This window comes from Oreochromis aureus, linkage group 4 (assembly GCF_013358895.1).
Source record: "Oreochromis aureus strain Israel breed Guangdong linkage group 4, ZZ_aureus, whole genome shotgun sequence".
Lineage (NCBI taxonomy): Eukaryota > Metazoa > Chordata > Actinopteri > Cichliformes > Cichlidae > Oreochromis > Oreochromis aureus.
In genome coordinates this window covers 23382112-23517476 of record NC_052945.1, presented here as the reverse complement: position 1 = coordinate 23517476, position 135365 = coordinate 23382112, and the positions used below count along the sequence as shown (strand labels likewise).

General features: G+C 39.8%; 3 protein-coding genes and 1 long non-coding RNA gene across 5 annotated transcripts in view; 2 read left to right on the top strand and 2 right to left on the bottom strand.

The window, feature by feature from the left end:
* Positions 1–19348: 19348 nt before the first annotated feature.
* Positions 19349–23002, bottom strand: LOC116314603. The gene is made up of 4 exons (XM_031732684.2): positions 22879–23002; positions 22701–22782; positions 20363–20680; positions 19349–20286 (listed from the first exon to the last, which is right to left on the bottom strand). The coding sequence occupies exons 1-4, from the start codon at positions 22951–22953 to the stop codon at positions 20132–20134; spliced, it is 630 nt and encodes a 209-aa protein (XP_031588544.1). The 5' UTR covers positions 22954–23002; the 3' UTR covers positions 19349–20131.
* An 11471-nt stretch (positions 23003–34473) lies between these two features.
* LOC116314550 (alpha-1,6-mannosylglycoprotein 6-beta-N-acetylglucosaminyltransferase B-like) lies at positions 34474–103223 on the top strand. The gene is made up of 18 exons (XM_031732604.2): positions 34474–34952; positions 36084–36196; positions 50077–50221; positions 56498–56607; positions 58669–58742; positions 60840–61007; positions 62363–62527; positions 68452–68621; positions 80888–81019; positions 83636–83769; positions 85220–85350; positions 86123–86128; positions 88648–88803; positions 88992–89138; positions 89257–89373; positions 93289–93363; positions 101033–101304; positions 102684–103223. Exons 1-18 carry the CDS (start codon positions 34885–34887, stop codon positions 102880–102882), a joined length of 2382 nt encoding a protein of 793 aa, XP_031588464.1. The 5' UTR covers positions 34474–34884; the 3' UTR covers positions 102883–103223.
* A 1744-nt stretch (positions 103224–104967) lies between these two features.
* Positions 104968–121361, bottom strand: LOC120440091. The gene is made up of 4 exons (XR_005612957.1): positions 121233–121361; positions 120426–120468; positions 107129–107293; positions 104968–105612 (listed from the first exon to the last, which is right to left on the bottom strand). It is a non-coding gene; the product is annotated as an uncharacterized LOC120440091 (long non-coding RNA).
* Positions 121362–126430: 5069 nt separating this feature from the next.
* LOC116314549 (SEC14-like protein 1) overlaps positions 126431–135365 on the top strand; it is a 13912-nt gene continuing 4977 nt past the window's right edge. The window contains exons 1-8 of one of the 2 annotated variants that reach the window (XM_031732602.2): positions 126431–126625; positions 126964–127060; positions 131398–131547; positions 131830–131961; positions 133038–133166; positions 133265–133484; positions 133792–133901; positions 134816–135005. In XM_031732602.2, coding sequence (XP_031588462.1) covers positions 126998–127060; positions 131398–131547; positions 131830–131961; positions 133038–133166; positions 133265–133484; positions 133792–133901; positions 134816–135005 — 994 coding nt within the window. In that variant the 5' untranslated portion in view covers positions 126431–126625; positions 126964–126997. Of the gene's footprint in view, positions 126626–126963; positions 127061–131397; positions 131548–131829; positions 131962–132024; positions 132303–133037; positions 133167–133264; positions 133485–133791; positions 133902–134815; positions 135006–135365 lie in introns of those variants that run through there. The other variant, XM_031732603.2, reaches the window with a different exon arrangement.

The following is a 135365-nucleotide window of genomic DNA, read 5'->3' as shown; positions in this document are numbered from 1 at the left end:
TGTAAGATAACATCAGGGTGAGCTAAGGACAAAATGACATATACATTGCACCATTTAACACAAGCTCAGCCAACCTGTGCAAATGTAGCAAACCAAAATTCAACAGCTTACCTCCTTAGACTAACAAAAACATAAGGAACACCTAGAACAAGAAATAGTAGCTCACCCCTACTTCCTTCCTTCTAAACACAGCTCAAACTTCCAATTACATAACCACCGTTATGGCTGGCTGAGTGAAAGGGAGGCAAATTATCCTCAGCAGGTGGCGGTCATCTTGTCTCCATATATAGGGTGCGATCCTCAGGTTGAAGCCAATGATCTGAATGCTTTAGACTTGCCACATCAATCCCAGTCAGGTACCGGCATAATCTGATTGGCATGCTCTTATCCTATACACACCAAATACACAAAATAAAAGATATATGACGATGGGCAGACAGGGTTGCAAAAACTAAACACAGCCTATCAGCACAAACACCTCATACCAAATCATCCAGTCTCTGAGGAAGATGTGCCTTAACAATACATTCATTCGTGGTACTAAACCAAAGTCATATAACTCCAGTGTTGTATACCCAAAGGTAAAAGGTAGCTGTAGGTCACAAGGCTGATTGTTAGCACGTTTCTTTTGTGTCTGTGCTGCTTATTCCCTTTGGTACTTAACAGTTGGTATGAGGTCCAGAGTTAAGCATGGTGGTGGAGGGGTGATGATTTGGGCTTGTTCTGAACCCACGGGAACAGGGCACCTTGCAGTCATTCAGCTGACTATTCAGATTTCTGCATACCAAAGTCTCCTAAAATCAAATGTGAGGCCATCGGTCTGATGCAACATGCAACAGGACAATGATTCCAAGCACAGGAACAAATCTGCAACAGAATATCTGAAAAAGAAAACAATCAAGGTGCTGCAATGGTCCAATCAAGACCTCCAGACCTCCTTGAAATACTGTGTGAACTTAAGAGAGTTTCCACTGTAAGTATGAAGTATGGGCAGGTAAATCAGTTCTTTATTTCCTGCAGACTGGCATCATTTGATCTGTTGGCACCAAATGATGCAGAGGGATAAGATCCTCTCTGCAGAAGAAGTTGATCGATATCCAGGATGATTGTAATAGCAGTCCAGCTTTTTTAAAAGATTTTTTGGTTTGTGCACAGAAACTGTACAATTGTTCAGACCAGTTTCTTTCAGGGCTTTGACGTTGATGTCGTTATTTTTTAAACAAACACATCCCCTGACATACAGGTAACACAAAGGGTTGGTCGCACATACTGCTCCATCATCCATCTGAAACGAAAGAGAGCATCACACACGCATAACGACCAGGGCAATGGAGCGATCTGACAGAGCATTTTTTGATGGATACTTACCTAATATGACCATATCTGAATTATTTTAAAATCAAAAGATTTTCAGAGCATAGATGCAAATTCATTTTTTTATTGTTTCAGGACAGCATGATCAGTCTCCTTTGTCTTAATTGGTTCCTAAATTTTTCTGGATCACCTTATTTACAGCAGAGACGGTGGAAACACCTCTTTACTGTTCACATATGCCAGCAAGAAGAACAGAAAACATACACCAACCTCCACCTCATCATTCTCTTAATCCATCTTTTTCATTCAGTGGCTTTGCGATTTTAGAAAGACCGAGATCACACATGGGAAGTGTGTGTTCAGACCACCCCCCTTTTAACTTTGGCCACAGGTCCTCTGGCTGTCCTTTGACTCTGGAACATCATGTCCTGGATAATGAAAGGTGGTGGAGGGGGAAGAAACAACATACCCAATGGTGAGCGGTCTCATTACATCTCGCTGTAGCAGCAGGTCTGCTCAGCAATTGAGCAATTATTGCTTACCACGAGGTAAAAACTCTCATCTATGTCTTTATGATTTTTCTACTGTACATGGATATATCTAAAACATCATCCATTTAATGCTTTTTTCTCTGAATCACACTATTTTTCATGTTTCATGACTTTCTAGGAATTAAATAGTCAGTAAGTGCCGCTTTGATTGTTCTTTTTCAACATCAGCCAAGGCACCAATGGCAGTTATGCCTCTCCCGCCAAGGTTAGCAGTAATTGAAGGTGAGCCTTTGTGTGCATCAGATGTCTGCAAGGCTGAGTGAGCATTACAAAAACCCACTGGGTGGCAGGCATCCACACAAGCGTGCATGTGGGTGTGTGTGTGTGTAATATGTGTTTGCATGCACTCAACAACAAATCTTTGAACATCCTGAGAAACGGCTAATAACATTTGGACTGGGTGTACCGGGATTTCGTTACGCAACCTTCAGCACTGAAAGGTGAAGGCAGCTGGACAACAGGGAGTGAGCTGACGAGTACATTTAATGCCCGCTGTGCTTTTTATATTGAGTAAGCTTACACAAACTGTTCATGTTACAGTCATAAGACACATAATAAAGAGGAGGAATATAAGAAAACATATTATATGTGGGAAAAAATCATAATTTTGCAGTTTAGTCCCTCTGATTGAAGATGACAACAGTGGACAGCTGTCTTCAGTTATCCTCTGAATTTGTTTGTATGCATTGAAAATGGCTTTTTTTTAGATTAATTAATAAAAATAATGATAACAATAAAATCCATATAGGGATACTGCCCAGAAATACCTGCCACTCTCCTGAGAAAACAGCCAAGTTTCTTTGTAAGAATAATGTTACAGGTAGTATACGAAAAATGTTAATATGCAAATTAAACTTAGAAATAGAGAATTATAGAATCATTTAAGGATTATATTGTGTGCTAAGGATTGTACTATATGTACTATACCATGTAACTAATAAGAGACAGTAACAGTTACATTCTAATGACATTAGCACTCAAAGCACCTTACATATTATTTTAAGTCTTTATATTGATCGCTGGATATGATTGTTGTTTTGTAATAAAGCTCTCATTACTGATCACTGGCCCTGTTTTCATTCCCAGTGCATCAAACCCTGGAGCTTTGCTGAAGCCGCTGATATCTCAGAGACACACAGAAGGTATCCTTTAGCAACGGAGCCATGGAGCACCTGTCCCCACCATACAATGCCACTTTCACTGCAGATGCTTCATATAAGGGCAATTTATTGCAGTGCGTATCATTTGCATGTCATGTTACAACGTGTGAACGGTTGTATTTTAAGCCAAATCATATTCTTTTGTTAAAACTGAAGTTTTGGTGGCTAAACCCAAAAAGCCATTAAAACTGCAAATCCACATTGGAAATCAGTTTCAACTTACAAAATTATAAACACATCAAGTTCTTTTCAGTAAATATCCAAACAGTGGGTGAAATAGCCAATAATAACTGTTTAGCAAAGATTATTCATTGTTATTTACAGAATAACTAATACAAATTTAAATAACTCTTAGTTTACAGTAATGGAGGTTACTGAGGAATTACAGAATTTTTTATCTGATTAAACAGGTGCGAGTCGGTGGCCCACATTTCACTTTAACGAGTTAACTAAAAGGTTGGTAACACGATCTCAGAATGAGATTTAGAGAGATTTCATAAGCCAAGACCTTTTCAGACATGCTCCTCTGTGCTCAGTACTGTGAGGTTATGAGCTCCTAAGCCCTTTTTTGTCCCTTGTGTCCAAAGCATCAGAAGACCATCTGCAGCAAACATCTTTTTAATTTGAAGGATTGTGTGCAGGTTTCTCGCTGGAGGTTTCGGGATTCAGCACTTGATGAAAAGTGTTGAGTTTGGAGTAGCTGCTATATTAAACAACACTTCCCTGAAACCTCTGGAAACATTATATATATATTTCAAAATAAGTGTTACTTTTTTAGCCAGAAACTACTATCTGCTCTGCCAGTAGGCACTGGAGACCCAGAGGGCAGAAAATAACTAGATTTATTGAAACTTCAGAATATCGCATTAGAGTGACCTCCGAGTGAAAGTGTGCAATTATTTTCAGAGTCTGCATCGATTTCTTTTTTTTTTTCCTCTGAGCACCCTGGTGTGTGAAGGCAGTTTTGTTGCTGCTTGATATTTGCTGCTGTAAATATGTATTCTTGACCCAGTTTCTCATTTCAAACTTTATGCAGCTTTCTTCAAAATGCTGCTCATAGAGTTTATGTGGGGTTGTTTTAGGTGAAGCTTCTTAGTGGTGGTTGCAGCAACAGTTGCAGAGCTTCTCCATTCTAGCTGTGATTCCCCCCCGATGTCAAATAAAGAGGTCACTTAAACTAATGCTATTTCTAAACCTTGACTCACTTCAGTGTTTTCAGGAGATCAGTTTAAAACCAAAACAGCAGGTCAGGTCTTCTAATGGTTTCTCTCTCAAACCCGCTCGACCTGAGCGACAAAGCATGTGAGTCTTTTAAGTGTGCGCCTAATGAAAGGGTCGTAAAAGCTCAGTATTCAATGAGGCCTGAAAACTACTGACCTCTGTCACGTTCAGCGTGTAGAGACCTGTAAAGGAATCTGCTTTATCAATGATCTTTTGAAAGTTTCACCTTCACGTCTCACAATGATTGATGCATGTTCAGAATTTGTTCTTCTGCTGTTACGGCTAATTTTAGTGTTTCATTCTGGGGCGGCGTGCAAAGACAGTATAACATATGGAAATATATGGGTTTGGAAAATGAAGCCAATGTAGACGTGCTCTACACCTGAATTATATTTGAAGCCCATCAATGGTAAAATCTGGGGTTGCAAAAATACTTCTGGTCCTGTACAGGACTATAGGCTTGACTTGACTTGAGTTTATGGTCATTTTGCTATAACGATCGTATCATAGATGAAAAACAAACAAACAAAAAAGGATCCAACAAGGCCACCACCACAAACACAGTGCAGGAGGTGAGTCCCTGACAGCTGCCTGTGTTGGAAAGCCTGATGATCAAGGTGGCCACGCCTCCGGCACCATCGATCAGATCACATGCTTTTTAGTGCTGCAAACTTGTTTATTTGAGATTTGACTCCTTTTGGAGCCTCAAGTAGCCATTAGAGGTTAAAACCCATTAATCTAGTGTAACCATTAAATCTAGTTTACAGTATGATAAAACTTGAAGCTTACGTTGCCCATAAACTGAAAACAGAGATTTGTTGCTGAAACAACTTTGGAAATATTAACATATTTATAAATTTGGAAAGATTGATGTGCCATTTTAAGGATTTCTGAATAGTAATATGTAACACAAAACATATGGAAATAACTGATATTCGAAATATATTTATACTTCAAAAAATGCATAAGATTTTATAAACTAAGAGTAGATAATTACAACACCAGGGAGAAGATTAGAAAACTGACCTATGTGAAAAGCATTATTTAGCTCCTGCATTACTAATAGAAATTGCTAGAAACCGCTCTCTGACAACCACAAATTTAATTCATTTTTTAATGTTTTTTAAGCAACGCTGTGTGATAAGTAAGCACTAAGCTACATGACCTTTTGATTAGTGCTGCAAGTCCAAAAACTAATTTCAGTTTCAGTTATTAATAAAATGATAAATTTAATTAAACACGGGATTGAAAGTGAAATATGTCCTGAGGTCTCAAAGCCAGAAAATAATTAATTTAAAAAAAGATAATTAGGTTCCCAATATAAATATGAGACTTTCACATTCAAGGGAGTCCTCCACCTTTCTTTTGAGTTTTGTCTTAGTTCATGGAAACACATGAAATCTAAATTTAGTGAAATTTGCAAAATGCAAAATTAAGTTGCTCAGAGGGAAGATGGAGTTAGACCAGCTTCACATGCTGTATGATATATATATATATATATATATATATATATATATATATATGTCCCACTGAAGATATATGTATAAAAATAGCATATGCTGCTGCTTTACATTTTACAAGTTTTTCATATAATCAAATGTTGTCTGGATTGTTATTAAAATTTTTCGACATCATATTTTCTGATTAATTCTGCTGCTTATTAGAGACTCAGAGGTAAACAGAACCAAGCTATGTTTATGAAACATTAGCTGTTTTTTCAAAGGACATGCCCCACACACAGTTGGATTATGTTAAGTTGGCATTATGACTTGAGCTCCGTTTATTTGGCCTTTTTTAAGGGACCATTATTATTATTCAGTTAAATTTTGAGTGACTTATTTTTGAATTTTCTGCTTAAATAAAGCCCCCATTTGTTTGTTTTTTATTCAAGTGCTGTATAAAAATACAAAATAACTGGTACCAAAATTGTAATCAAAACTATAACTGAGTCTTTCTTCTTAACTAGCCCAGCCCTCACATTGCTGTTACCCTTTTCTTTAAATGTGAAAATTCGAGTTGTGAGTGTGATTTTGAAGTTGTCATGGCGATAAATTAAAGAAATGTTGGATTTCCCTTCTGTGATTACAGTCAGGTTTCTCAGCCTAGTTTCTGCATTTACTAAACTCAAAATCTTCTCTTATTCTCAATCTAACAAAAACCTTTCACATTGTTCATTTAATGCAGTCAGTAACTCTTTGCAACTCTGATGTATTTTAAATGCTGCATGAATTACAGTTGATTGACAGCTACTTGTGTCCTAAAAGGCACTTTTTTATATTATGAGATCTCAGTTATTAAATGTAGTCCAGTAGTCCGGCCCACTTAGGATGAGCGTGAGCTATACGTGGCCATCGGTGTAAAACGATTCTGAGATCCCCGTTCTAATGTATTTACCATCTTTTTCATGTCAATCAGGAGCATCATGCGCACACACAGAGAAGAGCTTACCTTTTTTTTCTCTCTTGCTGCTCATGAAACCTTTATCTAAATGTACAATCCTTGAAAGCACAGGCAGTGCTTACAGTTTACCGGCAGAAGCCATATAGAAGAAGCAATAAAAATGAGTCAGCTATGAGCAGAATAGATATGGGAAGCTCTGGAAATGTTGTACAAAGAAGCACTTGACCTTTAGATCTATCAGGATGTTACACTGCAAGGGGAGTTAATTTCTTGTATTGGTACTGCACATAGGCCACCACTGAAGGCTGTGTGAGTGAATGCTGGAGAATCTTTATGTCATCTTTATGTTTTATCGTATAAAACCAAGGGCAGGTTTCTCAACTGTCTACTTGTGATTCTGATGGAGTTGTGTGCATATATTCATGTTTCATCTAAAGTTTATTTCCTGTGAAAGGTGAACAAGCAACCTTTCTTTTATTCTTTGCACAGACAGAATACAGAACTGCATGCTCCGGAGGTTTTTATTCTGCTGACTTCTGCTTGTCGTGGTTTAAACCAGCAGGAGTGCTGGGACAGCCGAAAGCACGGCTCTCCTGTCTTGTTCGATAACATCACCTAGAAGACCAAATGAGTTTATTGAGCTACTCCAAACATTTTGTCTGAAGAGTTTACTGCGGACACATGAGCGTAGTGATGCTGACAGCTTGACAGTTCAAACAGCAGGTTAAGAGTTTATAGAGATTTTATGGGACTGAAAAGCGCAAAAAAAAAATGTGTTTCTGTTATACAATCAAGGTTAAAATTCTCCAGCTGATTATTAGCATCTGTGGACATAGGCGCTATTGTGAGCCAAGCTTTTGTTTTGCAATCAGATATTTTTCTGTTTCCCTCTGGTGATATACATCCTTCAGTCAGGGTTATGTGCTATCTAACTAAACACTATGCAAATTTGAAGTGACGTCAATGACCCGCTCACCAGTCATCCATTAGCGTCTTATGCAACGAGCTATGTCAGGGGAAATGTTGAATAATAAATCTCATTGGGAACTACTGTGAATCACTACATCGATGTAAGACTCTTCCAGTATCTAAGCACATTCTACAGCGTGAAAGATGAACATGTTGTCTCATCTGTTGTTTTTAGAAAACCCTGCATTTGCATTGTGCCTCCCAAGGCCTTCTTCAAGGTGACTTCATTCTTGGAGTACTGATAACTTCAAGCATTTAGTGACCTTGGTGGTATTTGCATCAGCATGACTCAAATACATGAAGGTTCTACCAGTACTGCCATTGTTTGTTTCTATTTTTAAGTCACGATTTTATGATAATGAAGTAAAATTTAAAAATGCATTTTTTTTTTTTTCATGAAATTTCTCTATAATTAGGGAAACTGAACTGGTGGTATATGCTCACTGGACACTTTATTAGGTAAACATGTTTAACTTCTTGTTAATGCAAATATCAAATCAGCCAATCACATGGTAGCAACTCATTGCATTTAGACATGGTCAAGACAACCTGTGCTGAACCTGAAGTTCAATTTGAGCATTACAATTTGAAATAAAGATAATTTAATTGACTTTGAAAAACCATACCTGTGTTGTAACCACTTCTTACAACCGAGGAATGTAGAAGAGCATCCACGAGTGCCCAACATGTTTAACCTTGAGGAAACTGGGTGCTATTTCTGGCAGCTAAGAGCAGAAGTTGAGGTTACATTTGGTTCTGGCTCACCACAATTAGACAGTAAAAGACTTAAAAATGTTTCCTGGTCTGATTTGTTTTGATTTCTGCTTTATATTTGGATGGTTTGGATGGATGGTCAGCATCTGATGTAAAGATGGAAGCATGTATCCATTGTGCCTGGTGGTGTAACGGTGTGGGTGATCTTTCCTTGGCCCTTTAGCACCAACTGAGTATCATATAAACACCATTTTGTTGCTGGCCATCCCTTAATGACCACAATGTTCCCATTTTCTTGTGTACTTCCAGCAGGAACCATGTCGCAAAGCTCAAATCATCTCAAAGGGTTAGTTGAACATGACAGTGAGTTCACTGTACTAAAATGGTCTCAATTAATTACAGCACCCATGAGATGTGGTAGAACAGGAGGGTCAAATCATGGATGTGCACCTGACAAATATGTACCAACTGTGTGATGCTATCATGTCAATGTGGACCCAAATCTCTGAGGAATGTGTCAGCACCTTATTGGCTCTATACCAGGGGTCGGCAACCTGCCGCATGCGGCTCTTTAGTCCTTATACTGCGGCTCCGCGTGGTTTGGGCAAATAAATTAGAAGTATTTAGCTGAAGTGTATTTTATTTATGTTAGTTCTTTTTAACTCGTAGTTCTAAATTGGAAGATTATTGTGACATTGAAATATAAAAATAAAATTATATTCTATTATTTATTCATCGCTCAAAATAAGAGTCACACTCGCGGAAGCCGGTATACCCGCCTAAACGCCGTGCATTTATCGAGACTTTCAACCCCAGGTAGGCCAATTATGGATCTTCGGATCCACATTATGTCAGCAGCTGTTCTCCACCGTGAACTATGTTAAAGACAAACACCGCTCACGCCTGACAGATGACAGCTTACAGTCCTGCGTAAACTGACTTCGTATAGCCCCGATTTGCGGACTCTGTGCGCAGAGGTTCAGGAGCAGAAGTCCCATTGTAAACAAATCACGGCAGACCCGACGATGTTTCCATGAGCATGCGTTTGAGCATCTCTTTATTGAGCACTTTTCACACACGGTTGCTGTACGCATACAGCCGGCTGTAGCTTTTCAGCTCACAGCCCGACATCACCACCAACAGCACAACAGCACAGATAGCGCAGACGTAAAGGCAGCGAGGCGTGATTGCGGGTGTCGCAGGTGCGTCCGCCTCCCCTGCAGCGGCGCTGCAAACCACGCCCCGCCGTGCGCATTAACCAGGTAAAATACATATTTAGGCAGAATTTTGCAAATATCTATTTTTCATTTTTCAGCAGCATAGAGCTTTTTTCCAGTTATTTTTTAAGAGTCAGGTCAAGGCTCCAACAGCCCAAAGGCGATATAAGGGTGGCGGCTGACAACAGTTTTTGTTTGCTACATGGATCATTTTAGTTCAGCTGGGTGTCTTTCCTTTTGTTATATTTCTTTAAGAGTTCAAAATGTGTTGATTACATAAATATAATTTAATTTTCTCTGTAGCACTTCATGGATTTCATAAGCAGCACACCTTAGTTGTTCACACAAAGCATAAAGATAAAAAACAATATATACAATGTTATCTTCATTTTAGATGTCAAAAAGTATTTGCGGCTCCCAGTGTTTTCTTTCGCGTGGAAACCGGGTCCAAATGGCTCTTTGGGTGTAAAAGGTTGCAGACCCCTGCTCTATACTGTGGAAGATACAGGCAGCTTTGAGAGCTATAGGGCCAACCCAGGTGTACCTAATGAAGTGGCCATTGAATGTAAACATCACCATTGAATAGTTTATTCTGTTTACGATGGTGAAATGACCTGCAAAACATGGTGTCCATTATCTGAGTTGGTCAAATTCTGTAAATGCTTCAGTGCTTCCTATCTTATCTCGTTGTGTTGTTTTAAAGTGTCAAAAGTTTTCATGAAATCAAAGTGCCACTGGAAAAATAAAAAGGAAAAAAATATTAGATCAAACTGCTGAGTGTATGAAAAGAAAATATAATCACATACTGAGTGAACACTATCTATAAAATCGTTTCTTTTTTAAAGCTGTGTAGCTCTTGGGGATTGATGCTATGGCGTACACAGACATTGACATGTGTCTCTTCACTGCTCAGTTCAGCTGTTCTCAACTTCTGGCTGATTTTTCCAGTTTAGGTCCTAATGTCACTGGGCTGCCGGCTGCACTCTGCAAACACACAGGAAAGCACCCACCCACCCATACATACACACACTGACCCCCTGTTTTCAAGGCACAAGTGTGAAAACTCTCGAGTGTCGTGAACCTCGTTGAGAAGGTGTAGTGGTTGGAGTCTGTGTTTGGGTTCCAGGACACGTGACCCGAGGCTTTGTTTGACTGTGTAATGCAGCGAGATAATGGATAGTAATGTGACCAGTGACCAGTCGACCGACTGACTCAGAATCACACAATGAATTCTGTGTTTTCATTTAAGGTCATCAGCTTACTTTAGCATTGCTGCTGTTTTTGTTTTTCCTCAAACCTCTGCAGGTACAAATTCCTTGAATGGTAAATAATTTATCTACAGCAATTGCCTGAATTATATTTTACATTCTTTCAAGGTCCATTGTAGGCAGTGTACTGTGTTTACAAAGACAGGAGGATGAATAATTGCAATTCTAAATGAAGTTTTACAGTAAAGTTAGCATACTTAGCATACGCACGCACGCGCGCACACACAGAGTTGTGTTTTCATATCTTAGTGGGGACATCTAATTGACATAATGCTTTCCTAGCCGCTTACCCAAACCATCAAAAATGAATGCATAACCCTAACCCTTAGCCCAACCCTAACCATAAGCTAATCATAACCCTGACACTAAAACCACATTTGAGTCTCAAAAATGCCTTCAAACTCAAGAGGACAGGCATTTTGTCCCCATAAGGCCTGGTGGTCACCACAAGTATAGCAACGTTCCAATTTTTGGTCCCCACAAAGATTTAACTAAATTTTTAAAGTCAGTTGTAATGTTGTTGTTTTTTTTCTCATCTTCGAAATTAAGGTCATTGCCTTACACATTTTGAAGACACAGTGAAGACACAGTTTAAGCAATAGGGAGACGAAGTACTCTGAGTGGAAGAGAAACTTTATGCGTGCACTTGTACAGACCCGCAATATATTCCTGTCCCCCGAGCAAGCCAGTTAAAGTCACTGGATGAGTCCCGCGTAGCTATTAGAGTTTGTGTTATGTTGCTGGTGTTGCCATTTCCCCCACATTGCTCTCTGTAGGCCTGTAATTTGTGCAGCAAGTGTAAGTTATGGATTCTTCCACAGACGGAAGAAAGGGGAGGAGCCTGAACAAGCCTGAGCAACCACCGTTTACATAAAATAAGTGCTCCACAGCTGTACTCCACTTATCTTTTTAATTGCAGGCAAAAGCATTTTACTGATGATGCATTATGTTCACCTCTATGTCAAAATTTCCACTGTGACTCATAAAAAAATATCACCTGCAATCATTGTCAAATGGATTTTTTTTTAGCCACCAAAGTTCAAATGTTCTGTTCTGTAGTTGAATTGATGCACATTAAACACGGCGTACATCTAGACCTGTTTGCTTATGCGACTATGACGACCCAGTAAAAATGTTTTCAAGTGTATGCATGAGTCATGAAAGTGGTACATGATCACTATCCTAAAACTGGAGGAGTTAAATGGAGTTCAACCTCTCATCATATTTTTTTTGGACCTTCAACCTTCAGATGTTCTGTGTTCCTGCGTGGGTTTTCCCTGGGTGCTCCCATTTCCTCCTACAGTCTAAACACACAATGAATGAACAATTGGATTAATTGTTGATTCAAAATTGGCCGTGGGAGGGGATGAGGAAAAGGATGTCTTACTCTCTGTTAGCCCTATGATAGACTGGCAACTCATAATGGTGTACCTCGCCTTCAGCTGCTATCCTGGATCGTTAAGCTGTTAAGAAAATAGAGTCAGTGAAAATAACTGAGATACTGTGCATTTGAAAGGTAAAGGTAATTTTATGGACAGAGCTGTTTTAAATAAAGTCTAAAAGGGGAATGAGTAGAAAGAGAGTGGACATGGAAAGTATTGAAAGTACGGTAGACTTGGTTGTCTTACTGTTGCTGTTTTGCAGTGATGAAATTTGTTCAAATTTCAGCCTGAAAATTCACTTTAATTCTCTTCTCTCTGAACATACCTTTAATATTTCACGACTGATGATGTAGAGAGACAGGTGCTGATGCAGTCAGAACTAAAATAAATATGTTTTTAGGAGGTACATGACTTCCTTGTTCCTTCTACTTTAGGCCTTGCAAATGGTTTCCTCAAGCGTAATGTTTAGATGTTAAGAAATACCGCGACGTTTGAGTGATTGTGAACAGTCTGTGATCTCTTGGGAGAGAGAGAGAGAGTAAATAACATGCACCACTGACGCTCCTGGAGAAGCGTGCTATTCTAAGAATCAGGATAAAGGAGGGGCTGTGGGCTCAGATCTGGGTTCAACCAGTCCAGTGACCATCGTCATGTCATCAAATGTTGTCACTTCAGCACCTCTAAGCAGCATGGACTGTGCCTATGACTTAGGGTGAAGCAACATCAGGTTAATATATGATAACACAAGCAGATTGTGAATGATTTGGATCAAGTCTTGAACGTTAACTACCACATCAACAGTTAATGTTTACAATGATGTCTATGGGGCTGTAGCTTTAGCAACTTAGTAACTTTGTAACAACTTATCAGATAGATCGATAGATAGATAGATACAAACAAGTACATGTAAATAAACTACAACTCTGTATCAGTATCCATCCATCCATCCATTCACTTCCGCTTATCCTTTTCAGGGTCGAGGGGGGTGCTGGAGCCTATCCCAGCTGTCATAGGGCGAGAGGCGGGGTACACCCTGGACAGGTCGCCAGTCACACAGAGACAGACAACCATTCGCACTCACATTTACTCCTATAGGCAATTTAGATTGATCAATTAACCGGAGTACCTGGGGAGAACCCATGCAAACACGGGGAGAGCATGCAAACTCCACACAGAAAGACTCTGGCCTGATGGTGGAATTGAGCCCAGAACCTTCTTGCTGTGAGGCAACAATGCTAACAACCGTGCCACTGTGCTGCCCAGGTATCAGTAATTCAGTAAAAAACTTTAATATGTAATAAATAAAATAATGCATAAAAATGTAACTAACTATGAAAATGTAGCTAACTTCTTCAACCCTGTCTTACACCTGTAAGTACACTTCTATATAAACTGGTATTTTTCTGCCACACCTTTAATCTCTTCTTAACTGTAATCCTCTTTTGTAAAGCCACTTGCAAAGAAGCCCAGCCTACATCTGTCGCTAGTGTTACATATTGGTTTTTAATCTCCTGTTTCTTTACTGAAAAAAAGAGAAAGAGGCGGTCCGGGAGAAAGTTACCCGGCCACTTTGCTTACAACAGCACACATGATCAAAATCAGTCGGGTTTTTGCCTTGACAAGAAAAAACAAACAGCTTTAATTAAGGTTATTAATGACTTTAGAATCAAAGTGACAGATGTAGTTCTTTTGGATTTGCTACATCAGATACTATCCACTACAATATCTGAATTAGAAGATTTGGGAGTTGGGTTGCCCATTTGGATCAGGACTTGATGGGTTTGGGAATTTTACCTGTAAAACATATTTGATCTCACCTGGCGTTCTTATTTTCTCCTTCTGACAGGTAATATTTATAATAATAATAATAATAATAATAAATTTTATTTATGAGCGCCTTTCAAGTCACCCAAGGACACTTTACAATAGGAAGACACATAGTAAAACAATGGCAAAATAAGAACAATAAAACAAAAGCACAAGATAAAATTAACAAACAGTGGATTCACAGTGAATATGCAGATTTGAACAGATGAGTTTTGAGTTGGGATTTAAACTGGGGGAGAGAACCAATGTTTCTTATTTCTGGGGGTAGGCAGTTCCACAGCCTGGGAGCAGAGCAGCTGAAAGCTCTGCTTCCCATGGTGGTGAGGCGGAAGGAAGGTACAGCAAGCTGGATAGAAGAGGAAGATCGAAGTGAACGGGCAGAACAGGTAGTGGTTAACAGGTCAGAAAGGTAAGGAGGAGCGAGGTTATGAATGGCCTTGAAGGTGAGCAGAAGAAGTTAGAATATTATCCGGAATTTCACAGGGAGCCATTGAAGTTCCTGAAGAACAGGGGTGATGTCCTGGTAGGAGGGGGTTCTGGTGATAATGCGAGCAGCAGAGTTCTGAACCAGTTGAAGCTTATGGAGGGATTTTTGGGGGAGACCATGCAGAAGAGAGTTGCAATAGTCAATACGGGGTGTAACAAGACTGTGGACAAGAATGGACGTAGACTGGGTGGAAAGAGAAGGAAGTAATCTGTTAATATTGCGTAGATGGAAGTAGGCAGAACGGGTGAGATTATTGATGTGAGATTTGTAGGAAAGTGAACTGTCTAGGATGACACCAAGGCTCTTAACCTGAGGAGAAGGGAAAACTGTGGAGTTATCGATCGTGAGTGAGAAATGGTTCGCCTTTAAAAGGTTGGATTTGGTGCCAATGAGGAGGATCTCAGTTTTATCCTCATTGAGCTTTAAAAAATTAGAGGTAAACCAGGATTTTAGCTCGGATAGACATTCTGAAAGGGAGGAAGGTGGGAGGGAGGAGTCAGGTCTGCAAGAGAGGTATAACTGGGTGTCATCAGCAAAACAGTGAAACTGGAGATCAAATTTGCGGAAAATGGTACCTAGAGGGAGGATGTATATTATGAAGAGAAGAGGGCCTAAGACTGAGCCTTGGGGTACACCAGAGGTGACGGGGAATAGACGAGAGCGGAATGATCTTAGTTGAATAAACTGGGAATGGTCGAGGATATATGATTGAAACCAGGCGAGGGGTGTGTCAGAGATGCCGAGAGAGGAAAGTCTGCTTAGAAGTACAGCGTGAGAAATGGTGTCGAAGGCTGAGCTCAGATCTAAAAGGACGAGAATGGTGAGAAGACCAGAGTCAGCTCCGATTAGAAGATCGTTAGTGACTTTAAGTAAAGCAGTTTCTGTACTGTGACATGAGCGACAGCTGCCCGCGAAGGCGGAGGAGCTCAGCGGCTGAATAGCGGAGCAGTCCAGCCGTAGGATGGTAGACGAGCGTCAGGAGAATCCAAAATACTGCCGACCAGTTCAGGAACATCTTGGCCCACATCTTCGATTATGTGGAGAAAAGGGGCCGAGCAGGCCGGAGCGACGAACAGGTAGGCTAGAATAGCTCAAACAGTTAAGCTAGTGCAGCTCACTGAGAAGAAGACGTCAGAGCACATTCAGCTGAAATAGCAGATGTTGAGGACAAGCGTTGCAAATCAATCCCTGGCAGAGACCGATCTGGTCCTGAGTGTGAATGTCCCTGTTCATTCAAATCACATTCAAATCTGAATCCAAATAATCTGAATAAACGAAAATGTACTGGTGAGTAGCGGCAGCCAGGCGCGGCAGCGTTCACTCAAGCCGGAAGCCAAGAGAAACATCTAACCAGGTAGTTAGCATCAAGTGTATCGTCCTTATTTGTCAAATAAGGACCATACACTAGTTTTTATTTCAGGCAAGAATGCTTCAGAAACAGTTATTTTGGGAATTGGTTATTGCAATCTGTTTTTGTTTTAAAAATAGCATTCAAATATTTATTGCTGTTAGAATAACTGAATATGACTAACAGTCAAGTGAGACATCAGTCAAAGTCAAAAATGAACAAACCTTTTATCGAGGATGTTGATAGTCAAGTCAATGCAAACGTAGGTGGCTCACTCGATTAGTAAAGTGCATCCATAATTCAAGGTAAAAAGAGGTGTTATTGAAAGATGTTAATTTTAGCTAACATAAAACAGGCTTATAACAAAAAGTAATTACAGGGAAAACTGAATAATGGACTCCTTAGAGGTTCTTTTAGTACAGCCGAATAAGATGAAACAGCACACACTTGTCACTCAGAGTCGTCAGGCCCTTAATTGTTGATGTAATTACTCCATATTGACTCACTTTAGGAGACAGGCTCAAGTGGATATTTAAGGAACTAGAACTTTTGGTAGTTAATGTTGGCCAAATTTTCTTTGCCCCAGTAGAAGGAGATGGATCAATCCAAATATCAGTGGTATTGATATCAACACTGGTATTGGTTTTAGATCGATACAAGCAACAGGATCAATACTGTCTTTCGATCTTCTAAGTTCAGTCTGTAACCCACTAAATTGTCCATCCATCCATCCATTCGCTTCCACTTATCCTTTTCAGGGTCGTGGGGGGCGCTGGAGCTTATCCCAGCTGTCATAGGGCGAGAGGCGGGGTACACCCTGGACAGGTCGCTGCCAGTCACACAGAGACAGACAACCATTCGCGCTCACATTCACACCTATGGGCAATTAATCAATTAACCTATCCCCACAAACTGCATGTCTTTGGACTGTGGGAGGAAGCCGGAGTACCCGGAGGGAACCCACGCGAACATGCAAACTCCACACAGAAAGACCCCGGCCTGACGGTGGAATTGAACTCAGGACCTTCTTGCTGTGTGGCAACGGTGCTAACCACCGTGCCACCGTGCTGCCCTCCCACTAAATTGTGTTAAATAAATTATTTTTTAGAAATGAAAAAAGCCCCAAACATACACTTTGAACATTGTCTGAAGTCTTGTGTGAAGACTCTGATGTTTATTTTATTTATAGCCTTTAGCACATTTAAACAACACAAGATGACCCAAAGTACTTTAGAGACGTGAAACCTTCAGCCAGTGAAAAGCTAAGGAATGGCAATGTTTATCAATAGGGGGTGGTTCACCTCCACTGCACTGAAAGGAAACTAATTTCAAAAAGAGGTCAACCTCCCATCAAACAGCTCCACTGTTATTGTTATTTTATGTGATAAAGTTTAAATTGCGCTGCTGTCGATTGTTTTCAGCAAAGTGCAAGAAAGTGAAAATAAAGGATCAAGCATTGACAAGTTAGAAAAAATACAGTTTAGAGTGCCCCATAGGAAGCCATAATCCTTTTATTTTTCCTAGCACTGTGTGCAGCCGGACTCTTAAACTACACCTGACTTTGTGTAAGTAAATGTAACTGATCCTCTTACAAATAATGCCCAGACTTGCAAGAGCTTCACCTTTATTTGCTCCTGTACTGCTCCTTGAATTTAAGAGCTTTTCAAGCATATGTAATTGCTTATCTTTCAGAAGGCTTCACTCATCTGCAGCAAAAGATGAAATGGAGCAAATTAGAGAAATAGCAATATACTCCTCTCGTGGCTTGAGCGCCTTTGCATCACCATGGAAACTGAGTTCTACCTGATAGTGAGACAATCAAATTAATCTTGTTGTGTTTTGCAAACCCAAAGAGTAATCTCACAGTTTCTAAAGGTCTGCTTGAGCTGACCCTAAGTACTGCTGGTAAAAGCAAATTTGGTTTACTGTTTTTTTCCCCCTTTCATTCTGCAAGCAGCTGTGATCCGATATAATGCTGCCCACCGCATGAGTTTGCAGACAACAGGTTGCAGGGAACGTGCACATGAATGGTGTTTACTTCATTGAGTAGTTGGAGAGGTCCAGCATGTCGCCTGCAGTTTTTTAATCTAACAATTTACTGTGACTGCTGCTCTCAGAAAGAGAAAAGATAGCCACTGAAAAACACTGTGGATGCCTGACAGTGACTTGAATCTGCAGCTGTAGGAACTGTTTGGTTTATAGCAGCAGCAACTTATATACTGCTACTAAAAATAGTATAGTAAGTTACTGCTGTTACTATGTTAAATTACTGTGACTAAAAAGTACTTTAAATGCTTGATCTATCTATCTATCTATCTATAGCTTGATCATCATCATTCATGACTTTGTGGATGACGGTGTGTTGCAAACACACACCTACACATGATATTTATAATTTTCTGTGTATCTGGACGTTCAGCCTAAATGCCTGTAAGCTCCCCCCGATTGAGAACATTCATTTGCATATAAATGTTCCTGATAATAACAGCGGGTAAATATAAAACATTACCTTTAAATAAAAAATTAAAACTTTTTTAAGTGAACAACACTCTATTCTAAAAACAAACACACAAACGCACACAAAAACATCATCATATGTGTGTTTTTTCGTGAGGTGAAGCCTGAACACCCCTCTTTAATGAAAGAGCAGTTTTTTGTTTTTTCCACACACCAGCACCAAAACTGATTCACGAGGATCCTGTAAGGCAGTTTACATGCTTAAAGTTTGTTTGACACTAATCTGCGTTCATCAGAATTGTTGTTTTTTTTTTTCCATGAAACCATTCCCTTTGACTGCGGCTCTTCCCTAAGCCACTCTCCCTCTGCCTCTGTGAGCCTTCCACAAATTCAGTCTGTAGATTAAACAACACACGGCGCTGCTGCATGCTGATCCACATCTGTGTTTGCATTTCCCAAAGTGTGCCATTGAAAAATTAGACGCAAATGAAAGCTATAGATTGTATTCACTGGGTACCTGATCAGACACACGCACGTGTTCACACACTCGCACTTATAAAAGGCAGTAGAACTTTTCAATATCTTGCCTGTGTTCTACCCTGTGAAACTAATCTGTGCTGTGTATCTGCTCAGCTTCAGGTCTTATTATTTTGATATATCTGCCCTGGGATGGAGAGTTTTTGTGAAGCACATTTATTTTTTTTATTATTTATGTAACTTGTCAGAATGTAACATTCATCACTGACTGCTGATATTACGTTAATGACTTTTTGTTATTTGTGGAGACTCGTCCGATTCCAGTGGAAACTCCAGCTCTTGTGCTAAAAGTCAAAGAAAGAAAAGAAATTGAGATAAAAAGCTTGAAAACAGAATGCTCTTTCTGTCTTTTCCCACTGAGCAGAGAAACCCTTAAGACAAAAACAAACCTCTCGCATGCAGTCACACGATAGCAGAGCAAACACGTGCGTCGCAGCAGCAGATGTACACCAACAGTCGGAGTATAAGTCAAATATGCTGATGAAATGCACCAGGGGGGTGTTTACTTGCTTTATTCTCAAAAGGTTTACACATTGTACATCACATTTACAGCATTTCACAACTTTTTAAGCGTAGTATATAAAAAATATTTTTAAAAAAGTTCCAACCCTATATACAAGTCCCCCTAAATCCAGTGTCCAAGCAAGATTCAACATCAGCCACTGCTCATTAGGTTAGAGTACATGTCACTACACATTTACTGTGAGCTGAATGTAATATGGAAATAAAAAAATGATAACATAACATTATGACTTTTAACAGACAAGCAAATAATTCTACGCAGTATTTGAATAAATGTGATTGTGGCGATGTGACATGCAAACCTCCTTTTCACAGTCAGCATAAAACTGCCAATAAAACAAGAGTGAAAATGAAGCTGGATTTTCTGCAATGTGGAGATTTTTCTGCCTGTGAATTCATCTGTTCACGTTTTCTGGAATAATTAGATACTCGTGATAAAAGTTATTCAGTCTGCTCCTGCCGAATGTTCAAGTGTACTGTGCCTCCGCTTCACATGACAAGGGAAAGAAAATGCTGTGCTGCCATCAAGTGGGGAGTTTTCAGCAATCAGTGCTGTGATTTTTTAAATGAAGCCATTCAGCGCTTCATTAGTCCACATTTAAGTTAAACGGTGATTTTACAATCCTTCTCTCCAGATAAAGATTTGCTAAGAATTTCAGAAATTCTCTTTTTGAGCTTCTGGGGCACGACCACCTGCAACTTATAGCTGTTCACATTAAAAATTAGTCAAAATGCTGAAATGGACACGTTTGTTCCATTAACAATACATAATAAGATTCACTATGATGATTCCCACCATTATATACATCAACTGCACCAAATTTCCTGACCCTGAAGTTGTTTCCTGAGTTTTAGCAGATGCCAGTTGAGCAAGAGTCGTGGAGTTGTCCTCTGGAGAACTTGTGGAAGACTCTGTAAAGACAAAAGGCTCTTAGAATGAATAAAAAGAAATCACAAGTTTGTTACCACCGATTAAAAGTGAGCTCACCTTGGACTGTAACAGTAGAGGTATTCTCGCTTGGTCCCTTCATGGAGCGTAGCTTGCACATGTATACTCCCTGATCAGCTGGGCTTACATTGATGAGTTTCAGGATTAGTGAAGTCCCATTTATTACTTCACAGTTGCTCTCAAGCAATGCAGTGTTTTCCTTTGCATATTTACAAATATGTTGTTTTTTAGTAAGAAATAGCCAGGACAAGTCCCCAATTTTTGATGAGTCTAAGTTGGCTTCACATGGCAGTGTCACATTTTGTCCAAGCTGTGCTGTGATATTGGGCGAAGTCTTCAACTCTATTTTTGGGTTGTCTGAAATACCAAAGAGAGAGGACATAGTATTATCAGTTGCTCAAGTTACATCCTTGAACATTTTTAGTCATGTTTTAGCTCAATATGCTAACAGGAGCAATGTTTTAATTAGTTAACAATTGTCATCCTTAAAAGAGCGCTTATTTATAATGAAAATATTTACTAGAAATACTCTTCAGTGGGAATTCACTGTCTGGATTAGAGTTTAATTGGATTTCAGGAAAATGTATCCAAGTATTGCCAGGAAACAAGATTTAGGATTATGACTTTGTAAATGCTAAATTTAAGCCACTTTCTTGTTTTAAGTTTGTACCAGGATAGCTGACACTAGCAGACTGTTAGCTTAGCTTAGCACAGATAAGGAACAGATACCTCTTTATTACATGTCCCTGTTAAAAGTAATAAAAACTATAAACTATCAAATAAGTAGATGAAGGAATAGAGTTATTGAATGGCTACTAAACACAACTGGATTTTCCTCGTTTTGATGCTAAGTTAATAAATCAGCTGCTGACTGAGTGCACACGATGACAGAATGTGGGAGGTTTTCTGATAATTTTAGTTTTAGTTACTTTATTCTTTTGATTTTAATTGTCTTGTCGCTGTTCCCAATACTGATTTTTGGTGATTTATCATTCAGCAATTCTTTTTCTTTTCAGACACAGACTCTCCAAACATTTCCTTTGTGTACTAACTTATTTACTTGCGCTCATGTATTGCTAACAAGGATGTTGCTGAGTGCCCTCTGATGGACAAACATCAACACTCATAACATGGCTGAAGGGTGTTTCTCTCGTCTCATTCTCATTTTTTTAAATTTGAATTTATCAATTGTTAGTCGAAGTTGAGTTTTCATATTATTAATATTTTAAGTTATTTTGAATTGCTAATCTTGGAGTTATTTATATCTGGTTTCTTGTGTTTTCCTTGCCTTTCAGTTTATAAGTGTAGTCTGCCCCAGTGTTCACCTGGGTCTTCTCTGCTTGAGGTTTCTTGTCTTTGTGTGTAATTCAGCTCCCCTGGTATTTTCTGTTTTACTTTGTGCATTTGTGTATCTTACTTTTAATTTCACTTATGTTTTGTCTTTAGGACTTTATTGTGTCTAGTTTTCTTCCAGCTGTGTCCGTTTCCCTGATTAGCCCTCACTGTGTTTAAATAGTGGTCTCTCTTTAGCCCTTGTCAGAGCATCAGCGTATCCATCCTTGTTTGATGTTTGTTTTGGCTCATTCTGGATTTCTGTTCCTGACATGGAGTAGTTTTGGACTCCTGACAACCTGAATAGAGTTTTTCTTTGAATCCTGCATTCGGATCCTTCTTCCTCTGAAACCTAACATATTCATTATTTTCACTAAAAGACAACATAGAGACTTTATGTTGAGTATTAGATGACAAAAATGTACTCGGCTGATGTCCCAGAGACACATTCTTACACTTAGTTTATTTATTTTTTCTTGTTTGCTGTAATTGCAGAACGTCACCATGTGTCAGACTAGCTCTGTTTAACTGTGTTTTATCGACATCATGCTAAGCTTAGCTAACTACTGTCAGTTCTTGAGGCTCTGCAGAAAAGTTGCATTCACTTATACTTCCAAGGATACTACACATAATGTTAAGATCCAGATTTTATAGGACATCGTAAAAGCTGTCAGCCGTCAAGTTAGTTGCTAATCTGCAGATCATGCTCTTCTTCTCCCAGACATGGTTATCAAAATGCTCCCACATGTCAGGAAAGTATTTTCAGCAATATCACCAGCATGAATGGGATTAGGTCGATCACACATTTGATAAATACCAGTCTCAGTTATTGGGTCACTTTTATTGTATTCACTGGCAAGAACACCAGTTTGGTATAGTTTATCAGAAATACAGGAAACTGACTTAGAGACAAATATTATGGAGTAAAGTTTACTGCCTCAGTTGGAGGTGGAAGGCTTTTATACTGTCTTTTTAAAAAAAAAAAAAAAACTTTCCCGTGAGGACTTCTTTTTAAGCACTGTTCATGCTCAAAACAAAGACTTACCTTCTGCTGCAGCTAGCCAGAAAATAGAAACCAAGGCAGCAACGTGTCTCCATTCAGTAAGTAAGAAAGCCATCATTTTAACCTGCATGAAAATCAATGTTTTCAACATTAGATGTGTCAGATAAAAGCCAAGCACAGAGAGCTACTACATGGGATAAAACAGGTTGTCTATACGTACCACCCTGCTGTCTTTGATCCACTGTAGATGTCTGTGGTGTTTAGTTTGACTCTGTTTTATGGTGTCAGAGCACATGGGCAGAGACCGTAGGAAAGAACACACACTGCCTCATTCTCTGCTGTTAAGACACTTCAGCCTAGGGTATCATATTTACTCAGCATGAACAGACATGCCCTGCTCCAACAAACTGAGTTTTCTCTTCTTAAGAAAACAACCTAGGGGAACAAACTTAATACTAGCTCTTACAATTATTTATTTAGTTTTCAGTCATCTATCTTGAACTAGTTGGCTTGTGATTCATTGATTGATTGATTGATATTATATCAACTCCCCCACTAATTGAGCAAATGCAGGAGTGTTTATGTGTTTAAGTGTCCAACCATCCATCCATCCATTTGCTTTCACTTATGCTCATCAGCTTCCCAGCTACCATGGGGCAAAAGGCAGGGGACAGGTCACTCTGGACAGCTCACCAGCCGGACGCAGAGCTATATCATGCTTAGCCCTAAACGTATCATTGGCTAATGGTATTTTCTTAAACTCACGTGTTTACTGGCCATATAACTTTAATTATTAATGTTTGGAGGATAAGTCAGAGGCAAAAGAAAATAAGCACAGGTATTACAATAAAAACAGTGAACCTTTTAAAAGCAGTCGAATTGCAGACTTGTAAACATCTGGTCTCACAACATCGTGTCTATCAGTGCCTCATCGAGGAATTTGTGATACTTGAAGGAAATATTTCCTACTTTTTTAAAATTTGTAGTTATTTTTTTACTATTTTACTATTTACTATTTTATTTTTCCACTTTATTTTAATTTACTTAACTAAATGCTGTTTCACCTCTGGTTTTAGTTTTAGTTAAATTTAATAATCTTGGTGATTACAAATAATTACATTTATGATGTACGCATCAGACAAAAGAAACTCGTATTTTCACAAGGTCTGATCTATCCAGAGACTTGATCTTGAATGATTGTTAATAATTTCCTCTTTAGAACTGGAAATGACGGAGAAGACTATATGTGGCGTAACTTTTTACACCACATATAGCGACTGGTGAACTGAACAGAGCAAAAGAGAGTACAGTCAACACACCTTACTTTGTTCCCTCAGAGCAGGAGACACTTTTTTGTTACAATCATGTGGTTTGATTTTAAGTTCAAAGGATTTTGTAATGTCTGTATCGCTCTGACTCATTTAAATGTAAACCATTATTCTCTGGAAGAAGAGTGAAGAAATGTGCCGGAAAACAAATGTCTTTCAGGCGATTTTCACCACAGCGCTGACAAAGACTCATGTCTTTTTTCCTCAATATGTGGCAAGTGTCTTTGTTTTATTTGAGATCAGGGTTTGTCTTTGTCTACATCCTTTTGAGCTTTCATAACTTGAGCTGGAATCTTGGCCACGAGATTCTAGTGTCAGCTATCATGGCTGAGATGAGCAAAGTGCTATATTAATACATTCCATCTATTTAAATTAAGGACAAGCATACATTGGTGCCCATATATTTATTTTTTTGAAGTGAAAGTGAATGTTTTAAAAGTTCAGTAAACTTTAACAACAAGAACAGAACACGTTGAGACAGGAAAGCAAAGATGAGGGGAAGTTTCAGCCTTGAGCATATTCATAAATAACACTTATAAACTATTTTTTATAGTTTCTGTGGATAAAGGTGCATTTTAACCCCAACCAAAGTCTTTTATTAACCCCAACCAACTGGTGTATTACTTAAATCTAATCAAACTGAGTTTAAATTAGAGTTTCTATAAAGAAAGAATATATTCTGTCAGAAAGCCCATCTAGCAGAAAGAGGTTGATGTAAATACAAAGACTGTTCATACGACATAGACCCAACTTTTGAGGAAGTAGAAGAAGAAAAAAAATCTGATATATTTATATGGCATCTATTAAGAAACCCAGGATGGAATACTATTGTGTTTTCACTCCCAACAGAACTGCATTATAAGCACTCACATGCTTTTTATAGGACAGTGAGAACTAATGGCCTTCATATTGCGAACTGAGAGCAGGATGAATATAGGAGTTTGAGATTTCTTGAGATTTTAGAGGGACCACAGAGACAACACAGAACCGTAGTGTGCCACTCCCCCTTCCACATTGTGCTCTGGAGGGTCAGAGGTCAAGCCAAGTACAGTGACTTGCGAGAGACTTTATGTTCCTATATGCGATGATACACTTGACACTGGGCAGGAGAACAGTAACAGAGAAAAGGATGGCATGATGATCAGAGACAGTGAGGTCAATATAGTGCAGGTCAGAAGGGGCTATATCCTTCCAGTGTGTGATCTTTGGGGTTTTAAACATGGTGACCAATGCTAAAGCAGTCTAAGAGTGACATTTCTGCAGCAAAGGGTAGTTGTGAGAGTCAGTATAGATGTGAAATATAAAATTCACAAGGAGGAGTGTGGAGGGCGTCAGACATACAAAGGTAAGCATCTCAGACAGCTTAGCTGAGGCTTTTGGGGGTGTTGCAGCAGAACGTCTTGCAGCTGCACAGACCCAGACAATGTAAAAACAGAGATTTAATGACTTTAAGGGATTCAGGAGTGAGCTGACAGCAGAGACTCTGGAGTTAAAATATAGAAAGGTTTTATTTTATAGTTGTCATGTCAGTAAAGGAAGAACACTGGAAGCTAGTTAGCAAGCTAACCTGCTTACTAGAGCCTAACAAAGACAGGCTGTAGAAGTTAATGCAGAGTATCCAAAGGACTTTTTCATTTCGTTTCATGTTATCCTAAAAAGGGTGAAGTTAAATATCATTTATCAGGCATTTTTATTCAATACCAACCAAGTCGCAGCCTGTCTGACATCGTAATACCTTTACTCACTGATTCACAGTTACTTAATGAGCACTGGCATGTTTCAGCTCGCACTCACACCAAGGAAAAGTGTATCCTCACCTGAAAGATTTTACTGATGTACTTAGAACTTAAAAATCCCTCTAATCATGGCAGCATACACCAAACATCCATACATCAAAAGAGGAGAACACTCTATAACATGCATTGTGCAATGGAGTTAACAGCAAATGCCAAAGAAGCAGCTTTTGTTGCAGATGCAGTGAACATGTTTGAGCAGAGGGAAGGAATTTTGGCTTTAGTGTTGTTTTTTGCCGAATCATGCCTTCATACAGTAAAGCACCATGCACCCAGTGTTTATGTCTCAATGTTTTTGACAGCAAACTCAAGTGATGGCAAAAAAACACTGTTCAGAATGTTCAGACCTGCCCAGAGTGCAACGATTGTTTCAAAGTTTGACTTAGGATTTTCCTCATGTTACAGTGTGAGACATGCTGTGTATCCTGAGGGCTAACTCCCCAACCTAACTGCATTTATAAGTCAAGCCCTCTCTGGAGTTGACAATTTGCTTCAGGTGATAGTGATCTGTAAATATCACTTTACTGCATGAATGCAGATGACCTATTGGCTCAGCACCTTTATGTATAAAGCACACCTATTCCCAGAATCAGTTCATGAAATATGAATGAAATAAATATGTTTCAAGTGAGTAAAATCTGACCAGTAATCACATCAAAATCCCCGGAAACTGAAACTAAGGTTTTCCAAAGTGCTCATATATATGTTGTATGTAAGGAAAACTATGAAAGCTGAGTGCAGCTCTCGAAGTGGCTGTAGCAAAAACTCTGATGTGGGAGGAGTTCATGGAACAAGACTTTCAGCCAACCTTGGAGGGATTCTGGCTAACCGCCCGGTGACTCACGAGGGGAAATTGGCGCTTGACTCCCATTGTGTAATGTGGGAATGTGGCACTGCTCACTTTAAGATACAGTAAGGCGTTCAGTCCCACTGACACACTGGACGGGAGGGGGTGTATTTGTTTGCATTTGTGTGTCTATAGCATGCCTGTGTTTTGTCATTGTGCTTCCTATTTTCACACACATGGTTCCAGCATTGTTCCATTTCAAGCACCAACACCTGTCTGATCCCACACATTCCCAAATATTTTGCCTTCTGCCTGTCTGGGAACTGCTTTATTGTTTATCACACTGTCGATCTGCAGGGCCCACAAATACCCCTATACAGGAAGTCTGCCTCAGTTCTCTGATAAAAAAATGTCCTAATCCCTAATCCTGTGGGTTTTACCCAATAGGTATGCAGTGGTCAGCTGGAGCCAATGTAGGTAAGGGGACTCGCCCAGTACTAACTACCTGGATGTTGTCCAGGTGTCTTCCCTGCTAATCCTGATAAGAAGAAACCGGAATGGTCTTCCAAGTCAAATTTGATTAGTCCCGCCTCTTGACTTGTTAACATGGCTTTAGTTGCCTGGACAGCAGGCTCCAAGGAACCAGTCATTTTGAAAACTTTTCATCCTGGATGACACCTAGAAAATCATCCTGATCAGGAGGTGCTGGGCCCGAACAGAGATAAAATATCAAACATATATATCGTCTGTACCTCTTGGAACTGCGACAAAGTTAAACATTTTAAGAAACCAAATATGCAGTGGGTCTACCAGACCTGAGAACAAAAACATGAACGCCACACAAGAGTTAGGCTAACATTAAAAAAGCTCAGCTGTTTTAAATGAATAACATAGCTAAGTTATTGAATCTCACTGTAGCAGCACAGATTCAGTGATAACCTGCTGTTTGTAAATGGGTTGATCAGAGCTGTACTTTAACTGTAGTTGAATAATAGATACAGCACCAAATAAGAAACAAAGTAAAACCTTCAATGTACAATAAAGAATTACATGAAAATAAGTAGTGGAAAGTAGCAGTAAGGTCACAATATGACAAGAGTTGCAGTGCTGTGGCAGCTGAGTGCATGTCTGTATCTTTAAAACAGCAGTTTAAGCAGAAAAGGTCAGACCAGCCTTTTCCCTCTCCTCTAGATTTTAGCATACTACTTCCACTACTACTAATACTGCTACTATTAATAATATTTTAATTGTAAAATCAGTTGTGAAAATGATAATAATTAAGGTTAAATAGTGAAATTTAAAATCCCCCAAAACAGTGGAGAGAGCATTACACTTTAAAGATACAGTGTCATCGAAGGAAGAATCAAATAAAGGTAGAAAAACATACTCAGATCGATCTGTCATCTTCTGATTATTCAGCTCATGGTTGCAGCCACGCTGGAGCCTCTACAAGCTGTATAAATAAGCATTCACACCTACGGTCAGTTTACAGTCACCAATTAACCAAATGTGTTTGGCGGTCATGTGGAGTACCTGGAGTGAATCCATGCAGACACAGGAAGATTATGCAAACTCCAAAAAATGTCTGAGACTGGACGTGAACCCAGGGCTTCTTGATGCAAAGCAGTAGTATTAACCACTAGCTTGTAAAGATAACACAAAGCGAGTTGTGATCAGAAGTATCTAAATTGAGTAATCAATTGAATGATATTGATTGGAATCTGTGAGCTGTATCGGTGCACAGCCAATGCTGGGAGCCAGAATTCTGTCTGTGTTGTAGCAGATCAATTACTTATTTCGGTCAATCACATGCAAATCAATTCAAAAACTTTATCTAATTTCTTTTGTTCCAGATTTTTGGTTGATATTCTGTCTCTCTGCATTAAAATAAAACTCCCATAAAAATGTTCATTTCTTTGCAAGTGAGCGAACTTACAAATTCAGCAGGGGATCAAATAATTATTTCCTCCACTGAGTTTGGTGCATGCATATTTTATTTGCTATGACATACACAGTCATTCAGATCTTAATGGATCTGACTCTTGGTGGAACTGTATATGACCATTAAGACTGGTGCTTTGTTTGTGCTCAACACCAGTATCAGTGCATCAAGCACTATGCATTACTTACAGTTTTTTATGGGAGTTATGATATTTATGTCTCTGTAGAGCAGGGGATCTATTTGTGAGTAGTAATCTGACCAAACCCCCGCTGATGGAAATAAATCACTGGGTGCTAGAAGTGAGGATGATAGTTTGGAAAGTAATAAAGAATTTAAATGAAATAATGACTGAAGAAAGTGTCAAAAGACCGTGGCTCTGACATGAACTCAGAATCACTGGCAGTGAAACATGCTGAATGATGTGGTTGTCACAGGCCACTTTCATTCAGATTAGCAATGTGTAGCTATGTATGTGAGCTTTTGAAAATGTGATATATGTGCAGTGTAACTGCTTTTAAAAAACAATTTCAACCTATAACTTTATTTGGACATATATCTGGAAGAGAAAACATTTAAACCTTCTTTCAAAAAGTGCAGATAAAGGTGACATACGAAAAGAAATAACGCGTGACATTTCATGACATTTAGATTTTTTTAGGTCTTTTTAGGTTTAAATTGATCTCCTTCACTAATGACACCCTGTAACATTCAGGGTCTCTTTTCCAATAACAGTTCAACATGCCGAGCCTTAATGAAAAAAAGGGGGGGTGGAATGATTGGAATAAATCATTCTACCGTAAGAAGAATAATATATAAGTGATGTAGATATTAGAATGTAGCAATGTAGCAAATGTATCCTAGAGTGGAGTGTTTGATACAAGAATCAGGTCTGATTGTTTTTAACTTAGAACTTATCCTTTCACTTGCAAACTGCAGAGAGTAATACAAGTCCTTAGTAGAAGATCCAGGAAATTAAGTTCTATTCACCTACACCCTGGCGAATAGAAGTCACTGACACAAAGCTCCTAAACATGCCAAAAGAACCATCATGACAAGTCAGGCCCCTGGTATGTACTACGGGCAGACAGAAGAGTTGGCTGATATCGAGAAATGATATCAAAACTGAGAGACAGCACTGAGGCACTAATCCTGTTAGCACAGGTACGACATCTAAGCAGAAGATCCATAGATAATACTATATATGATTACCATTTGGATGTATTCATAACTTGCTTCCAACACCTTTACAAATGGAAATATTTATAAGTTCAGCAAGTCAGAAAGTAGCCAACAACGGTGACTATATGGAGACCTATAGGACAACGAAATTGTTTTAAAATTGCTCGCTGCAAGCAGGTAAAACAAAGCATGATATAAAGCTCCCACTGCAGAAAATGTCTGCCTCTCATTGATCCTTGTCAGGGAGAGCCAAAGTGTTAAAGTGGCCTCAAAAATCTAAAGGCCCTCTTATCCGTGCACTGAGGTTCATGGGGTCTTCTAGGAATGAAGCAATTTTCCAGCAGGGTTTATATGTAGTGATCTCTTATCTCACACTTAACCCGCACCAAAGCAGGTTAGGTCTGCAGCATGAGTTACCATGGTGACACACTCTTTTATGAAGTATACTGCCTCTGTGACCCTGAAAGCCCTGGGTTTAACCTGGTGGCACAACGCTAAGCCCACACACCTTTGTTAAGTATGCGTTGAAACCCATGAATCACGGTAATAATTACTGGATATTTCCACAAGGGCACTGGATATACGGGGATGTTTTAGTGCTTCGGGTATGTGTGCTGCCTTGAATGAAACTCAGCAAGCAAAGAAAGTTACGTGGGCTGAAGAACTGTGCACTCAGTCCCTGATTTTCTCCCACACATCTTCTCCTGCTCGACACCAGGAAAAAAAGATGTAATATATTCACTATGACTGAATTTCATGATCACAAATATGAAGCTTAATACATCTGATTTTCTGCCAATATCCTAAAACATTCTGCATTTTCCCCAGGTGCATATTTCCCTATCGAATACTAACTCGGTGTTTGGTATAACACTTTTAAGACTTTGTGTGTGTGTGTGTGTGTGTGTGTGTGTGTGTGTGTGTGTGTGTGTGTGTGTGTGTGTGTGTGTGTGTGTGTGCCCTTGGGCATTTTCTTCTGTGAATTTTCAGCAAAGCAGAGCAAGTCCAAACCAAACAGTGGGAGGGTGGAAGTACATACTCAAGGGACAAGTAAACAGACAGAGAGAAAAGATGGTGAGATTAAGATAAGGTTAGATAGATCGAGAGAGGCTGTAACAGCATGTCACTAAAACAGCAAATATTGTGGAGAGTGCGGAGACGGAGGGGTCAGTGAGAAGATGATGGCTTATGACAAGAAAAAAATCAAAAGAACATATTTATTGTAGCTGATAAAAATCCCAGAAGTAGAAGAAAGCAAATAAAAGAGAGGAAATGAAAAAAGAAGATATGAGATATTTAAGAGGGTCTCTGTGGTTAAAAGAAAGTAGAGCCAAAGAAAGTTTAGCACTAATTTATAAGTGATGTCTTTACATCTAACTAGAAACTTTTTTGTGATTAGGAAAACACAGATCAATAAATCTTTCTCCAAATGTGCCCCAAAGTCAATATTTAATCCAAAAACCATTTGCTTTGTATGAACTACAGTATTTATTAACCAGTAGTTTCCCTCAGTCTGATTTTCACCATATCGTTCCCATCCAAAAGCATAAGCATAAAAGAGTCCAGATTCTGGGATTGTGATGTCCCCTTGAGGATTTTTCATGAAAGAACACCTGAATTGAGCCTGAATTAAGCTGGAAAATCCGATGATTAATACTCAGAGGGCGTCTTCTAAAAAAGGATTAGCATTTTAGAAATTCTGTAATGCTTAATAATACGGTGTGGAACCCTGTAATTAAATGGAATTTCAATGTATTTCGTTTGAAAATAGAATGTAATTATACTTACAGGTAGGTACACTCGAATAAGTGAGTAACAAGTCAGACTTTTACTTGGAAACAAAGAAATAATTCAACTGCAAGTCAGTTTAATTAAGGTGTAAGTAATCTCAAGTAATACATGACTAATCTGTAGTAGTGAATAACTGATGTTATTTTGCAGGGAAGAAGAAATAATTACATTGTAAATAAATGTAAGTTGTGCATATGTAATTTTAAGTACTGTTTAATTTTTTAGTAATTTTGCAGAAAAACAAGCAATATGTTTGTGTATAAGAAGGCTGTACTTTTTAGGACACAGGCTTTATTATGGATTGGAAAAGTCTCACCTTTTCACATCTTCAGCTTTATTTCATTTATGCTGATGTGAATGGTGGATTTATTATTCAGCTTTCCTTTTATTTTAACAATATAAATGCGATCAGGACTGTTCTCCCTTACCATGGTACAAGACAAAAACAGTACTGTCACAATTTGCAGGCCTATGTCACCACATAGCTATGTCTATGGAGCCAATTTTGTTTCTTTCACAATCATTGTTCAAACATAACTTTCAAACGGAGTGACTCCTTTCCTGTAAAATCCCTGGAAGTCAGGCAAGGTTAAACTACTCTGAAAGCGCCAAAACAGCACGATGACAGGACGGAGCTGCTCGTCCTCAGTTGTGAGGACAGTCTTTATCATGTACATAGAGGGTCCCCCCCTTCTAATTTACTTAAATACCTCCACAAAACAGACTCCCAGAGCTCTGCAGGCCTATCCAAATGTCTTCTTGCACATTCAAGTTCTCTGTTATGTGTCAGAAATGCAAAACAGACCGAGGTTTTAAGCACGGCCTCTCTGTCTGTTGTTCTTCTAATATTCTTCTCTGATGCTTTTGTTCCTTTTTCTCCTTGCGCTCATTTTCTCAGCTGGTGTTTTCAGTTGCCTGCTGCACCATGCGGTTCAAACTCAGACACAATGCTGCTGTTTCTCTTAGAAACCCACACCTCTTAAATAAAGAAATGATTTCTTCTGTTAGCCTCGCCGTGTTTGCCGTTCAACCCCAACATGACACTGCAAAGGCGGGATTATTTATACCTGAATCACAGCTGATGCACAAAATCCGTGCTCGCTTTGCTCATTTGTGCAGCTGCATCTACATATTGCTTCCAAATAAAAAGATATGAATGACATATGCATAAAACAAACATCATTTTAGCTCTTATAAGCACACAGACACATAATATGCTATCTGTCATGGGTAACCCTTGCTGGGATTTTGCGTTCTGGAGCCAGTCAGAAGAAGGCCTTGTCATGCTGTCATTTTACAGTAAGTGAATGTGATCTCACCGGTGATGAATTTTAAATCTCAGCTTGGGCTCGTAATGTCAGCAGAGCCAGCTGAACTGCTCTGCGGGCCAAGAGCCAGCATAGCAGCAACAGATATAGCCAAGACAAAGCAAAGCAAACGCAGTTTCTATGGCAACAGAGGAAGCTGTTGTCTGCCATCCATTAGGATGGAGCCCCCCCCCCCAAATAAATAAATAAATGATAAAAACAATATTAATAAAATAAAGTAATAAACCAAATGGTATGGTAATAATAACGTAAATGGCTCAAGTGTCTAAAGGATGGTGCCAGATTTTATTTGTTTGTTTCCAGAAGCTCACTAGAATTCTTCATGGTGCCAGATCATAAAGCATCAGAAGAAGAACCTTATCTGCTTATATCTGTTTTCCTTGCTTTCACTTGTTTACTTGGTTATTTCCATCTTTAAAAAAAATCTTATTGTTATTCATCTGAAAGGGGTACCAATCCAGCCACTACCTGATGTAAACTCAGAGTTACTCACTATGGACTGCCCGGTGATGTGTGTTTTGAGTTAGTTTAGAATGAACTCAACCTGTTAGTCTGCAGCATCTTATTTTAAAATGATCTGTGGCCTATAAGTCAAAACGAGGCTCACAAGAGGAAGATTACGCTCCTGTTGTTGTATTCTATATCCCGCCCTCTGGGTGTCGCTGCTGATCTGCTGTTTGCCTCGCAAGTGGAGCTGTCCTGGGTGCTGAAACGTCCCCACAAACGGAAACCTGCTGCTGGGGTAGTATGAGTATTTCTGAACACTGACTCCGAGTTGAAATGATTTGTGTTGCAGATTTTCCAGCTTTCATGGACGTTCTCAGCATTCTCAGGCTGAAGTTTTCCCTCTGCTCTGCTGCTGCAGCTTTGGATTCAGTCTATGAGTAAAGAACACTTCTCTATCTGCTCTAAACCAACAACAACAACAACAACTCCAAAGGTCTTTCCAAGTTGCCAGCCTGCACGAAGGACACATTATTCTTCTCCATAATGGCCATCGTAAAGGTATTTTATAGAACACAGCAGCTCGTATTCTTTTCTGAAAGGACACTTCCACCGTGTTTTATTCCCTTACAGCACACCGCGTCTTGTTTTCCCGAAAGGCCACTCGTCATGGCATTATGCTTTGAAAGAGCACCTAAATCTACACTTCAGTGTGTTAGAGTATTTTTTCTCCTAACAGAAGAGCGCCTATACAGAACCTCCAGCTCACCCCTATTACGCCAACAACTCAGAGAACCGCATTACATTTTCTGTACACCAGAGCGTTTCATCATGTTTTCTAGCTTTCCTTCACTTAGAGGACCCTTCTGAGGGCAATCGATTTCAAAGTGTCGCATGTGGAGGCGCTCCATCCGGATTTATCCACAACTGAGAACAAACATTACAGGACTGTGACGTGTTTTCTCCTTTTTGTTGGGTAATCTAAGCATCAGTCAGGCTTACTTTAATTATTGCAGATTGTGGGTGGGAGAGGCGTGGTGATTGTTTCGTTGGCATAAAGAAATACAGTTTGAAAAAAAAAATATTACCATTATATTCACATTTTTAGAAATTATGTTTTTACCTTTATCTTCCCATTCATTTCTAAGAACGGTGTCAACTTTTGTATATCAGTCTGGATCATTAGATGGCGCTATCAGTAACACACCCCCAGCTAAAGAGCCACTCGTGTAATAGGAACAGAGTCAGAGCTCCATCCACTCAGAGTAATCCAATGAACTCAGCAGTCCTGGGTTATTGCGCTTAATACCGCGTGGATTTTCCAGGACAATTAACCAGCACCGGAGCTACGATCATAAGTTATTAAAAGAGACAATCACAGCTTACACCGGTCCCCGTTCGCTCCTCTACCGTATCCTCAGAAGGACCATCCACCCCGCTGTCTGCAGGACTCACCGGCAGGATTTCCGCTGAACTTGTTCTCAGCGAACCGGGAAGGCTGGGAAGTTGCGTTGTCTTGGACGCACTTCCCGTCGTTGTCCAGGACCCCGGCTGAAAGTTATGCATTTGACGCCGCTCGGCACACACACTCGCACGATGTTAAGTAGAGCCGACGCTTTCTGTGAGTGTGGAAAATGATCGCAGCCAGCAGCGAGCTTTCCATTATGCTGAGGAGATGTCTTCTCACTTTCAAACCGTTCAGGTAAGAACGCGTTGGCTTCGCTTTTCCACGGCTTAAAGCATTTCCTCCCTCCATTATTTAGCCTTTTGACTGTAGAAACGGTAACGCGAGAGCGCATTTCCTCTCCTTTTTGATTTTTAATGACTTTTTTTATTTTTCGTGCCGCAACGTCGTAAAAAATAGATGGGATTCAAGGGAAATATAGCAAAACCACTGCAAATTGATCGTTTAGTGTTTCCCAGACTGTGACTGATTAGTGTTTCTTGCTTCCCCCCCCACAGTAGAGCAAGTTTTAAAAGTTCAGAGCTTTGCGATTAATTGGAGTAAAGAAGCGGCCGCTGTGCCACAATTAAGATTTGCTTACTCAGCTAAAGCTTCTCCACAAAAGCAGCTTGGAGAAGCAGTGGAAGCAAAGCGAGCAGACAGAAACTCATTAAAACTTCAGAGTTTGACAACACGGGCTGAACGCAAGCTCGTGAACTAAACAGCCCCGCGTAATTAGCAACCTTGACCACGCGCAATTATCTCACATGTGGCTCTATCACACACTGAGGCTGTAGCTGAGCGGCTACAGTCAGCTTTCAGCCTTACCTTAAAAAAAACCAAACAAAAAAAACAAAAGGTGTGTAAGCGCAGGACGATCTGACTGCTCCACGAACAGGATTGTTTCCAAAACACTTTCTCTGCACGGCTCCTGGAGCGTTCAGAGGAGCCTGTCTTAAGTCAATCGCTCCAAAACGTTTGTTTTTTAAAGCTTAAGAAATGTCGTGCTTCTCTCCCACATGCAGCCATTTGCCTGTAACAGAATGCTTGTGTTTTGGATTTCTGCTCGCTGAGCGCAGTGAGATGCAGCAAACCCATACATATCATGGTTCATTTGAAGTGACACAGTCAAGAGTACACAGTGCCCCCCCCCCTTCCTTAAAAAAATTTTTTTTGGGCTTGACTGAGACAGAATGAATTTTGAAAAATAGGTCCAAAATGTCATGAAGTATTCAGTGTCCTAAGTTTGAACTGAACTCTGCTGCACTTCCTCTGTGACATTACTCTACCTGTCCTTTGTCTTCTGCTTCTTTCTGTCTCCTGAGCTCTATCCTTGGCTTTTGGTCTTATGTCACAAATTGCCCTTTTGTCTGTCTCCCTCTCCTGCAGGATCTTTGTGGTGGGGATCGGCTTCTTCAGCCTGTGCTTTCTAATGACTTCTCTTGGGGGCCAGTTCTCGGCCAAGCGACCCGGAGATTCCCCCTTCACCATGCGAGCTGAAGGTAAGCCTGCGGTTATACATCAGTGCCGCTCGGTAGCCTGTGACTTCAGTGGCTGTGCCCTGCACTTGTAATGAACAGGCTGGAAACATGCTGAGAGCTTCATGGGGCTTCCTTGATTACTGCCAGTGAACTGACAGACCTGCTCACTTTGCTCATCAGGAGTGCGTCAGGGGGTACCGTCGCCTGGAGAGGCTCCTCTCATCTACACCGCCGTCTTTTTTTTTTTCCTCGTCTGCTTTCACGTCATGACCCTCTTGTGACCCAAAGGGACTCGATTTTAGTTGTAGTCGCAGTTGAAAATTGACTCATGGTTTTGTCCATCTTTATGCTGGTTATTTTACCCCGCATGTGGGCAAATAGTGCGGAGCCACACGGTGTGTCGTGCAGAGGAAGTAATCTACAAGTCAGCCAGATCCTGCAAGCTCAGCCAAGCAAGAATAAGAACAAGCATTTAAAAGTGAAGTAGAAAATGACTGAGGCTATAATCATATTTACTGGTGATTTCAAAGATAGTTTGATCATTGGATGGCTGGAAGCTGTGTGTTTCAGGGTGACAGCTACAGTTATCACAAGGTAATTTTAAAATACCAACAAAGGCTTTACCGTCACAGAGATCTCTCAAATGAAATCCGTTCCAGAAAGAAATCCGAACTATGCGCAGCCATCCCTCAGAGAAACCGGTTATCTTTCAGGGCACGTCCTCTGTGTTTGCGCTATGTGCCTCTGCATACAAACCACTACAGCACAAGCCATTTGGGAGAGTCATTGTTAGCTTTTTGGACTTTGTGTCTCTCACCTTTTTATCACCGCTTGGCACAATGTTGACACTGTGTGTCATCCTCTGTGACAGAGACCAGCTGGCATTAGAAGAAGCAATGCTCCCTATCCACTGCCACCCATCCAAGGACACCAGTTGTTACCAATTTGTGTTAGCAACACACTACGCTGATGCCAATTCATTCCTATGTAAAGTAGACAATGGCATGAATTTAATCTCTGGTGAAGAATGCAGTTTGGCTCTGGGTCAGTGAGTAAAGGGCACACCGTTGTGTGGTTTTTGTGTGTGCAAGCTGTAAAGATGTTGCTGACTGAATTACTACTAGACACGTCTTGGTTGTTAAAACTCTTAATAATTCTCAGACCAGGAAAAAAAAATCTGTAGTGTAGAAGGGAATGTTGAATCAGGTGTGATCATGGGTGATAATTTCAGGGATAGCATCCGTTTATGTAAGGGTATACAGAGAAATGGTTCAAGGTGAGGAAGCCAGAAAGGAGGGAGTATAAGACAGGAGAGCTGTCTGATTAATTAATCGCTCACAGGCTGCAGTCAAGGGAAGCCATGAGGCCTCTGGCTCATTAAACGCTGCTAACCAGGGAGAGCCCAACCATGTAAAGGCTCATTCTCCATGTGCATTTGTGTGTTTATGCACACGTGCCTGCTTGGGAGTGAGGATTAGTGGACCAGGATTTAGAATAATTAAGTTGGGATGAGTTGCTCAGTGGAACGGCACCTCGAAGGCGCTTACTATAGCTATCGCACCCATCGAGCCTTTGCACTGGATGCTCTGGAGAGCTGCAAGAGCAAAGGCTGGATGCATCTGACCCCACATTGTAGCTCTTTTCAATTTCTTTGTGATCATTTCGTAAAAAGCGTAGAAGCGCCTTAACGCCCACAGCACTTTTGTATCGATGAAAATGGCCAGGCTGTGCTGACAGGAACCGCAGCTCTGTTTACTGCTCATCTTGTGAATGACAATAACTGCCTGAAGAGCAAAAGGTGTGGGAAAAAAAATATGTAATTACTGGGTTGCTACCTTCTGTTTCTCTCCCCTGCCTCTACATTTCTATCATTCTCCTGGCTCTCTTTTTTTTGTGTTTTTGGCTCTGCCAGAGACGGAGAATTGCACTGGGATGCAAAGCTCTATCCAGATTTAAAGTGCATGCACTTCCTTCATTACTTCCCTTTGAAAATACGGGAAACTAATGATGTGGAAAAAGTAAGGGGGGGGAGGGTCAGAGGGAGACCATTTCTTCCAGAGTGGGGTGCATGAAAGGCGGAGGCGTTTGATCCTAGATATCTTAAAGGCTCCAGAGGTGTACCGTAGCTTTCTAATAAGCTCTTTGAAGACCACCTTCACAGTATGTCCTTTTGCCACGGGGGTCTTGATGCAGTTTATCCATAAAGAGAGAAATGGGCCTAGCGCGGTTTCAGGTTTTTACCCAGCTCAGAGCAAGACTAAATGGTTCGGATGTTAATGTGCTCTTCATTGTTACATGCAAGCTTCATTACCTGAGTTTTTTTTTTTTAACTGCTTTTCCTGCACCCTGTGAATTTGAATTCCTTAATTTGCCTCTTCATATTAATTAATGAGTGAATATTAAACAGTTTTGCAGAAATTGCTCCTAAAACAATAATAAAGTCATACAAAAGGAAATAAGATTATAATGAATAACAATGAGCTGCTTACAAGCTGCTTTAGCCTCATAAAGTGCTGAGTTACAGCAGGGCAGCAGGTGTGCGGGGCGCGTTGTTCAGCACCGTGTTTACTGCCATCCTTTCACAGACACTGATGGAACTTTTTTATTTCACGGATCGGCGATCTTCACTACGTGATGGATGAAAATGAGCCTTTTCTGACATCGATCATAGCAAAGCAAGGGTGTGGCATCTGCACGTCTAGCAAAGCTGCAAATGCGAGTTTGGTTTTTTGAATAAAAAGTTTGATAATGTGCTTGAAATCGAAGCACTGTCCCTCCAGCGTGTGTGTGTGTGTGTGTGTGTGTGTGTGTGTGTGTGTGTGTGTGTGTGTATTGGTACTATGAATAAAATAAACCCAAGTTTTCTACTGCTGGAACTTCACCAGCAGTTGAGAATAAATGGGAAATGATTGTGCAGGTGACTGCCTGGATCTGTGCCTGACAAAGAAGAGGTGTGGATAAAAGATGACTGCTCATCGTTCACACTTTCGCCTGGTGGAGAGAAAAAAAAAGCAGGTTTTTTTTTTTGGCTTGGATTGTGAGGCGAATATGACAATGCAGACACTGATTGCTGTTTGTGACAGTTTGTGGCTAGATTCAACCGCTAACATGCTTTTTCAGATTGTTATTTACAGCTTTCTGGTGCTGAGCATCTTTTATTTAAAGAATTGTCATCAGGGTGTATTGTGGCTGATTTATTGCATGCTATTTTTCCCCCCTTCCTTGTTTTTTTGGTATTACAATAGACAGATTTAGGCAGAGATAATACTCATGCTATAGTTGAACTATAAAGAAAACTGTTATTTATTAGTTTTAAGTGGTTAAGTTGACTGGACTGTTGAATTTTGTGTGTACATATTAGTTAATTATTGTGACCTAGGGAAAAATAAGTACAACACTTTTGATTACAACTTTCTGCAAATTAGTAGCAGTAAAATAATTGCTTCCATTGGAGTGTGGCCACAGAATATATCTGCGCTTGTAAAGTCAAAATAGAGAAAAAGGAAGCAATGGATTTCACACAAGCAATATACTCTTACACCATACAGAGTCCTATGCTAGATGAAATTATTATGGTAGGCTGGTTGATTTCAATGGCTTTTTTTGGGTGGAGAGGATACTGATCAAGTATTGTTACTTACGTGAGCTGCAAACTGGGTCAGGAAGTTCACTTTCTATTCTTGTTGTTTCTCTTTGCTTCCATGTATTTTTTTCTGTGTGCGTAAACAGGAAATATGTTTATGCAGAATAGTAGGCAGTGAAAGCATGAAAGAGGATAAAAGTACTACACTCCCATCTTGGAAAATAAGTGGAGACGCTGTGCAGGCATACAGTATGTTTCTTAGTAAACTGAGCTTTAGAAATGTACGTTTCAGAAAGTGAATTTGGGAATTTCAAGTGTAATTGATTTTGTTTTTAATAGTAGGTCCATCTAGTCCAGGGGTGGGTGATTAATTTTCTCAAGGGCACTGGGACTGTTGTGGAGTGCTGCACCATCCTGATACAAAAATCCCAGTTTTTCATGTGGCCCCTTTGGAAAATTAATCATCTACTCCTGAAGTAGCAAAGTCCCAGTTCTTAAGGTCCCAGCTCACTAGCATCATATGAGAAACCAAAACTGTTACCTTCCGCAGCAGTCCCAATTGTGGCCTGGTGCAGACCTCCACAACAGTCCCAGTTGTGAGCTGGTGCAGACCGGCTGGTGCAGACCTCCACAACAGTCCCAGTTGTGAGCTGGTGCAGACCTCCACAACAGTCCCAGTTGTGAGCTGGTGCAGACCTCCACAACGGTCCCAGTTGTGGGCTGGTGCAGACCTCCACAACGGTCCCAGTTGTGGGCTGGTGCAGACCTCCACAACGGTCCCAGTTGTGGGCTGGTGCAGACCTCCACAACGGTCCCAGTTGTGGGCTGGTGCAGACCTCCACAACGGTCCCAGTTGTGAGCTGGTGCAGACCTCCACAACAGTCCCAGTTTCTCATGTGACCCCTTGACATAAGCAGTTGCACACACCAGCTCCAGTTGGTATATTTTTAACCATTTTGAGAAGCTAATCACATTATGCTATCACAATACATTTTCCAAAATTAAAGGTAGTATCAGAACAACCTGATGCATTGCAGTGACTGCAGAATGATCCGGAACACATAACTGTAGAAAAACTGCAAGTGAAGAAAAAAAATTGCCCTAAGATACAGAATTTATTTGCTGTAATGCGATCTTTTGTACTATTATTATTGGTCATGTTTTTGTTGTTGTAATTATTCACTTAGAATAATTTGGCAGTTAGACTAATTATCTTAATTACCCTAATTTATTTGATAAGGACCAATCTCGGAGTCATGATGTAGTGATGTGTCCTCCAGTGTATTGATATTTGTATCACGAGTAGATATCCCTACTCAACTGAACCATTTTAGAATGATATGACCTTACCACGGGTCTTCTAATTTCCCTGCAGCAACTGAACACAGCCTGGCTGCTTATTATCCAATTTGGGAGCTATTAGAGAAGCTCAGTGTGTTCCCTTGTCTGGAAACAGGGTTTAAAAAAACAGGGTGGAGTGAAAGAGAAGAGGTGGTGTACACCCTATACAGGTTACCAGTTAATTTAATGTTCAAGAATTTGGACTGTGAGGACACTAGAAGACTCTCACAGACTCCAACATGAATCCAGAAAGGTTTTAACTGGGATCCTTCAGGCCCCGAGGCAAGAGTGCAAAACAATTCACCACCATGCAGCTTTCTTATAATAATCCGTAATTTTTCTCCCAAAAGACATAAACACATTTTTTCCAAGGTCTTTGCCTAAGCACATTCAATTTAAAATAAAATACTGTAGACTGCATTAGAGTTTTTAAGGATCAGCTTTAATTGGAGTAGAATTAGAAAATTATTCAAAGAGCCGCTTGTGGGATGAACCTCTTTCCTCGGAAGTCCAAACATAGCTGGAGACATGCTTACCAAATGGTTCATAGGCAGCAGGTTGTCACTGGAATGGCGGTTCATGCACAAAAGAGTGAGTTTGAGTGAAAGATGAGAGTTGCTATTTAGATTCAGGTTCAGATGCCTTTCAGTAAAATGCATAAACATGTGGTCATGTGTAAGGGAAAATAATATAGAAGAGATGGGAAAAGGTGGTTACCACAATACAAGCTCAAACCCCATGACTTCACTCATAGAAAATCAAAGTCTGAAGAAAAAAAACAAAAACAAAAAGAAGAAAGCACTGGGGGGGTGACCATGACCCAAAAGAGCCAACACATCCCATCCCATCTGCCAAACATGGATAGGATCTAGCATGGATCTTAAATGGCTGCCAATGGCACTGGCACACTGCTGACACAAGCTTCAGGATCGATGCAGATCTATGTATAGGAGGATTCTTTAAGCTTATCTTCAGAAAACTGACAGACTTGAAGGAGCACAGCAGGACAACAGCAATCCTAAACCAACAGCCTATGCATCCAAAGAGCTTTTCAGGATTTCTGACCGAGCCAGTCACCTTATCTGCTGGAGATTTGGGCAGTGAGACTTCACAGCAAGCAAAGCTGGAGCTTGCTCTGCTGAAGGCCTCAGAGATTATAGGGGAAGATACAAAGAGCTCCCAGACTTCATTGAATATACATGATTTTCCACAAAATAATAAAATTATTTACTGCCACCAATAACCTTTAGATATATTGTGTTAAAAGGGCTATATCTCACACATAGTTCTTTCAATATTAATATAAACCGACTCAGATGAAAGTTGAGAAGTCTCCATTTCTTTTTCAAAATGTGCTGAAGCGCAAGGAACAAAAAACTGTAAATATCTACAAGCTGTAAATTAGCAACCTCTGTGCTGCTGCTCTGAATAAAAATCACACATCCAATTAAAATATATTTTCACATTTGCAAATTGATAAAGGTGGAAATTCTGCGTTTCGCTCTGTGCTGTGTAATCCAAAAATCATCATGCGTCTGACTAAATGTGTTGGTTTATCTGCACACCTTGGATAGAAGATAAAGGTTTTAATTGAAGTTAGAGGGAGTCGTGTTTTTAAAAAATAGTGCAGGTTGTTTCCATTTTTCCAGGCTGTCGAGCATAATAAGAGGTTGGAGCTACACGCAGGATAAGTGACAAAGGTTTTCTGCTCTAATAGCTTCTGGATCTGGCAGCTCCCTCACATGTGCCAAAAAACAGAGAGCAACTCAATCTCAATCAGCCTTTTCTGTAATGAATATTTGAATCTGCAGCGAGAGGATGGGGGGAGGGTTAGCTGAGCATGTCTGAGTTCAGAGCAGGAGGGAATGTATGATTTTTATCCTGGTGACAGGTGAGGTGGAGATGTTCAGCTCTAAGCTCCCTCACGGAGAAACCTTGCCAGCCAGAGTGCATAGCAGGGAAGATTGGATTTATTTATTTAGCTTTCTGTGGTGCTAATGGGGAAAAATAATAAATTATTGGGTAAAAGTCAGACGTTAAACACTGCTGCAATCGATAGTTTGGATTTGTTTGGTTTTTAGCATATACTGTATATAAATAACAAAATCTTTAAATCCCTTATTTTAACCTGACGAAAATCCAACATCAGTTGGGCTTTATTCTTAAATCTGACTTATAGAAATGATACATTTATATATTTTGAAAGGTTCAAAAAAGCAATTGAATAGTGGTGCTCCTGCTCTCGCATTATTCCATTGGAATCAAACACATAAAAGATCTGCAAGTGATTCCAAGTGTTGAACTTGCACTTGGTAGCCGTTCACTGGCACTCAATGTGTCAGTGGAAGCGAGGGAGGTCATTAGGCTGAAACCCAAACTAATCCAATCAGGGAGATGGGGGAAATAGGAGTTGCCAAATCAGCAATCTGGTTAATTATTAAAAAAGAATGAATGCACTGACGAGCTTAGCAACACCAAAAGGCGTTGAAGACAACAGAAGACAGCTAAAGTGCATGATGACAGAATTATTTCCATTAATTAAGAAAAACAACTTCACAACATCTGAACAAGTCATTAACACTCTCAGGCAGGAAGGTGTATCACTGTCAAAGTCTAGAACTGAGAGACACCTTCTGTAAATACAGCGGGGATATAACAAGGTGCAAACCACTGGTTACACTCAAGAAGAGGAAGGGCAGATCAGACTTGGCCACAAAACATTTAAAAGAGACCGCACAGTTAAAGCAAGAGGCAAAAAACCCGTCTTTGAACCAGAGTGACGGGGAGGGAAAAGTATGGAGAAGGAACAAGTCATGATCCAAAGCATGCGAAATCATCTGTTAGTCATGGTGGAGGTAATGTTACAGCACGGGCAAGTATGGCTGCCAGCGGAAATGAGTCACTAGTGTTTATTGATGATGTGACTGTTGATGGAAGTAGCAGGATGAACTGTGAAGTCTGCAGAGCTACACTCTCTGCTCAGATTCAGCCAAATGCTGCAAAACTGACTGAACAGCACTTCACAGTGCAATTAGATAATGAGCCAAAGCATACTGCGAAAGCGACCCAGGAGTTTCTCAAGGTAAATAATGAGATATTCTTCAATGGTCAAGTCAGTCAGCTGATCCCAGCGCTATAGAGCATGCTTCTTAGTCATTAAATACAAAACTGAAGGAAGAGAGACTCACAAACAAGCAGCAGCTGAAGGCGGTTGCAGTACAGGTCTAGTAGAGCATCTCAAGGGAGGAAACGCAGCACTTTATTCTGTCCAGGGGTTCTTTGTTCGATTTTAGGCTGTCAAGTATTTTAAATAGTCCTATTATGTAAAATGATCTAGGTTTGTCCAATAAATCCTCTGAAAATGGGGGACTGTGTATAAATGACTGTAATTCTAAACCCGTTAATACAGTACTTAAATTAAAGCTGAAACTTTGCACTTTAAATCAATGTGACTAATCTGTAAAGAAGCAAAACTACAACAAATATCATTGTACAAATACTTACTGGTCTAACTGTATGTCAGTACACAAAGCAGATAAAATCACTCCAACTAAAGCAACCTCAGAGTGCTGCCAATGTCCCTTTAATGCTTCTATATTAATCATCCAACAATGCAGTAGTATAATTCTGGTCTATTACTGTTTTGACACAATTTAAACCTTTTTTTTAATGACAAATCTTCAAACTCTATCTTTGTGTGCATGTTTTGCAGCTTCAGCTTTAGCTCTGGTACTCTTTGAGCATTTCTGCTGTGCTGCTCTTCCTCTGTACCCGCACAGATTTATTCTCTTTTTAATATTTCAAGCTGTATCAATGATTCTCATTGATCTACAGTGTACAGGTGGGTGGTATGACCTAAAACATGATTCTTAAACCCACTATATTTTTTTTCAGAGAAAAGGACCTTTTTCTGATTTATTTTGTCATGTTGCATATGTTAATAGTAAACTACCTATCATTTCATTACCTAGTTTTACCAACCCAGCCTTGACCATCAATGACAAGATTACAGCAGCTTGACCTCTAGTACTGTTGACTAGCTGGAGATGGATTTCTTTGAGGGAGTTTCTGGCAGGAAGGACTTTTTCCCCCCCAACTTTTCAGTTTGGTTGGGCTAAGGTTGAAAAAAAGTTAAAATCCATCCTTTAACAGGGTTAACCATATCTGCAGAACCTTGTGTGGTAGAACATCCTGAATCTGTTTCAAACACAAGAGTGATCAAGTTCATCTAGAAATGCAGTACTCTGCAAAAGTCTAGGGACACTCCTCATTAATTTACATTTTGCTAGGAAAATGAGAAATGCAATGATTTACTGAAACATGTAAAATGCATAGAAATACAATATATGAGGCAAGTGAGCGAAAAAGCAGTAATTTGCAAAGAAAAACCTTGAAAGACCTTCAGAGAAGATCTATTACTCGAGAACATTTTTAAAAAAGGACAAAGTCTGGAGGCAAAATATAAAGAAATGGGGGTGGCTTAAGACTTTTGCACAATATTGTTTTTGATGAGCTAAAATCAAAGTGAATGTATTTATCAATCTAACGATGGTATCATGATATCCATGTCTTCACACTAAAGATGGGATCCGAGCTGCTGTTTCTGCTCACAGTCATGCAGTCTAACCTGCTGCTGGCCTTTCCTGGTCTGCCTTTGCACTCTTTTGTTCCCACTTACAAATTTGTTGCTGATTTAAGCAGACTTGCTCTTGCAAACAAACAAGGCTTGACCTTTTCCCTGAGGTGTTTTCCATCATTGCAGTTTGTTTCTTTATATTGAATGCATATTTTTGGAAATAAGCAATAAAATACAAAGTCTTTTCAGCTTTTTCTTGGATGTAGCGCCTAATTACAACAATAGTCAATTTCACAGCTACTTTTATTGTGTGGTATAGACTCCAGAACATTTATATAATTCAGAGGAAGCAGGTGCATTGCAGAGTCCTTCTAGCTTTATCTATCAGTAGGCTAAAGTTAAAATACCATCTTTCCCTTTAAGTAGCATCTGCACACTGCTCTTTCTTTCAAAACGGTGTACACGGCTGAAGTAGTATATGTATATAATATGACAACATGCATAAATAATAAATAAATAACCATCAATAAATGATTTTTAAAGCAATTTTCTCTACACTGCAATTACTCCTAGCAGGGTAACCACATATATGGGCCATTATATTAACCTTTCAATAAGTCTGTGTGGGAGTTTTGCATGTTCTTTCTGTGCCTGCATGGATTCTCTCTGGGTATTCCGGCTTCTTCCCACATTTCAAAGACATGAATGTTAGGTTAACTGGTGATTTTAAACTGGCTCTAGGTGTGAATGTGAGCATAAATTGTGGTATTTCTCACTGTGATGGATTGGTAACGCGTCGCCCAGTGACAGCTGGGATAGGCTCTGTCTCCAATATTAATTTACATAGAATTATATGAAGTGCCCGTGTCATCCTCACGGAAACCTGCTGATAGTTTTTCTCCAGGCACACGTGGGGGCCACTTGCTACGTGTCTCTCTGTGCTTTATTGTCCTTACTTATCGAGCTCATTAAAGCAGTGTTTTTTAATTAATTTATTATGTAAGTATTTCTCTTAAAAGAGCAATTTTTGCAGCCATGTCAAATATGGGGAAAAAATGTGAAGACTGGCACTCTGTTAAAGTTGCCCAGAGGGCTGCAGAAGGCAACAGCAATCGGACAGAAAGCATGGTGTGGGCTGTACATGAGCGTGACATGTCCTACTTATTTTTTTGTTATGCTATTATGCCAAACAGTGCAGGGCTTTTTGTTTTTTTTAATGTCTGCAACTAAAATGAACACACATAATTTGTATGAGTTTTGTGAATTCAGCATTGAGGTGGTATTAAAATCAATAAAGGCAGTGGCAACGCTCTGTAAATGACTCAGGCTTCACACACTCAAAGCCACTTTCCAAACATACCAACATTTTCTTGGCCCAGCAGAAATGCTTCTGAAAAAGCCCAGAGGACGAGCTTTAAATGCCACTGACTTGAAGGCTGAACATGTAGGGTAAAAGCAAAGTTTGCTATTGTAGACTCAAACACTGAGGCTTGGATGGCACATAAACAATTTGCTGAGGAACTATGGCCAGAGGGCACAGACGCGGCCTAACACATTTCGCGGTGCTGATGAGAAAACTGTGTACGATTGTGGATCAAGTGATGGGGAAAGAATGGGGAAAACACCGAGGGCCACAGCTACAAAGATAAAAAGATGCTGTATATCGGGCGGACAGGCTGGGTAAAAACTGTGGTATTGAACTTCTACACGGAGCCTGTGGGTGTATTGGAAGGCAGTTGTTTATAGCCGGTCAGCAAGTGCTTTGGACACAGCAGCCTACAGTAAAGATGGTGATCTAACTGGAATTTGTTCATAATATTGATTGTGCTGTGGCACTTCTGAAATTGAGCCTTTAAAGGAGATTAGCTGTTGTTAAATATGCCTTTTATTAACCAGCTGATGAGGAATGACACAGAGGAGGCTCTACATTAGCACGTAGATACACTATCAACTCCTGCAGCACTGCTGTCGGTGCACTCAGATCTGCATGGGAAATAACACATTAGCTAATGTTTCCCAAGAGACGACAGAAAACGGGAGTAAAAGGCTGTCTGATGAGCAGTTGATTGCAAACATATATAAGGTTTAGTGCTAAAAATGCACTGTGCAGGAAAGGTGGGGGTGGTGGGTGGGGTACAGTCTCAGTAATAGTGATTTACTTGCACAATGTGTGAGAGCTGGATCATTACTGTGGAAAAATGTGAATTCTTCCCACACTTTGGCCCAGGGGCTTTGTTTAGATTTACTGCAGCGAGTAGACGGCAACTGATAGGGGATCATCTGAACCTAGCAAAGAGTCTGAATCCTCCTTATTAAGAAACAGACTTTCCTTTTTGTTTCGTTTTTTTTAATAGATGGTTTTAAGTAGTGGTTGTTATTGTTTTTCTGCAATTTTCAAATAGACTTTGGCGTTTATTTATGTGGCCTTACATGCTACAGTTTAGACAGCATGGTAATACACTAGCTTTCTTCTTTCTAAGCTTCTTTTAAGAAAAAAAACCCACTAAAATCCTGGTTCAGTGTTTTATAAAAGTGTTGTATTAAACTGCTGCTATAATGCTCCAAATCTTAAAGGGAATTCGTTTATTCTCTTTCTTTCTGCCTGTAGAATAAAAAATTTGTTGTCTAACTACTGAATTATTCAAAAGGAGACGTCTTTAGGCCAGTTTGACTGAGGATAATAGAAAAGCCTCAGCCAAAGAACAAAATATGCACAGGCAATAAAGGAAAGTATATCAGTGCAACATTTCTGTGAACCTTTTGAGAGGCACTCCTTTTTTTTTGGAAGCACACATACTCCCACAAACAGCAGGAGAAGTTGAGTTTTTCTCCCCTCTCCTTATTTTATTTACTGGAGATGTAATGCAGTTTATTTATTTATTTATTTATTTATTTATTTTATGTGAAAGGTGACTTTTCCCTGCCCCGTGATAAATGAACCCTGACAAGGGAAGTGCAGCCTGCACACATTGCAGTTTCCAAAGCCTAATGCAATTGATGAGGGAACGCTCAAAGGTGAGGTTTTATTTTCACTCTCGGAGAACAATATGAGGCTGTTGTTGGTTTCTGATATTTTCTTTTTTTCAGGAATTCAGGCTACAAATTCACTCCAAAGTCCCAAGAGTGCAACTCTTTATCTCAGTTCTTCAAATTTTTCTCATCAAAAGCGATTTAAGACCTACCGCCTGAGGCACGCCGAGCTAATTGTGTTTTCTTGGTACTTCGTGCATTTACATTTTAAAATGAATACTTGGCGTTGAGCTTAGTGTGACTGAAGCAAACAGCAGAGGGTCAGGACCTTGGCTCAGCCGTGGTGCATTCTGGGACCTGCTTTGACCTGGTTGTCTGTTTCTGCAAGCCTGTTAATTGACTGGGTATTTGCAAACAGCACCCTTCTGGGTTTCCACCAGTCAGGTCATTAATAATCTGAACTAAGCGCCAAAACAAGTCCAACACTGAGAGTCTAATTTGACCATTCCTTTGTTTTGCTGGGTGTGCTGGTTCCCAGTGAGCAGCTGGGTTTAGTTATGAGGGATGAAAGTAAAGAGAAAATTGACTGAGATGATGTTAAAGGTAAACCAGAGTAAACTGGGTAATATAATAATTAATATAGTAAGACAGGCTCTTTGAGAATCCATGCGTAGGGAGCAAAAGAGGCTGAAGAGGTGGAGGTATGCTCTGGAGAGAAAAAGAGAGAAAAGTCAGTAGAAGCAAGACAGAATACATTTGTGTAAATGAGAGGGAGACGGGTGTAACAGTGAAGATGCCACGAGCAGATGTAGTGAAGGTGGATGAGTTTATCTACATGTGGTCAAACATCCAAAGCAAAGGATGGTGCACAAGAGAGGTGAAGAAGGGTGCAGGCAGGTTGGAGTTTCAGGGGTAATGTGTGGACCCAGGAGAGTTCAAGATGTTAACATTTTCACTGAGAGTGACCGGACACGATTAGCAATGAGTACATCTGAGGGACAGCTCAGGTTGAGATAAAGGAGACAAAGTTAGAGAGACAAGACTGACATGTTTGGGTATGTGTACAGGAGGGATAGTGGGTAAACTGGACAAAGGATGCTGAACATGGAGCTGCAAGGCAGGAGGAAAAAAACAAGACCACAAACAAGGTTCATAGATGTATTGAAGGAGGACATGTAGAGGGTTGGCTTGACCAGAGGAGGATGCTAGAGATGTGTTGAGATGGAGGCAGAGGGTCTGCTGTAGTGACCTCTAAAAGAGGCAGCAGTTTACACTTGAATGACTTCTGTGTTATTTCAATAAATTCTTGTGCCTTATCCTGTTGCTTTTGATATCCTCATCTTCTCTGTGCCATCTTTCTGATTTTTTGGGGGGTGTTATTAGTCACATAGTATTTATCTGTCTCTATTTTTTGTTTTGTTTTTGTTTTAGTACTTGGTGGCCAAGAGTCTCGTGGGGTGCTGAGAAAAATCTGTGACATGCTGGAGGTAATAATGAAGAGGATGGATGTTCTGTCAAAACTGGGCAACACAACTGACACCCACAGGCTGGATGAGCTGAGCTCGGCACTGGACAGGTACAGTATAGCAATGGCTTGCATTTTGATATGTGTATGTGTATATATGTATACATGTATATACACTTATATATGATGCCAAGCTAGAGTTGTGTGTTCTGTGGTTTCCTTGGCAACTGACCTTTTCTTATGCCTGCACTTGCTCCAGGTTTAAGGATAGGAAGCTTCCTCCTTTTGGTGCATTTGTTATTCGTTTCCCTCTTGGATATCGTGTCCATCATCTCCGTGTCTTCATCATAGACAGGAAATTTCTCCTCTCAGAATTCATTTCTGGTAATCTCTAGAGAGATCTGCAGTGACATTTTCTGTTTACAGTATGGCTTGGTCACTGTGTAACCGATTCGATCTGCATTTAATGGACGAAGGCAGACGTATAGCGCCTCACCTAACCTGAACCCTGATTTCACAAGTGTGATGGGAAAATATTTACTGTACTCTGGCTAAAGCTCCACATATTTATATTTCTATGTTACAGTTTAGTTTGCTCTGCAGAATGCTCCCTGAATATACCCTCAGTCGCACAGTTCTAACAATCATTTAATTGGCCTCTCAGGGACTAAACTGGAAATGTTACGGTGACAAAGGGCAAACAGTTTCAAAACCAACCACAAATGCTGATACGTATTGAGTAAAAGTTCACACTTGAGGTTAGCGTGAAATCTTCCAGCAAGAAAAATTTCGCTCACCTAGTATAATGCTGTGAAAGTAATTAAGCTATCCACTTGGTTTTCACCAGCTGATAGCTTTTTACGCTCTCCGATTCATGGAAATATGAGATACTTCTGTGTGAAACAACCAATGTATGTTTGCACAATGAGAGGCTGTGCGTGGGATTCCTGTGCTCTACTGTATATCTGTGTGACCGTTAATTAATCTGTACTGCCCTGTTGCAACTTAAGGGATAGAAAAAGATCTTTGGCTGCCGCTTGCTTCTTGGGTGCTGGCTCTGTATGGACTGAAGTGGAATGAGATTGGGTTTTAGAATTATGTTAAGTTATGCATATAAGCACAGTACGATTGCTTTCCCCTGACACACACGCGTGCACACACACAAAATAATAAATGCAGCCTAAATGAAATCAGACTTTTTCTGCTCAATCTGCATCTGGCCCTGGACCACTGTTTCATTTGTTTTTGCGAGTTTCTGCGGGTTTACATATTCAGAGCTGTTTAATGAGCAATATAAATTCCAGAAATACTACTATATAACACGAGTGCTCATTTGAATAATTCATTTAAGTGTCATGTAAAACAGCAATGATACACTGCATTAAAGTGGTTCCACTAATGAATGTTGGTTGGTTACAACTCAAGCAGCAACCATCGTTAAAGTTGTGTGCGGATGTGCAAAAGTTTAAGGTCAGGATTTACTTTTCTCTTAGTCTTTGCATGTCAGATGTTTATGAAGCAACATGTTGAGCCGTGCAGAGACGAGGATCAGGCCGCAAAGGATCGTCTTTAACCGTTTTAATAGTATTCACCAGCAGCTGCAAACATAAAATATTTACTCCTATGAAAACTCTCCCTGCAAGGCAAATCTAGTAATAGCAACCTATAATCTTATTATATAACTACTTTTCTTTGGACATGCAGTGCATATCTGAAGTAGAAAGTGTAAATAAGTAGGGAAAAAACTGTTCTCCACAGCATCAGCACTATTACACAGACTCTAATGCTACAAAGTGCTAATGCTGAAGTTGTTATTTGCTAATTTGGTTAATCAACCAAGAGGATACAGATCTAACTTCTTTCCTCTTCTGTAGTTACAGTTTAATCCACATGTTTTTGGACAGTGAGATATTTTTGTAATTTAGCCTCTGTACACCACAGTGGATTCAATTAGACAATCAAGATCTTCAGTATAAAATTAAAAACTAAATGTGACACTTCTGCTAAACAGCTTGAATTCAAGTTGAAACTCTGCACTTTAGACACATCATGAATATTTCATTTAAAATCCACTGTGGTGGTGTACAGAGGCAAAGTTGTACACACACACGTCATTGTCTAAATACTTATGGGAAACAACTGGTTTGGCAGGATTATTGCGTTACCTTGCATAACACTTATTTCAGCCACAAATGGGTATTACTTACTCACTTGCATGTATAACCAGAGAAAATAGCCAGGTTACTCTGTTTTCAGGTGAAGTGATGTCTGAAATTGAGTATTTACTTTCTAGTTGTGTATGATTATACTTGCAAGATTCCAAGAGAATAATTTTTTTGTTTTGTGTATTGTTTAAGAAAACTGATTTGGTTAATTACTACAGCAGAACTACTTCCTTAAGTTTAATGGAAGACCGTGGTTTGTTTTACAAATACACAATGCATTTAAATGTACCTGACATACATTACAAGTGAGTGAAAACATCTTCTAGAGCAGTGTTTCCAGTTTCTAGAGGGCAGTTTAACTACCTGCTCTAATTAATTGGAGATAAATTATCTAAATTTCAGGAGCGGTACCACACCTCCAAACATGCCCCTTCTGGGTATTATCTACTGTTGTTGAGAATAGATTGCTTAATATATATCAGAGTTAAAAGAGAATATAGTTTGGGATTGCTTGCAATATTACAATATGGCGGTTAATGGGTGTAAGAATACAAAACAGAAAATAGGCCTGGAATGGTAACAAAGAACTGGGGTGCAGGGCAGGAGGACAACTAACCCCACCCCCAGGACAGTAGCAAGAGTTACTGAGGGTGAGGGGCAGACAATTGCCAATGGGTACTACATTAAAAGGAGATGGGGGTCAGGGTGTCAGCACACCTGGCCACTGTACCAGTGTTTTTCCATTGTGGGGGTGTTTACTGTAGGGAGGAGGAGACCAGAGGTTATAACTGTAACTGTTGTGTGAAATTCTTTAGATCAGCCTTTAGAATAGGACTGCATAGGATGCAGTGTGCTGATCTCCAGATGCATCTGTAAGGAAAATTGGTAATAAAAGGATTGTGTGAAACTTGGAAACATCTCTGCGTTATCTCTACCAAGACAAAAAGAATCGGAGAGAGACCGGCGTTGTCTCCTCACACTGTTCATTCTCGTTTTTGTGCCCCGCCCTCCCTCCCTCCCCTTTTTTCAATTCTTTCACTTCTTCACTTCTCATTAGTACATGGGGATCTGGCAAGCCCAGGAGCCGCCGCTAGTCCCCATCAAGGCCTTCCCCAAACCGTAGCTCATTTCTTGATTAAGCCGTTCGCCTTTATCTACTAACACCGCTAACAAACGTAAAATGAGGACGTGGGCCCAGCTAGTGAAATGGGTTGCCAACTGCCAGTAAAACAGAAGAAGACGAAGAAGAAATTACATAATAGTCATGCTGTGAGACGACGCAGCATGTAACAGCAATAGATAAATATTTGAAAAGAAAAAGTAGTCAATCTGACCTCGGTCCTGGAGAGAATTCTGACTCAGATGAACGCCTTAGCATGAGTAGTGGTCATAAAAAAAGCAAAAAAGGTGTACTGGGGACAAACCGAACTAATCCCGCTGTACCTGGTGCACGGAGAAAACTTATCAATATGCTTTTTGTGACATTTTTGTTTGGTGGGGTGCCGTGTGATTTTTCTAATGTGAAATATGTGCCATGGCTCAAAAGGTTGGGAAACACTGGTCCAGAGCATATATGATAAGAGCAATCACATTGACCACGAGAACTACAGTCTTCCCACAGTAACCGCTCCTAACAATATCAGGTCCTTCTTTAGATTATTAAAGGCCCTTTTTCCAAACTGTGTTCTGACTTTGTGTTGGCTGTACCGGTTATGTATTTATACGCACATGTACACAGATAAGAAAAAGCCAGCCCAAGCAGAAATGTATAATTTAAAAAGCAATTGGTAAAAAGTCTGTGGGCATACCGAGAGACTGTCATGTAATTTCCACATTCAGTAATAAAACATACAGCACAATGGTAGACACTGATCAGATGCATTCAGAAAGAATAGGTCAGTGTAATCCAAGAAATACTGGGAAAATAAAGTTGCAGAAATCAAGTATTTCCTCGCCTGGAGAGACGAACTAAATTTATTCCAAAGAAAGAAACTTAATTTAAGTTTCAGCTTGAACACAAGCTTTTCAGTGTGAATTTTAAATAAGAAATTCTGATCTATAATGATGCCTAAATATTTATACGTTGTAACCAATTCAATTTTAGTCCCCTGAGCTGTTTTCATGGTTTTGATGTAAGGGAGTTTGTGTGCAAACTTTTTGCCATTTAAAAATAAGATGAACTAGACTTTTATTTCTTCCTGCATTAAACATAAACTTTGAGTTAAATGCCACTAAACGACATCAAAGAGAGGCTGCAGACGTTTCAGGGTTTGTACTACTGAAGGGCATGAACAATAAATAACTGTGTGTTCTGCAGGTTGGTGAAAAAGTTTTAAAACAAACTTGTTTACGGTGTTAACCATGTGTATAAAAAGTCTTTCTGGCCTTAAGGTTTTCAGCAGCAAGACCAGGAGATAATCTGGGTGCACTTCAGCTTCTTGCAAACAAAATTACTCGTATGCTGAGGGGATGAAAGTGGTTGCTTAGACAAAAAAAACCCTCAAACTTTAAACTTAAGAAAAGGTCTTATTAGAATATTTTACATTTTTTCTTAACATGTAAAGATTTTACACTTATCCTTGTAAACACAGACCTGAGGATTTCCTTTGTGTATTAAATTCTGTATACCTTTGAGTTTTCATATAGTTGGTTGGATAAGAGATTATAAGACATAATTCAGGGGACATTGCAGATTACGACATCTGACATTTCTTTTTAATAAAATGTTTTATACATCAGCTGAAAATCAAAATAGTTAATGTCGGAGCTGCAAAAGTGAGTAACACGTATCACGATTTACAGAAATGTATACAAGGTTCATAACAACTTACCGAATGCTCAAACGCACAGTACATAACTGACTACCTATGAATTTTAGACCTCTTTAAAAAAGCGTTTTTTCAAATATCAGCAGAAACTCATTGATTTTTATGCTGAGGCATACCGGGGTTTCTCACAAGAGTATTTTATAATTCATCACATAAATTCTTTAACAATTAATGGGGGCATTCCCAAGGTGTTAGAGCAAATGTTAAAACCTTTGCTTTTTTCCTTTAAAGACTTCTACTAAGATGTACATCAGCAAAACTTAAAATATATTTATGTATACTTACTTTGGTACTTAGTTTTTTTACTCATTTTGGCATACTTTGAAAAAAAAAAAGGGTTTTAACCTTATAATTCAGTAGCATGTAGCAGCACCTTATGCAGTAATAACTTTAACTGATTGTTTTCTGCATGACTGAAAGTTGCTTTACTTTGTTGAGGTTTGCAGGGATTTATTAATGCACAGCTCTCTTGTCTCTCTTCCCAGAGCATTTTAATCAGGTTCAGGTCTGGATTTTAACCGGGCCATTGCAACAACCTCATTCTTTTCTTTTTTAGCCTTTCTCTGCTTGACAGCTGGTATGAGGTTATGTCTGTCCAAAGGACGTTATTGGAAAAGGCTTGTAGCTGGCTGAAATGCAAATTTGCAAACCTAAAGTGTGCTGCCATGTTCTTCTTAGAGATGACAGCCTTTCTCCTTCCAACCAACCTAGTTTTTCATAGAGCAATGAATTCTGTGAAAAAAATTTCTTTTTCACATTTCTGTAGCCTCTGGGTTGAAATGAAAGGTCCTGGATGTTGCAAAGTTCCTGAAACTCCCCTGTTGGACTGCTCTGTTTTTTTTATGCATTTAGTTTGGTTTGTTTTCTCGTGCCACAAAATTATGGCAACTTAAAACTGTGATATTGCATAATGTTGCCGATTTCGGACTCTTCTTTTGTCTTCATCCTATTTGTTCTTTAGTTCATCCACTGCATCGTCTTCTCCATTGTAAATATTGGTCCCTGATCCTTTCGCCAGCAGCTTTTAGGCCACAGAGGTCAATTGGAGTGAAACACATTTGCTAACAACCTAATTGTCTTCTGTTTTTATTTCCCCAACGGACCTGCTTTAATATGCAGAGTTACTATATTATCCCAGCAAATAAATTATCTGTCAGTGTTTTAAAAGCTTTTTCGATTTCACGCCTCAAGATCTAGATAATTAACATTTCTTCTTCTGGTTCACGCTTACTGCGAAGAGTGGGAAAACAACAAACACTTCTGAATGGAAGGAAGCTGTTACAGAAATATAGCGCTGTCTTTCACTGACAGGCCTGTTTGTGGTTCACATTTAAGATATTTCGGGTCTTTACAAAGTGTTTGTGTGTGTTTTTGTGTTTCATATGCTTGATTAGGATCCAGCCCATTGGTCTAGTGGAGCGAATTCAGGCCATAGCCCAGAACATGTCTGACATGGCAGTTAGAGTGGAGCAGATCCTGCAGCGCAGCATGGCCAATAACAGAGGTATGATTTAAAATGCACACACAAACACACACACACACACACGAAGAAAACAAATACAGCCCTTCTGATGAATCTTCCCGTCAATCTCCAATCCATCTAATCCCAGAGACACCTTTCCTGCTGCCCACATACTATAAGCCAAACTGTCAAGTTTGGATCCAGTTTAGCACTTGGCTGCACAATTTATGTCTAACATCCACTCGCTCGTTGGTCATATTGAACATGATAGACATTATTCACAGAACATTACCCTGGAGAATAGCAATCCAAACATGCAATATCAAAACGACACAACTGCAGGACATCTAAATCACAAAGATGAATTGCTGCCTCGTTAATGGGATCCGGGTCTTGTCAAGCTTTCTTTATTGCCCTTCATTCTCAGTTACTTTATTGGGAAAAGAATAGAAATCAGCGTGATTTAATTCACAGCTCAGTTCCTCCTCTGTACCCCCACCTTGCACTTGACTGAAAACAATTCAACACGACGTCCGATTAAAATACGCCAGATCATTTTTCTGTTGACATAATGGGCGATATCACTCAAGTGGGGCTGATCTAGTTACCTTTGGTTACAGCTGAATGGCAGTGGCACTTTTCTTTGTGAGAGGTCTGTTGTTATCATGCTAATCAGTAAGAGTAGCTGGCAATTATTTGTCATCCATTCTGCTCTTTGATGCTCGGCAGGTGCTGGTGGAGGAACTGCAACTTCTATTTTTTAATTAGGCTTACTAGTGCTGGGGTTTAAGACGGGAAAGAGGAAGGGGAGAGATACTCAATGCAACAGGAAGGGGCAGGAGGGGAAAAGGGAAGCAGGATGGTGGTGGGGGCGGATTCCAATTTTTATGAATCACACTAATGCAATCTATCTATAGTAAATCCAGTGAGCTGGCTGGTGAAGAGATTTTGGCCATTTAGCAGGGGACTACGAGCTTTTACAGGAGCTTGTCTGTTATCTGCCTTTCTCTCTAATTTATCTCCGCTCATCCCAAGGGCTGGAGAATTTACGGTATGCTTTAATACAAAAAATAAACAGACTTGAAGCCCAGAGGAAAGACTATAGACTATAGATCATGTGCTAGTCTTATCCTCATTTCAATGCAGCTGGGCTTTGTGCAGCTATATAAAATCTATTTTTAAGAAAATCTAATATATTGACAGGATTTCTAAAAACACTTGGAAGAAACATAAAGATTTTACTTTGGTTGACTGAAAACAGTTGAAATTTTGGTTGGACATTACCATCATGCTTCTCTTATCCTCCTCTACACTATATGGACAAAAGAACTGGGCCACCTACACATTACACCTACATGAGCTGCTCAGCCATGGAAAATGGTGCCATGAACCTCCCAGTGCTCAGTTTTTGTGCTGACGTTAATGTTCAAGTAGGTTTCAAGTTCTGCGGTTATTGAATCAGCAGAAGGCGATGACTTTTACGCACTATGAGCCTCAGAACTCGACCTCCCTGCTCTGTAACTTTACATGGTATGCCACTTTGTGTCTGAGTTTCTGTGATTTCTAATAATAATACCACTTGCATGTGTTTGTGGAAAATCTTGGAGTGACAAAATTTCACAAACTGACTTGTTACAATGGCGGCGTCCTATTACTGTAGCACGCTCAAATACAGTGAACGCCTCAGGACTCTTTTTGTAAATGTAAACAGTCGCAGCAGATGGCTGCTACTCCTGGAGCTTGATTCTGCTGGAGGTTTCTTCCTGTTAAAAAGGAGGTTTTCCTTCCCACTGTCACCAAGTGCTTGCTCATTGATTTTTGGGGTTTTCTGTCTATTATTGTGAGGTCTTTACCTTACAATATAAAGCACTTTGAGACCACTTGGCTCTATATAAATAAAACTGGCTGCATGTCTGGGTGCCAATGAGACTAAAAACCCCTAGTATATGTGTTAGGCTTTGTGTGGCAATATACAGCGTGAAAAAAACCCTCAACAATGCAGCTTTTCTTTGTTGATTAATGCTGGTGTCTGATGTGTGTGGTTTTTTTGTCAGAGTGTGTTTAAGCACTGATAAATACCCTGCTTTTTTTTCTTTTCTCCAGTTAGGGACGGAGCATTCGGACAGTGTGAGATTCCTAAAGATCCCCGTTATCCAGACTGCCCCAGTAAGATGGATGTAAGTCTTTATATCTCACTTAAGTCCAAACACAGAGAGCAATCATCCATTTGTCGTGTCTTGGCGTTTCACCTTGGTGCAAGCCAATATAAATCTGCTCTAATAAGATAAGGGAATGTTTAACCTTCAAGCGACCAAGCTATTTTAGTGTCTAAAGTGAGGTCCTATAGAACACTACAGAGACCTTTTATTTAATGGCTCTATTTAAAGCTGTAATACACATATTGATTTCCTGTATGATAGATATTCAAAAATGTTCCACTATAATTATGGTTTACAACCAATTTATGCCAAAAGGAGTTAAGAATACAAATTATAAAAACAAAATGTCTTTGCTTATATAATACTGGGAAAAAAAATACACTCTAAAATTTAAGGTATTTAAAGTGTGTGTGAAATTTATTTTATAGTATGCTTATATTGTTTTACCAGCAAAATTTATAAAACCTGTGACTTTTTAATAAAATAACGATCATAGTTGATACGCATGCTTCGTTTTACTTTACATACTTGTAGATCTTTAATATTTAAAAGATTTTATGATTAAATATACAAAAATATATAAGTTACAATGAGCTGTTTTCATTAACAACCACTTCTTTGCATTTTCTTTGCTACAACAGTTTTTGCTAAAGAAAGTGTGGGGGGAAAAAATGAAAGGCTGTAGGAGACCTCAATTGAAAACTCAAAGTAGGAAACATTTTTTTATGACTGAAAACATCACAATATGTAAAAAAAGCTACAAAAAACCCCAATTGGCCACTTGAAGGTTAAAGGCTCTTAGCAGAAAACTGGGTTGTCTAAGCAATAGACTGCACTTACTAATCAAAGCAAAGAAAAGCAGACTATAAAAAAAGATGAGTAAACAGAGTTTCATAATTGCAGTTTGGAAAAAAAATACACTGTTTAAAAAAAACAGGTTGGGTAAAGAAAATAAAAAGTCATTGTGCTTTATGAACAACTATGCTTGTTCAGTATGCTGCTGTAGCAACGAAATGTGCTAGTATAGCTGTGTACCACACTTGTATACAGAGAAAATAGTTATTTGTATGTATTAAGCAGACCTTCATTCATCATCAGTAATATGCCATATGGATGTATTTAACATACACTATGTGACAAAAGTACTAGGCCACCTGGAGGAGCTCCTCGGTCAGGAAAATCCATGCCACGAAGCTCCTGGTGTAAATTTTTTTGTTCTGACGTTAACGCCAGAAGAAGTATGGAACGCTGCATTTACTGAGTCAGCAGAAAAAAAACGATCTTTGGGACAGAGTTCAGTTGAGTTCAGTAACTGCAGCCTACTGTAGAGAACACTGGACTGGAAAAGTTTCGTTGAGTCAGACTTCTAAAACTTTTTTCTTTTTCCTGAGTTAACAGCATCCTAAACGTGTTTCATAATGGGGATCATTAGATTATTTAATCTAAGATTAATTAGACTATCCAGCCAACCATTCTCTTCCTCTCATCCTTATCAGGGTCACGTGGGTGCTGGAGCCCAGCCACCATGGGGCGGGAGGTGGGGTACACCCTGGACAGGTTGCCAATATGACGCAAAGCCAGTCAGACTAATTTAACTCAAAAAAGTGGCATCACGTTGAAGCAGAAATGTGCAGACCCCACTGATAAACAGCAAAAGCCACACTCCCATGGTGATATACGACATTATGTATTTATTTAACCATCAATATCTTTGGAAATTTTTATTGTTTTGTATTTAATGCGGACAGCTGATCACCTTATGTGGTCAGTATGCTTTCGTCTGAACTGGCTTGACAGAAATGTCTATTCCTGTTACGAGATGGTGATTCTTGGCCAAAGTCATAAGTATTTCCACATGTTATCTTTTTTCTTTATAACATGCTTTTACTTAGGTTTTTGTTTTAAAAAAAACAAACATTTTTGAGCTTGTGGTAATGCAAAAACAATAATAATGTGATAATAATGTTGACAAGAGGCCTTCTTCATGTGAAGGACAGTTTACGAAAACTGAATTCTGTAACAGCTTTTTATGTTGGTGGTGTATTTGTGGGACCTTATTTTTGCAAAGCTTGGTCCAGTACGTCTTAAGTATTCAACCCCAACTTTTCTTTCCAGTGGATGCGTGCTCGTTGGACCTCGGATCCTTGCTACGCCTTTTACGGTGTTGACGGCTCTGACTGCTCCTTCCTCATCTACCTGAGTGAGGTGGAGTGGTTCTGCCCCCCACTGGCCTGGAGGAATCAGACCACTACACCTACCTTAAAGCCTCCCCCCAAGAGACAGGTGATATAATATTTTCACATCATTTCTTCCAATTGCTTCTGACCTTCTGGTATTTGAACAATAACTTGGAACAGAGAGCAAAGTGACAGTGATTTAGGGGCTAAACATTCGCCCACTATGGCCGAGCAATGTACAAGAGCTGAGAGCTTTTTTGCAGAATAAAGGAGAATTCCTGTTGCTGAACTAAGGAATCTTGCTGTGTTGTTTTCACGTCTGTGCATTGATGAAGAAGAACTCAAGAGGGTGGGGGAGTGCAGTGCTTTTAAAGTCGAAATTCTCACCGGCAGGTCAAAAAAGGGGCTGATGCTCCCCTGAGGAAGCGCATGGTAATCTGCACTCACATGAAACGCCACCTGTGGTGTCGATCTCAAAGTTATCGTAAGCCTGAAATTGGCAAATAAAAAATAATGGTGTGAAATCGTGAGTAGTGTGCGCTGCGATGTTCGAGGATTCAGTGGCCATATTTGTTGAGAAGTTCCCCGCGGAGGAGAATAAGCAGCTGTAAATTATCGCTGAGAGGGTGCTAGGTGTCGCTCCCAGTTTTCACTGCTGTTTGCTTTCCTGCCTCATTTGATTTTTATTTTCGGCATCAACACGCGATGCGCTGAGCTTACAATCACTCTGCTAGGTCTACCCATCCGTTCGCCCCCGTCCTCTCCCCCGTGTCTCTCCCCAGAGTAATGCACTGCCAGCATGATGGGCCCTGACGTGAAGTCTTTCTGCAGCTCTGCCTTCTGCTGTAATTGCCAGCCGGTACTCACTGGGAATACTCCCAAAGCGTCCCTTCAGTGCTCTGCATCTTGTTTTGCTGTACACAAGTTGCTCTTGAGAGCAATAATCCACCTGTATTGAGAGAAGACAGTGCAGCTCTATGTATTTTCTTCCTTTTATAGTATATGTGTGTTAGGGAGAGACAGTTTGGGTTTGTGGTTATCAGCTTATTCTCATGCAGTCTCTCCTTCGATTAATAATCCCATACTGGTTAAACCTTATTTTGCAGTGATTAGAGTGGGTAAAAGAGGAAAGTCTGGGAATCTCTCAGCTGTCCTATCCAAGGAGTCTACCTCAGGGTGACAGTGGATAACAAGACACTGCACACTATTTGTCCCCTATAGATTTTAAACTGCATTCAATGAAAACAGCTTTATTTGTTAAGAAAAAACAGCCATTATAATGTTTAATTTTTTTCTAATATCTCTCACCCATTCATCTCAATACCAGCATATTCCCTATTTTCTGGTGTAAAATTCAGTAAGGAATTATTACAACAAAAGAATGAAATTAATTATTGGCTGATGAAAAGCCACATCTAATTTTCCTTACATTTCTGATACCTTTCCTCTCCTGTCATCCAGGCTGTTTTTCAGTCTGACATCGGGGCTCTGCTGGAGCAGGTGGGCACCGGGAAGGAATCTTTGAGCTTCATGAAGAGACGCATACGCAGGCTGGCAGCGCAGTGGGCCTCCGCTGCTCGGCGGCTGGATGACAAGCTTCGCAACCGCTGGAGAGAGCAAAAAAGGGTGAATATGAGAGATTTTCACACACACAAATGCTTCTGCGCACACTGGAGGAAAAGTGTGCGCAGAAGGAGAAGTAGTCCGTGATACGGTTTCCTCTTTTCAAAGTGTTTTGACAGCAACATACAGCAGATGAGTGCTCTGAATAAAAGCGTTTATCTACAGTTTTTTCCCTTGTTATTTATTTTTTTCCTGTCTTCTAAGTCTGGAAACATATTCCTCAATTTCTAATTTGATGTAAATCCATCTGGTTAGGCACTGAGGGGAAAAAACTCTCAGCACAGCATGTTTCTACTTTAACAAACTTGCCCACACACCAAACTAAGTTACCATCAACCGTGACATTCAGATGAACTTTCATGTTCTTCTTAATCTTTGCCTGCTTGTTGTGAATTACATTATGCTGAGGTACAGACATGAACAGATGCTGACAGAGTAACTCCTGAGAGGCTTTCATGCACTTTCACCTCTGACAGCTGCATTTCCACCAAGTGTCAAGAGATGTCCAGTGAAAAAGCACTGGCATCAGTGCGTGGCGTATTTTGGTGAGAATTTAGATGATACATTTGGGAATAAAAAGTGTAATTATGGCATAAAATAACAATGTGTCATGCAGAGCACCCACAAGATACAGCCATGGCAGATTTCCCCACCTCTAGACTTTTATCTGAATTGCTGAGGTGTCAGCCGTTTCACATCTTGATGACGCATTGATTAGCAGTGTTGAACCTTCTGTTGCTGCCTCTGGGGTGCCAGCAGTCTGCTTTGCCTTAGGCTACTCATATGTTTTTGGTTCAGAACACAGGAGTAAAAAAAACACACCAAAACAAAAAAAAAAAAACACTGTTTTTAACCACTACAACCAATGGTTGAAAATTCACTTTAGACTAATGCAAAAACATACTTTTTGAAATATGAACTATTTGTTCTGTTCTTAATTGTTTTCATTTAATGATTTATTTATTTATTTGTTTTTTTTTTTTTTTGGGGGTCAATTCTGATGCTAATATGAGCACAATAATAGTAAAGTAATGCCAATTCAATATCATACCATAAACTGTATATCAAAGATGGACTGCATACAGGATAAATCAAGTCATAAACCTACTTTTTCTCCAAACGCCACGAAATGGCAATAGCTTTGGTTACAAAAAGTCTTGCATCCTATAGTAGTCTATGGGAAAACATATTTCTGTCTTCACACTTTTTGACTGAGTTAAAGAACTAATTTCAGTTCTTTTTTCAGAAATCTTAAGGCCTTTACACACTGGCTGCATAAAATCTGTGAAAATCCATGCAAATATTTTGTGAGTTAAAAATATTTTTACGGACTTACACATGAAATTCTCCCTGCTGTCGCCTGCTTGTGAAAATCAGATGAACCAAGATTCCCAGTTTCTTCATTTTCTTGTTTAGAAACATCAGGACCAGTTCATCATTGCTTGATGTCGACTTCACTTTTTTTTGTCCACAGGACATATTTTGAGGACGTATTTTCCACAAAAATGAGTTTGGATCTGAAAAATCTAAACCTTTTTGCAAAGGGCCAGTGGTTAATGGCTTTTAGTGATACTATGTTTCAAAATAGAGGACTATCTGTGGTATAGCAAATAACTGTAGCCTCATCTTGAGGCTTCAAAACAGGACTTTAGAAACCTGCGGGTGACATCACAGTAGCTATGTCCATCTTATCCAGCTGCTGCTTTTGCAAAGTCTCAGTTTTGGCCCATTTTGGTTTTTTGGAGCCAGGTGCCACCGCGTTTACATAAAAGTGTAGTGCTAAATTATCTGCTATTATGTAAAGCTTGGTTAGAAAGGTACTTGCATAGATTGTAGGGGTACATTACACAGGTCCATTCTAACTAGTGCTAAGTGCTATTCTAATGAAATAACTTCTCTCACCAAAAATAGACCATGGCCTTCTTGCACAGTCTCTAAGGAAACATGGTTGAAACCGTGACATCATCTCCCTGGTCAAAACTGGCCAGTGAATCGTAAACAGACCGATACTGACATTGTTTCCACATGGAACAGAGGTCCAGTCACATCTTATTATTGTAATGAAGGACTTAAATGTCTGAACTAATTTGGTTTGTACATAAATATAGTCATATGTGATTATAGCCATACAATTACACATCCTCTCCACGTACCATATGGCAAGTTACGTGCCGTGCATGTTCGTGTGGAGCATTTTATTAAGAAGCTACAGTGTCATTATATGTGCCTTGCTTCTCATTATGCTGCTACTGTAGTCCAGATCTGTTTCACAAGCTATTTTTACTGAGATGGATGTAGGCCGTTCTCCCAAAACTTTTCTGTAGTTAAAATGAAACGTGACGACTGAAAGAAATTCAGAATTGCTGAATTCTGTCTTTTGCAAATGAACTCACATTATCCTGGCATTATATTATGTGTGTGTGTGTATTTGCGTTGCTATCATCAGCCAGTTTTCAACTGAATAAATCAAATTTCTCTCTGTTAATAGGATTGCGCTCTTCCCAAATGCCAGCTTCTTTTTCCCCCACTGGGAAAAGAGAGCTTTGTTTACTGTAATGGTCTGTGTGACAGTAATAGTTACTGTCCATTAACCAGACCCTGCAAGCTTGGCTTCCTTTGCTGAAACACTGAGAGCTGTTGAGCAAACAGAAATACACTGATTTGTGTGAAATAGAGATCTTTATAGAGTGTACCGGGCCAGCCTGTCCAGTTTTCTGATGCCTTTACTGTTTCGCTGTACTCTGGCTTTTAGTGTTTGAGTGAAAAACTTGTCCTCACCTCCTACTTTATCGTTCAGTAGGTATGACTCGGCATTCATGTGATACTTTAGTAAGTCATGAGTAACTGCTGGTTAGTCTTTTGTGTTCGTTTATAGTCTAACTAGAAGCAAAAAACTGAATTATTTTTTATCTTGATTTAAATGTAGGGAAATGTATGCATTGCAATTGCATGTTCTTTTAGGTTGTGGGAACTGAAATCTGTTCTGAGTCATTCTTTGGCAAGAAGTTAGAAATCGTGTCTGATATTTTTGGTTTGTTGATATTGTTGAATTAATCTGTTCAAATACAGTTAATCTGCCTCTGAGTGGACTGGACACAGAATCATCTTCAGATAAAACATTAACATCAGCATCCTGTCAGAACAGATGGTCACACTGGACCAGAGACTAACCCGCTATACAACAACAAGTAACATTAGCTTTGAGTCTGAAGTCTTTCTTATCTAACTTGACTTGACACATGAATTCATGTCTTGATTTGCACCCATGCTTGATGAGAAAGTGGTGTCTTTGTTGTTTCAAAGACTGTTCACCTGCTCATTTGTATTTTTGCATATCAACCACTCACCTTTTGTTTGATTGTTTAACCCAATTCTACTTTATCCTAAGCCAAAGTCCTTGCAAAAGCTAGTGATGCCACTTGACAGTAAACTAGTAGTGCCTCTGGGCATGGTGAATAACTGTCAACATGGATAAAATAAGATAATAATAAAACAAACTTGACAGTCAAACAATACAATAAGAGTCTGGATCCTTTATTTATTGAAAGAGATTTACCCCAACTAAAGTCATTTGGATGATCTCTGTCAGCTGACGGAGGAATCTAAATCGCCTGCTGAGTCAGGCTGGATTCAGACAGTAACAGTAACGCCAAATTCCCTCAGAGATTAATACAGATGTATTCCAACAGTTAACACTTTAAAGTTTCTTTCCAGTAACGTGTCCGGGATCAGTTTTCAGTCGCCAGTAGTTCAGTCTTTCCACACTTTTTCTTACCACTGCTCAAAAAGTCCTGACAGCAGATAGGGTCACACTGTGATCTAAGACGTGTGAGTGTGTCAATGTCTCACTGACGCACTCCCCATGATGATCCACCTCACATTCCCCATGATGATTACTGGAATAGCTCCAGCACTAAAACACATTGTTTCCTCCTAGCACCGCAGACCTGAGATATGGGGCCAGCACTCTCTAGGCAATAGAATGGTCAGCACAATCAGCTGATGAAGATTTGCCATTACCAATAGTGTAATGCAAAGAAAAACATCTATTAGACTTGTAAAATTTGAATGTGTAGGTTTTCAGTCATCCGGGTCATGGTAGGAACTTGGAAAGAAAGCAACTAGACTTCTTCAAGTCATTTAGATGTTTCACCTCTCGCCTGAGAATGTATGTATGTATGTATGTAAACTTGATTTAGATATCCGGGTTGTATAAATAATTCCCCAAGACTATCAAGACATTTTTAGCAAGCTTATATCATTATCTAAAGGGAGGATGTCATGATGGTGGATTGCCCCCTCACGGGAAGTTTGGTCTGGTTTCAAACCTGCTGGCCAGCTGGAGATTTGCTGTGTGGACTTTGCATGTTGTGTTTGTGTCTGTGCAAGTTCCCTCTGGGTATTCCAGCTTCCTCCCACAGTCCAGTTCAGTTAATTGGCGATTCAAGATTTGCCATGAGTGTGATTGGCTGTGTTTCTGTCTTAGCCTTCTGATAGACTAGTGATATGTCCAGCGTGTACCCCCGTGTCTCTCCCACAGTCAGCTAGGATAGGCTCCAGCCCTCCTGCAACCCTGACTTGGATAAATCAGGAAAAACGAACAGATTCATAGCCTTTTCTAAATAAACTTTAACTTCACAGTTTTACCAGTTTAATCTAATAAAAAACCTTCTCCAGAGAAAAGTTTTAAATCGAAATTTTACATTTACCACCATCATCACTGTTATGGAAAACTCAACAAATTTCAATTCAGAAGTAAAAATGCTTTGCTGTTTGTTCTGGATGCTCGGTAAGAGATCAGCAGCCCGATCACAGTGTTTGCGCCCACACACTGTTTTTGATCACCCCTGAATGTGATGCTTCTGTCTAGACCAAACCATTCCTCTCTTTAAAAGCATTATCATAACCTCAGCGAAACCCTATCTATTAAAAAAAAAGAAGATTTATAATATTTTTTCAAAGGATCCATTCTTCTTTCGGTTATTATTGAACATATGCTGATAATCACTATGTCCTGTTTATGTACTTGGTTATTTTATTCTTTCAGTGTTTGTGCAAATTATAAAATTAACCCTCCCTACACCACCCACCCCTGCCCTCACACCAAACTGAGATCTTTTGTTTGTTTTGTTTTTTATTCCCTACCATAATTCGCACTGTTGTTGCGGCAGTGATTTCAGATCTGATATGTGTGGCTCATGTGTGGGTACAGCTCTGCATGCTAAACAGTTTCGAGGCTCAAGCTGTTTTGTGTTAGCAGTGTAGGAGACAAATGAATCTGCGAACTGAACTAAGCAATCCTTGCAACGTGTAAATTTACTTAGCTGGCATATGTGTGATCTACTGTGAATCTTTTTTTTAAAAGGTTTTTCAAAACACGTGTGATGGAGAAATAAAAAAAAGAAAAGTATATACTGCCATCTGTTGAAAATATTTAATACCCTGGGAAAGCTATGCTTCCTGGTAAACAGTTTTAAAAGTCGTGCATCGTTGTGCATATGAATTATCCTCGCACAGGTCAGTTTTTATCTCGGCTTCATGCAGAGTTGAATGAATTGGTTGCCTAGTGTGAAAACGCAGCAAGTCTGCTTTTTCGTTCTTTTTTCCCTCATTCATTACATATTCAGTATTTAAAATGTAACCTCACTGATCCATGCCTAATATCTGGATACATTTATATGTGAAATTTCGAAACACCTTGGAAAATTGCCCTCTCAATTGCTTTCAGTTATTCCCCATGCAGTGCAGATTGTCTGAATAGGAAAAGTTGAAATTGATGGGGACCAAAAAAATAAATAAATCCCCAGTTCCCTACTGTAACAGAACTGAAACACTGCACGCACTGCATTAAAAAAACATTGTGCTGTGGTGCACTCAACTCCATTCCTCTCTTGCCTTGACTCTTCTCCTCTACCTTCTGCATTCAGATTCTCGTCCACGTGGGTTTTCTGACAGAGGAGTCTGGGGATGTATTCAGTCCCAAGGTGCTGAAGGGAGGTCCTTTGGGTGAGATGGTGCAATGGGCCGACATTCTCACAGCCCTTCACGTGCTGGGACACAACCTCAAGATCTCGTTTTCTCTCAAGGAGCTGCATGGGTAAGTTAATATAAACCTTGCATACAACACACAGATATAATTTTATGTGAGGGTATCTGTGCGGGAGTTGTATGCTCTTTCATAACAGCAACAAAACAAAACAACACAAAAAGTGAATGAAAATGCTTTGTTGTTCGTTCTAGATGCTCTGTGAGCCATCGGCAGCCCGATCCCAGTGCTGTTGCCCACACACTGTTTTCGATCACCTTTGGCCACACACAGATAAGCTATCTCCTCCTGCTGCAGAGTGCTGTTTCAGCCTGAGGGCTTGACAGCATCTCTACAGCTTGTGCACCTCCTTCCTGCCGCAGCTCACTGACTCCTGAGTGATAACGGGCTCGTCACTCGCCGCACAGACAGAAGGGCCTATGACAGAAGACATGCAGACGTGTACACACAGCGTGTCTCGCAGTCAGGCTGGTGAACTGGTTTTATCTAAAAGCAACACTATTGATTGCCACGGCGATGAGGTGTAGTATGGAGAGTTCAGAAAGCAGACATGTCCAGTCCTGCCTGCTTGAACATTTACTCAGTGGCGTGGTGTTTTGGAGCTGCCCGGGCTTCACAGTGGCTGCTCAGGAAAATGACTGTGTACAAGTCTGGATTTGCTATTGCTGCTGCTTCTTCTTTTTTTTTGGTGTGTGTTAACAGTGCAGTGGCTTGATGCCAGAGCAGACAGGCTGATGATGATATGCACTGGGTATCAAGCCATTGTTGTATGGAAGAGGCAACGGCACTGATGAGTTAGTGCAGCCCTTTCATCGTAAATTTCAGGCTGTGAAGAAAAGCCACTTTGAAAAGACTAGGGAGATCAGTGAGGTGGGAAAGCCGCTGTGGGAATGCTTCTGCTTTCCGTGCCATTATTTACCCCACTAATTGGTGTCATGGCGGCTTGAATCACCGCAGTCTCTTCTCCACTGGGAGCAGCATCAGAAATGTTTTCAAAATTGCATGAGTCCTGCAAGAGACTCACAAAGAGACATTAGCTAGGGTTAGGGACGATTCTTTCAAACAGCTGAATATAGCTCGTACTTTGCGTGTCCAGTGTGTGCTTACAGTTTCTTTCTTCTTTTTTTAACTTTTACCATTTCAGTAATCAGCAAATGAAATGGTCAGTCATTGAGAAAAGATAATGGAGAACTGAAATTAGCGCTTCTTGGACGCAACTCCCCCAAATATAGCAATTTTTAGATCTCCCTCTCCATTTCCACAGCCTTTAAAAATTGGCCAGTTAATGACAGACGCCGAACATCCATCAATCCCTTTCTGTGGCGATTAATGAACAGAAAAGGAGAACATTTCTCTCCATCCCGTACTTTTACTCTCCCACACGCTATTAAATTGACAGATCGTTATGTGGGTTGCGCTCCCACAGATTCCCTCAGGCATGGATCTATTTACATTTCCTACTCTCCTCTTTTCCACCCAAAGAGCTTAATATCACTGGATGGCCTGCTGTGGTGCTTATGTGGACAGGCCTGTTGCATATGTTCAGCACTCTCTCTGATAGGCATATTAGCCATTCAGTTACAGTGGGAAGCCTGCTTTTGGTTCGTATCACACAACTGATTAGCAACATCCGTGCTCTCTGGTGGCTTCATTGTGTGGCGACGTTGGCTGGCATCTTCCATTTACTGGCCTGCTCAGACAAATCAATTATCCTCACATGGTACATTTTTAGGCAGACGCTTGTTTACTTTCCCTGCAGATGCTCCATTGAGGTTTTTTTCTTTTGTGCTGAAAGATGCACTGATCACTCCTTCTTGAGAGTAGATGCTGAATTAATAAATATATATAGACTGTAATTATTCCATCTTTTTTATCTGTTGTTTTTTTTATTCTTGACTACCTGGAAATTATAACTTTGAAAACCTGCTTCTGTAATGATAAGTATTCTGTCTGTTAATGTTTATCCAAGAAGATGGGAGAACAACAGATGGCACAGGCGTTCATAATTATCATCTAGACTTTATCAGGTGGCAGGGGTGCGTGTCATCCTAATGATATTTTTACCTGGGTCTCTTGGCAGCACAAGAAAGCCTTTTCCAGTGTGGCATCATCAGCACTTCCCGTTAGTGTGACTGAAACATCTCAAATATCAGATGGTTTGTGCACATATCCTTTCACAGCTTTGACGATCACAATTTTCATGTGTAGTTTTGAGTCAACGTTAGCAGGTTGCTCGTAGTGCTAATTGGTAAATTTTCAAAACACTTTTTGTCACTATTAGAATGTTAGCATGCTAATGTTAGCATTTAGCTAACATTAGCTACCTTAACATTAGCTAACATTAGCCTTTATCCAATTTAGAAGCATCTATTAACCTAGCATTCTAGTCTTTCACAGGAAGTTGGAGTAGCCACAGAGTACAAAAAACACACACATGCACATCTATACAAAGACATAAGAGAAAGTGGCAGCATAAGGAGTCAGTTTTAAGATAAGATCTAAAGCACTTTGGGTAAACTTAAATGTGCTACAGGCTACAAATAAAAGGTGTGACTGTCAATACACCAAGGTCCAGTTATTTTTGCAAGCCTTATCAGTTGGTCGCATTAAAAATGTTCTAACTGCACCCAAAGCACATTGAGGTAAACACAGTCCACATGATATAAAATACTTTGAAATGAAATGCAGAATTACATGCTGGAAGTGGTGAAATATAAAAATGTGGAGATTAATTCAAGACACGAGCCTTGATGCAGGAGGTTGTCTCATGAAAAGACGAGCAAAAGGCGTATCCATTTAAAGCGAGACAACTATTACTAAAAGAACAAGAGAAGAAATGCAGTCTCTGTCACTCTTCCTCCCCGGATTTGCTCTAATTGAGGTGGAGGCTGAAGTGGCCTTGACATGATTTCTGTCTGTAACATCGGTGCTTGTCGCGCAGAGAGGGGAGGGCCCTACAGTAGCTTGCAGAGGCGCAAAGACAGCTGTCTCTTCTGCTTGGGGATCTCCCCTCATCTCCTCCCAGAGCGACACAGGTAATTAGCCTGCAACAGAGCATGGTGTCTAGGCACCTGAGGAGCTAGGAAACACAGGAGGGAAAGAAAAAAAAAAACAGGGGAGACAACTACACACTGTCAGGTATAGAAATTTCTGTCAGCAGAGTGGAGAGGTAATGTAAGCAGACACTTCTATGAAACAGTGTTGTCATCCAGAGATAATCTGAAGAAAACCAATATTTCAGTGTGCTTTTTGAAAGAGACTCTCTGTCCTCCACCCACAGGATATACACCTCAGCTACAGCTACTGCCACACATCTCCTGTGACGATTCCTGACACACACTCTGTCCATCTCTTTCTGAAACAGTGTTGTTTGTTTGTTTTCTCAGGCTCTCCTGCTTTTTTTTCATGCCAAGCATAGCCATTTCTAGATCAATTATGTCTAATCTGGATCTGTAGTGCACTTGACAGAGCCCATTAACACAACCGCCAGGTAATTTCACCCTGTTCCTGGCTGCAAACATGAAGACGTGCCTGAATTGTGTGATTGCTAACCCTTTGAAATTATTTAACAAATGTCAAATTCAGGGTCAAATGTGTCTGTAATCCAGCAGCCTACCCCGAAAACTCGAATTAATGGCAGACGTGCGCGGGCATTCAGAAGTGTAAAATAAGAAAGTTGAAATCAAAGCGTTTTCGTCTCCGAAGCTCCGGCAAAGCCCCCCTCCTCCTGTTACACTGCAAGTCTCAGGTTGTGCCTCTCCATAAGTGCTGATGCACTCTCACCCAGCAGCTTTCTGATTGATGTTTCTATGGTTTAGGATCAAAGGCAATACAGCAGCATTGTTAAAAATAGCCCGAGTAGACATCAGTGAGATAGCATCATAATGATTTGTCTTCGGTACAGGAAGGGAAATTAAAATAGCTCTTTTTTTCCCCCCAATGTGTGGCAACCATACTGAGATATTTCTTCATTTAGATTATGACAGAACCTTCAGTTTTTTAAGGTTCCTGTTTTGGTTTTGGGGGGCTTTTCATGCATTTGTGCTTACAACAGCTATGGCTGGAGGGTTTTTGTCCCAAACTCGCTGGGGCTCAAAGGAATTTGGCCTAAAGTCATTTCACACGGCACATTTTTGGTCATAACTTATAAATGTATATGATATTTGAACTTACATCTTATGCAGCGATTGTCAAACATAAGGCCCGTGGTCCAGAATCGGCCTGCCAAAGACTCCAATCTGGCCCAGTGGAAATTGTGAAGGATGGCATCGATTTGTGACTTCTACATGTGTTTTCATAAGTTTTACAGCTTGTCCTCCTGATAAAGTCCCTCATGGCCATTCATACTGCACTAAAGTAACTAAGTGATAGATAAACATTGAAATGTTTTTTTCACTGTACACTCTTTTCTCTTTTTTTTAATAGTTTGTCCACAATAAAAAAGAACATTTTCTATGAATTAACAAAAACCTCCAGCTACCAGAGCTTTTTCTGTTATTTTATTAATCTATTTCAGGCATATTTCCTCAATGTAGTAAAGCAGGATTTCTCTATTAGGTAGAAAAACTCGGACGTACTGTTGAAATTGCACCTCAGTGTAAAATGAATTTGACAACCCTGGTCTAATGGGATAAAATCAGTAACTGATGGCAACTGATGCGGACAAGGTTAAATCGGTGCAACCTGCAGAGAAACAACGCCTTACAAACCCGAGCTGGTAATTCTCGTTACATATTTTCACTGAATTTTTTTAAAGGCCAAACCAGATTTAAACAGATTTTCCCACAGATTTTTATGTCCCTAGACATCCACGGCTGTTATCATTTTTGCAGCACGAGGACACTTTCAAGAAGAATAAGTCCGCTTGTGATTGTGACAGCTCAAAGTACTCCAAGAATAAAAAGTGTGGGTTTAAAAAGAAAAAGAAAAAATGGGGAGAAACCACAAGTGAGCTGCAGGATTAGGACTCAGCTGTTTTTTATTATTAATATTTTCCCCAGAAAAAAAACAGATGTTTAACAGTTTTATTGTTGCAGACTAGAATAGAAAATCACATTTATACATTCACACAGCTGTTCAACATGAATATGAGGAAAGTGTTTCTTATGTGACGTGACAGCCGCCATATTTTCATTAGCCGTTTGAACATGAAGTTTGACTCAGACAGTGCACATCAAAGTGGCACATCAGCTGTTTATGATCATAACAGAAACAACATCTGAGTATTTGTCCCCTCCTCCTGTCTCAAGTGGTGATTAGCATGCCAGACCCCATTCCCCTCTGCCAGGCCAGCTTTACAGAGAGAGTGGCCCATGTCATTCCCCTCACACTGTGAGCCATCTTTCCAGCTGCCCTGCAGCCCTCGGCAACCTCCTCGCTCGCAGGCTCGGCTCCTCATATGTGTCTGAAAATCTGCCTCAGCCAATTCCCCTCCCTGCTGGACATATGCACCCTTTAAGAAGTAGCACAATGTGACTGTGAAGTCTCTTTCCCTCGTTTGTTTCTCTGGCTCTCTTCCTTTCCCCAAACTGTTGATTTGTTATGGTGCCAGTGGCCAGCTGTGCAACAGAGAAATTGTGCCCAGTGGTGGTTGTCAAGAGGAGTAAATTTATGCAAGTCTAGCACCTTTGTTCTTCACTTTGCAGTGTTCCTTTTATGCCGTCCTTATCTCACAGCTTATTCCTGCTCTATGAAAGCTGAGTGGCCCATTAAAACCCAGATCTTCTTTGCAGTGCAGCTCCAATGCACTGTGTGTGTGCAAAACAATGTATGCAGAGCTTATTTTATCTCTTTTTTAAATGAAATTATCCTTATAATTATTAGTTGTCCAGATGTGATCTATATCTTTGTGCATATTCCTTCATTATGATGAATGTCGCATGCAATTTTCTATAACTGCAACTGCATTTGAAGAATACTTCTTTATTAGGAAGGCGTCACTGAGCATGCTCATGGATGTACCGCCTGCTTATGAGGTGGAAACAAAATTGTGTTAAACAAAATCTAGTTTTATGTTGTGTTGTGTATGTTTGTGATGACAGTGGAGCTGTATATGATAGACCGCGGCTGCACAGACAGCACTTAGGGGGAATTCATCGGTGGCTTCGGTCTTTTCATGGGATTTGCTGCTAATCATAAAAAAAGATAAAACTAATGCCAGCCTTATCCTTTAATCTTGTGTGTGAAGGAGATAGAGAGAGTTGTTTGTGTACTAATGCGCGTACTGTTTGCGAGTTACAGTATCTTTGCACTCTCATTTCCACACTCCTAGGCCATTAATGCACTTAAATCCCTCTACTCTTCCCTTAAAGTTTCCCTGGATTTGCATATATCCAATTAAACCTCGGAACAGCAGCGGCATTAGTGGATGTATGAGGAGCAGACTCACATACAGCTCTGCACTCAGTCACTGTAATACATCTGCTCTCACATTAATGCATGTCAGCATTACACTATGAGAGCCCATACAGGCCGTAATTCATACTGAAACTCCTGCAGTGAAATCTGGGAGACGTACTCATGCAAAATACCGGCGAGTGAAACCACACAAAGCAGTGTGCAAATATGAATCTGTGGCTCAGTATGTAGTAGCTGTTATATAGCGTAAAAATTAATGTCACGGTTTTAAGTCATGCTAGGAGCACGGTCCTGTGACAGCAGTGTTGTTTAGTTGACTAGTTTCCCACCACGTTTACCTCAGAGTGAAATATTTTGATTGTTGGCCTTTTTCGTGGAATTTGGTGCATATGTTCATATAGCCTGCTTTAATTTGATTTAATTTTGATTATGGAGCATTACCCATTTCATTTTATATCACAAAAAGCGTGCAAAAAGTTATTACTGTTAGTGTGTAAAGATACTCATTTTCATGCTCTAGTGCATGCTCACGAGTCACTAGATAAAAGATGGAGTGAGCCACCGTTTCAGGCAAGCCTCGAGCTGGTGTGTTTTGTGTTTTGGCTGTCACCATGTTGGTGTTTTGAAACCAGGCGTGATAACCAAGAGGTGAATCTAACTGAGACCTTTAAAGACTCTGTACATGCGCACAGTTGAAACTGTAGACCCATTTTTACCCTGATTTACTCTGATTTTTGGAATTAAAAGGGATCATAATGTACAAAATGAGGTGGAAACTAGAATCTAAGTGCATAAACTCATCAGAAAAACTTTTTCTAAGGTCAAGCCAAAAGCTTGTACTCTATATAATTGAACTATTGTTTGCAACCTGCTGGCCGTCAGAAGAAATGCAGGTATAAGACGCTCCAGCGCTGGCTTCCCTTTTCAGAGTCAGAAGCTTATGTACAGTTTTAATGTACAGTCAAATAGCTCTGATAGCATGACTGTAAATTTTTAGTTATTTTTGATTATGATAGTTTACGCCATTAATGTGTACAGTAGAAATCTTTAGTAGAAATCTCGTTTTTACCTCTTAACAGTGCTGAACTTAGAACAGCTATCAAGTTTTGAGCGGCAGCACAGATTTTTCTTTCTAATTATTTGAGTCTTCAGATTTCTTTTTTAAATTTTTAGTAACACAATACAGTAGAAATACAATATTAAAAAAATATACACTTCATGACCACATAGATTCAAATAAGAATGATACAAAATTCACTGTTATGGAGAAATGTTGAGGAAAACATCCCATGCATTTATATGGAGTTTATTAGTTTTACAGTATTCTAATCTACTTAATGTCTTAAGTCTAACAAATAATGTAGATTCACAGCTCAGGAAGTGACTCGTTTAACTTCAGTTAAGTTCCTTTGTGTTTAGTTCCACTGCAGTCTGTAAAGCTCCACTTTTGGGAAGGTTGACATCAGTCGAGGCTTTTAGTCACACCTTGAAATGTTCCTTAGATAACCAGTCACATCTGCTTTTAATTATGATGATTAAAAAAAAGTCTTAAATGCTGCACTTTTTATTTTGATTACACCTCACGCTATAATGGTCCACTCTTGCTAAAGCAAGAATGTACTGTATGCATGTGTACTGAGATGCCTCAGGAAGAAATTGCGGTCATTAGTTTCTCATATACATATGATGTTATACATACAGCCATAACCATAAACCCCATAGAAATGCATGAATATTTAGATTCATGGCTCCAGGGAAAAATGCAGAGAAACATTTGTGTGTGTGGTTTTTTTTTTTTCTTCTCTTTTCTTTTTCTTTTTTTTTTTAATTACTTGGATTTTCATCAAAGCCACAGTGAAGGTCAGACATGAACTAACAGATAGTGTTCATGTCTTTACTGAACACATTATGACTCATAGTGCAGGAAACTTTCAATTCATTTCAGTTTATTTATATAGCACCAAATGACAACAACAGTTGTCTCAAGGAACTTTATATTGTTAGGTAAAGCAACGATGCAGAGAAAAGAGGAGAGATGTAAGGAAACTCTTAAATCTTTGCAGTACAACTTCACTGCACTCAATCATTTCCTGTAGCCATTTAAGAAACATGAAGATTAAATTTAGTTCATTCCTTGTCCAAAAGTCCAGGCAATCTCTTTTAAAAAAGGGTCGACATGGTCAGTAACAAGGAGAGACCACTGAAAGAAATTAAAACAGTTTATTTGAAACTGTTTTTACTTCATCTGTGTAACTGTAACACACAGTTACTCAGATGAAGTTACACAGCACAGCAGTTACCTACAGTGGTAGGAAGTGATGAAATGAAGTCTGACACCGAATAGACGAGCAGCCCAAACAACCAGCATCGCAGGCAGACGAGTGGCTGCGGATCTTCATGAGTGAAGCTGTGATCAAGCTTTATGTTGTCATTGTGTGTTAGTCATGTATATAGACATCATCCTCAGCTCTCTCTTGGCTTTCATGAATCTGTGAAATGCCTCACAATCTATTTAACATCTGAAAAGTTTACTTTATTGTACATTTGTTGCCTGATTATGGTTTTGGTGGATTCTATCCACCAGGCTGCATACTTCAATTGAAGGAGTATAGAGTTAAAACACAGCTTTAGTGAAACAGCCTTTTGTTTGTGTAAGCACCGACTTGCTTGGGTGTGTATCATCGACTGATGAAACTGCAGTTTAAGTATCGCTGGCTGACCCTTTCCTGCTCATTATTCCCGTCCACTGTTGAGGAACCAGCTGCCACGCTGGTTTCCACAAGGCTGCCGTGCTGACTAAATATGTTCTCTGTCCAAAGAAAGATCGATGGCTCTTGTTTTGCAGGTATTTGTGTGTGCGTGTGTGTGTGTGTACGCTGCGTTGTGCAGGATTTGCTTCTGAGCCAGGTAGTAAAGAATGGTAAAATGTAAGGTCATGGATTTGACTCCAACTGCTAACAATTTTTTTTTCTCAAAGAAATGTTTAAAACTTGTTTCACCAGACCGGTCAGCCTTTTATTGGTACTTCAGTGGGTTTTTTTAGTGCCATTTTAATCACACACTGATCTTTAGAAATAGATTTTCATTGCTTTTGTTCACTTTGATGACGGGCAGGCATTCGTTCATGTTGGAAGAAAGAGCTTTGAGATGCTTATTATTGTTCAAATCTTAAAGATTACATTTTGTGTGTTTGCCATTGACCTTAGGTGGGCTTTAAATTAAAGAATTTTTATTCATTGGTCTTCACATACACATGCATTTCACTACTTCTGAGAAAATGTTTTGTGTTTAGTGCCGTCATATTGAGTTGTACAGAAGTAATTTATTGACTGACTGACAGGGGCGACTGCTTGCTCTGGTGTTTCCGTTTTTCTTTTGATGGCACATAAAAGACTACTGGGTTTCTAACCTGCATCTATGTTCTTTTCATCTGTTGAGATTGCATTTGGAGCCAGAAGGCAAATACCAGTATGAAGACCAGAAAAATGACTGTGCCAGAAAAGAGTTCATCTTGGAGAACCACAGCAAAGGGAATCATGTATAAAACATAAACTGTCCTGCATCAACAACTGTTCTCTGGAAGTGATGATTATGCTGGAGCTTATCCCAGCTGCCATAGGGCGGTCAGACAGACAACCATTCACACCTCTGGGCAATTTTAGAATGACCAGTTAATCTAACCCCACTAACTGCATGTCTTTGGGAGTCTGAGTATCCGGAGAGCACCCACACAGACACGGGGAGAACATGCAAAACAGAAAGGTCAGATGGTAGATTCAAACCCAGCACCTTCTTGCTGTGAGGCAAGAGTTTTAACCACTGCTGCCCAAGTAGGCTTGTAATTTACAAAATAACTACGATGCTGCATCAAATCAAACCTGAAAGTAGGATTGAGAGTGGTGTAACGCTAATGAATATTTTACTTACTTACTGAAAGTGAGACAGGCGCCCCCTCGATCCTCAAAGGATGGCCTAAAACTAGACAACTCCCTGCCTTAAGGTAGGGAGTTGTAAACTAAATGTCACCATTGCATCACAGAGCTATTTAACCAAATAATGACTTAAATTTATTTTATTTATCTATTGCAAAACAGCTAAAGGAGCTAGTTGAGGTTGTTTGAGCTTCTGATTAGGATGCCTCCTAAACGCTTCCAAAGATTATTTTTCTTTGGCATGTCCCACCGGGAGGATGCCCCAGAGCGATCCCAGGACACACTGGAGAGGTTGTATCTCTTGGCTAGCTTGGGAACAACTTGGTGATTGGATGGATGAAGAAGTGGCCAGGGTGGGAGAAATCTGTGATTCCCTGCTTCTTCCCCGCAATCTAAATAGATGGATTAGTGCTGCAGGACTGAGCATTAAAATGTCTGTGTATAAAACAGACAAGTTTTTGTCTCATTATGTTTTGTTCTCAAATATATCTGTCAAAAGTAATCAAAAAAAATCTTGTCTCACTGGACTGTAACAAATATAAAGCTGAACAGGATTATTGATGAATTCAAGAGACAAATGTGTCAAAACTTGATCTGATTACATTTGTAAGATGAATGGTTAGTTTTATTCTATTGTACCATTTCATTTTAAAAGATACATTTAGAATTATAATCAAATCAATCTTTGCTTTAAAGGTTTGGGTCAACAGAAGTTATGAATCAGGTGAGGGTAAACCTCCATGCAATTAATATGTATATGTGTGTGTGTGTGTGTGTGTGTGTGTGTGTGTGTGGGGGGGGGGGTCTGGGATGAATATAGAATGCATACCCGAGTATCTTTTATACCAGAGTTTATTCTCTCAGCAAACTGCCTTCAGATGGTTTCATGTCACATTATCTTGACAGGCAGTGAGCTCTCTTTAGTATACAGATGATTTTACAAATCTTCACATCCAATTACACTTTTTCTTTTTTTTTTTCTTCTGCGCTGTTTTGTACTGTGGCGTCGGTCTTCAGAACTGCCGAAGTTTGACGAAATGGATCTTTCCTTTTGTAATGAAAATAGGCGCGCTTAATTGCTTTTTTTCTCGAACAAAGTGCAACCTTGATCCCGGTTGAAAGCCGAGTGCTCTGAAGTTAGACGGCACTTTGTGATAGCAGACAACAAATTTACATCTTCTGTCTTTCCTTTTCCAAAAGGCTCTTTTGTAATTGCCATTCTCCGATTTTATTTAAGCCTGATTTTTGTTTTATTTATTTATATTCAGGCAGCAGATTTTTCATATCAAGGCTGATCAAGCTGCAGAATAGCAGTGTGACATTTAAAAATACAGATTTTACAGAAGGTGTGCACGTTAAGGCTGAAGGTAAAAGATCTGAAGCCCATCATCATCATGAGCATGGCAGATTGCACATGTGTAATGCAACCACCCCTTCATAGGTGTCGAATGAATGTGGTGTTTGCTTTGGGTAATATGTGTGTTTTTGTGTGTGAGCTTGAACAAGCCTGCAGACAAACTGGGTGGCTCCCCACCGCGAGACGTTGCTGCCTGGTAGTGCTAAATTCTTTGTTGTATGCTTGAATAGCTGCGCCGTCTCAGTGAGAGCACTGACATGCTTCACGACGTGATTGGGCTCTTTCATTCACTCTCTCTTCCTCTCACTCGCGCACACATCTTTGGCGTCTTATAAGCTCTAAGTTTCCTCTGCAGGAATATTACTGGAGCTGCAGTGCTTTCTGGGAGCCGGCTTCTTATTATTTTTTGATTAGTTTAGTTAGCAAGGATACTTTAACACAAAGGAGAATTTCAGAGAACTGAAAGGAAAAAAAAATACATCACAGGAAAACATATTAAAAGAAGGCAACATTGGGAAACATTTCAAACTAACTTATCAGCGGAAGAAATGCTGTGGTTAGCTACAGGACAGTGTTGGTGAAATGTCCAAGACTTTATTTGTCCCAACTCTCATGGGTTTGAATTTGTTTGGCTCAGTGTGATGATGAAAGCCCATCTGACCTGTGTGCAGGTTTTTGGGTGTACCTCCAGGAAGAGGAAGCTGCCCACTGACGGGACCTCTGCCCTTTGACCTGATCTACACAGACTACCATGGTTTGCAGCAAATGAAGCAGCTCATGGGTCTTTCACTGAGGAAGCACAAGTCAGTTCTTTATGCTTTACTTTTCTCTGTCTATCAAAATATTAATTTCTGTTTATTTACCAAGATCTGAGGGCGGGCGGGTGGTGGTCTCCTGTTGGTTAACAGAAATTTAAACGCCGATCAAGGAGCCCCGGGTTCACTCCCTACAGTGGGGGAAATAATTATTTGATCCCCTGCTGAAATTGTAAGTTTGCTCACTTTCAAAGAAATGAGCAGTCTCTAATTTTTATGATAGTTTTCATTCAAGGACAGAGACAGAATATCAACGAAAAATCCAGTGAAAGCTAATTACATAAAAGTTATACACCAACACGGGCAAGACCAAAGACCTGTCAGAGGGTGTCAGGGCTGGAATGAGCTACAAGAAGGAAGAAGCTTGGTGAGAAAATGACAACTAGCGCGACTATTTGGAAATGTGGAAAAAACCCAAAATGATCATCAGTCACCCTCAGCCTGCGTGTACATGCACAATCTTGCTTCTTGGGGTGATGATGATCATTTGAAAGGTGGTGGATCAGCCCAAAACTACACTGGAGGAGCTTGTTATTGATCCAAAGGCAGTTGGGACCACAGTCACCATTGTAGATAGCAAACAACGCTGTAATGGACTGAAATCTTACATCACGCAATTGGTTCCCCTGCTCAAGAAGGCACGTCAACAGGCCCATCTTAAGTTTGGGAGTCAATTAAATGACTTAGACTTGGGAGAAAGTGCTGTGGTCAGATGAAACCAAAATCAAGCTCGTATGAGTATGGCTCAAAGAACACCATCCCCACTGTCAAGCACGGCGGTGGAAACATGTATGCTTTGGGGCTGTTTTTCTGCTAAGAGTACAGGATAACTTCACTGTATTGAGAGTTCAAAACTGGATGGAAAATTTTGGATGAGAACCTTCTCCCCTCAGCCAGAACACAGAAGACAGAACAATGACCCAACAAAGGAGTGTCTAAAGAAGAAGCAGATTAAGGTCGTGGAGTGGTCTAGCCAGTCTCCAGACCTTAATCCATTAGAAAATCTGTGGTGGGAGCTGAAGCTTTGAGTTGCCAAGCAACAGCCAAGAAATCTAAGAGATTTAGAGAGCTTCTGTAAAGAGGAGCGGACCAAAATCCCTCCTGAGATGGTTGCAAACCTGGTGAGAAACGTTTTTACCACTGTGCTGGCCAACAAGGGTTTCTTCACCAAGTACTAAGTCATGTTATGTTTGGGGATCAAATATAAATTACATGCAAATCAATTTATACCTTTTATGTAATGATTATTTATTTATTTATTTATTTATTTTTCTGAATTGGTTGATATTCTGCCTATTTCCATTAAAATCAAACTGCCATAAAATTAGAGACGGCCCATTTCTTTGTCAGTGACAAACTTACAAATTCAACAGAGCATCAAAGGACAGTAAATGCAGTTGGTAAAGTTTTCCAGCTTTGCAGCGCTGAAGCAGTCACGGTATACAAGTGAATCCTCTATTTTTAAACCAAACAGGCGATAAAAAAACAGCTTTCAATGCAAATTGCAAATTTCGTCACAAAATTGATTAATGAAAAAGGAAACAAAAACAAAACACTCAGGCTATAGTTGTATGTAAATGATGACAATCATCTGGGCTTTTTCATCCCATATTTTACTCAGAATGCATAAGAGGAAAAGAGTATTGTATTTATAAAATAACTGGGTAGCACCCAGACACATTTCACAGCAATGAATGTTGATTCTGCTGCATTTTGCAAATTCTCAAATACACCAGCTAAAGCCTACGCTGATTCCAGTCAGCATCAGTTCAAGGTCGGCTGATCGACCAATAGTCCTCTCCTGACAAAGTGACAGGCCAATACTTTGATTGCCTCTCCAGCCCTGACACTGATTAGAGATGCAAGCTATTGATAAAACGTCTCCAATTTCATTACACCGAGCTGCTTCTTCCACTTCCCAGTGTGAATATTTACACCGGATAAAGTGCTGATGACTAATTTTCTCCTCTTAAGCTTGTCATTGTTAGCTAAATGTTCTATTTTAGTTTGATCTTAGAGGACAATAATCATTTGATGTTTTTCTGTTGATGCAGTCAAAGCGGTGTAATGTTTATCCACTCACTGCTGCTTTGACATTATCAGAGAGAACCTAAAGCATTTTCTAGTCAAAGCCCTGCACATGGGAAAAAAAAGCCTCGCCCTAAAATTTATTTCTTTAGATTCTGGCCAGGATGGACCAATACCATATCATGATCTGTTACAGCAGCGTGTCCTGTGGTGGCTGTAAAACAAGTCTATTATTTAAGCTCCTATTGTCTCACCTTGAGGCGTGTGCGATCTCTGCTTATTAGGGGTTAGGGCTGGGGACGTGGACATCTATCACCACTGACAGCTTTACAAACCAAGACTCTGATACCCAGACTGTGTTAGAGATCTCAGACTAGCTCCCATAACTCAAAATTAGATTTTTTTCTTCATGATAGTTCATGTTTCTCTAGACTCGATCTCACTGTGTACACATGTGCCGTTCTGGCAAAGTAAAAAGGCTAATGTATTGTTTTTCACTCAGCTAGAGGAGACAAATAAATGGAAGAGACAACTTTGTTCTAATTCAGTCTAATTGTATGTCTTATTTTGTCCCAGATGCCACATAAGAGTGATTGATACCTTTGGTACAGAGCCTGCCTACAACCACGAGGAGTATGCAACTCTGCATGGCTACAGGACGAACTGGGGTTACTGGAACCTTCATGGGCAGCAGTACATGACCATGTTCCGTATGTGGGCTGCTTGTTTCTCTACGATCTTTGTTCTCACTGAGATTGAGAATCTAAAGTCAACGTCTGCTTTTCATTTACAGATGCTTTAAGTTGTTTTGATGCACATATGTGTGTGATATGTACACTCATGAACCCTTTATTAGATACACCTGTTTACTGCAAAATAGCTAATCAACCAATCACATGGCAGTAACCCTACTTGGACTTTTCTTCACAACCATCTCTAGAGTTTACAGAGAATAGTCCAAAAAAGAGAAAATATCCAGTAGTTCTCCAGGGCAAAATGTCTTGCTGATGCCAGAAGTTAGAATAGAATGACTAGATTGCTATGAGCTAATAGGGAGACAACAGTAACTTAAGTAACCCCTTGTTACACCCAAGGTATACACAAGAGCATCTCTGAACAACACATCAAACCTTGAAGCAAATGGGCCCACAAAAGATGCCCCTCCTGTCAGCTAAGAACAGGAAACTGAGGCTACACTACAAAAATCTCTGGGGAATGTTTCCAGGACCTTGTTGAATTAATGCAGTTCAGAAAGCAAAAGTGAGCCGATCCCAGTACTAGTAAGGTGTACCTAATAAACTGTCCAGTGAGTTAATGTTTTAAACTTAAAGTGTGAAAACACTGTGTGAGCTAATAAAGGCCTCAGGCTGTCACAGGCGAGCCTTTACAGCAGCAGGCAGGAAACTAATCAGTACAGCTGGGCCTGTACAGATGTGTAATGCCTCCTGTGTGGGATGCACACAGACACACACACCCGCAAAGACCCAAACATAAAGGTGCAAAAACACAAGCACTGACACGCACATTCATGACACTTTTGGTGAAAATTGTAGCAAAGGAAACTTTCTGATGTTTGTCTCCAATTAATTCAGTGACAATGAGCAAAACCGTCTGTAGCCAAAACACTTGCTGTTATCACAAAGTCTTACACCAAAAGATGTCAGCTTTAATTGAGTTTCTGAAAAATACAGTTTCTTTGCAAATCCCCGCTGCAGTAGACTTCCTTTGTGACTGCTAGCATTCATGCTGCTTGACTTCCTGAAAGCGGACAGCTGTGGGGACATTATAGCAGCGGTTTTGTGCAGCTTACTGAAATAATGAAGTTGCACTGTCATCATCGACCGCGCAGATGTGACTCATCAAGTCGCCCGATCAGGAGTTAACAGCATCATACAAGAAAAGCATCCTCAACCCCAGCGAGTGCACCATTTCCTGCGTTTCCCTTTAGTCCACCAGATTAATGTAATACCAAATTACTGAGAAAAACAATGAGCTTGGCTTCCCCTGAATTCCTGCCACGCTCTTTTGTTCTGTACCGTCCACTTCCACAGCACCACGAATCTTCACAGCAGCTGCACTTTGGCTACCTTTTTTTATTTTTTGACTCATGTAATGGACTTGAAACACTGTATTGCCAATTATTTTGTTTGTCCTTGGCAGCCCACACTCCAGACAACTCTTTTATGGGTTTTGTGGCAGAGGAGCTGAATGAGACAGAGAGACTGAATATTCAGAAGAACAAGGTTAAAAACATGGCTGTTGTATATGGCAAAGAAGCCAACATGTGGAAGGTCAGTATCTCCAGCACAAGCATCAATACACAAATAGCAAGCAGGAGGAGAAAAAGAATATTACATCTTGATTCATACCATGTAATAATTTTTGTTCCTAAATGTGAAATATTTAAACCCAAGCATATTTTACACTGTATACTGGAAGTGCTTCAGATTTGATAAAACTCCAAAATATGATACCTTTTTAGAACCTCTAAATATCGCTTTCCTTTTTCTGTGAAACGCCCACTAGGTTTTACATTTCCTGCAAACAATTTCCTCCTCCAGGAATCGGGCCTTAAGTGTGATGCTGCAGGAACAATAGCTTTTGTTTAGAGTAAATTTTCCCTCCGAGCTGCTGCCAAGGCTTCTCCTTCTCTCTGTAACTTTGAAGCGTGCTGCAGCCTCCCTCAAGGTTTGTTTTACTTGAGTCTGGCTGCAGCTTTTGTACCTACACTGCCATGGCGCTCCCTGTTTTCTCAGAACAACTTGAGTTGCAGTGTAAGATTTGTGAAACAGAAAGATTGCTGTGTAGGAACCAGTAGTATTGGAATCTCCCCAGACAGAGAAAACCCCCTCATTGAGATCAGCCTCTTCCTCCAACTCAATTTTGAGGTTCACTTTAGAGAGTTGGACTTCTAAAGGTTCTATGAGAAGAAGCTTGACTAATGCTTTGCTATTCTTTTTGCTCCATACTGTCCTCCCTCGTTTCACTTCTCCCCTGCTTGCTTGTGGTGTCGCTCTGTGCTGTTCTGTCATCTCATGATGCATCTTTGATGGCTCCACACAGCTTCAAGTAAGTAGACCTCCTTTTTACTTAACTCCATGCCAAATTTAAATCAAGTCTTCTTCCTAGACTTTATGTTGCCAAAAGTTGCTGTAAAGGAGCCATTTCTGCAGAAATCATTTCAAAATGAACAACGTCAGTAAATAGTGCTGTGCAAAACTTTCAAACCAGCCTGCATTTCTTTAGAATTTGCTAGGAGAACAGGAAAGTGACTTATTGAAACAGGCAACCATACATAGCAGTACAGTATATAAGGCAAAGACAGAGGCTGAACAATTCTGACAATCTTGAAAGTCAATATTTTGTATGACTGCCTTTATTCTTCAACACAGTCTAAGCCCTCTTTGGCAGTCTTTAGGAAGAGTTCTCCAGGCTTCCTGAAGGACATTCAAAGCTCTTCTTTGGATCTTGGCTGCTTTTTGTTCTCTTCTCTGTCAACATGATCTCACACTGCTTCAGTAATGTTGAGGTCCAGGCTCTGGGGAGGCCAATCCATGACTCATAGTCCATTGTTTGTTTTTCTCTTCAGGTGTGCTCTTACTGCATGATGGATCGTGTCTGTGTTAATAATTGCATCAGTTCCAGTAAGATCCTTACTGGCTGAAATGCAGGCCCAAACCATGACAGAAGCTCCCCTGTGTTTTACTGATGGCTGTAGACACTCACTGCTGTACCTCCTGACCACATCCTTATATACTGATGATTTTCAGTCCAGTTCTTGTGTAATTTGACACTGAGACCATTTCTGATGAGGCTTCAGTGAACAGTAGATGAATCAACAGATGTCTGTGTGTCTCAGGTCCTGTGTCAGGTCTCTGCTGGAGAAAGGACATGACTTTCACATACTCTTCGTAGTTTTATTTAGCCTGCAATGCCTTCTTTTGTCCTCTACTTGTCAAGTTTCATCAGATTTTTTTTTTTAAGGACACTTTGCACACCATGTTGAGTTTTGCCTGCTTTTTCAGTTAATAGCTGTTTGGAAATCACCCTGTTATCACTGCATTTTTTTAATTCAGTTAAAGAAATGGGAACAAATTATGTGTTTATACAACAGGCCACCAGTAACAAAAGACATGATTTAAAATTGGTTGTTTGCCAAGTTGTCTATTATGTTTAAGCACAACACGGGTCCATCCCTTGATTTAAGTGCGTTTTTCATGTTTCAGTGATTCAGAGATCATTGTTAAGTTGCTTAAAAACAAAATATTGTTCTCAAAATGATCAGCTACAAGGACTGGACTGAAAATAAATTACAAGGCAGCCAATGTCCAAAGAAAAACTTTGAAAGACCTTCACAAATCTTGGAGAACTATTGCTCAATAACACAATAGCACAAGAAAGCCCGGCGCCTTGAAAGCAAAATATAAAGAAATATTGGGTTGCTCAGGACCTTTGTATATTACTCTAATCTCTTCCAATATATTTCAAACATGCAGACACATGCAATATACCATCCTATGAAATTCATCAATTTAAATTTGAAAAGAATAAAGAACTGAAGTTTTGTCAGTTCACTTTATTTTTAATCGGGACAGCCGGTCACAGTTTGAACTCACAAGTCGCCCACAGCTGCAGTTGTGAGCGAGAGATTAAACCGCAAACCTTTTCATCTTTCAAGTCTGCAGGCTTTGATTTTTTTGATGGTTATTATTATCACTTTCTGTAAAAGGAACTGTTTTCATCACCTCATTGCTCTAAAAAAAAAAAAGGAAAAAAAAAGAAAAAAAAAGAAAAGCCTGGAATGAATAATGAGCAGTAACACTTAGTTGACATTTATAAATGATTTATGCCTCAAAGACATAGCTTTAGTAAATTATTCATAACATTCCCTCAGAAAAAAAACTTTTTGAGATAAACCAATTGAGTTTTTCTCAATAAAACAATCCAAGCAAATTATCCCCGCGGGGAAACGCAGAGGATACAATACGCCCTGCTATCAGTCTTTCATGTTCCTTTAAAATTCCACAGGTACAGAGTGATTTTTAGTTGCCAAGGTGACGGTGTTAGTACTAGTATGGAGAGACTTGGCTCATTAGTCTGCTTTTAGCAGCCTCATTTCCATCAACCAGTACTTGTGCTCAGGTTGGGGTGTTACTCTAGACGCTGTAACACATCCAGGTTTTAGGCTTACCTTTTCCAAGCTGCTGTGTGTAATCGTAAGGTCGTATTTGAGTGATTTAAGGTGTGCAAAGTATTTAGGCATGACATCTTAGCAGAGGATGTATGTACTGTACATTTAAACAAAAAAACCCAACAAAAAACCCCACAATTATACAAAGTTTCTAAATATTCAAAAAAGTTACAGGGAATCTTATAACCAGCTGCAACGTGTGCCGATAACAAAGCTAAGTTAAAACTCAATAAAATGGATTTGAAGGACTGTGGGGAAAAAACGCTAATTTAAATGCAAATGCAGTTCACCCACCTTTTTTAGTGTTTGCACAGACAAATTCATAATTCATACATTCATTTTTCATTTCTTGTCTTAGTGCTTAGTTCATTTTGCTTCCTTCTTGTTTGTGTTCAAGGGTAAGGAAAAATTTCTGGCAATCCTGCACCGGCACATGGAGATCCACGGGACGGTGTACTATGAGGCGCAGCGTCCCCCAGAGGTGCCCGCCTTCGTCAAGAATCACGGCCTGCTGCCTCAGCAGGAACTGCAGCAGCTCCTCAGAAAGGCCAAGGTGCGCTTCCAATACCGACGCGTCTAAGCTCTGAAAAAGGGTCAATGTTTGCGCACAGTTTCTGTGTCCCTGTGGACTGAAGAAGGCTTCCTGCTTTTGTAGAGTTGGAAAAAGGATTGATCTGATCAGGGTGTGAGTGGCTGTGTAAACACTCACAATCTGCTGATCTTTGTTGTTTTCCTGACTAGTTATTCATCGGATTTGGCTTCCCGTACGAAGGTCCCGCCCCTTTGGAGGCAATAGCCAACGGCTGCATCTTCCTGCAGCCGAAGTTTAACCCTCCTCACAGCTCTCTCAATCACGAGTTCTTCAGAGGGAAGCCCACATCGAGGGAGGTAGAAACTCACAATGTTTGACTTTTTAAAAATATACAGAAGACAGTAATGCTGTCTGATCTTAGCCATGTTTATTGCCGTAAAGATTATTAATGTACTCCACTTGTGCCTCCCTCAGGTATCCTCTCAGCATCCCTACGCGGAGCAGTACATTGGCAGACCGCATGTCATCACTATTGACTTCAATAACTCCGAGGAGTTTGACGCAACCATCCGTGAAATCATGAGGATCAATGTGCGTTCATTTTTTTGTGGATGTGTGTGTGTTTGCCATCCAATCTTAACAGCACTCATTCAACAAAATAATGGTCTTCTTATATTGTAGTCCACCACGGTACTCACTGCTGCATAATAGCACACTGAGGTGAAAGTATAATTTACTCTTGCACACTTCACAGTGGGGTTTGACCCGCTTTTGAAGCCCTCTGAGTTTAATAGAGCTCTTAATCATGGCATCCGACGTTACAGCAAAATGCTTAGCTGGCTCCCGCTCTGCTCTCCACACTCCTAATTGCTTGAGATATTGAGCGGCTCAGTAGGTAAACTGTGCCCACACCTGAGTTTACGTGGCAGCGTTCCAGAGGCCAGCCCCACAGGCAGTACGCATTGTCCACAGCAGATCTTATTAATCAATCGCACTGTGCTCAATCTGTCACCAGAACAACACAGAGCTACTGCCAAGCCTCTCGCAGTTCCAAGACTCATGTGTGCCTCTACCTGCCAGGTGTGTTAAGCAGACCTTGTGTTTCCTGCTGATAGAGACAAAATGAAGTACCACTTGTGGTATTGGTAAATGCTTAAGTCTTATGGGAATGAAAAAAACAACACTAATCACACAAGATGAGGGAGTTTCGGTTTAAATTTTGAAAGCAGAAAGAACAGAGGAGAAAACAGTGGTAGGGTTTTTTTGTTTGTTTGTTTGTTTGTTTGTTTGTTTTTCACCCTCTACATATTTAATAAGACACGGGTTGAAATGGAAGTTTAAAAAAAAGTTATTTTAAAGATGAAGGAATGTAAAGAATCTTTTTACTAACCTATCAAACAAAACAGTTTAAGAGAACTTCAAACTGTTTCGTAACTTTTTTAAAAGTGTGGTATTTTGGGTATTATACTTGAATCAGATTTGAAACGCCAATGCGGTTTTCATGTCCTTATAATGCATATGAAGTTAGTGCCAACAGCCAAGCGTGAAGACTGAAAAGCAGCTTGGCTCTGTCACAAAATCTGCCTACTAACACCTCAAAAGCTCACTTATTAAGACATCACATCTTGTTTGTTTTTATGCACGCAAAAGCCAAAAATTGCTATTTTTCAGTGATAGGAAGCAGTAACATCCCCCACTGGTTGCCTGGCAACAGGTCCCTTTGTTCACATTGATCACCCCTCCCCCCCCATAGGTGGATTTTGCTCATTAGACAGAGCCTCACTTGTTGTTTGCACCTGTTTGAGTCTTTTTGCTAAGCTTAATTAACAAAGGGGTGGTAGCTTCATATTTATTACACAAACAAGGAAGTCGTGTAGGGTTTCTTATTTATGAAGTTGTAGATCCAAGATGTGCATTTGACAAAACACTGACCCTCCAACTTCAATTTAGTTTTTCATAATGCTACCGTCACGCTAGAGAAAAGAGTGGTTGAAAACTGCTCAGCAGCTAAAAATATTGAATTCTTGATGAAATTGTTGAGACCACTCACAGTCAGGTCTGTGATCAGTCTGCAACCGAATGTGGTCAATTACTTGCAATGATGACACTATGGTGATTAACTGGGATAAAATGGGGAAAAATAACAAACCTGTTTTCAGCAATATACACGGAAATTCACATAGAAATAGAGATAGAACATCATAGATCTAAAACAGATATTCTGAAATTCCTAAACTATAGAGATGCTCAGTAACAATACTTTCATATAGGAATAAAACCAGAATACAACCAGCTGGCAACCAGTCATGTTGAGTCGCCTACTGCAAAGTGATGGATCGCAGAGAAGTTGAGCTCATTGGCAAGTATTTGCAAACTTTTGCCTGATAGTAATCGGCATTGGCATATTTGGAGACAGGTTCCCTCCCACCAGTCATGCAATCACCTTGTGATTGAAAGTGACTCTGACAGCAACTCTCTGGGCCATTCTTAGCCACAAAGATGTTGCCATCCTATTTTTATTCTTTTACTGAAGCAGTAAGGGACAGTCACATAGTCTAGGTTTGGTGAGTAGGGAGGTTAGGGAGCGTTGATTGTGTTGGTGTATCCAAAGCCCCCTGGATTTTTATTCTGCTGTGACGAGCTGCCAAGTCAAATTGTTTTCCGCTGAATGCTCGTACTCTCATACAGCTCAAGATGCTAAATTAGTGTGAAATTTACAGTGTGAAAAAGCCACGGTGCGCTACCCTATTAATGTCAAAAAAATAAATGAATAAATAAGCAGGGAGCTCTTGACCTGATGTGCTGCTGTGCACTCTTTCAGTGAAAACCGTTGTTTGGTCTCCCAGTCATGGCTGTAATTGCGGCTCCTGTTAGCAGTGTCAGGTCAGTTTGACATAAAATTAAATTTTCGCGCCCTGTGAAAGTTTGAGATAGACGGTAAAACTGCAGACACACACGTACAAGTGGCTAAAATAGGACTTAAAAAAGAGCAGTCAGAGTGCAGAGGTGCGCTAGGAGATGACCTGAAAAGGGAAATTGAGTTCATCTTAAATTATAATTAGTTACTGTGTTTGTAAAAGCATTTCCTTGTAATACAATTACTTGGATAACTCTTCGGTTCGTGCAGAGTTTAAGCTCAGTGAGATGAGTCTGAGTGTAAAATTGGGCACGCTACATGTGTAGATGGCATTTAGTGTGGCTCATCTGGTTGTGTAGATTACATATTGTGAGTTTACTTGCACTTATTCACAGACGGCTCAGTGCTTAATGCTTTTTAGGGGTCTGTTCATATTCCTGCAGCTCATGTTATAGATTTAGATAGCTTAAAAAGCTGCTGGCTAAGCTTTAATGTTACTTTAATAGTACTATGCCTCGTGGAAATGAAGAAATACTCAAATGTCTGTGTGTGTGTTTTTTGTCCCGTCTGTACCTACTACCAGCATAACTTGCCTTGCAGATAAGCCATCATTTTATGTCACTTCTAATGGTGTGAAATGATGAATGTTGCTCCCACTTTTTGTGACCAACCGCTTCAGTCAGTTTAGGTATATTAAATGTGCAGTCACATAAAGAATGTTTCCTACTGTTGAATTCAAATCACACTTTATGAAACTTTTTTTTTTTTTTTGGTCCTCTCCGACTCGGATTCTATTATGTAAAGATGCCCAAAAGGCAAATTGCATTGCAGAATAGCTGATGAGGTGCCAGATACATTTCATTAAACTCAGATGAAATAAAGTAATAAGAGAGCGCTAAAAGGAACACAACGCTAAAAGGCGCCATTTATCAATTTAAGCCTGAGTGCTTTAGTGGCCTGATGGTAAACAGTGAGATCTCACTTCAGATACCACGGGGAGACATTTTGAGAGGTTTCTACACCGGGGATACCGGCAGGATCTGTTCTGTCCCGATATATTTTATAATTAGTCATGTGTTCAATCCACAGTCACCCTCAAAAATGCTGTTATTGATATAAACACCGTCTCCAAAGATTCCAACCTACAGTCATTATTCCCAGCAGTTCCCTATGACCCTGCCTGCATCAAATATGAGAAAGCAGGGAAAGTTATTGATCAGTGTTCACTTTTGAGTTTTTATGCATGGCGTGCCTTAAAAAAACAATCTGACAGTGATTGACAGGTCTTTACGGCAACACTATTAACTGCACCCAAAGGATCCAGAAGTCACCAAAACAGCCGTCTCAGTGCCGCGTGACCTGTGGTCCGACGTCAGTTTAATCCATTGTTTGACATATTGATGTAGTCATCACGAAAATTAATGAAATCAATTTTCAAAGCTGTCACCTGTGATGTATTAGGTCGTTGATTTTAATGCGAGGCTCGTGCCGTGATATAGGCCTTTCACAATTACGCTAATGAATGTGTCAACTGTGATTAACTATCAGATGCTCGGGGTCCTGTAATTACTACGACTTGGCTTTGCGGTCATGCCCGCGCATGCTCTTGTCTACTGTTTGCTCATCTGTGCACGCACGTGTGTCTGCAGGTGGAGCCGTTCCTGCCGTACGAGTACACCTGTGAGGGAATGCTCGAAAGACTCCACGCTTACATTCAGAACCAGGTGGGTCGCTCAACATTTGAATCGTGAAACGTGCTGGCACGAAGCTTAATAAATCTAAGAGCAATGATTTAATGGTGCACGTGGCGCCTCCCAGCAGTTTGCTTTTTTGTGAATAGATGTGGGCTTGAACCACAAGATTCATTGTTATGTGTCTGGCTCAAGCCTTATGGCTCTCATGGTGTTTATAACAGACACAGCCAGTAATTTATTACTGTTATACTTAAAGGAGCACTCAGAGAAGGCAACTCCACCCTGCAGTGCAAGGGCTATACTGAAACTCTGATGTTTTATCATGCTTTTATTACAACATGCTGACGTCAGCCTGTTTTTTTTTTAACATTCTCTAATTCATGTGACTCTGACCTTTGACTTATGACCTTGAAGCATTACATACTAAAATGGTGAATTTTATTATCTTTATCCTTATGATTGGAGCAAAATTGGCTGTAATTGGCTTCTATAAGCTGTAAAAACTCAAGACTTTGCAGTGTCATTGTGGCATCATAGGGCGTCCTATCCAAAAACTACATTGTGTGTTGAACAGCTCCCTCCAAACACTGTCATATGATATATTACTCTGTATGGTTTCTTGAAATGTTTTTTCCAAGATCAACGTTGACCTTGGCCAGTTGGTCAGCCAACCTAGGTACTCATGTCCCCCAAGGCCTAGTATATTGGTGATAAATATTGAACACGATCCATAAAAAAAATTGGGGTAATATAAAGTTTTTACTGATTTTCACATTTGTTGTAAATTTCTATAGCTTATCATGACCATTTGGATCTCTTGCAACCAGGAAAGTCTTCAGAAAGTTAGGGTATTGATCGAAAGCATTCAGGGCAAAAGGAAAATATTAATCTTTTACAAAAAAACACATAACATGGTAATCACACAGCTTTAGACTAGCTAGTAAGCACCTTTGTTTTTCCACATTTGTGTATAAATGTGAGTGAAGCCTAAGAGACCATTTGGTCCATAATGACTGTGTGTTCAGAGGACAAAAAAAACAAAACAAAAAACCCCAACTTGACATCTAGTTGACCAAACTCTCTTAATTCCTCTTGAAAATGGAAATTAGTTATGTGGGAACTGTGCCAATTGCTATTATACAGTCAGTCAGTTAAGTGTTATCACCTGCACATCCTCTTGATCAGGTTGTGTTGATGATACGTCAGTGAAACCACAAGAAAACTGAAACATGGAACAAGTGAACATAAAAGTTCTAATTGTTGCGAGACCTCCCTTAACGTTTTTGATATTGAACTTGTTTTAACACCAACTAAGGGTATAGAGACAGTGAGATGAAGGGACGAGAAGCCCAGTGTCACTCAGGGGAATACTCTGTAATATTATATTTTCTTTATGATTCAAAAGTCAAAAAGACAGAGGATGTAAAACTGAACAATAAGCGCTTTGTTCTGGGCTGTAAACGGATGTTTTGTAAAGTTAGTTTCAGTAGTTATTAATATGCACTGCATGATGTCATTGTAGAAACTATATAATGCTTCTGAATGCATATAATCCATTCATTAATTAATGCTACTTATTAGATATTTTAATAGATTAAGACCTGTTTTTTTATATCTATTATATATCAAATATGGCTGCTAATGCAGTGTTTTGATGTATCAAACAGTTTTATTTAGAGTCAACGTTTGTTTGCCCTGAATTTATATGGATGTCACAATAATTATTATCACATTCATGAGTATGTTGATGCTACTGACAAACTAAAGGCACACATGTGTGCAGTGTTAGGAAATGCCTCAGAGGACTAATCTGACTATATGTGTGTATATACTAATACATAAGAATGCAGGAGTTTTGCCTGCATGCTTGATAAAGGTCAGATGGACTGAGATGTTCTAGCTTATTAAAAATACCAGCAGTAAGTGAGACAGCATGCAAGAGTTCTGCTTAATAGTTTTCATGTCCACCTTTCAAAGTGTGTCTTAATAGAAGTAAATTGAGTCCTAGAGTGGATTATGGCTGGGGAAAAGAAGCGTAACATTTAAACACAAGGTTAAGAACAGAAAGGATGCGTTTATTCAATTCTGCTCATCGGGTCAATCCCCTTGACAGAAGAAAGGAATTAACTGGCTCTCATGTGAAGCTCCAGAGGAGCGAGCTCGCTGTTGCATTTTAAATCTTTGTTCCTGAGCCAGTACATTTTATTTTCATTATATTTTAATTTTTCCAAGTATTTTAGTTATTAATTCAATCTATTTGAAGAGATGTATACACTATATTGCTAAAAGTATTCAGTCTCCCATCTACATCACCGAATTCAGGTGTTGCAATCACTTCCATGGTCATAGGTTTATAAAATGCACAGAGGTGGCAAACTTCTGCAGGGCCAGTCACTGCAGAGAGTTTCATGGAATGCGTTTCCATGCCTGAGCAGCTGCATCTAAGCCTTACATCATCAAGCACAGTGCGAAGTGTTTGATGCAGTGGTGTAAAGCACACCACCACTGGATTCTAGAGCGGTGGAGACGTATTCTCTGGAGTGATGAATCACACTTCTCCATCTGGCAATCCAACAGATGAGTCTGGATTTGGTGGTTGCCAAGAGAACGGCAATTGTCTGACTGCATTGTGCTAAGTGTGAAGTTTGGTAGACGGGGATTATGGTGTGTGGTTGTTTCTCAGGAGTTGGGTTTGGCCCCTTTGTTCCAGTAAAAGGAACTCTTAATGCTTCAACATACCAAGACATTTTTAACAGTTCATGGGGAAATTTTGGGGGATGGCCCCTTCCTGTTCCAACATGACTGCACACCAGTAAACGAAGCCAGAAACGTCCATAAAGACATGGAAGAGTGAGTTTGTGGAAGAACTTGACTGGCCTGCACAGAGTCTGTGCAGAGACTGAACCAGGCATTCTCGTTCAACATTAGTGTCTGATCTCACAAATACACTTCTGGAAGAAAGGTTTAAACACTCCTAAACCATGTGGTGAGCATTCCCAGAGGAGTTAAATCTGTTATAGCTGCAAATAGTGGGCCAACATCCTAAAAAACCTTATGGATTAAGAACCGCATGTCACTCAAATTTATATGTGTGTATATATGTGTATACTGCAAGCTCACAATTTTTTTGTTTTGTTTTTTTGCTTACATGCAGTGTAGTTGATTTCTAACATTTGCACACATCAAAATGAGAAATGAATGATCACCATGTGTTTAACTGTATTTTTTTGGTATTACTGCTACTTTCAAGTTATTTTTAAAAAGAAAATCATCTGAAATATTAACACACACCCACACACACATTCTCACTCTTATATGCAGAATGTTTACAGATGTCGTTGTCCTCAGTCAGATCTGTCATGTTTTGATGGTTGGTATATTGTCTGGCAGTGGCAGGTTAAGGAAATGTGTTAGCCTCTGTTCTGCTCTGACACCCTCTCTTCCCCGCTGTCAGAAATAATACACACACAATAATGTACACACACACACACACACACACACACACACACACACACACTCTCTCTCAACATGCCGTGACTGACTGAGACTGTGACTAGCCGCCTGGTGTGTACAAGGGCAGACTTCCAATCAGGCTCTCCTCCCTGTTCTGCCACTTTCCTTAAACCTTTTCTTTCCTCTTTTCCAATTTTATTTCTAACTCCTCAAGTTCCACACATCCTTTAACCTCATTTTTCTACTTTCTGACCAAAACCGTCACACTCGTTATCTCCCACTATGAATACCCCTCTCTTCTGTTTGCTCTAGCAGAGCTCTAGCCCCTCTGTGACCCTCATACAATAAAGTTTGATGGCAGCTCGCTATTTTTTTTTCTAAAAATGTTGCCTGTGTGATGACACAGCAGGGCGCAAACACACACACACCCGCCGGTTACCTGGTTATTCCAGTTGCTTGTTATTGCAAGTATCTCATCAGCCAATCACATGGCAGCAACTCAGTACATTAAGGAATGTAGATGTGGCCAGGATAACCTGCTGAAGTTCAAAGCGAGCATCAGAATAAGGAAGGAAGATGATTTAAGTGACTTTGAACGTAGCATAGTTGTTGTGCCAGAAAGGCTGGTCTGAGTATTTCAGAAGCTGCAGATCTGCTGGGATTTTTCTCCACAGCATCTCTTGACTTTACAGAGAATGGTCTGAAAAAGAGAAAATATCCAGTGAGCAGCAGTTAAATGCAGTGAAAATGCCTCATTGATGCCAGAGGTCAGAAGAGAATGGCCAGACTGCTTCAAGCTGATAACAAGGCCACAGTAACTCAAATAATTGCTTTTTATAGTCAAGGTATGCAGAACACAGCACGTCAAACCTTGAAGCAGATGGGCTACAGCAGCAGAAGAAGAAAAATTAGAAAATAGAAAATACAAATGTTGGGTTTTGATTTTTGCTGCAACATTCGAAGGTTAGGGTCAGAATTTGATGTAAACAAATAAATAAATAAATAATAAATAAATAATTTTTTATTTATATAGCACCTTTCAAGACAGAATCACAAAGTGCTGCACATAAGATTACAAGTCATAAAAAGATTTAAAAAGACTAAATAAAACAGGCAAAAAATTAACCAAAAGCAGTTTTAAAAAGGTGAGTTTTGAGTTGTTTTTTAAAAACAGCTACTGAGTCCACAGTTCTTAATGCTTGGGGGAGAGAGTTCCACAGTCTAGGGACCACAGTGGCAAAAGCTCTATCACCCTTAGTCCTCCTCTTAGTATTTTTTATAGCAAGTAAGCCCAGATCAGATGACCTCAAAGACCTGCTAGGGACATAGGGCTGTAGCAGATCAAAGATGTAGGCAGGTGCCAGTCCGTGCACAGCTCTGTAGGTCAAGACCAGGATCTTAAAATCGACTCTAAATTTAACAGGAAGCCAGTGTAACTGAGATAACAACGGTGTCACATGTGAGTACTTGGAGGATTTTGTCAAAAGCCTAGCTGCAGCATTTTGCACAACCTGCAGACGATCCAGAGAACCTTTGCTAAGACACATAAACAGCGAATTACAATAATCCAAGCGTGACGAGATAAATGCATGTATAGCAATCTCCAGTTTAGATCAAGATAAAATCGGGCTTAGCCTAGCCACATTTCTTAAATGATAAAAACAAGACCGAACCAGAGATTTCACATGCCCATCCAATGTGAGACTGGAGTCTAAGGTGACACCTAAATTCCTGATAGAGGATTTAACATAGAGTGAGAGAGGACCAAGGGCTTTCACTATCTGCGATAGAAATCTATCAGGGGCGCATACGAGGACTTCGGTTTTCCCCTCGTTGAGTTGGAGGAAATTTGCAGCCATCCAACGTTTGATCAAATCTAAGCATTCAGACGCTGAAGCTTAGATAAATCCTCGGGCATAAAAGAAATGTACAACTGAATATCATCAGCATAACAATGATAAGAAATGTCCTCAAAAGAGCCCATTATATGCTGGAGGGGAAGAAGATAAATTAAAAACAATAAAGGCCCCAAAACTGACCCTTGAGGGAAACCATAAGTAAGGGAGGTAGAGGATGACCTAAAATCGGAAACTGCCACAGAAAAGGATCGGTGATGGAGATAAGAGGAGAACCACTCTAATGCAGTTCCAGATACACCAACCCATTTTTTCAGCCTTTCAATGAGGATGTGATGGTCAACTGTGTCGAAAGCTGATGTGAGGTCCAACATGAGTAGAACAGAGCATTTTCCTGCATCATTATCCATCAAGATATCACTTGAGACCCTAAGAAGAGCTGTCTCCGTGGAGTGAAATTGACGAAAACCGGACTGAAACTTATCGTAAATGCCATGTTTATCTAGAGCTGCCATGAGCTGCTTAGCCACAACCTTTTCTAGAAGCTTAGCGATTAACGGTAATTTAGAGATAGGTCTGTAGCTGCTCCAAAGAGAGGGGTCTAGTTGAGGTTTTTTTTTTTTAAAAGTGGGAGAATAGCAGCGTTTTTAAAATAAACTGGAACTATACCAGATGCCAGTGAAGAGTTGATTAAAGTGAGCACACATGGGCCAATAGACTGGAAGACATTTTTGAATAATGATGCAGGTATAATGTCAAGTGAACAGGAGGATGCTTTCACTGAATTCACTAATTTCACTAGCTCAGATAGTGAAACCGGAGAGAAAGTATCCAAGACAATGGGCCGGGATGGGGTAGAGATTGAGATAACAGGTGCTGAGTATGTAAAACTCATTCTCACGTTATTAATTTTTGCAAGCAGAAAAGAGAGGAAAATTTTCACAGTCCTCGTTAGAAAAAATAGGGGCCGCAGGCAGAGCAGGAGTAACAATGTCACTAATAGTGTTGAATAGCACCTTAGGATTGCCTCTGCTCTTTGTAACCAAGTGTGAGAAATGGGCAGCCCTCGCATCTCTGATCACATTATTAAAAGAAGCTAAAAGGTCCTTAAGATAGAGGAGGTGAACATTTAGATGAGTTTTCCTCCACCTGCGCTCCGCTTTACAACAATCACGTTTAAGACAACGAATACTGTCATTTAGCCAAGGAGGAGATTTAGAGGCAGAAACACTCCTCATCTTAAACGGACAGATTTCATCTAAAATAGAAAGGCAATAATTATTAAAAAAAACTGGTTGAGAAATCAACACCATTTTGAGGAGATAGCTGTAAGTTAAAAGCATCCACAAATTTCTCCGCTGTGGAGGAGTTTAAGATGCGAGAGCTAACCATCCGTCTGACAGGGGATAAAGGCTCATTAAAAGACAAGTTAAAAACAATAACATAGTGATCAGAAATAAAAATGTCCTCAGAGCAAATAAAATCAATAAACAACATGAAAGGATGGTTCCATCATGCTTTACGTCAATGGTTCAGGCTGCTGCTGGTGGAGTAAAGGTGTGGGTGATATTTTCTTAGCACACTTTGGGCCCCTTAGTACCAACTAAGCATCATTTAAATTCCACAGCATACCTGGGTATTATTGCTAACTGTCCATCCTTTTATGACCACAGTATATCCACCTTCTGATGGCTGCCTTCAGCTTGAAACCAGCTCATGGTGACGCCATATCTCAAAGCTCAAATCATCTCTAACTGGCTTCTTGAACATGGCGTCACTGATGGAATGAAGAATGTCAAAAAAGAATTACTGAAGATTTAATATAGTTTCAAGCCCTCAGTCTCCTTGTCTCGCCCCTTTCACACTTTCTTGTTTTGCTGATGAACACTGCATATGCGTGTGCGCGTGTGTGTGTATGCAATCAGGAATGTAGTCTGTTTTTAGGAGTGGAAATGCAGCAGAGATTGAGAGATTGGAAGTCTGGTTATTGCCTACGGGAACTGGGAGCCTATTTAATAAACGGGTCTGGAGGCCAGAGGGATATGTCAGAGAAATGTTATTACCTGGGTTTTATGAATAGCCCCAGCAAGGTGGGGAGGGGTCTAGTCAGCCTCTCATCAGAGCCCTAATTCTGCCTCCAAATCCTATTTACTACTGGGAGCCATGACTACATCCATATGATTTCCATATAGGATGACAAGGACTTCCCACTTTTGATAAGCAACTCTTTGTATTTAACAGCTCCTTTATTATTTTAGTAGCATTTAATGTGTTGCTAAATATAATGTACTTTACATATGTGTCTTTGTTTGATTGCATGTTTCTGGGTTTTATTATAGAGTTTAGTTTTTGTTGTATATTTTACTTTTTCCCTTTCTTTCCACCTGTAGGACTTTTGTTCCCCTGAAGCTCCGTTTCCTCCCATAAATTCATCTCAGACTTGGTTGGGCAGTGCTCCCAGTCCTTTCAACCTCCTACCCAACTCCAGAATCCTAACCTGGGCCTCCAACGCCAGCTCCTTCTCATCCTGGCCTCCTCTCACCGCACTCCGTGTTGTGGCTTCACTCGAGAGCGAGTCGTGTGTGAAGGCGTGCCAAACCGCAGGACTAATCTGCGAACCCGCCTTGTATCGTTTCATTAACATTAGGGAGACTTTCAGCGCGTAAGATGTCCTATTTTTCTGACTTTGTTGAACGATGATGATCGTTTTTGCGTGCACATGTCTTGTGCGCCAGTCCTGGCTCATAAAAAACAAATATCAGCATCTGAGTGTTTTTTAGGTTAATATGACAAGTTAATTTGCAAAAAACATTTGAGGGATCCTGCTGGCATCACTAAAATAAAGGTTACAAGTTCCATAGTTCATGTTTAAATGTGAATGTGATGTAAATTTATTCTAAAAAGGAAACTTCAGCTGTGATGTGCACTCATCCGAAACATCTATTGCAGCTTTTTATTTTCTTTGTTTTTTTTTTTGCAAACTGTAACATCTTAAAAGTCCATCTCACTGAGCTCATTCTACAAATAACTATTTGATTGCATTCCATCAAAGCAGCACCACGCCTCATTTGCACTTCTAGTTTCAGTATTATACAGTAGTTCAAAGTACTGATGAAGCAACTGGCTCACCCTTTCCTCTGTTGTTCTCCTGTGATTCTGAACAACAGCCGTAGTAAACACATTAAAGGGTTTTATTAGTGGGTTTTTATGTAGAAATTAACATGAAGAAAGAGATTCATTGCTCATAAAATGAGGTCTGATCTTCACATGCAGTTTTTTTTAGAGGTTTCATTTTTTATTTCTTTATTGAGCGTGCTGAATAATCGTTCACAGTACATGCTGGTAAAAGTGAAACTCATGAGTCTAGTACTATGTTGAGCCTCCTTCATCTGCAGCAGGCTCCGACAGGTGTTTCATGCTGTCTGCTTTCAGAATGCACCTCAATGCTTTGGGAATTTGAACTGTGCCTCCAACAAAACTCAACATTTCTCAGGTGTAGCAATTTATTGACCTACTTGGGCACTCAAAGCACTTTCTACAATATCTGTCATTCACCTATTCATACAAACACTTTTTTCTAAGTCTGAGGGCTAACTACCTAGCATCCACAATTCGATGAACACACTGGAAGCAGCTTCGGGGTTCCGTATCTTGCCCAAGTTTACCATTATATTCAAGGATGCAGACTGGAGCAGCCAGGGATTGATCTACAATTATCAGATTTTGATTAAAGGTCAGGATTCCTATTTCAATTTCTTCATTTTTACCCACTTTCTTGTCTTCATATGACAAGAAAGTGGGTTTTGGTCGTTATGTTTCAGCACTGTGTTGGTGTTCACAACACTTCAAACACAGTACTGTGCCGCCTTTGACAAGTTTTGTCAGCTGTCCACAGAACCTGTTCCAGGATCACAAGTAGTACTCTTTCTCTGATTTTTGCAGGACACACAAACTTTTAGAAGTGTCATTAGCACAGTGGTTTACAGTCCGGTTTATATATACACTGTAAACTGTGTCGTCATCCTTTGTCTTTGTTCCCAGGCTGGACTTTCAATGTGAAGGAGTGGAGTCTGAGAAGAACCACCTCTTTCCTGCTTTCTCAGCAGAGCATGCTGAATGCAGCCTGCAGCAGGACCCCTTGCTGTTCAGCTGTGCCGGCTCCAGTGCCAAATACCAACGCCTTTGCCCCTGCAGGGACTTTCGCAACGGCCAGGTGGCATTGTGCAAGGACTGCCTATGACCAGAGGAGGACCTGGATGATGGAGGCTCTTTTGTAATCCTTGGGTAGGTCCTTGGGTAGGAAACTCACTGGGAAGAGACAGTGTGATAAAAGCAGCAAAGGATACACACTGACTGTGCTACCTTACCTCTGACCCAGAACTGGCTACCAAAGTAGGTAAGGTGTAAACGTCTCAGGGAACTGCATGATTGTACTTTGAGTCTGGAGGGTTTGAAGCTTCACTTTACAGATGTTGTGCATTCGGACAGTCTTTACAGAAATCACGATGAAATGTAAAACTTAATGGATGAGTTATATGAGTAATCAAGAAAGATTTGAATAAAAAAAATGCTTGATTTTCACAAGTGTGGTTAATTGTTGTTGTGTGAATATTTACAGTGTCATAGTGGAGTTGGATATTTGTACTAGATGCACCCAAAGCCATTTACACTATATTGAGATGTACTATTTTAAATGTCTGTGATGAAATTTGTACATAAGTGTTGTTTAATAAAATACATACGGGAAACATCGTCTTTTTTTGTATTTAAAAAAAAAGTACTCTACTGGAAGTGCATCCATCCATCTGTCTCTGTATCTAAACACATTTTAATACAGGTCTCTGAGGGTTTTGAGAAGGCACATCTTCCATCAGAGTCAGAGCTCCTTGTTTTAATGTCATCATCTGAAATGTTCTGGATCCGCACCAAAATTTAATGAGGTCTGTCTTTTCAAATGCTTCACAAATTTTCACAAATTCTGGCTAGACAGATTTCTTCAGTAAACTTGCTGAATTACAGACATGACAACGCACAAATCATGATTTAAAGTGAGGTAAAACTATCCATCTTTTATTATCTTTTTATGGCAAAATATAACAATTTTCTTCTTTCAGCCCGATTTATACGGACATAAAGCTTTGTTGGCACAGACTCGTTGGTTATGAAGCATACTTTGGATACAAGATGACACTTCTTGGTTTGATTCCTGCACTAATATTTGAGGTTTTTTCCCCCTGTATTATATCCTAAGCTGATTTGTTATAATAATATATTCCTCATAAGGCACATCTCTGCAATCCTTGTACTCTATCCCTTGCAAAAATTTATACTGTCTTTATAGATAAAGGCATGCCTGCTTAAGTAGCAGAACAAATGGTGAAAATAATGGAGTCAGACATCAAACTTCAATACTTGGATGATAAAAACACAGCTTCCCAACCCAAGACACATTTTACAATATGCTTCTATATCACTCATGGAAAGGGTTTAATATTGTTACCAGGTCGTATCAGAATAGTGTTCATTTGGTAACCGTATTTATTCTCCAGCTCACACTGCCTATGAAATCACTCCTTTCCTGCTAAAGGTGCAGAAAATCTACAGTTTTCACCACAAAATTTCCTCCTTACCTTTTCAACACTATTTTATGCATAGCAGGTGCAGGAGGGTTTTTTTTTTATAACGAAACGATTTAGCAAGATTATGTACCTACTTGATTTAACTGCAGCCTCATGTTACTGTGGAGACTGACCTCCTCCTCTTCCATTACAACTGAATAACGAAAGCTTGTCATAGCCAGAGTGAACTGGCTGAATGATTACAGGGGCCAGACACTCTTTCAGTGTGTGTGTGTGTGTATATATAGATATATGTAGACTAGGCTGGCGATGATGGAAAGATGGATTTTATCGAGAGCGTATGGGAAACTGCATCAGATTTTAAATATTTAAATTATGTCAGCAGTAATGGGACACATTATTCAAGAGTGATATTCATATGCAATATGATATTGTATCTTGGCAGACTGGCAAATCAGTGATTTTATCTCCTGCTAACATACATCACTCACTGTAATGCTGCTATCTACTATCATCTTTTTTACATTTGCTTCTGCTGTTAAAGAAAATATCTTCATCTAGAAAAAAATATATAAAAAGAGCCTATATGTACAGACTATAAAGTATTTCAAATTTCACAGCATGGCACAGTGAAGAAGAACAGTTGTGTTTCCCACACACTTCTCTTTAAGTACTTTTTCCAGAATGAGGGAGAAAATATGCTGTATACCATGAGGCAGTATTTATTTCTTTATTTATTTCAATTTTTTAAAGGGGTCTGGAAGTACAGTTTTTCAGGTTTTCTGAAGGCCGTCCAGTCCAGTCCTCGTACCTAAACATTTTCACAGGAATGGTTTTATTTTTTTTTGTTCTGCTTTTTTCAGCCAATTAATACTGACCTATGAATTATTCAAGCAAAAAATAAGTAACTAAAATACTGTTGCAAAAACACAGAATTGTTCCCATTTCTATAAAAAAGTTTGGTGCAAACAGTTTGATAGGCTTAAAAATTGTATTCTTGCACCAACAAGGTGATTTCTAAAACAATATTAGTTGAAAACTTGGCATATTTCAACATGATGTGCAGCGTGTCGAGCGAAAATTGACAAGCGCAGGACAAAAGAAGATGTTTCGAGCCTAAATCAAAGTATGAACAGTATGCAAAGGTATGTCATTAAGAAAGGACATGAAACTCCAGCAGGGACCTGACACAGAAAATGCTGATGTATGCCGAATTACACAAGGACTGGACTGGAAATCTGTTGCCAATATATACAGAGTAGGTCAAGAGGTAAGTACAACAGTGCATGTCTGTAGCCATCTGTAAAACACAGCGGAGGCTGTGTCATGGATTGTGGATCCATTTCAGTCAGCGGTGTTGGGGATCTTCTCAGAACTGACTCATTGTCATTCTGAAAAATGAAACAAACACAATGCCAGTGCAGTATAAGCATACTGGGATAGAAAAACACCAAATGAAACGCTAACGGTTATTAACTGATCATCCCCGAGGCTGGACGTTTTTTGTATTTGTTTTTTTCCCTGTCCTGTCTAAAATACTTCAGTGTGGTTTATGGTGGCTGTAGTTTATAGAATGCCTTCAACAATGAATCTCCATGTTAGCACACATAGGTGATCACTCAATTTTGGGCCAGTGGTCATTATAGTGCACATTAATGATTTTGTTTTACAGTCATTATTATACTACTGACAGTAATGTTAGCATTTTTCCTTTATTTCTTTACCAACGTTAGCACACTTTCATAGGGCGCTAGCACCAATAAGTGCTGTGTGAGTCTGCAGTTCTTTGTGTTGATCTCATACCAAGTAAATTCAGGGTCAGTACTGCTCATAGTGCATGTTTTGAGGTATTTTTTTCCATTTACAATCAAATTGTTTAAGACAATTCAGTGGACTACACACTGAACTTAGAGGACAGACGGAAAGTATTGATTCTATTAACCTCCTATACCGATACCTGTGTTGGTATGTTGGTTGATACTATGGATATTTGGATCGGTTCTCCCACCTCCCATCTAAGCAGCTCTCTGTAACTTCAGCTTTAAAGACTCTTCAACACTTTAGTCGATCTTGTTAACATTTAAAAATGATCTATTCTAACCTCATGTAGACTGCTCTCCTGGGCACTGACACTTCACAGGAAAATTTGTAGCAATATTTTATGATCAATGCTAAAACTTTCCAAGTGTTTTTCTTTTCTTTCTTTTTTTTAAAAAAAAATTGTATTGCATTTTCTCCCTTTTTGGTTTTGTTTGTGTGAGATTTATGAAACTACTAAGTGAAGTTGAATATTCAGAGCTATTTAAAATCACCTTTACAGATGGACATTTTAATATGCACAGAATGGCTGCAATGTCACTGAAGTCATTATCATGTGAGCCGCTGCTCCACTGAAGCTGAAACCCTTCACTATGATAAGAGGATTTTAATGAGAATCCTCTGAAGACAGAGCTAGAATTTGCCAGTTTTCATTTAATGACGGCGCTAGTGTTTCTTTGACTGATAGTAAGGACCATTTCACAATGTGCCCATTTCTCCTCTCCAATTTATAATCTCTAAACTAATATTGAAATTTCTCTTGATCCTCCGAAACCACAGGATGAAAATTATATGTGTGTGGCAAGAGCAGTCAGGAAGGCTTTGAATCTTTTAGGACTTTTATGGCAAGAAATGGAGTGTTGAACAAAAACCTCTTAGACTTAAACTCGCGTATAAAGAATATAAATGTAACACTTCAGAGGCTTTTTTTTAGATGGTATTTTTTTCCGAGGTAACCCTACAAAGCTGCACCCACCTTTAAGTGCTGTTCTATTCAGCTCTCTTTTTCTCCTTTTCACCACTTAAAAAATATCCCTAATTTTCCAGGAAGAAAGAACTGCCACAGCAAGAAACGGATTTTGCACAAACCACGCAATGACGGGCTGACATCTTGCAGATAAAATGTGCTTCTTTCACACGTGTTTTGTCTTGAAGACCCGTTGACGTCAGGCCTCAGGCAAAATAGCCTGTGTGCTGCTGCCGTGTTCCAGAAAGAAGGCCTGCAAGCTCCAAGCTCAGCTGTGCGAAGCCCCTCTGTAGCCAAAGAAGGAAAGAAAATCTATTTCAAGGCTGCGTTTTACAACTTTACCGAGATTTAAATTGTGCACTTCAGACAGCTTGCAAGTTTTGATGAATATATGCACACAGTTTGGTTAAGATAGAATGCCAGCTCAAAAAGCCAGGCTTTTTAAGCTCCTGCTGCCTATAGCTAAATAATCTTGAAACATAATTTCTTTATCCAGCTGTGGCCAGCAAGCTATAATTGTTATGTTAAGTGATTTTGGTAAGACTTTTTGTTTAAGTTATTGAGAGAGCAAACTTATTAGTTAAATGTGCTGACTGCAGTTCATCCTGGAAGTTAAAAGCTGATGAGAACAGCCTCCTCGTATCCAAACATTGGATACGAGGCTAAGTATGATACCCTGATTTCCATTGGCAGTATCCCCAGCTGCCAAACGGCACAGAGATGCTTCAGCTAAGACAGTCCAACATTGTCCAAACTGTTTTGCTTCCAAGTGTAAATCTCACCCAAATCTGGAACAACAGTCTTCTAAAAATGTTTTGAAGATAAATATTCCAGATTTAGGATGCCGCAGTTGGGAAATTCTCAAGGTTGTGATTTAAAAAAACAGGTCAGTGCAGCATTTCCCGTGATTTCTGAGTATTTCACTCCCAGCTCCACTCCTCCAAGACGGTGACACTGTGGCCAAAGTGAACACGTTAGTCCAGATCTCTCATCATTAAGAATCGCATAAAATCTCCTACATATGTTCAGTATGTTTTAGCTCTTTAAGCAGCAGTTTTAGCAACGGACCAACTTTTACACGTCACTATATGATTCATGGTGTGGCAGGCCACCTTTTTCAAAGAGAGAGATCACACAGACTAGGATTAATAAGTTTTCTCAACACACCGCAGGCATCTTCATTCGTCCCGCTTCACGCTCAGCTCCTCACCAGTGCCCCTCGCTGCTCCCTTATTCTCTTCAACTCCTCTTCGTTTCATCTTTTTCTAGTGCTTCTCAATTTACACAGGTTTCTCTTTCTCCTCTGCCTCTTTTGAAACCACCATCATCCCTTCCTCAAAATTGAAATGGTTCCTTTTTTCTTATTTCCTCACCCTATTTTTTTTAAAGAAAATTTCTCCATGACCAATTCCCATCCTTAACATTGCTGTAGTTTTGATACTGTTTTTCAAACAGCTCTCTTCCCCTCTCTGTCTCTCTCTCTCTTCAGCCGGTATCTTTTTAGTATGGGTGATGGAGTGGGGACTATGCTGCCTTCTGTTCATGCTGCTTCACCGCTGCCTCCCACAAAGATAAATGTATCACACATAATGGTTCTGCGCCCCCGTGTGTGCACGCTATATGTGGATATCTTTCTCTATAACAATAGGTGTGAAAAACTGACACTCTCATAGAGAGTGTACTTAATAGAACGTGACAGACTGAAAGAAATATTAGTCAGATTGCGATCTAAACTAGAACAGCACTCAAAGTACTCGTCCTCCTTCAAAGCCAGCGTCCAGTCACATAACGTTAAAGACGGTGAACCACATCAAAGTTTTATCGGTTCACCGATTTGCCAGACCCCACGTCTCCAACAAGTTCTAAAAATTTTGATCTGATAGTTTTTGTGTATTCTTGCTGAGAGACAAACAGATCACTTGGCAGATGAACTGTACTGTTTCTGGTCACCAATATGTATGAAAAAATGATTTTCAAATGTAGTTTTGTTAGAGGATACCTCTCCAGCAGTCACTGCAGACAGTATCTCTGCCACAGTGAGAACCGAGCCAGTGGTATCTGGTCACTGCCTTCTTTGTCTTTGAGCATGATTACACAAAATCTACCTCAGAAGTGACACATTGTTTAAGAATCCATTCAGTTTGGTGCAGATGCAGATAACTTCGGAAACAGTGAACTGCCTTTGGTGGAGAATGTCCTCTGTGGGTTTATAAATTTACATACTTTTCAGTCTATTTGCTTTCCTTCATTTCAACCTTTTGTTTTCAACTTGTTCATCACAACTGAATAACAACTAAGTGGTCTATCAGCTATTAAAAATGACTGATTACAGTATTGTTTGATTTGTGGATTTAGTCCATTGTTACAGGGTTGCTATGAGACATGATAATGCCATATCAAGCCAAATTAAGGTGTTATAGGTGCACGATGAACACTTTGTGGATTATGTGCGCTATGTTAGCTCATTTTTAGGGTATGTGGTTGCAAATATATATGAACCTTCAGGGAGCAAAGGTGCACCTTTGTGCCAGTTTTGGTTGCTTAACTCCTGATCATCTACTCGGAGCTAGCAAAAAAAACAAAGCTTTTGTATATTATGGTGTTTACATACAGTCACAAATCAACTTGGCTTTTAAACATGGCATGCAAATTTTCAATAAGATTGAGGTCAGGGTTTTGGGGAAGGTCAGTCCAGAAGCTCTATGGGCCATTCCTAAGCAACTGCAGACTCTAACATCATCAATACAAACTACTGTTCGAAGTTACAAGTTATTCAGATGTGTCAATACTTTGCCATGTCCTGGAAGAAGACCCAAACTGTCACCCTCAGATGAGAGGAAATTAGTTAAAAATTCACCAAGGCTCAAGCCTGCCATGAACTGGAAAATGCTGATACACCAGTGTCTCTTCACAGCTGTGAAGTTTTAAATCTCCATGAAACCAAGAAAGAAGCCCCTGTTCCAAAATCCACACATTCAAGCTTGACTGAGATTTGCAGCCGTCCACATGGACAAACCTAATGCCTCCTGGAGAAAAGTGTTATGATCAAACAAAACAAAGATTGAGCTTTTTGGACACAAAGATAAGATGTATGCTTGGAGGAGTAAAGCTGACGCTTTAAAACCTAAGAACATTGTACCAACATTGTGGCGGGGTTGTTGTACAGGTAGTGGTAAAGGTGGACTACCACCAAAGTCTTCTACCACCAAACTTCATCTCAAATCAACAACTAGATGGATGAAACTTGGGCACCACTAGGTGTTTCAACAGGACAATGATCCCAAACACATTATTTTGAAATACTTTCGAAACAGACAAAACAGGCTAACATTAAGCTGCTGCAAAGGCCTTCCCAGAGCCCTGACCTCAACCATACTAAAAATGTGTGGTCTATGCTTAAAAGCTAGGTTTGTGCCAATGTAATGTAAGGAAACCAATGTAATGTAAATCAGTGTAAATTAAATCTGCCAGTTATGTCAAGAAGACTGGTCAAATATACAGCCAGAATTATTCTAGTGGTTGGCTGATGAAAGCCAAAAGCAACTTGCTAACTTGCTTTTACCTTAATGTAACATATGTAACATTTTGACCCTGTATGTATATTTTTGGAGGTAAACCAAAATAAATTCAAACTTGTGCATCCAATTGTTGAATTTCAAAGTTGTTAAAGATTCATGCTGTAGAATAATTCCACTCTGGAAAAAGAAATCATTAAGAGCCCAAAATTGCCATGACATTCATGTGCACGATGAGTTTATGTAAACCTTTGACCACAACTGTATGTTGTCTTTTACTAGCACATTGCTTACTATTTTAAAATTGGTCTGCTGCTATATAGCGAAGTTCATTGTCTACCACAATAAAGCAGACCTCATTTTAACTGGGGCCTTGGAGATATGAGAACTAGAAAGTGCAAAGAGAGAAAGTATTGAAGCAAACAGACTCATGTTGATTTTTCAGCTTCACACCCTCCAGTACAGCCAAACCAGAACACACACTATAATTAAAACAGGATACGCTTCAAATTTGATCTGCAGTGTTGCCCACAGATGGTGTTAAAACTCTTTCATGGTTCGCTAGAAAGTTCACCAAAGGTTACGCACTGTTGAGGCAGTTTGAGTCAGAAGTGGCATAATTATTATTGATTGTCTAGCACTAGAAATCGATCTGCCTGAACATTTGTAAAGATTTTTATATGTATTTTTCTAAAACCATACATCTGCAAACATAAGGTACTTTTAAAGGGTGGATGTATGCTCAAAATAATGGACGACACAACAGTCATTGGTTTGATTAACCAACTATAATGAGACTGCATACAGTGAGGAGGTGCTAAACCTGGCAGCATGGTGTCTTACCAGCAATCTCATCCTAAACATAAGACAAAGGAGATTGTGGTAGATTTCATGAAGAAAAGAGGTGCACAGAGAGTCCCCAGCTTCTGATATCTGGGGTTGAACATCACTGAGGCCATCTCCTGGTCTGCACACACCTCCACTGCCATCTATGTTTAAAAAGGCTGGGCAGACTTTCACAAGATCTCCCTTTTCCTGAAACTGTTCATCACTGTATGGTACTGCTGTACTGCGCCAACTCTTCCTAGAGTTGGCTGCCTGGCTGATCTGAGAGATTGTGGTAGAGCCCCAGTGTTGCTCTCCAGAGAGAGGAGAACCTTCCAGAAGGAAAACCATTTCTGTAGGACTCCATCAATCAGGCCTGTATAGTAGAGTAATCAGATGGAAGCCACTCCTCAGTAAAAAGCAAACGACAACCCACATGGAGTTTGCCCATGTGGGTTGAAGGACTCTCAGACCGTGAGAGTTCCCTGGTTTGATGAAACAAAGATAAAACTCTTTGTCCTGAATCATGTCTGGAGGAAATCAAGTACTAAAGACATAAAGACATCACCAGGGCAGTACCATCCCTACAGTGAAGCACGGTGGTGGCAGCATCATGCTATGTGGATGTTTTTCAGGGGCAAAAACTGATAAATTAGTTAGGTCCAAGGAAAAGATGAAAGCAGCAATGTAAAGAGACATCCTTGATGATAACCTGCTCCAGAGTGCTCTGGACCTTGAACTGGGACAAAGGTTCATCTTTCCACAGGACAACAACCCTAAGCATACAGCCAAGATAACAAACGAGGGGCTTTGGGCACAGTCTGTGAATGTCCTTGACCGGCCCTGTCAGAGTCCCAACTTGAACCTCACTGAACGTCTCTGGAGAGATCTGAAAATCGCTGTGCACATCCAACTCGATGGAGCTGTAGAGGTTCTGCAAAGATAAGAACAGGCCAGAAATAGTTGTGCTTAGCTTGTAACATATTCTCAAAAAGACTTGAGGCTGTAATTGCTGCCAAAAGTGCATCAGCAAGGTCTGTGAATATTTATGTATATGTTATATTTTGTTCATTGTTTGTAATAAATTTGCAACAATTTCAATCTAATGTTTTTTATTTTGTCATTATGGGTTTGTGCATGTAGAATTTTGAGGTGAAAAATTCATTTAATCCTTTTTGAAATAAGGCTTTATGGATGCACCTTATACCTGTTTTTATTTTTCGTCCATAGGATCAAGGGATGCCTAGCCAGTATCATTGTATTTGCACTCCAATACAACAACAATATAGTCTTCTTTAGTCTTGAATGGGAGAAATTAGATATGACATGTTATTTTGAGGGCTTGTAGGTGTTGGATACTTTTGTTACAGCCAAGTTTGCCAAGCTTTTTTCCCCCTAAATGTTTGACTTTCCCATCGTACGTATTAAGCTGTGCCATCATTTGTTTTAAAGTCAGTTTGTCGACCTTACAGAAATTTAAAGTCAAGCTGAAAATGCAGATGTGTCTTTTTTTCTCCTAGATGAGGGGAGGCGTGTGTCGCAAATCCTTTTTCACATTTGCGTGTTGATATTTTCTACATTTCCAACCTCCTGCTGACAGAGTTATGGCCTGCAGGCTGTGCCTCGTTCTGCAGGAAATTCCACCCTCTTAGAGTAAATCACATTTCACATTTGACATATCTCTATGTATTTTTTCAGTAATGCATGTCCTGAGTAGCAGCGTAGTGCACAATGACGAGTCGAGAGGATACTCCACAGTCATTCTCAGTTACTGAGTCATCCTGGCTTGAACTGCCAGCTGGCAATTGCAGGCACAGACTTCCAGGCCGCAGCCTCCGTACAATACCGAAAGCCACTCTGTCGCTGGATTTATAGATCTGCATCTAAAGCTAACTAGAGATAAAGGAACCAATTCTTCATAGATCCTCAGCTAGGGTGTGGAAAAGTGGCAACTTTTGACTGAAGAGCAGAGCTGGCTGTCTGTGGAACATCTTTTTGCTTGATTTGAGAGCCTCTGTGACTGCATACATTCAGTCCTGACAAAAAAAGGTAGGTGGAAAGAGCAAAGGGAGGCAATGAGAGAGAAAGATCCTCATTCCTTATAGACAGCGAATCCGCCCTCATGACCCTGCTGTCTGATTGGACTGTCAAGCTGTAATAGAAGTGATTGAGAAGGTGTGAGAGGAATTAGGCATAGGGGGGAAAAAGTGGAAAAAGACTGACCACCCTGCAGAGAAAATGAATCAAATGGAAAGAAGATATAGACGAGAAGACAGATGATTGAAAAGTAGGCTGCAGGATTAAAAACCAGGGTGGCAATAGATAAGAGAAATGACAGAAGGGGAAAAAAGGCAATGCGAATATATTCAAGTTTTTATTGGTGCTTCTGTGGACAACTTCGAAGTACTCTACAAAGACCATACAGAGATACACAGGAAAAGGCGAGAGCTCTCAAACGGGAAATCATCGAAAAACATGTTTTCTTGGATCAGTGTTGGTAGGACCTTGATGTAAAAGTTTTCAGGAGGATCAAAGGTGTCTCGCAGTTTTACAGCCGGCACGCTGCGTGTCCTCATGAATTATTAAATAAACTTCGGATTGATGCGGGAGGTGAGAGGGCTGGGGAAGAGATGAAGATAGAGAGCGTCGCAGCAATCAGCAGCAGAAATAGTTAAAGTGCCATGCCAGTGTTTAAACGTTGTTTGTCCCTGAAGCAGGAAAATTAAGTTAGCAGTCAATGAATACTTGCACTTAAACGGGTCATACTGGCCAAAAATGCCCAAGTGCACAAAAAGAGAAATTCAAAGAAATAAGCTGGGTCTGATTCTATCTTAGCTGGTGAACATGTTAGAACAGAAGAATGAGCTATGATATATAATCTCAGCTCACCTCCACAATTGCCCAAACCAGCCTAAGCATTCATTTTCATCATCTCATTTCTCACTCATGACCTGATCTTTGCCATCTTTCAAACTTCACGCCTAGCATTCATCAGTCACTGGTACAACCCACTTTGATCGTGAGTGCGCTGAATGAGTGAAACTGCACATTCTGTCAATGTAAAGAAGCTTAACTGCACATTTAATCCCTGGGATATCTTAATATAAGATAAAAAAAAAAAACTGCGATTAAACAAGCACATCTCCCTTTTCTACATGACAAATGTGTAAAATTGCAGGAAAAACCTCTGGTAGCTCACTGTCCACACGGTCCTGTATTTATAAAACATAACGTTTTTGTTAATTAACCACTTTGGTGTTGTATGACCGGCTGTGAAGGAGGACTTTATCAGAAGCAAAAGCTGTAAAACTTATAAAAAATAGAGTTAAAAGCCAAAAAATGTATGCCGTCCTTCATATTTTCCAAAGCCGTCCAGCAGGCCTGATTGGAGTCCTTGCCAGGACGATTTTGGCCCCCAGGCTTTATGTTTGACACCACTAATCTAGAATGTGCATGATTCTGGGCTACGACTTCTGCAGTTTTAAGCTACTGAAGAAGAATTATGACTTTTATGTTCAGTGACACACTGAAAAAGCCAGTGACTCCAACAGTACTTTTTCATTTTTGGTACACTACTAAACTTTACTACTTCTGACCACAGTGACACCCATAACACATTATTATATATATAATATATAAATGTCACCCAGTCAGTTACAATTTATTAGTAATCGGGGGAAAAACACTCTCTCCTTAGAGATCCACATAAACATTAAGCATGAAGAGACCCCTCATAGGTCTTTGTACCAAGTCACGGATGTCAGGCTGTGATTGGACAATCGCTGTGCTCAAACAAAGTTTATTAAAAAGGTTGTAAATAGCAGTTTTAAGTCTAAATAACAGTACAAATCATTTAGTTTGCTTTCTACAGCAGATTTTCCTGCAGAGTGTTTCTGTGAGCCTTCCACGAGCCCTGTCATGGATGATGTCTCTAAGCGGCAAGTGGCGTTGCGCCAACATGCACATCCTGTGTGGTAAATCATTAAGATGTTTACTCATGATTAAAGACGTTCTTTCTGCCTGAAAAGCTTCAGATGTGTACCACGGTACACTAAGAGCAGGCGTAAGATGGTGTTTGATAAATGATTCAACACTCGGCTAATCAATTCCCACAAGATCCTGGTTGCTGCTTTGGATTAATCCATGACTCAGTTATGGGTTGTATCACAGAAAGTGCTGCGTTTGTTTGTGCAGGTCCTCGTGGGACACAAGCTGACCTCTGTGTGTGATCTGTTTTTCTGATCTTTACAAATGAGATGAAAGCAGCAAGAGTGAATCCCATGAAACGTCTCTGGGTCTTCTTTCGCAGAATCTTTGGACAGACGCTTCATTTTCTGTCACTACCAATTATTTTTTAAGAGAGAAACTAAGAAAACCATGATTATAATAAAATATTGGTACTATAGAAAGATGATTATTCAATTGATTTAAGCTACATAAAAGTAATTTCACAGCATGACAGAGTAAAAGTAAATCACTGTTTTCTGAGTTGCAAAACCTTTACATGTAGAAACTTTATAATTACTGATTTTCTTCTTCTTTTATCCCTAAAACTAAGTAGAACCAAAAAGAGGAAGGGAGTGTGTATGAGTGTGTTTCTTTGTGTGATATCAAGCTTGCTACCAAGTCTTGGTGCATGGATCAGACCGGCATGAACAGATATTCAGTCTGGAACATAACTGTCACGCTACCTGCTACAATGTCTTACTTTGATTGGCCTTAATTGATCTAATTTAAGTTGTTAGAGCTTTCTGAATTGATGCAGCCGTTATAGCCACTTTGAGAAATTACTAAGTACATGTCACAACGATCATGTGACACCAAGTTAATTCTGGCAACACAGAATGGTCTCATAGCAGTAATTAATTTAAAAAAAGAGGCTTAATAAAGCTGAGACAATCAGAACACATGACTGAATATTGCCTCCTACATGCTCTGCTCTATAGAAGAACAAAGGTTGACACAGGTTACATTACGTGCTTTAAGCAATATTGAGCATGGGGACATCTTTATGAAAGTGAGTTTAATGAGCTGCAATGCAAGGAATCACATGCAAAAAAGGGAAGCATCATCATCATAGTTGAAGCATGCACACTTCAAATATAGTAAAACAGAGAGGAATCGCTGCGAGCACCAGAGATGTTGACAAAAATATTTTCAAAAGCTCCTAAAAATGCACTCTGTGGCTGCGTGGACTCGCATTTGAGGGTATTATGCCACAACGCCGATACTTTAATAATTTCCGAAATCCCACAAACACCAAACAGCGACTGTCCCTCGTATGCGTGTCTCAGCCATGACTTGACCTTTCCCAAGTGGGCCTTTTTCACAGCAGACACTCTGACTTGTCACAGTGGGAAAAGCCTGGGGGCGTTAGTAATGACTACAATCTACTTAAGGGAGGGCCTGCTTTTGTGAAACATCAATACACCTGTGCTTTCCCTGGAGCCACGAGTCAAAATGTCTGCTGTGAAAAATCACCTTCCAGCTGCCTGCCTGTGCTTAAAACATGCTTCTGCCCCATGTGAACGCAAGATTAAAAAACATCACAGCAGGAAGTTAATTTAAACCAGTTCAGTCCCAGTCGATTTTCAAATGAACAAACTCAGATTTTAAGCTTTGCAGATGCTTAATCTACAGTCTGTTTCTCTTTAGAGTTTGACAAGCAGCTATTTAAAGTATTAGTTTGGCATTTGGGAACTGTACTTGTTATTTATTGATTTTAATGTGTGGTGATTTGTTATCTTTGGACAGAGGCAGACTAGCTGTTCCCTTTCCTGTTTTTAGTCATTACTGTTAACCGTCTGCTAGCCATGGCTTCAATCATCAATTTAAAAAACAAGAGAAAAAATCCCCAACAATCTGTAGTTTTTATCTCTGCCTTTAATTGTGCCTTATAACAGCATAAGGGATATAATATTTTCCATGAGCTAGTCACTACACAAACACCTCATGAAGGCAAGATCGTAAGATGGTATTTCCTGACTTAATGGGTGAAAAATGTCCGATAAACTATTGACATTCCAGAACTGGAATGCAGTAAGAAGAGCAAACACGGCTAATCTGAGATGGTGATCATAGCTCCTTTAAACCTCCTGAATGGGTTCACATTCCCGCAGCTGCCCAGATACTGTACGCTCCAGCGTCCTCCTCATTTGAATATGAAAGGGCAGTGGGAGCTTACATCAAGATGACTGATTCTGAGACGAATGTCTGGAGACTCGTTTGTCATTTTGTGTCTCAAAGTTCAGAGCCCTGAATCTGTCTTTATATCAGAAGCCCAGCACATTAAAGATTTACTAATTAGACCTTTGTATATTATCATAAGACCTGAGTCAGAACTGGCTGCCAAGTGTGTAGAAAATGCATGTTTTCTGGCAATTGCAGCTCTGTAGATACTTCCATGTGCACCTATACTAGCATGTGGCAAACAGGCTGTCGAAAAACAGTTGCATACTTTAAAGTTGCTCACTGTTTGTGCACCAAATGCCCCACTAATTGTAGTCATGTATTATTTCCAGGGCTAATATACCTGTTTATCGCGCCAGAATATGAGATCTGATGTATTTTTCAGGATAGTTTTGCATGTGTGGGCTCGCTGATTGGTCTCTCATCTTGTTTCACTGTCTGCTGGGTCTGTTTCCTATTCTCCGCAGCCTCTTTAATCTGATGTTGAAATGTATTCCTCTCACATGAAATTATTTTTGCCTGCTGCCAAGACATAGTAACATGATTTTCTGTCTTAGAGGCATTTTAGTCCGCAAATTTTAAGTTCCCCTACTCTGCTTGATGTTTCTCTGAACGAGTATGGACTACAAGAATCTTTCTTCTTAGATGAGAGGCATGGGATTTAATAAATCATACCTCATTTCTTTTCTGTTTCATTTTTTTTTCACCTTAGGGGATGTAATAGAAGCTGCCACATTCTGATGTAGAGTTTTTACTGGGGATGGATGGCATGTATTTCATTACTGTGTGATTGTATAGAGCTATGGCTCTATACAAAGTGTGACCACACTGATGTGTCATAGACTGGACATCTGACACTGTGCTAAAAAAAGCTTGCAGGTGACAGCTGGAGGTGGCAAATATACAGGCTGTGAATGAAAACCTCACTACAGTACTTGTTATGCATTTATATACATATCAAGTACTGTAGTGAACATGTGTATGTAATACTTTACATGTATGAGGAATGTCAAGGTAAAAATAAATACATAACCCCTATTCTGCACACAGATGTGACAGTTGCACCACCACTCCTTATTAGGTGCACCTTGCTAGTACTGCTAGCACCATTTTCCTTAATAACTGCTTTAAGTCTTTGTCGCATTGATTCAACAGGGTGCTTGAAATATTCTAGTCCACAGCGACTTTACAGCATTACACGGTTGCTGCAAATCTGTTGGCTGCATATCCAAGATGTGAATCTCTCATCTGACCATATACCACAGGTGCTCTATTTGACTGAGATCTGGTGACGGTTGAGGCCATTTAAGTACAGTTGTTATATTGAAGAAACTAATTGTAGATGATATGATCTTTGTGACATAGTGTGTTATCCTGCTAGAAGTGGCAATCAGAAATGTGGTCATAAAGGGATGGACTAAAGGGGCTAAAGTGTACCAGGAAAATATCCCCCACACTATTACACCTCCACTGGCTTGAACTGCTGATACAAGGCAGGACAGATCCATGTTTAATGTTGTTTACACCAAATTCTGACCCGAAACACAAGACTCAACAGATCAAGTAGCATTTTTCCAATCTTCAGTTGTCCAATTTTGGTGAACCCATATGAATTGTCCCCTCAGTTTGCTGTTTTTAACTGGCAGAAGTGGTACCCGGTCTTCTGCTGCTGTAACGAGATGCTCTTCTGCATGACTTGGCTTTAAGGAGGGGTTATTTCAATTAGTGTTCCCTTTCTGTCAGCTCGAAGCAGCTCTTCTGAACTCTGGCATAAAAAAGACATTTTCTTTCAGAAAACTGCTGCTTACTGGATAATTTCTCTCTTTTTCTGGCCATTCCCTTGTTTTGTGGAAAAATGCCAGCAGATCAGCCGTTTCAGCCTATCTGGCACTAACAGCCATGCTACATTCAAAGACGCTTAAATCATCTTTCTTCTGTATTCTGATGCTCAGTTTGAATTTCAGCAGGTCATGTTGACCATGTCTCAATGCCTAAATGCATTGAGTAGCTGCCATGTAATTGGCTGCCTAGACATATGTATTAACAAGTGGTCGAACAGATGCACCTAATAAAGTGGCCATTCAGTAAACATATGAATATCTCTCATACTGTTTATATCTCTGCATCAGTTTCTGAATACATCTTTAAAACTGGGAAATTTATTTGGACAAAAATGAATCAAAATAATTCTGATCTGTTTTCCTCGAGAAAGTCAAAAAATGCCTCATGCTTGTTGTTCTTTTTTTCCTCGCTAGCCTGGTTTAAGACTAGATTCATGAATGTCTTCGACAAAAAGCACGGTGCTAATACACAGGCTAGTGTGTGTGGGTGGAGGAGGCCAGTGGAGGAAATTGTTGTGCTGTTAAAAAAAAAAAAAAAAAAAGAGGAAAAAACATGCAGAATATCTCAGACATTGCATTTGTATTACACCAGTTGAATTAAATAGTTACACATTTTCCTCCCACTTCAATAAAATACCCAATAATAAAAAAAAAATCCCTCAGGCACAGAGCGCATGTAAAAATGTGGTTCTTCTGAAACTAACAGAGCAGATTGTGAACATTTGTACTGTGCTGGTCAATGAGTTTTCTTTCATTGTTACGTTCACACTTTACAATGTGCTATTGCTACACTGAAGCACCACTACCTAAAGTGGTAGGAATATTAAAATAAAATCCTGTTACACTTTTTCTGTCTTCTTGCAAATCATAAAATTTACTTAATCTTAATCTCACAGCTAATAGGACCAGAGTTGGAAACACAGGCGCCCTGCACTTCAGATATGTTATGGAGAAGCTTCAAAAACTGATATTAGTCTAAAATTGGACATTGTGGTGAAGCATCATGCTTAAACATTTTAACCTTGGGTTACAGCTTATACAGAACTTACCTCCACCTGTTAGGAGAGAGGTTACATCTGTGTTCCAGGAGCACTGGAATGAATATGACAGGAAACAATTAACCTCACATAAAATGTCCCTTTGTTTTGTTATTTTTTCTAGTTTTTGCCAATGGACTGAGGACCTCAAGTGGATGGCAAATGAACAACAACCATCTATGTGAGTACCACATGCCAGGAATGAAAAGGTCATAACACACTGTGCTAATGGGGTTTATCAAGCCTGACATAATTGGCCTTGCGTTCCATCTAACGCACAATTTTCCCATTCAAAGAAAAGCAGCTCTCGGGAGCTGCCATAGATTGAATGGCTAATAAATGCAGTCCTTTTATTTTAACCTTTATGTTGTCTGACTAAGTGTGTGAGGTCTCATCTGACTAGCTGCCAAATCCTCAGGCCAGCATTCATTTGGGGATGCATGTTGTTGAAGACTGCGTTTCTGTAAAGCTTTTTATGATAATGATAGCAAAACGCTCCTTAATTGGATCTCACTGAAAGCTAACACGGCACAGTGAACTGAGCTGAAATGCATCGCAGCCACTACAAACAAACAGAATCTGTGTGGTTCCCAGTGTGGTTACTCAAAGACTGTTTTAACACTCCATGTGGAATCCCTTCACTGTAAATAGAAATGAAACCTCAAGGAATAACTCGCCGAACACCAAAACAGTGCTAACCTTTCACCTTTTTAATGAAAGCTTAAAAAACTGCAGTAGTTTGTTCATATTTTGTAATAAGCGGACACACATTTTAACCAAGTATTTTTGTAAGTTAAGTAAGTTTTTTTAATTGCTTACCCAGCTACAGTTGAGTTAAAACAGAGGCTGGAACAACCATTTACACCCACATCCACACCTTCTTCCACAGCTACAGCCTGCTTGGAATCCTTAGTTAACCTTACATGGGTGCGCTGGACTGTGAGAAATAACCGACCCACCTGTTGAAAACAAATAATGACTCATGGAGAACATGCACATGAAGGCTCCAGCTAGGCAGCAACCCTCCTGCTGTGAGGCAACATTGCTAACAAGTGTACCTCCACCCTACCAGTTCCTTCTGTTAATAAACAATAATAATATATTGCCAAAGTTCATCTATTATTTCTACTTTCAACCATGTAATCATTGCTCATTTTGTCTGACTTTTCCATCACTGTGTTTGGTTAAATACTCCAGTTACTTATTAACTGCCTAGCTAATTTATCACTCTTTCTTGTCCATTTATAGTTAACAAGTGGGTTACAGCTGTGAGCTGATGGTCAACTTGCTCATTTTTTTAAACGTTTTGTGATCAGTGTCGGTGTTTAAAAGAATTTAGGAAAATGGGAAATGGATGCAGCGGTTTATGGAAATGTATATACAAACATACATGGAAATACAGGCAACGAGGCAAAAACAGAGTTTGTACAATTGTGACAAGCTTGAAAGTCAATATTTGGTATGATCACCTGTATTGTTTAACACAGCTTGAAGTCTCTAAGGCAGCTTTCTTGTAATTTCTTGAAGGAGTCTTCAGGAATAGTTCTTAAAGGACATTCAAAGCTCTTCTTTGGATGTTTCTGCCCTTTGTTCTGTTCTCTGTTGAGATCATCACACGCTGCTTTTGCTAATCAGACATTTTCTAAATAGTATTTTTCAGTGTTTATAATTTCATCAGTTTTGACAAGATCCCCAACACCACTGACTGAAATGCAGCACCATCCCATGATACAGCCTCCACCGTGTTTTACAGATGGCTACTGACACTGTTGCACCTCTCCCCTGACCTGACCTGACCTGACCTGATGACATTTAGAAGCAGAAAGATCAGATTTGGATTCATCAATACATAAAATCTGTTGCTGCTATTTTTCAGTTTAGCTGTTGTGGAATTTCAACCTTTTCTCCTTGTTTTCCTTCCTTAAAAATGGCTACTGTTCATCTGGATAGTTTTTTTGGTTTGCCATTTCTCCATTTGTCCTCCACTTACCCAGTTTCCTCAGACTCTTCAAGGACACACTGCACACCAAGCTGAGATATGTGTTTAGTTATCAGCTGTTTGGCGATCATCTTGCTGGTGCAAAAATATCATTTTATGTCTGTCACACTGTGTTACTGTTGGCATTTTCAATAGATTCAACTTAAAAAATGGGAACAAATTATATTTTTTGTAACAGATAAAATTTATAGCTGGTTCTTTTCTAAACGTTCTGTTATGTGTGTGTGTTTGAGTTGGTTTTTATGCTTGAATGATTCATAGGTCAGTATTCGGTGACTTAACAAACAAACAAGAAAACAAAAAAACAAGAAAACATTCCGCTGGTCAGGTACAAGGACTCGACTGACAATAAAGAAACAAGCAGTCAATATCCAAAGAAAAACTTTGAAAGTCCTTCAGAAAACATGGAGAACTGGAACTCCTTGGAAGCAAAATATAAAGAAATGAGTGGTGGTTCAAGATTTTTGCACAGTATTGTAATTAGGTGGTCTGCACACTCACTGGCAGCTGCAGGGCGTCTACCCTTTGCTGGGGGTCCTAGAAACATCCAATACTCATCTTAAAATAAATTTACAGGTATGCATATAAACATCCAATTCACAGTGGAGTCTTTTTCATCCGCTGCACATTGGGTATGAACAGGTAGGGGGTATTTAAATTGAATTTCAAATGATCTATTTCATGCTGCTAAACATGGAGCCTTCCAGAATAATTCTCTGTTTGTCCGAAAAGTATTTGAAATTCCTCACAGCTCGGCCTATTATTTTTCTCTTAAATAGCCTCCATTTTAATGAACACTGACTTGTTGCTTCAGGCGCTTTCCCAGGAGAAACAGAAGAGAAAAACAGCGAGGAACATGTAATCACTTAAACTAATTAACTGCAAAGAGCCTCATCTGCATTACTGCACATGCATTTTATTCACTCAATTAATGTTGAACAAAAATAAAAACATTAAAAAAATTTAATATATATTCCGAGCATAAACGACTAAAATCCAGCTTCTCTTGATTTTTGTTTGGTATTTATGGCTTTATGTGCTCTAAATATGGACTCTCCGAGGCCATACGGTGCTTTTATTTTGGAAACTGCATGACAATTTCATTTGTAAGAATCATATTTGGGCACCTTATTCATATGAAGCTGAAAGGCAGATCAAAAGAGATGTATTTATGTACTGAATTACCAATGCATGAATGCAATGCTCTACTGTATGGCTGAAATGCAACAAATGAGTCATTGTGAAGTCTGGGCAGCATTGAAGACAGAAATAAATCTAAAGTGCTTTAGTCATTATTACAGTTAATTAGACATGGGAGCTAAGAAGGGACTGAAAAGAATGATGAGCTCAGAGAGGTGATGAGCCGAGCTCAAAGGAAACAATCAGAAAACTTCCGTGTGCATTTCCCCCCCGTCAGACTATTACCACAAACATCTGAGGGTGTAGGTGATCATTTCAGTCAAAGGGAGTAGATGAGTCATTGTGTTTGTGATATTCTTCGCCTAGGCTGTGGGATATGGCAGGATATGAATTTCAAAGTAATCATCTTTGTCATAATAGAGTCAAGGATGCTTTTTATGGCCCTTGATCATAATTAGAGTATCAGATGGAAGAGACACACCAACTTTTACACCCACGGTGAAAACAACTAAAGCACCCACGCAGGAAAACAGAAAAACTTGTCTTGGAGTAATGGCTGACTTTGGTTTCATCGTAAATACACAGTCAGTTTTATTTAAAGCACGTTTTATCAAGTCTTTCAATCTCTAAGTACACTCACCGTGATTTCATTTTCAGTCTTTTATCACCATCAGCAGCTGAAATCATAGTTTTGTAAATGCCAAACCTTTAAAACGGTTGACAACCTGACAGAGGAAAAGGAAAAAAACTAAACCTAAACTAAACAAATGTCACATCTTTTGTGGTACTTTGCAAGAAATAAAAAACAGAGTGACAGTGCAGTTGCACAACCGAGGTGCAGTTTGATCCATATTTTTTGCAGAGACAGTTGGTAAGAACAGCTTGCTCCGTGGTAACGTTATTCTTTGTGCCTGAGGCTGATTAGGAGAAACAGCTTATCTGAACTCCACTTCCCCCTCTCAGGATGTCCCCCGCTGGACCGCACTACCTTTTGTAGGCTGCCAGATCCAGAACCTTTGAATTCCTCCACAGATGCTGCTTCTGGAGTCTCAATGTGGGACCAGCTGTATCTCCATGGGACAGCAAATGTTAGGCAGTGAGGACACAGTAAACACCTTTGCAAAATAATGGCATGAAAAATGTGTCTCCGTAACCAAAGCCATGCCTGTCATCACGCTAACAAGGCAGAACAGCAGTGATGGATTTAATAAGCCTATTGTATATTCAGCAGTCCAAAGGTCTGAGGCCAGTAGCAAATAATCTTTGTCGTTTTAGTTCTTGACTTAATTCGCTGGAAATGACAAAATGAGCTTAATAATTTGAGCGATGGCTTAAGTGTCTAATGAAATATACATGCGTTTGAAAAAGTTTTGGTCTGCATCCTTTGTTTCCTTTAATGGCAGAGTACACTTGTTGCCCCAGCACGATGCGACAGTGTTCCAGAGAGCTTCTTGTATAGCTGGAGTGTGCCCCACAAATCTTTAATAAGGTCAGAGGTTAGTGGCTGATGATGGCATGGTCACTGACGGCCATCCTGATTCTGATTTAGATACAACTTATCCCTTATCTACAAAGCCTTTTAGAGAAAGCTTCAGTCATGATCTGACACTTAAAGAGTCCCTCTTCACTTAGAATGACAATTTGACTTATGATAGTTTCACTTTGCTTTCATGCCATGTTTTATGCTATAACAGCACTACTTAGTGAGGAATGTTCTGCTGGAAACCAGAGGCACAGTCACATTTAGAGATGATGAGCAATCTATTCAATTTGATTCACTTGAACAAGGCTCTGAAGAGTTATTCAGAGCTACGCTGTGCTCCAATGGAAGGTGCAGCTCTAGGAAATCCAACCTTTTGTTCAAAGGGGTAAACATGCTAAATGCGACCTATGTAACTGTAACAGCTGACCCTAGAAAGTAAGGATTTCTATTTCTTCTTTGTTTTAAGCAAAAATTTTCTATCAGTTGTTTTTATGTTTATAAATCCAAATGCCTTGTTTCCAGTTGTACATGAGATTATCAGAGATATCACAGATTTTCAAAGCTGCTAGATTTGGACTTCCTTCCACACAGTCAGAATTCCCTTTTGCTCACCTTTTTATTATTAGCCATCCATGAGTTTACAACTGTGTTTTTGTTTCTACCACATTAACTGTCATTAACACAAATATATATGTATGTATATATACATATATAGTTTCACCTAAGAAATTAAAATGACTTGTCTCATGACCCAATGAAAGGATCGTGATATAAATCAATCATACTGGAAAATGAGTCAATTTATTTGCAAGTAAACATACCAATATGTGCAACCTGTTAGATCAAAGTAATACATTTAATTCTGAAATATAATTACTGCTATTATTATACTAAATTACTATATGTTAATGTTTATTATTGCTATCCATGAAATAAGTAAAGCACATTGTTTTTATTATTATTTTTATTAAGATGACAAATGTCAGCAATTTACTTGCATTTATGAACAGAATTGGTTTTAGTCGTTTAAATATTTTGTTTCATTAATTTCTGACTTATTTAGATTAAAAATGTGAAGTTTGTCATTTTTCTAATAAATAACAATACATATGATTTTTTTAACAAATTTTTGACAGATTTTTAAAACATTTTCCGTTTTTATGACGTTGTCCAGTAAGTTACTACAACAACAGCTTTAAAAAAAAACCTTTGTATATATGCCCTCCTACGTTTGTGTCTGAATCCAGAAAGGCGGCAGAAAATATTCAATAATGTTAGACAGATTTAAAAAAATCACGAATTTACAGTCTTTTGTTCATTTCGTGTTTGTCGGTGTCGACTTGAAATTTTGCTTGAAAACGACTTTTTTTTTCAAACATCACGTTGATTTCCTGTTTGGCCGAAAGGGGGCGGAGTCAAAAGGCTGCTGTACGGTCAAAGTGACGGGTAGGAAATGTTTTTCTTTTGCGGTTTTCATTGCAGGAAAGTAGGCGACAGGCTCGCTTTCTTCTCTCAGCCAACGCTATGGACCCTCATATAGTTGGACAGCTACAGTAAGCCAACCTGCCGGCACGGAAAGAAAACAGCTCTGTAAGTCAAAGTGTCTTTCTTTCCGCTACAGAAACCGTTTGTCACTGTGTTTGCTTATGTGTCATTACATTGTAACAAACTTTGAACTTTGACATTTTTTTCTATAGATCAAAACATCCCAACTGGCTCAAAAAAAACTTTCTGAAATTCTCCTTCTGCAGCACACAGCTTATATTTCAACCCTAATTATGGTCATGTGAATGTCACTGTCCTCTCTTTCTCCCCTCATTGACCTTTACTCAGCTCATGTTATGTAGACTTTTTTTTGAGAAGAAGAAGCAGACGTGCCCTTTCCACTAATCTATACTGACAGCTGCCGTGTCATATCTCTGTGGCAGTTTAACAGAGTTTGCTGCTGACTGAGCTTCAGCCATGGTGCAGGAGTACCAGTCCCCTGTTCGGGTCTACAAGCACCCGTTTGAGTTGATAATGGCGGTAAGTGACGTGCTTATATTGAGGAATCTTTTAAATTCACAAATTGTGTGTGTATGTATATATACAGCCTCCTAGCTCACAGCATTGGATATGAGCTTCATATCTGCAAAATATCCTTTATACACAAACTAGGGATCAAAGTTTGGCGATCTGCTTTTCACTCTAGGGCACTGACCCTTTGCAATCCAGATGCTGTTCAACTTGTCCTCTCATGAAAATAAATAAATAAATAAATTTTAGATTTCAAAAGTTTTCCAGCTAATTCCATGGTTGGGTGGCAATGTAAAAGAGACCAGACACTTTCAGAAAATAGTCTGTAGCCTTGTCTGCCTCGGAGGGTCATTTGTCTCATTCTTGATATTCACTTACTTGCAGTCTGTGCTGCATGTTTACTGACTTACTGGAATGCTGCAGATTTTTTTTCTTGCCTGCTTGTGCTGCTGTAAATACAATAATCTGAAGGGTGCTTTTTTTTTTTTTGCATGAAAACACACATCACAATAAAGACTCATTTTTTCAAAACCAGACTTGCCATTTAGTGTTTGGCAGCTGGCCTTGATGTTGAATGGTTATGCAAAAACTCTGTTTATATACACACTCATCAGCCACTTCACTTGGTACGTCAGTTTAACTGCTCGTTTGGCACAAATATCAAAAACGGCCAAATTTCGGTCAATCTCATTATTTCTTATGTAAACAAAGTCTGGCAAATCCAAAGGTTGTGGGGTTTAATCGAGAATATATCAGAATGAGAAAGAAAAGTCATTCAAGTAACCTTGAACGTGGCATGGTTCTTGTTCGGGGTATTTTGTAAACCGCGATCTATTGTGATTTTTTTTTTTTTTTTGCATTAGAATTATATTTCTTAGACTTTTTGTCTTATTTATGTCAGAAATCAGAGGAGAATAACCAGACTGCTTTGAGCTGAAAGGAACCACTCCTTACAGCCAAAGTCAACCCAGTATCACAGCAAAACATGTAATAAACACACCAGTACACCGTGTCCACTTCGTACTTTGGAGAGGGAAAAAGATAATGGTTGCATTACCGGCAGGGGGAGATAGTATATTTAAAGCCAAGATGTCAGTAGTAAGCAAAAACATATGAAGTACATTCAAAGGTCCTTAATAACCAGAAACGATTAAGCTAGGTGGCTAGTATCTATTTAGATGTAAATGTGTTAATGATGTCAATTTAAATGCTTTCCCATGATTATTTTCGTGTTGGGTTGAAATAAAGTATCTCCCTCTGCTGTTACTGTAACTTCTACATGTGTGTATATTTCACGCTTTGGAAAGGCAAAGTGTGAAATGGTCTTTGACATAATGCTGTGATACTGGGCTGCCAAGGTAAGCAGAGTGCACAGCACAGATGGAGCAGATGGACTACAGCAGCAGAAGACCGCACCGAGCGCCATTCCAAATAGCTAAGAACAGGAAACCGAAGCTCACCAATATTGGACAACAGAAGATTGGAAAACGTTGCCTGGTCTGATAAGTCTTGAGTTCTTCTGCAACATTCAGATGGTGAGGTCAGAATTTGCTGTAAACAACTTGAAATCATGGATCCTGTAAGGAAGAGGACTATTCTGCCTTGTATCAGCGGTTCAGGCTGCTGGTGATGTAATGATGTGTGGGATATTTCCATGACACACTTTGACCCCCTTAGTACCAGCTGAATATTGTCTAAACACCACAGCCTGCCTACAGTGTGCCCATCTTGTGATGGCTGCTTCCAGCAGGATAACACTCTGTGTCAAAAAACTCAAATCATCTCAACTTGGTTTCTTGAACATGACCATGAGTTCACTGTACTCAAATGGCCGCCTCAGGTACCAGATCTCAGTCCAATAGATTGCACCTTTGGGAAATTCACCACAAAGATGTGAAGTCAGCAAATCTGCAGCAACTGTGTAATGGTGTTGTGTCCATATGGACCAAAATCTCAGAGGAATGTTTCCAGCGTCTGTCTCAGAAATAATCTTAGTTCTGAATGCAAAGTGTCCAACCCAGTGCTAGTAAGGTGTAACTAATGAAGTGGCTGGTGAGTGTGTATTTGAGGTGTCTGTAAGTCAGTCAGCGTGGTTGTTGTTTTCTTATCATGTGTTGCCTGGGCGAGGTCGGGAGTTCTCGAGTTGTTTTGTGGGACAGTTTTTTTAGAACAGCTGTAAGTTATGTAAGTGCCACGCTGACCACTTCTCTTATCCTTTAGAAAGCAAACAAAATGCAACGCTAAGAAAAAGAGGCCACAGCAGAGTTTGTCAGCAGAAAACTTTGCAGCTATATTTATATAACTCACTTTCCATTATTCCAACAGTATTCAATAGTTATACAGGGGGAAAAAATCCATTAAAATTCCATGCTATAAGCTGGCTTTTCTTTAAATGGAATATTTTTTGTTATGATACTGATGCATTGCTTTCCCACCACTGCAAATTGCAGTTCTTGGCTAAAACCATAAGCACAAGAACACCAGGCAAAGCAAAAGTAGGGCAAAAGAAAAATAAATGCGGATTTCCGTGAGGGGCACCTTCACCTGTGCGGTCTGCTCTTGGTGTTTTCTCTTAAGTTACACATTAAGCCAAAGTGTTGCACAACCTCCTTGGTGAAGGTTTGCAGAGACTGCGATGCTGCAGCGGTTACAGTTTGCCGTGCAGCTGCTACACAGAGTTAACACAATAGACTGTGTGGATAACACCTACACCGGAGCCATTTGATGCTTCCCCATGGAACATTTGCAGGTCTGAAATTCTTCCTGCGTCACTGCAGGTTATTGAAAAGACTCTCAAAATAAGCCCTTTGTGAAAGCTAAATAACAGCTCCTTTAAGAAGAGGAAGAAGCCTGGGACAGCTTAAAGAGGAGAATCCAAATGAACAGCCTACCACCTCTTCTGCTCCCATTTATCTCAGAGCTTCTCATTAGCTCCCTCAATGCTACTGACAGCTGTTGCTCAGGCTAACAGTGCTAATCAGTGTCCTGGATATTACTGAATGTTTAACCAGTGACGGCATTGTTGTTCCTGTCATGACATCTTTTAATGACTCTCTGGGGGCTTTATGTAACAGAGCTAGGTGCCTGTAAACGGATGACACTTGTAGAATTGCATTTGATCAATATCCCCAGAAGAAGTAAAACATTGTTTATGCCCCACAGCCACACAGACCTTTGATTTGAATGAGCTTGCCAATGTGAGATAAAATGGTATGAAACAGTGAAAAGTGCTGTCTGTCTGGCATTTGGCTTACAAAAAGTCCTCAAGGTTTGCTTTGCCTAAAACACTAGAAACCCATGTTTTCTTCTCCCCCCCCCTGATATATATATATATATATATATATATATATATATATATACACATATATACATAAATATATATATAATATATATACATATATTATTAAATATTTTGTTTATGTGGTTATGCTCATATTGCTGAAGGGGGAATAGGCAGAACAGAGCTTTCAATTTGTCTGCAATCAGTGAAACATACTGTTTTTGTTAGTTTGCCTGTTGCACAGCGCCAGTCAATGCTGCTTAATTAGCACGGAAACATTTCCCAATAATTTTCTTAGTGAATAATTTCATCCTGTTGATTGGATTGTTCGTACGCTGTGCTGTATTGATGCGTGCAGGATGTGTGAGTTTGTCTGTGTGTGTGTGTGATTTTGAGAGTTTAGCTTTTTAAACTTTTAAAATCTTAAGTCTTGGCTGACTTGGTGATTTTACTGCTTAACGCAGTTCCTCAAGATATTGACGGTACTTTTCTATCCCATGGTGAAATGCTTATTCCTCTATCCGCACCATTACACAAGCAGCTGTCCGTATCATAAAGGTCTAGTTCATCCCCTGCCTTTGCTTAGTTGTCAGTAGTTTGCTATCAGAAGCTGCATTGCCCCTTGTTAAGTAACATCTTTTACTGCAGATCTTGAAACGCCTGCCTGGCGGCTCAGTCAATGCATACAGGTAGCCCTGGTGATAGTGGCTCGGGCAGATGGTCACATACTTTGGTCTTTAAAACACGTGGCAATTACTGCTTGTAAATGCTGCAGGCTGTTGCTGTCCGCAAAACATAACATTTTAATAGGCATTTACATAAACTCAAAATGCTAACTACAGAAAAAAGCACCCTAACCTGACACAGTAGTCCAGTGCTAAAAATCTATTCAGCCAGCAGTTGTGATTATAGTTTTCTATAAGCAGCTTTCCCTTCCTAACAGTGAGCTACCTCACTGAGGCAGAGCTCCCAGTGGAACAAACTGAATGGACCCAGGCAAGCCATTAATACAGACAACATAATAATAAACCCAATCAATCAATTTTTCTATATAAATGTCTTTCAGGCCTACGTGAGACGGTTCCCAAAGTGTCCATTGATTCCAATGTTTGTGGACAGCGAGATCATAAGTGAGAGCCAAAGTGATGATGGATGCGTGCTGTTGACTGAGAGGCGCTGTACGATCGACATCGAAGCCCCACGACTTCTCAAACGGGTACTTCCACTCTGACCTTATAGGGGATGAGGGCGGTAAAGCAAAGGAAGTGGTCGCTATAATCTGATCTTTTTTTGTGAAGTACAAAAATCAGATGCTTAACCCTTTATTTCATGAAATACTTGTAAATGATGCATTTCAGCCTTGCGCATGTTATTGGAGGATAAAAGATGTGACTTTTTGCAGTAGCTGTCATTGTTCTGTTGCAAATCAAGTTGCCGTATGTGCCTCCTGTGAAAATGCTCAACAAATAGTAGCTTTTTTTGTTTCTTCTGCATGTAGATTGCCGGTGTGGATTATCTGTACTTCATCCAAAAAAACTCTCTGAACCGCAGAGACAGGACCCTCCATATTGAGGTTCACAATGAGACTTTTTCTAACAGAGTCATTGTCCGTGAGAGGTGCAGCTACACGGTGAGTCTGAGAGTCAAACATGGTAATCAGGTGCTTAGAATGTGGCAGCGTGTAGGAGGTTTATTTCTTTGTTTTTATATAAACTTTTACAACGCCTAGTGCTTGCCGGATGGTACAGAGTCCCTGCTAAAGGCAATGCAATATGTGGTGCATGAATTATTCATCTTAGGTGATCCTCCCATAGTGTGCTCAAGGCACTAAAAAGCTAGTGTCACCAGGTGTCTTTAAAGCTGCTGTTGTCTCAGTCAGAGTTACTATAATACTGCTCTCCCTGTTAAAAGATTCTTCGCACAACTTTTTGATGTCTGCTGTGTATCATGTGGCAGTCTGCACAGAAGAAAGTAAGAATTTTGTATGACAGTAATTTTGCAATTACTGAACCAGCCACTTCATTAGGTATACCTTGCTACTGTTGCCTTCTCATCTTTTTTAAGTCTTCACAGCACAAATTCAACAACCGTTCCTCGGAGATTTTGGTTCGTGTTGACATAATAGCATCACATAGTTGCTGCACGTTTGTTGGCAGCACATCTGTGGCCTAAATCTCTTGTTCCGCCACATCCCAAAGGTGCTCAGTTGGATTGCAATCTGGTGATTGTGGAGACGGTTTGAGTTTAGTGAACTCATTGTGATGTTCAAGAAACCAGTTTGGCACGATCTGAGCTTTCTGAAATGGTGTGTTACACTGTAGTCATCAAGAGATGGACAGCAACAATACTCCAACCCATCTGGCACCAATTTTATTCCTCATTCAGACGCTCAGTTTGAGCTTTAGTAGATTGTGTTGACCATGTCTGCATGCCTGTTGCTACCAAGTGATTGGTTGATTAGATATTTACAATAACAAGCAGTTGAGCAGGTGTACCTAATGAAGTGGCTTGTGAGTGTATATTCTTGCTTTAAATAATCTGTGCAGTACATTTACTCTAAAAGGCAGTTAAAATTGTGATGACGAGATATGTAACCATTTATGCACTGATGTAATATTTTGTATTAAACCTCAGCTTTTGCTTTGTTTACATAACAGACTACAGTTTGGTTCAAGTTCAAATTCATACGCGTGTCATCTTTCACAGGTTCATCCAGAGAATGAGAGCTGGACTTGCTTCGAACAGTCGGCTAGTCTGGATATTAAGTCCTTTTTTGGTTTTGAAAGCACCGCAGAGAAGATAGCAATGAAGCAGTATGCAAGTAGCATTAAAAAGGTTTGCATATTTTACTTCATTTGCCTTCACTTCGTGGTCCAGATGCTTCCCTAACTGTCAAAATTAATTTAGTCTTTCATTTCCTTCAACTGATGAAGGGTAAAGAAATTATTGAGTACTACCTCAGAGAGCTGGAGAAAGAAGGAGTCACTTATATACCTCGTTGGACCTCCACTGTTGACTCTGGCACAGTCACTTGGAGGCACCAGCTGCCGCCCCCCTCTGCTGCCAGAGCCATCCCAGTGAACAGTGCCAAGGACGGGCTGCACTGTAAAGACTCGTCATGTTCTGCAGAGCTAGTGACCGGTTCGCCTGACGGTCAGTGTGCGCTCGCTAATAACAACAAAGGTTTAATATAAATGTCAAAAGATAACACTACATAGAGTGAATTTACCGACTGAGATATTAAAAGTGGGGAAATAGATCAGTGGGTGATTTATACAGCAGTGCAGGAATTCTCCTATAACTGCACTGCCAAAAAACCTCAAACAAACAGAAGCAACATTTTAAGTGTTTGATAAAAACCTCTAATTATTTTCAAAAATGCTGAAATTGCACTATAGTCTTCAGTCTGTTGTATGCAATATTGTGTAACATTATGCTGTTATTGTGTTTTGGCCTGTAGACAAGTTGGATGCTGACTACATCAGACGTTACCTAGGTGATTTAACGCCTCTGCAGGAGAGCTGTCTTATTCGGCTGCGTCAGTGGCTGCAGGAAACCCACAAGGGCAAGGTCACAAATAAACAAACCCAGTTTCTTTCATTAGTGAACAGTTGGTGCTGCGATATACAGTATGCCTTTATTTCTAAGACACTCACGCAACCTGTTATTTTCCCCTTGCTTCCACTCTGACTCTAGCTCAGTTTTGATGCTCAGAGACATACAGTGCTGTGAAAAAGTATTTGCACCCTTCTTGATTTCTTAGTTTTTTGCATATTTATCATGTTTATCAGATCATCCAGCAAATTGTCATATGAGACAAAGATAACCCCAGTAAACACAAAAGGCAGTTTTTAAATTTTTTTTTATTTATTTAAGGAAAAAAAGTCATTCAAACCTCCCTGGCCCTGTGCAAAAAAGTCATTGCCATCGTCTGCAAAGGGTTACAAAGCCATTTCTAAGGCTTTAGGACTCCAGTCAACCACAATGAAAGCCATTATCCACAAATGGAGAAAATTTGGAACAGTAGTGAACCTTCCCAGGAGCAGCTGTCCTACCAAAATTTCACCAAGAGTGCATCAACAACTCATCCAGGAGATCACAAAAGAACCCAGAACAACATCTTAAGACCTCCCGGCCTCACTCATCTCAAATAAGCTCAAAGTTCATGATTCAACAATATGAAAGAGACAAAAGGTGAACATTATGGAAGGTTTGAGTCCCTTTGCATCTGCGTAAAACTAACACAGCATTTAATAATTAGAACATCAAAATAAGAGTCAGACATGGTGGTTTTGGTGTGATGGTCTGGGGCTGCTTTGCTGTTTCAGTACTTTTTTGCCAACGAAGCAAAACCAGTTATTCAGTTTAGGGGGCAATTTCTTTTTCACTGCACTGCATGCAATTTGCAAAGATTGTCGCCAGCAGAGCATTAAAAAATTCTTTGGATTCGTCAGCATCTTTAACGATGCACCTCTTATGTACAGATTCCAAAGGATCAGCATGTGCTACGCTTCCTCAGGGCCAGAGATTTCAACCTCGATAAGGCCAGGGAGTTCCTCTGCCAGTCACTGACCTGGAGGAGACAGCATCAGGTGGATTTCCTGTTAGACACATGGAAGCGCCCACAACTGCTCCAGGATTATTACTCTGGAGGCTGGCACCACCACGACAAAGGTACCTGAGTGAGCGATGCTGGTTGATATTGCCATTATTGTGAGGCTTTTTTTCTCCAGGCAGAGGGAAATTTTATCAGCTAATCTTAAAAGCCACGGGGATTTAAGCTTTTGTGTTTATATAGTTCTCAAACTGCCTGTTAATTATTGACTGCAAAGTCTGAGCACCATCTGTCTTCACTCCCATGTTTGGAAAAGGTTTCATTGCTTTTAACAGCTCAGCTGATCCACTTGATCACAGTTAAGACTTGAACACAGGATGTTCCCCTTGAGTGTTTACATGCTAAACTGATACCTTTTTTAGAGTGGTAAACACCAGCTTTGTTTACAGGTGGAAGTGTACAGTGCAGTTTGTGATTGT

What these genes read in the sequence shown, in the direction of transcription:
- LOC116314603 (XM_031732684.2), bottom strand. Translation starts at nt 22,953, where the DNA reads ATGTGCTCTGACACCATAAAACAGAGTCAAACTAAACACCACAGACAT. An exon ending in GGATCAAAGACAGCAGGGTG is followed by an intron (nt 22,783 to 22,878) that starts GTACGTATAGAC and finishes ATTTTCATGCAG; the next exon opens with GTTAAAATGATGGCTTTCTT. An exon ending in CTCTACTGTTACAGTCCAAG is followed by an intron (nt 20,287 to 20,362) that starts GTGAGCTCACTT and finishes TTGTCTTTACAG; the next exon opens with AGTCTTCCACAAGTTCTCCA.
- LOC116314550 (XM_031732604.2), top strand. Translation starts at nt 34,885, where the DNA reads ATGATCGCAGCCAGCAGCGAGCTTTCCATTATGCTGAGGAGATGTCTT. An exon ending in CTTCACCATGCGAGCTGAAG is followed by an intron (nt 36,197 to 50,076) that starts GTAAGCCTGCGG and finishes TTTTTGTTTTAG; the next exon opens with TACTTGGTGGCCAAGAGTCT. An exon ending in AGCCTCCCCCCAAGAGACAG is followed by an intron (nt 61,008 to 62,362) that starts GTGATATAATAT and finishes CCTGTCATCCAG; the next exon opens with GCTGTTTTTCAGTCTGACAT.